Source organism: Carcharodon carcharias, chromosome 1, assembly GCF_017639515.1.
Source record: "Carcharodon carcharias isolate sCarCar2 chromosome 1, sCarCar2.pri, whole genome shotgun sequence".
In the NCBI taxonomy this organism is placed as follows: domain Eukaryota; kingdom Metazoa; phylum Chordata; class Chondrichthyes; order Lamniformes; family Lamnidae; genus Carcharodon; species Carcharodon carcharias.
In genome coordinates this window covers 5,787,057-5,931,235 of record NC_054467.1, presented here as the reverse complement: position 1 = coordinate 5,931,235, position 144,179 = coordinate 5,787,057, and the positions used below count along the sequence as shown (strand labels likewise).

General features: G+C 50.0%; 1 protein-coding gene across 2 annotated transcripts; it reads right to left on the bottom strand.

The window, feature by feature from the left end:
* Window positions 1-23,972: 23,972 nt before the first annotated feature.
* arhgef38 (Rho guanine nucleotide exchange factor (GEF) 38) lies at window positions 23,973-134,406 on the bottom strand. Of its 2 annotated transcripts, XM_041193435.1 has the most exons (14): window positions 134,038-134,406; window positions 105,385-105,572; window positions 103,003-103,126; window positions 58,413-58,560; window positions 57,324-57,341; window positions 54,836-55,035; window positions 52,742-52,875; window positions 50,220-50,324; window positions 46,213-46,335; window positions 40,914-41,252; window positions 38,177-38,329; window positions 30,239-30,437; window positions 27,961-28,244; window positions 23,973-24,869 (listed from the first exon to the last, which is right to left on the bottom strand). In XM_041193435.1, exons 1-14 carry the CDS (start codon window positions 134,234-134,236, stop codon window positions 24,684-24,686), a joined length of 2,400 nt encoding a protein of 799 aa, XP_041049369.1. In that variant the 5' UTR covers window positions 134,237-134,406; the 3' UTR covers window positions 23,973-24,683. The 2 variants fall into 2 exon arrangements, with proteins under 2 accessions (XP_041049369.1, XP_041049380.1); XM_041193446.1 differs by lacking the exons at window positions 23,973-24,869; window positions 27,961-28,244; window positions 30,239-30,437; ... (5 more) ...; window positions 54,836-55,035; window positions 57,324-57,341 and having other exon boundaries at window positions 58,409-58,560.
* Window positions 134,407-144,179: the final 9,773 nt, after the last annotated feature.

The following is a 144,179-nucleotide window of genomic DNA, read 5'->3' as shown; positions in this document are numbered from 1 at the left end:
AGGACGAGCAAGGTACAAAACAAAAATAGAAACAGAACTAACTGGAAAAACTCAGCAGGTCTGGCAGCATCGGTGGAGGAGAGCACAGTTGACGTTTCGAGCCCCCATGACGCTTCAGCAGAACTAAGGTTGACTTGAAACGTCAACTGTGCTCTTCTCCGCCGATGCTGCCAGACCTGCTGAGTTTTTCCAGGTATTTCGTTTCTGTTTTGGATTTCCAGCATCCGCAGTTCTTTGCTTTTTATCACGAGCAAGGTACAGATGGCCCTAGTGGGCGTGGGGTGGGGGGGAAGGGATCGAAATAGGCTCAAAGGTAGAGATAAAACAATAAAAAACTGTGTTCCTCTCTGCCGATGCTGCCAGACCTGCTGAGATTTTCCAGATACTTTTGTGTTTTTTTTTGGATTTCTATCATCCGCAGTTTTTTGCTTTTTGCATAAAATAAATGTTTCATGATTTACAGCACATCTTATTGTCTACCTACAAATCACCCATTCACAAACCTCACTCCCAACCGGATTAACGTCCCCCCTGTAACATCTCTCCCCCAGAATGTTACATGAATCTTTTCCTCACCCCTGTGGAAGGTGTGTCCCGGGAATAATGGTGAAGAGAGAATCGACAGCATTTAGTCCGCGTAATTTTGTCTGAGTTCAAGACGCTGCCTCTCTCAAAATGTGACTTTCCGTTTGACAAGACCTGGCGTGTCTACAGCGAATTCCTCTCTCTGTGTCAGCTTCACATCTTCCTCTCTGACCGCTGCACTGAACTCTGCTACACATAGATTACTGAGTCTTCGGTACCACTGTTAACGCATACTCGCAAACAAGTATAGAGTACACAGGAGGTGAGCAAAGGTCAGTAACAACCTCTTACACTGCTTAAACTACACACTCGGTCATTGCCTCCTTACACTGTTGTAAACATACACTCATAAACTCTACACCACTGTAAACATACACTCACAAACACCACTGTAAACATACACTCACAAACACCACTGTAAACATACACTCACAAACACCACTGTAAACATACACTCACAAACTCTACACCACTGTAAACATACACTCACAAACTCTACAACACTGTAAACATACACTCACAAACACCACTGTAAACATACACTCACAAACTCTACACCACTGTAAACATACACTCACAAACTTTACACCACTGTAAACATACACTCATAAACTCTGCACCACTGTAAACATACTCACAAACACTGTAAACATACACTCACAAACTCTACACCACTGTAAACATACACTCACAAACTCTACACCACTGTAAACATACACTCACAAACTCTACACCACTGTAAACACTTACAAACACCACTGTAAACATACACTCACAAACTCTACACCACTGTAAACATACTCACAAACACCACTGTAAACATACACTCACAAACTCTACACCACTGTAAACATACTCACAAACATCACTGTAAACATACACTCACAAACTCTACACCACTGTAAACATACACTCACAAACTCTACACCACTGTAAACATACACTCATAAACTCTGCACCACTGTAAACATACTCACAAACACTGTAAACATACACTCACAAACTCTACACCACTGTAAACATACACCCACAAACTCTACACCACTGTAAACATACACTCACAAACTCTACACCACTGTAAACATACACTCACAAACTCTACACCACTGTAAACACTTACAAACACCACTGTAAACATACACTCACAAACTCTACACCACTGTAAACATACTCACAAACACCACTGTAAACATACACTCACAAACTCTACACCACTGTAAACATACTCACAAACACCACTGTAAACATACACTCACAAACTCTACACCACTGTAAACATACACTCACAAACTCTACACCACTGTAAACATACACTCACAAACACCACTGTAAACATACACTCACAAACTCTACACCACTGTAAACATACACTCACAAACTCTACACCACTGTAAACATACACTCACAAACACCACTGTAAACATACACTCACAAACACCACTGTAAACATACACTCACAAACACCACTGTAAACATACACTCACAAACACCACTGTAAACATACACTCACAAACACTACACCACTGTAAACATACACTCACAAACACCATTGTAAACATAACCTCACAAACTCTACACCACTGTAAACATACACTCACAAACTCTACACCACTGTAAACATACACTCACAAACACCACTGTAAACATACACTCACAAACTCTACACCACTGTAAACATACACTCACAAACTCTACACCACTGTAAACATACACTCACAAACTCTACACCACTGTAAACATACACTCACAAACACCACTGTAAATATACACTCACAAACACCACTGTAAACATACACTCACAAACTCTACACCACTGTAAGCATACACTCACAAACACCACTGTAAACATACACCCACAAACACCACTGTAAACATACACCCACAAACACCACTGTAAACATACACTCACAAACTCTACACCACTGTAAACATACACTCACAAACTCTACACCACTGTAAACATACACTCACAAACACCACTGTAAACATACACTCACAAACTCTACACCACTGTAAGCATACACTCACAAACACCACTGTAAACATACACTCACAAACTCTACACCACTGTAAACATACACCCACAAACTCTACACCACTGTAAACATACACTCACAAACACCACTGTAAACATACACTCACAAACTCTACACCACTGTAAACATACATTCACAAACTCTACACCACTGTAAACATACACTCACAAACACCACTGTAAACATACACTCACAAACTCTACACCACTGTAAACATACATTCACAAACTCTACACCACTGTAAACATACACTCACAAACTCTACACCACTGTAAACATACACTCACAAACTCTACACCACTGTAAACATACACTCACAAACTCTACACCACTGTAAACATACACTCACAAACTCTACACCACTGTAAACATACACTCACAAACTCTACACCACTGTAAACATACACTCACAAACTCTACACCACTGTAAACATACACTCACAAACACTACTGTAAACATACACTCACAAACACCACTGTAAACATACACTCACAAACTCTACACCACTGTAAACATACACTCACAAACTCTACACCACTGTAAACATACACTCACAAACTCTACACCACTGTAAACATACACTCACAAACACCACTGTAAACATACACTCACAAACTCTACAAAACTGTAAACATACACTCACAAACACCACTGTAAACATACACTCACAAACTCTACACCACTGTAAACATACACTCACAAACTACACCACTGTAAACATACACTCACAAACTCTACACCACTGTAAACGTACACTCACAAACTCTACACCACTGTAAACATACACTCACAAACACCACTGTAAACATACATTCACAAACTCTACACCACTGTAAGCATACACTCACAAACACCACTGTAAACATACACTCAAAACTCTACACCACTGTAAACATACACCCACAAACTCTACACCACTGTAAACATACACTCACAAACACCACTGTAAACATACACTCACAAACACCACTGTAAACATACACTCACAAACACCACTGTAAACATACACTCACAAACTCTACACCACTGTAAACATACACTTACAAACTCTCCACCACTGTAAGCATACACTCACAAACACCACTGTAAACATACACTCACAAACTCTACACCACTGTAAACATACACTCACAAACTCTACACCACTGTAAACATGCACCCACAGCTCTACACCACTGTAAACATACATTCACAAACTCTGCACCACTGTAAACATATTCACAAACTCTACACCACTGTAAACATACATTCACAAACTCTACACCAGTGTAAACATACATTCACAAACTCTACACCACTGTAAACATACACTCACAAACACAACTGTAAACATACACTCACAAACTCTACACCACTGTAAACATATACTCACAAACTCTACACCACTGTAAACATACACTCACAAACTCTACACCACTGTAAACATACACTCACAAACTCTACACCACTGTAAACATACACCCACAAACTCTACACCACTGTAAACATACACCCACAAACTCTACACCACTGTAAACATACACTCACAAACACCACACCACTGTAAACATACACTCACAAACACCACTGTAAACATACACCCACAAACTCTACACCACTGTAAACATACACTCACAAACACCACACCACTGTAAACATACACTCACAAACACCACTGTAAACATACACCCACAAACTCTACACCACTGTAAACATACACTCACAAACACCACACCACTGTAAACATACACTCACAAACTCTACACCACTGTAAACATACACTCACAAACTCTACACCACTGTAAACATACACTCACAAACTCTACACCACTGTAAACATACACTCACAAACTCTACACCACTGTAAACATACACTCACAAACACCACTGTAAACATACACTCACAAACACCACTGTAAACATACACTCACAAACACCACTGTAAACATACACTCACAAACACCACTGTAAACATACACTCACAAACTCTACACCACTGTAAACGTACACTCACAAACTCTACACCACTGTAAACATACACTCACAAACACCACTGTAAACATACATTCACAAACTCTACACCACTGTAAGCATACACTCACAAACACCACTGTAAACATACACTCACAAACTCTACACCACTGTAAACATACACCCACAAACTCTACACCACTGTAAACATACACTCACAAACACCACTGTAAACATACACTCACAAACACCACTGTAAACATACACTCACAAACACCACTGTAAACATACACTCACAAACTCTACACCACTGTAAACATACACTCACAAACTCTACACCACTGTAAACATACACTCACAAACACCACTGTAAACATACACTCACAAACTCTACACCACTGTAAACATACACTCACAAACACCACTGTAAACATACAGTCACAAACTCTACACCACTGTAAACATGCACTCACAAACTCTACACCACTGTAAACATACATTCACAAACACCACTGTAAACATACACTCACAAACACCACTGTAAAAATACACTCACAAACACCACTGTAAACATACACTCACAAACTCTACACCACTGTAAACATACACTCACAAACACCATTGTAAACATACCCTCACAAACTCTACACCACTGTAAACATACACTCACAAACTCTACACCACTGTAAACATACACTCACAAACTCTACACCACTGTAAACATACACTCACAAACTCTACACCACTGTAAACATACACTTACAAACTCTACACCACTGTAAACATACACTCACAAACTCTACACCACTGTAAACATACACTCACAAACACCACTGTAAACATACACTCACAAACACCAGTGTAAACATACACTCACAAACACCACTGTAAACATACACTCACAAACTCTACACCACTGTAAACATATACTCACAAACTACACCACTGTAAACATACACTCACAAACTCTACACCACTGTAAACATACACTCACAAACACCACTGTAAACATACACTCACAAACACCACTGTAAACATACACTCACAAACTCTACACCACTGTAAACGTACACTCACAAACTCTACACCACTGTAAACATACACTCACAAACACCACTGTAAACATACATTCACAAACTCTACACCACTGTAAGCATACACTCACAAACACCACTGTAAACATACACTCACAAACTCTACACCACTGTAAACATACACCCACAAACTCTACACCACTGTAAACATACACTCACAAACACCACTGTAAACATACACTCACAAACACCACTGTAAACATACACTCACAAACTCTACACCACTGTAAACATACACTCACAAACTCTACACCACTGTAAACATACACTCACAAACACCACTGTAAACATACACTCACAAACTCTACACCACTGTAAACATACACTCACAAACACCACTGTAAACATACACTCACAAACTCTACACCACTGTAAACATACACTCACAAACTTTACACCACTGTAAACATACACTCATAAACTCTGCACCACTGTAAACATACTCACAAACACTGTAAACATACACTCACAAACTCTACACCACTGTAAACATACACTCACAAACTCTACACCACTGTAAACATACACTCACAAACTCTACACCACTGTAAACATACACTCACCATCTCTACACCACTGTAAACACTTACAAACACCACTGTAAACATACACTCACAAACTCTACACCACTGTAAACATACTCACAAACACCACTGTAAACATACACTCACAAACTCTACACCATTGTAAACATACACTCACAAACTCTACACCACTGTAAACATACACTCACAAACACCACTGTAAACATACACTCACAAACTCTACACCACTGTAAACATACTCTCACAAACTCTACACCACTGTAAACATACACTCACAAACACCATTGTAAACATACACTCACAAACACCACTGTAAACATACACTCACAAACTCTACACCACTGTAAACATACACTCACAAACACCATTGTAAACATAACCTCACAAACTCTACACCACTGTAAACATACACTCACAAACTCTACACCACTGTAAACATACACTCACAAACACCACTGTAAACATACACTCACAAACTCTACACCACTGTAAACATACACTCACAAACTCTACACCACTGTAAACATACACTCACAAACACCACTGTAAACATACACTCACAAACACCACTGTAAACATACACTCACAAACTCTACACCACTGTAAGCATACACTCACAAACACCACTGTAAACATACACCCACAAACACCACTGTAAACATACACTCACAAACTCTACACCACTGTAAACATACACTCACAAACTCTACACCACTGTAAACATACACTCACAAACTCTACACCACTGTAAGCATACACTCACAAACACCACTGTAAACATACACTCACAAACTCTACACCACTGTAAACATACACCCACAAACTCTACACCACTGTAAACATACACTCACAAACACCACTGTAAACATACACTCACAAACTCTACACCACTGTAAACATACATTCACAAACTCTACACCACTGTAAACATACACTCACAAACACCACTGTAAACATACACTCACAAACTCTACACCACTGTAAACATACATTCACAAACTCTACACCACTGTAAACATACACTCACAAACTCTACACCACTGTAAACATACACTCACAAACTCTACACCACTGTAAACATACACTCACAAACACCACTGTAAACATACACTCACAAACACCACTGTAAACATACACTCACAAACTCTACACCACTGTAAACATACACTCACAAACACCACTGTAAACATACACTCACAAACTCTACACCACTGTAAACATACACTCACAAACTCTACACCACTGTAAACATACACTCACAAACACCACTGTAAACATACACTCACAAACACCACTGTAAACATACACTCACAAACTCTACACCACTGTAAACATACACTCACAAACTCTACACCACTGTAAACATACACTCACAAACACCATTGTAAACATACACTCACAAACTCTACACCACTGTAAACATACACTCACAAACACCATTGTAAACATACACTCACAAACTCTACACCACTGTAAACATACACTCACAAACTCTACACCACTGTAAACATACACTCACAAACACCATTGTAAACATACACTCACAAACTCTACACCACTGTAAACATACACTCACAAACTCTACACCACTGTAAACATACACTCACAAACACCACTGTAAACATACACTCACAAACTCTACACCACTGTAAACATACACTCACAAACACCACTGTAAACATACACTCACAAACACCACTGTAAACATACACTCACAAACTCTACACCACTGTAAACATACACTCACAAACTACACCACTGTAAACATACACTCACAAACTCTACACCACTGTAAACGTACACTCACAAACTCTACACCACTGTAAACATACACTCACAAACACCACTGTAAACATACATTCACAAACTCTACACCACTGTAAGCATACACTCACAAACACCACTGTAAACATACACTCACAAACTCTACACCACTGTAAACATACACTCACAAACACCACTGTAAACATACACTCACAAACACCACTGTAAACATACACTCACAAACACCACTGTAAACATACACTCACAAACACCACTGTAAACATACACTCACAAACTCTACACCACTGTAAACATACACTCACAAACACCACTGTAAACATACATTCACAAACTCTACACCACTGTAAGCATACACTCACAAACACCACTGTAAACATACACTCACAAACTCTACACTACTGTAAACATACATTCACAAACTCTACACCACTGTAAACATACACTCACAAACACCACTGTAAACATACACTCACAAACTCTACACCACTGTAAACATACATTCACAAACTCTACACCACTGTAAACATACACTCACAAACTCTACACCACTGTAAACATACACTCACAAACTCTACACCACTGTAAACATACACTCACAAACACCACTGTAAACATACACTCACAAACACCACTGTAAACATACACTCACAAACTCTACACCACTGTAAACATACACTCACAAACACCACTGTAAACATACACTCACAAACTCTACACCACTGTAAACATACACTCACAAACTCTACACCACTGTAAACATACACTCACAAACACCACTGTAAACATACACTCACAAACACCACTGTAAACATACACTCACAAACACCACTGTAAACATACACTCACAAACTCTACACCACTGTAAACATACACTCACAAACTCTACACCACTGTAAACATACACTCACAAACACCATTGTAAACATACACTCACAAACTCTACACCACTGTAAACATACACTCACAAACACCATTGTAAACATACACTCACAAACTCTACACCACTGTAAACATACACTCACAAACTCTACACCACTGTAAACATACACTCACAAACACCATTGTAAACATACACTCACAAACTCTACACCACTGTAAACATACACTCACAAACTCTACACCACTGTAAACATACACTCACAAACACCACTGTAAACATACACTCACAAACTCTACACCACTGTAAACATACACTCACAAACACCACTGTAAACATACACTCACAAACACCACTGTAAACATACACTCACAAACTCTACACCACTGTAAACATACACTCACAAACTACACCACTGTAAACATACACTCACAAACTCTACACCACTGTAAACGTACACTCACAAACTCTACACCACTGTAAACATACACTCACAAACACCACTGTAAACATACATTCACAAACTCTACACCACTGTAAGCATACACTCACAAACACCACTGTAAACATACACTCACAAACTCTACACCACTGTAAACATACACTCACAAACACCACTGTAAACATACACTCACAAACACCACTGTAAACATACACTCACAAACACCACTGTAAACATACACTCACAAACACCACTGTAAACATACACTCACAAACTCTACACCACTGTAAACATACACTCACAAACACCACTGTAAACATACATTCACAAACTCTACACCACTGTAAGCATACACTCACAAACACCACTGTAAACATACACTCACAAACTCTACACCACTGTAAACATACACTTACAAACTCTCCACCACTGTAAGCATACACTCACAAACACCACTGTAAACATACACCCACAAACTCTACACCACTGGAAACATACACTCACAAACACCACTGTAAACATACACTCACAAACTCTACACCACTGTAAACATACACTCACAAACTCTACACCACTGTAAACATACACCCACAGCTCTACACCACTGTAAACATACATTCACAAACTCTGCACCACTGTAAACATATTCACAAACTCTACACCACTGTAAACATACATTCACAAACTCTACACCAGTGTAAACATACATTCACAAACTCTACACCACTGTAAACATACACTCACAAACACCACTGTAAACATACACTCACAAACTCTACACCACTGTAAACATACACTCACAAACTCTACACCACTGTAAACATACACTCACAAACTCTACACCACTGTAAACATACACCCACAAACTCTACACCACTGTAAACATACACCCACAAACTCTACACCACTGTAAACATACACCCACAAACTCTACACCACTGTAAACATACACTCACAAACACCACTGTAAACATACACTCACAAACTCTACACCACTGTAAACATACACTCACAAACTCTACACCACTGTAAACATACACTCACAAACACCACTGTAAACATACACTCACAAACACCACTGTAAACATACACTCACAAACTCTACACCACTGTAAACATACACTCACAAACACCATTGTAAACATACCCTCACAAACTCTACACCACTGTAAACATACACTCACAAACTCTACACCACTGTAAACATACACTCACAAACTCTACACCACTGTAAACATACACTCACAAACTCTACACCACTGTAAACATACACTTACAAACTCTACACCACTGTAAACATACACTCACAAACTCTACACCACTGTAAACATACACTCACAAACTCTACACCACTGTAAACATACACTTACAAACTCTACACCCCTGTAAACATACACTCACAAACTCTACACCACTGTAAACATACACTCACAAACTCTACACCACTGTAAACATACACTCACAAACACCACTGTAAACATACACTCACAACCACCACTGTAAACATACACTCACAAACACCACTGTAAACATACACTCACAAACTCTACACCACTGTAAACATACACTCACAAACTACACCACTGTAAACATACACTCACAAACTCTACACCACTGTAAGCATACACTCACAAACACCACTGTAAACATACACTCACAAACTCTACACCACTGTAAACATACACCCACAAACTCTACACCACTGTAAACATACACCCACAAACTCTACACCACTGTAAACATACACTCACAAACACCACTGTAAACATACACTCACAAACACCACTGTAAACATACACTCACAAACTCTACACCACTGTAAACATACACTCACAAACTCTACACCACTGTAAACATACACTCACAAACACCACTGTAAACATACACTCACAAACTCTACACCACTGTAAGCATACACTCACAAACACCACTGTAAACATACACTCACAAACTCTACACCACTGTAAACATACACTCACAAACTCTACACCACTGTAAACATACACCCACAGCTCTACACCACTGTAAACATACATTCACAAACTCTGCACCACTGTAAACATACATTCACAAACTCTACACCACTGTAAACATACATTCACAAACTCTACACCAGTGTAAACATACATTCACAAACTCTACACCACTGTAAACATACACTCACAAACACCACTGTAAACATACACTCACAAACTCTACACCACTGTAAACATATACTCACAAACTCTACACCACTGTAAACATACACTCACAAACTCTACACCACTGTAAACATACACCCACAAACTCTACACCACTGTAAACATACACTCACAAACACCACTGTAAACATACACTCACAAACTCTACACCACTGTAAACATACACTCACAAACTCTACACCACTGTAAACATACACCCACAGCTCTACACCACTGTAAACATACATTCACAAACTCTGCACCACTGTAAACATACATTCACAAACTCTACACCACTGTAAACATACATTCACAAACTCTACACCAGTGTAAACATACATTCACAAACTCTACACCACTGTAAACATACACTCACAAACACCACTGTAAACATACACTCACAAACTCTACACCACTGTAAACATATACTCACAAACTCTACACCACTGTAAACATACACTCACAAACTCTACACCACTGTAAACATACACTCACAAACTCTACACCACTGTAAACATACACCCACAAACTCTACACCACTGTAAACATACACTCACAAACACCACTGTAAACATACACTCACAAACTCTACACCACTGTAAACATACACTCACAAACTCTACACCATTGTAAACATACACCCACAAACTCTACACCATTGTAAACATACACTCACAAACTCTACACCACTGTAAACATACATTCACAAACTCTACACCACTGTAAACATACATTCACAAACTCTACACCACTGTAAACATACACTCACGGACAACACTGTAAACATACACTCACAAACTCTACACCACTGTAAACATACATTCACCAACACACTCTGACTTGAACAGAAACTCAGTAATAGCCTCCTTGCACTGCTGTGCACACAGTCGCACAGTCTGGTTTACTAAACAAAAACAGAAATACCTGGAAAAACTCAGCAGGTCTGGCAGCATCGGCGGAGAAGAACAAAGTTGACGTTTCGAGTCCTCATGACCCTTCAGGTTTACTAGTCTTGCTTCACTGCCCTTAGAAACTGCCTACTAAGCCACTCAAAACAAAAACATAAAGCACTGCACCTTCAAATGTGCTCTGGCACTCACTAGGAGCAGAATTTTATAGCCCTTTTGGAGTGGGACCTGGGCAGTAAAATGCGGCGAGCAGTTCAAAACTCCATTCACTTCGAAGGGACCAGAAACTCCCACCAGTGGGAGGGGTTGCAAAATTCCACCCCCCACAGTCTTCCACACTGCTCTGAACTATACGCACTCACAAACAGGCTCCTACGCTGTTGTGTGAACTAACGTTTCAACAACACGTTTAGAACATTTAGAAATGAGAAATGTAAGAATGAATAGTTGGCATGGATTTCAAAAGGTAAACCTTGCTCGATCAACCTTAGTGAATTTTTTTGAGGAGGTGACAGAGAGAATAGATGATGGTAATGTAGTAGATGTAATTTATCTGGATTTTCAAAGACCTTTGATAAGGTGCTCCATAATGGACGAATGAATAAGGTCGGAGAATGTGGAATCAGGGGACAAGTGGCAGAATGGATTGCCAGCAGGCTTCAAGACAGAAAGCAGACAGCGGGAGTTAAGGCTAGTTAAGGCTGATTCAGAGTGGCAGAAAGTGAGAAGATGTGTTCCACTAGGGTCAGTGCTGGGACCAAAGCTGTTCATAATTGACATTAGCAATTTGGACTTTGCAATCAAAAACACAATTTCTAAAATTTGAGGACGACACCCAATTTGAGGGAAGATGGTCAGTACTGGGGAAGAACTGCAATAAGTTACAGGAGGATATTAATACATTTTCAGAATGGACAAATAATTGGCAATTGAAATTCAAACAGATAACGCGAGGTGGTACATTTTAAAGAGAAGAATAAGGAGGTCACTTATTAGGTGCAAGTCGAGGTAGGGTAGAGGAACAAAAGAAGCTTCGAGCACCAATCACTAAAAGTTGTGCCACAGATTAGCAAGGCCATAAAAAAATACAAACCAAACACTAGGTTTTACTTTTAGGGAAATAGAATTAAAAAGTAGGGAAGTTATCCTAAACCTGTATCGAACCTTAGTTAGACCACACACAGAGTACAGCATGCAGTTCTGTTTGCCATATTATAAAAAGAATATAGAAGCACTGGAGAGGGTGCAGAGATTTACAAAAATGATATCAGAAACCTGTGGGTTTACATAACAGGAAAGGATTGACAGGCTGGGTCTCTTTTATCTTTTTTAAAAAAAGGCTGAGGAGTAACCTAATCGAGGTCTTTAAAACTCTGAAAGGTTTTGATCAGGTTGATACAGAAGGAATGTTTCCTCTTGTGGGGAGGAGCAGAACTACAGACTATCACTACAAGATAATCACCAAGAAATCCAGTCAGGAACAAAATTCTTTACCGAAAGAGTGGGGAGAATGTGGAACTTGCTCCCACAGGGAGTGGTTGAAGTGAATAGTATTGATATATTTAAGGAGAAGCTTTTGGAGGAAAGGGGAATAGAGGGTTATGAAGGTAGATTTAGATGAGGAAAGATGAGAGGATGCACCAGTAGAACATAAACCCTGGTTTTGACTGAGTGGTTTGTTTCTGTGTTATATATCCTATGTCTTCTTAGGAACATAGGAAGAAGGAGCAGGAGTAGGCCATTCAGCTCCTCGAGCCTGCTCCGCCATTCAATTAGATCATGGCTGATATTCTACCTTAACTTCATGTTCTCCACTATTCCCAAATCCCTTGATGTCTTTACTAACTAGAAATCTATCGACCTCTGTCTTGAACATATTCAATGACTGAACCTCCACAGCCCCCGGGGCAGAGAATTCCAAACATTCACCACCCTCTGAATGAAGAAATTGCTCCTCATCTCAGTCCTAAATGGCCGACCCCTTAGCCTGAGACTGTGACCCCTTGTTCTAGACCCCCACCCCCGCAGCCAGAGGAAACATCTTTCCTGCATCTACCCTGTAAAAATTTGTGTGTTTCAATAAAATCACCTCTCATCTTTGAAACTCTAGAGAATGCAGGCCCAATCTCCTCAATCTGTCCTCAAAGGACAATCCCAGGAATCAGTCTGATGAACAAAACTGTACACATTACTCCAGGTGCAGTCTCACCGATTGCAACAAAACTTCCTTACTCCTGTACTCAAATTCCCTTGCAATGAAGGCCAACACACCATTTGCCTTCCTCATAGCTTGCTGCATCTGCATGTTAGCTTTCAGTGACTTGTGAACAAGGACACCCAGGTCCCTTTGGACATCAACATTTCCCAATCTCTCACCATTTAAGAAGTATTCTGCATTCCTGTTCGTCTTACCAAAGTGGATAATTTCACAGTTTTTCACATTATATTCCATTCACCGTGTTTTTGCCCACTCACTTAGTCTGTCTAAGTCCCCTTGAAACCTCTTTGCATCCTTTTCACCACTCACATTCCCACCAAGTTCTGTGTCATCAGCAAACTTGGAAACATTACATTTGGCCCCACCATCCAAATTATTGATATAGATTTTGAATAGCTGGGGCCCAAGCACTGATCCTTGTGATGCACATTAGTCACAGCCTGCTAACCTGAGAATCACCCATTTATTCCTACTCTGTTTCTGTCTGTTAACCAATTCTCAATCCATGTCAGTATATTATCCCCCAATCCCATGCACTCTAATTTTATTATTAACCTCTTGTGTGGGACCTTATTGAAAGCCTTCTGAAAATCCAAGTACACCACATTCACTGGTTCCACCTTATCTATACTGCTAGTTACAGCCTCAAAAATCTCCAGTAGGTTTGTCAAACATGATTTCCTTTTCATAAATCCACTTTGATTCTGCCCAAACCTATCATTATTTTCTAAGTGTTCAATTATCATGTCCTTAATAATAGATTCTAGCATTTTCCCTACTACTGATATAAGGCTAACAGGCCTGTAATTCCGTTTTCTCTCTCCCTCCTTTCTTAAATAGTAGGGTTACGTTCATCATTCCCGCTAGTCCCTTAGTATTTCTGGGAGATTTTTTGTATCTTACTATATGAAGACAGACAGTAAGTATTTGTTTAGTTTCTCTGCCATTTCCTTATTCCCCATTATAAATTATCCTGTCTCTGCCTGTAATGGGCCCACATTTGTCTTTGTTAATCTTTCCCTTTTTCCATACCTATAGAAGCTTTTACAATCCATTATATTTCTTGCTTGTTTACTCTTTTCTTGGTTGTTCTTTGCTGAATTCTAAAAAGCTCCCAATCGTCAGGCTTACTTTTTTTGGGCAACTTTATAAGTCTCTTCCTTTGATCTAATACAATCTTTAACCTTTCTTGTTAGCCACAGTTGGACCACTTTTCCTGTTGGGTTTTTGTGCCTCAAAGAATGTACATTTGTTGTAAATCATCTACTAATTCTTTAAATCCAGCTATTGCCTTTCTACCATCATACCTTTTAATTTAGCTCCCCTATCTACCGCAGCCAACCTGTCCTTTATACCTCCATGGTTTCCTTTGTTTAGGTTTAAGGCCCTAGTTTCAGATTGAACTACATACATCACTTTCAAACTTTATGTAAAATTCTATCATATTATGGTCACTCTTCCCTAAAGGCTCCTTTACAATGAGATTAATTAGAACTTTCTCAATTCCACAATACTGGATCTAGAATGGTCCATTCCCTTGTTGATTCCCCAGCAAACTTTTCCAGAAAGCCATCCTGTATAAATTCCAGGAATTCATCCTCCACAGCATTAGTGCTTATTTGGCTTATCCTTTCTATATGTAGATTTAAGTACCCCATGATTATTGTATGACCCTTGTTACATGCACCTCTAATTTCTTGATTTATAACATGCCCTACATAACCAACACTGCTTGGCGACCTATAAATAACTCCCATTAATGTTTGCTGCCCCTTAGCTCCACCCAAACTGATTCTACATCTTGATTTTCTGATCTAAGATCCTTTCTCACAAATGCACTGATCTCGTCCTTTATTAACAGAGCTACCCCACCTTCATTTCCTTTTTTTCCTATCTTACCTAAATGTTGGATGCCCTTGAACATTCAGTCCCCAACATTGGTAACCCTGCAGCCATGTCTCCATAAGGGCAATTAGATCAAAACTGTTTACTTTTATTTGGCCACCAATTCATCTGCCTTGTTAAAAATTCTGTGTGCATTTAGATAGTGTGTCTTTAATTTTGCCTTTTAAACATTTTTTCTGTAATTTGACCCTACTTGGTGCTGGCCTGGTTCTGTTGCTTTCCAATTTTGCTTACTACTCTTCTTCCTGCCTGCACATTCCCAACAAAGTCTTTCGATGCGTTCACTGTCTTCCAAAAAGAGACTTCATGGGTGCTTTGAGGACACCCCTCCATGTGTTTCCACCATCCTCCTGGGGTTCACCCACTATAACCAAGTTCTGAGCAGAGCAGTTGCTTTGGGACTCTGGTATCAGGTGCCTGAATGACATGTCCTGTCCAGCGAGGTGGTTTTGAGTGATTAGTGCCTCAATGTGGGGCAAGTTGGAATATATGCTTACTATTAAATTACCCAAATTGCAGAAGGTTCTTATTCTTATTATTTCAATTAATGTTATACTTTCCTCAATTAAAATCCCTGAGTTTAGTTAAGAGAAAAAGAAAAAAAAATGCTCATCAACCACACAATCACTTACCTTTTTTGCTTCTTTGCCACTTCAATTCTCTTTGTGGCTCTGAACCCACAAGAACACTGACAGGTCATATGATGGAGGTGGAAGGTGGCAGTCTTAGTAATGGCTCCAGTACAGCTACAACACTGGCATCTACCCAGCTATGTGGAAAATTGTCCGGGTATGTCCTGTACACCAAAGGCTGGACAAATCCAACCCGGCCAATTACTGCCCCATCAGTCTACTCTCAATCATCAGTAAAGGAAGGGGTCATCAACAGTGCTATCGAGCAGACTTGCTTAGCAATAACCTGCTCACTGACACTCAGTTTGGGTTCTGTCAGGGCCACTCAGCTCCTGACCTCAATACAGCCTTGGTTCAAACATGGACCTTTGTAGGTGAGGTGAGAGTGACTGCACTTGACATCAAGGCAGCATTTGACCAGTTGCGGCATCAAGGAGACCTAGCAAAACTGGAGTCGATGGGAATCAGGGGGAAACCCGCTGCTGATTGGAGTCATACCTAGCACAAAGGAAGATGGTTGTAGTTGTTGGAGGTCAATCATCTCAGCTCCAGGACATCACCGCAGGAGTTCCTCAGGGTAGTGTCCTAGGCACATCTATCATCAGCTACTTCATCAATGACCTTCCTTCCATCATATGGTCAGAAGTGGAGATGTTTGCTGATGATTGCACAATGTTCCACACCACTCGAGATTCCTCAGGTACTGAAGCAGTCCATGTCCAAATGCAGCCAGACCTGGACAATATCCAGGCTTGGACTGACAAGTGGCAAGTAACATTCACGCTACACAAGTGACAGTCAATGACCATCTCCAACAAGAGAGAATCTAACCATTGCCTTGATGTTCAATGGCATTACCATCACTGAATCCCCAACTATCAACCTCCTGGGGGTTACCATTGTCCAGAAACTGAACTGGATTAGCCAAATAAATACTGTGGCTACAAGAGCAGGTCAGAGACTAGGAATCCTGTGGTGAGTAACTCGCTCACCTCCTGAATCCCCAAAGCCTGTCCACCATCTACAAGACACAGATCAGGAGTGTGATGGAATACTGCCCACTTGCCTGGATGAGTGCAGGTCCAACCACACTCAAAGAAGCTTGGCATCACTCAGGACAAAGCAGACTGTTTGATTGGCACCCCTTCCACAAACATTTACTCCCCCCACCACCAATGAACTATGACAGCAGTGTGTGTCCCATCGACAAGATATACTGCAGAAACTTACCAAGGCTCTTTAGGCAGCACCTTCCAAACCCATGACCACTACCATCTGGAAGGACAAGGACAGCAGATACATGGGAAACCCACCATCTGAGAGTTTTCCTCCAAGCCACACACCATCCTGACTTGGAAATATATCGCCGTTCCTTCACTGTCACTGGGTCAAAATCCTGGAACTCCCTCCCTAACAGCACTGTGGGTGTACCTACACCACAGGGACTGCAGCGGTTCAAGAAGGCAGCTCACCACCAGCTTCTCAAGGGGCAATTAGGGATGGGCAAAAAATGCTGGCCTAGCCAGTGACACCCACATCCCATAAATGAATTAAAAAGCCCAGTGAGCAGTAAGAATGCGGAACTCACTACCAAAAGGCTTGGATAGTTGAGTTGAATTGCATAGGTACTTTTAAGGGACAGATAAACACATGAGGGAGAAAAAAAAAGAATATGCTGGCTGATTGGAGGTTCGTGTGGAGAACAAAGGACAGCATGGAGCAGCTGAGCCAAATAGTGTTTCTGTGCTTTAAATTCAATACAGTTCTAGGCTACTGCTGTTGAGACTGGCAGCTCGGTCTGAGGTTCAATCCTGGACTCTCCTCATCTGGGATACTCAGCCCCAGGGGCAATGAGTAGGCATAGATATTGCTTGCAAATAGGATCATTGTGTTGCTCTGCTGCCTTTTGCAACATAAATGGTACAAATTTCTGGTTAACGTATATCTCCAAGAAATCAGCTTGAAAAATCTTCTTTTTTTTTACAGTGTGCGTCTCAGCAGATGCAAACAGGCATGAAATACATTTAGTATTGTTTATGACTTTTCAAGGCAGTCAAGTCGCTTGGCAAAACAGAAACAGAAATACCTGGAAAAACTCAGCAGGTCTGGCAGCGTTGGCAGAGAAGAGCACAGTTGACATTTGGAGTATTGGTGGAGAAGAGCACAGTTGACGTTTCGAGTCCTCATGACCCAGAAGGGTCATGAGGACTCGAAACGTCAACTGTGCTCTTCTCCACCAATGCTGCCAGACCTGCTGAGTTTTTCCAGGTATTTCTGTTTCTGTTTTTGTTTTGGATTTCCAGCATGCTCAGTTCTTTGCTTTTATCTCCGTATTTAAGTTGCTTGGCAAGTCCAGCCCATTCTTCTTTGATAAACAGTAAGCAGAGATAGAAGCAGCAGCTGATGGTCAATTTTCTGAAGCTCCTAGCTCAGCAATGAGAACGCTTATTAAAAAAAAAAATGTATCCCCTTTCTCACTGCCAGAACTATTGACCCTTACATCCAGGTTGCTCTCGATGCTAAAAGAAATTCTACACCCAATGCAAGATAAAAAAAAAATAACCATTTTATAGTGCAAGTTAATTCAGAAAGTCAGGTACAAGTTATGAATTGAACAACTTGTGCATCAATTCCTCCAATGAATCTTGGGTTAACCAGATAAATAGTCATTTCCTCACAGGAAAAGCAACAATTGCGCCAATGTTTAAAATGCTAAACACACAAAATATAAAATTTCCACAAGAACAACAGCAGATTATTGAAAGTGCGCATTCTACTTTTGCAAACCAACCCATATCAAAGCCAACAGTCATTCCTCCATTTTGTGTACCCTGTGAGCAAAAGATTCTCTGGAAATTTATGAAGATTGTCTTCAAATTAAGTTTATAGTCCAATAACCGGCTGAATCTTTTGATGGACTAGAATATGCTAGAGAATTGGGTGGCGGGTTTGAAGATGGAGAGCAGGATATGGTCTGCACAGGGGGGTGATTTGAACTGAACTGGCCTGGCTTGTACCCCTGGAGTGCAGGAATTCATTCTATGGCTGTAACAAGCTTCGGGACTGAGAACGGGAACTAATCGACCAACCTCTACAGATCCCTCAATGTATGGGGAACAGCGGGAAATGTAACCTTTAGTTGTGACGGGTCATCTAAACACCTTCAAATGCCTGCTGCTCAAGCATAGACGGAACAAGGCTCCACTCTGCTTTAGTCAAAAAGCTTCCGTGTATTAGTTGGTGAAAGAATTATATCAGCCCAAGGCAGATTGGTGAAAGGGTGCGTCTAAACAATACCAAAAAGAGTTGTGCTGCATATACCTAGTGCAAAATCCACACACAACCACACACACACACAAACCACCACACACACATACAAACCACCACACACACATACAAACCACCACACACACAAACACACACACAAACCACCACACACACAAACACACACACACACAACCACACACACACACAACCACACCACACACACACAAACCACCACACACACGCACACACAACCACACACACACAAACCACCACACACACACAACCACACACACACACACAACCACACCACACACACAAACCACCACACACAACCACACACACACACAAACCACCCACACACAACCACACACACACACACACACACAAACCACCACACACACACACACACACACAAACCACCACACACACACACACACACACAAACCACCACACACACACACACACAAACCACCACACACACACACACACAATCACACACACACACAACCACACACACACACACAACCACACACACACACAACCACACACACACACACAACCACACACACACACACACACATACTACACAACCACACACACACACAACCACACACACACCTATTGTCTCAAATTGTACAACTTTGTGACCTTCATTGTATATACCTGCAACTATTATGCAATCTGTACTACATCAGGCTCTTTGTAGTAAAATATGTGGAGAAATTGTGCAAAACTTCATCACAACATTTATATAAAAAATAAAAACATTCCCTAAGGAAATAAGGGACTAGCAGGAAACTCTCAGCATTTTATGGGTTAAAGAGTTGGCACTTTGGGTCTAGTTATCTGACAATCAACTACTTTGTAGTCTCATTTCTGCTTTAATGCCTAGTTCATTTAAAACTTCCAGCAGAAAGAGCTAGACTCCTTTTCTAAAGATCAAAAATGGGAAAATTAGTAAAATGCACAACACCTCATGTTAGAATTCAGCATATAATTAAGTCACAATTAAAACTGTCTGGAAATGGCAGACTATAGTTCAGAGTTAGTGGCACATTACCATTTTAAAACCAAACCATCAAACTAGATGAAAAAGGCGGCAACATGGAAGGGCAGCTTACTTCAACAGTAAAAAGGAACTTGAGATAAATATGACTCAAAATGAATCATTAGCTTTCATGGGGTTGACCCCATTGACTAGAGTTTAGCAATACTGCAAGTACTTCACACAGTACAGACAGCATTCGCATGACAGCACTGAGCCAAGAGACCAGGGCCATAGGCTTTCCTGTTTTGCATCAATTGTTTTAGCAACTAGCGGCTTCCAAGGTTGTTGCAGAAGCCACTAAGAGTCCTTTAGGACTGCAGTGGGCCAGATCTGCTAACACTGGCAGGTTCTCTTTGCTGGAGAGTGATTTAGGATACAGCTGGATTTTCCTGATGACAGGCATTCTGATGTTAGTTAGCTTCACTTTCAATTTCAACATGAGAATTTAAACTTCCGACCTTCTCAGTATTTAGTGCAGTGCCAAAATAACACCAATGATTTGCATTTATATGCTGCCTTCGACATAATAAAATGGACCAAGGCGCCTCACACGAGCTGTTATTAAACAAAATTTGGTGCTGAGCTAGATAAGGTGAAATTAGGGTAGGTGACCAAGTGCTTGGTCATTGAGCTGGGTTTTAAGGAGCCTCTCAAAGGAGGAGAGAGAGAGAGGTAGAGAGGCAGAGAAGATAAGGGCAGCATTCCAGAGCTTAGCATTTAAAGGCACGACCAACAAAGTTGGAGAAATGTAAGTTGGCAGGACCGGAGGGAGGAAAAACACAAGAGGCCAGAATTGGAAGAGATCTCGGACGGCTCAGGATTGGAGGGACTTAACAAAAATTGGGAGAGGTGAGGCCGAGGAGGAACTTAAATATTAGGATGTGAATTTTAAATTTGAGACATTTAAATTTAAGACAGGCCAGGAGCTGATGTAGCTGAGCGAAAACATCAATAGGAATCATGCAACAAGCTGGGGCAGCATAATTTTGGATGAACCCAACACCATGCCGAGAGCACTGCCACAATTGTTACTGTCACTTATGTTATTGTGCAAACACCTAATGCATAAATATAAAGGTTAATTAATCTGCTAAAATAACAGACGCAGGAATTTGGTGCTGGTGCCCTCGAGCAGTGTTTGTAAAATAACACCACCGACAATTTTGAACCTGAGGTACCTCAATCGAGAGCTCCTGTCTTTATTGCACGGACTTGAACAGAAAACAGCTTTTTTAATTATGGCACAAGGAATGTGACGAAAAAGACAAAATAACATTCCTGTTCTTTCCAGGAGGGAAGTATGATCAAGGAGCCATGTATCCAGCAATGCAGAGGCTTCCCCTGCTCAAGACGGCATCGATTTAAGGTAATTTACAAAAGAAACAAAGACTGGAATATGCTGCCTGAGAGCATTGTGGAGGCAGCTTCAATCAAGGCATTCAAGGGACAATTAGATTGTTATCTGAAGTGGAAGAATGTGCAGGGTTATGGGGAATGGCACTAGATACATTGCTAATTCGGAGAGTCAACACAGATGTGATGGGCTGAATGGCTTCCTTCTGTGCTGTAACCATTATGTGACTCTTGCATAACGATCAAATACATCAAATTTAGTCCAAACATTACAGATGGTATTTACAACGTGCCATTCCCTGGTACTGAGTCTTGCTTAGTGTCTCCTTCAAATAAGGCAGCTCAGGTGAAGGGGTTGAAAGTCAGTGCACCTAGTATATGGTGCTCCCAATCTCCTGCTCATTGAGTTCAAAGCTTGGAAAATTGGGAATGCTGCTGTCTGTCTACAATTCTCCAATGCAAGTCAGGCCCGTTATTAGTTTAGAAGTTACTGTCACTGGTACTTTTACCATTCCTCCCTCTGCTAGCTTAATGCAAGTGTCACCCACACATACTTCAGCATGTGTGGATATTTGAATAGCTCTTTCAAAGAGCCGGCACAGGCACAATGGGCTGAAAGGCCTCCTTCTGGGCGGCATCATTTTACTTTTGTTTAATTCTACAAATGTTTGAGAAAAAAAGATTTGTTGATTAGAAATTCTACTTCATGTATAAAGCTCCAGTGAGCATATGGATAACAATTGCGTTAAACTGGCAGAGGGAGGGATGTCAGATGAACACTAAATCTGGTCAAATGTACCAGTGACAGTAGTTTCTAAACTGAAAATGGACCTGAATCACATTGGAGAATTGTAAACAGACAGCAACATTCCCAATTGTCTAAGCTTTCAAATCAATGCGCTATAGGGTGGGAGATGGTGATGTAGCGGTAATATCACCGGACTAGTGATCCAGAGGCCCAGGCTAATACTCTGGGGATATAGGTTCAAATCCCATCAAGAACTTGAATTCAGTTTATAAACCTGGAATATAAAAACCAGTCTCAGTAATGTTGACCAATGACAACAGATTGTTGTAAAAACCCATTTGGTTCATGAATGTCCTTCAGGGAAGGAAATCTGCCATCCTTGCCCAGTCTGGCCTACATGTGACTCCAGACCCATGGCCAATGTGGTTGACTCTTAACTGCCCTCTGAAATGGCAGCTCAAGGGCAATTAGGGATGGGCAACAAATGCTGGCCTTGCCAGTGATGCCCACATTCCATGAAAGATAAAGTACCATTTTATATCTGCAGGCCATTATGACTTTAATTTAAAAGGCCTTACTCCACAGGAGTAATATTTAAAAGCAACGTCCTAGGAATATGTTTCAAATTATAGACCCATTGGTTGTTATACAAAGCAAGTGAATTTTGCCTTTTCCCTCACTTTTGTTCATCTCCTTCTTACACATATGGACACACACACATTACACACACATACACACACGGGGACCAAGTCCCTACAAAGTTGCTATGTGCTAATAGTTTCTTATCCTTCATGAAAAGTTAAGCTTCCTCCAATTGCAAAGAATTCAAAAATATGTAAACACAGGAGACCTGTGACTTGGGTCTACTGGAACGGTTGGATGCTGTTGGGAACAGAAACAAGAGAATGGGGAATGAGACCACCACAGACACGATAGAAAGCATTGTAGCCCAGACCAAGTAGCTGTGACCATGTCTTCCTGTTATAATTTTAAATGTCTAGTAAAACACACTTGATTTCTTCTCTATGATCTAGCGAGCTAGGAGAGTGTCGTCAAGAACATGTCTTTCCACCCATGAGTTTCTTTAAAGGTTTCCACATGTTGAGACTTCATGCATAGGACATTCTTCCCAGGTAGTTGGCAGGGACATAACCCCTTTTCCCTTTAACTTCTGCCAACCACCAACTTGTGTTTCCACTCAAGTCGCTGGATTTCACTACCTTCACTCGCTCATACTCCTGAAGGCTGAGTTCATGTTTACTCCGTGCTTGAAAAGGGTAGACCGCATAAAAGATCTGTAAAGGGATTAAACAGTAAACACAATTAAAAATATATCAAGGCACGCTGATGGGGAAAGTCCTTTGTTTAATTTGCTGCCTTGTTTGCACATGTGGAACTTACAGCACAGACACAGGTCATTCAGCTCAACTGGTCCATGGCAGTGTTCACGCTCCACATGGCCCTACTTCCATCTTATCCTTCCATTCCTTTCTCTCTCATGTTTATCCAGTTTCCCCTTAAATGCATCAATTTCATTGGCCTCAACTACCCACTGTGGCACCGAGTTCCACATTCGCACCACGCTCTGGGTAAAGGAACTTCTCACTGATTTGTTTTTGCTGAATTTATTAGTGGCTATCTTATACTTATGTCCTGCTGGTTTTAGGCTGCCCAACAACCTTTTCATTACCATTTCAAATAACTTCAGAATTTTTAAAGCCCTCTATCAGGTGACTCCACCAACAGAGAAAAGAGCCTCTGCCTGATCAATATTTCCTGATAGTTATAACCTCCAGGTCCCAGAAGGTAAAGGTCAGTGCCTAGCCCATTAAACAACCAGTTACGCCCATCATAATCGAGTTTGTGGCAGCATATAATATTAAATTAAAATCAAGTGACACAGTGACATTGTGACAATAAATGTATTCATGCTTTGCAGCAAGGATGCAATTTGCTGCATATTGTTATCTTTAAACGGATGGTTAAATAAGGACACACTGTTTACAGTGGGAGAAGGCTCGAATTTTAAGGTTGTGCCCCCTTGTTCTGGACCACACACACACACACACACACTCTTAAACACCTCGATTGGATCACCACTTAATTTTCAATTTTAATAGGAATCCACAGAAAAACACTGTAAAAACATTGATTACTAGAGGCTCCGTCAAAACTGATGAATCACATTTCTCATTTGTGCTGAATTGTTTGATCAATTCTTCATGTGTGAGCTTGTCCAGAAGAATAAAGATAATTCGCTAACCAGGTTAGCCAGTGTTTCATCCGTCAAAGAGGTATGAGTGGAATTATCAACCAGAGACTGACAGAGAAGGATTTTTTGGGTGACGTTCCTTTTATCTCCCAAGAAAGGAGCACCTTTTAAGTCAGGGGTGGTCAACCAATAGCCCACGAGCTGCATCCAGCCCATGGTGCTTTTCACCTGGCCCTCCAGTTCCATTGTTTTGCATCTCAGGAGTTGCAGACCCTCACCTTTCTCTCCCACTAGGGAGCCAGACGTTGCAAAATACATATTTCAGTGAGCTCTGCACCGCATGCCTTTTCCAATGGCAGGAGTGCCAATGGCCGGCGGGATTTTGGCGGACCCTTTGGGACGACAACAGCTCAGGTGCTCCCCAAGGAGAAAAAGTTATTATTCCAAGGAGAAATTTCACAACGAAACTAAATTCTGAGGAGAGTGATGGAGGGGGAAGCGGGAAAGAAATGCCAGTGCAGACACGAGTAGAGTAGATGTAAGAAGGAAGCTGTAACAAAAGCCCTGTCGGAGAATTCGTCATTCACGGGGCGGGATTTTTCTGGTCCTGACACCGAAGGGCATCATCGTGGGTGGGACAGGGAAGTTTGGAGAGCCGTTGACTTTTACCGGTTCTCCAAATTTTCCCGTCCCGCCCGTGATGTTGCCTGTCAGTGTCAGGGCCGGAAAATCCCGCTCACGTTATTGTGCCCACTCCAAATTCGTTGTTATTATTATTATATGTGGTTTTGCTTATTTTCAGCAGGAGGCGCTGTCTCTGCCCTTTTTCTTTTGCAGGGAGCTGCTGCTGGCTTTTTGAGTCGAGTTGCCCACCCTTCCTGAATTGCCTGGGAGTCAACACCAATCGCCCAGGTGTCACTGCCATAGGCTTTAGAAAAGATCATTTTGGGGGCATTTAAAAACTAGAATTTTAGTTTTAATTTTCTTGGTGCTAAGGGTATTTATTATGTGGAGCAGTGTGATGCCTTGTCCCTATTTAAGCACAAATTGTTAATTTCTTGAGCATGTATGAGCCACGGGACCATCTCCACGCCCCAGGTGTGGCGCTCAGACTGAGAGGTTATCCCTGCGTCAAGTCCTCAAAACAACCCAAAGTACTTCACAGGCCAGTAATTCCTTTTAAACCCTTTTAAATGCAGCGGCCAATTTTGCACACGTGCTCTGCAATTTTTTTTACATCTGCTTAGCACCTGGACACTTGATTTTCCATTTCACCCAAACGACAGCATTTCGAACAATGTGGGGCTCCCCCAGTACCGCACCGAAGGGTCTAACTACATCTGTGTCCTGCGCACTTCAAACTCATATTTATTGACTCAGAAATAAAAGCGCTACCAGTGTGTCAACATCTACTACAGCGATTGTGGAAATGGATACTAGCATTGTTCACCAAGTTTAATTCTACATGGCAATTTGTGACCTCTTCTACAGGCAAGATTTTTTGGTTTGTGGAATCTGCTGCCTGAGAGTCAGTGGGGAACACATGCTTGTTAATACTGGCTGCACCGCATCCAGTTAATGCTTAGTGGGACAATAATTGGCTAAGGGTTAGTCTTCCACAACCCCCCATCTCAGGAGGAAGTCCAGCCTTAAAGACCTGCCAGCCAATTGGATCGGCCGGCAGCTCTGTGGTCTCAGAAGTGTCAGGTTCAAGTGGTGGCCACTGCTCAAAGGAAGCCCCCCTCCCCCCACCTTGCCCGACAGCAGTTTCCCTTGTGAAAGATGCTGAGCTACCCACCTGGCATGGACCTCCTCCTGCCATGAGTTAAATAGTGGCAGAGGCAGCATGAGGCCATTAATAGGCCACTCAAGGGCCTCAATAGACCCAAGGGCGATGGGCTGCCCAATGCCTCTACCGCCCTACATAAAATGGGAGACGGATCAGGGCGGGCGGCTAGGAAGCAGGCAGACCATGTGTTGCATCTTACAAGACCCCCGTCTACAAACATGCCAGCGGGGATTGTAAAATTCCACCCCAAGTGTCCGAAAGTCACGTAGAATGGGTATTGGCTCAGGGAGGAGCGTTGACATCAAGTTTAGGCCTGTGGCCAGTAAAGCGTTGAAGCTATCGGTTAGCACAACCTAGTAGCTTTTGAACAGTTGACCTGCTTTACCTGCTGCTCTCCTAAGTCACTTGAGTAATCATCGTTTCCGTTGACTGACATCGTCTCCGGGGTACAAGGACTCGCTTCCTGAGAATCGTTTAGTGGGCTGTCGCTGTCACTGGTGCTGAAGTACAAACTCCTCGTGTTGTTGGTATCTCCGCAGTGTGAAGGCACAAACAGGCTAATGTCGTCAAAATCCCCATCGGTCACCAATCCATCTGTGGATGCTCCGTTCTGCCCAATCACAGGGTTGTATGGTCTCAGAAATGAGGAATACACATAGCCTTGCGTCACTACAAGGAATCAAAAGCAGTCATTATTCACCCTTTAATGTTATATCACAACACATTCCTCATAACTTCTATCACACCGTATCGAAAAGAGTGCATCCAGAAAAGCATATGACTGATCAAACCACATTTTTATCCATTATCTAGCATACCATCACCAAATCTTATCTCAGTTTCTGCCACATGCTCTCAATATGACGAGCTGGAGACACAGTGGATCCAAATCTCATCCCAAATTCTAAACCACCCACTTTGATTAACCTCTCACCCTTCCCCATGCCTGAGATCCTTTGTAAGTCATAACATTACTGCCAGCTCTTTGCCAATGTATGTGAGCTATCTTGGGCTAGATCTAAAACAAAGACAGAATTACCTGGAAAAGCTCAGCAGGTCTGGCAGCATCGGCGGAGAAGAAAAGAGTTGACGTTTTGAGTCCTCATGACCCTTCAACAGAACTAGGTGAATCGAAGGAGAGGGGTGAAATATAAGCTGGTTTAAGGTCTGTGTGTGTGTGTGTGTGTGTGTGTGTGTGTGTGTGTGTGTGTGTGTGTGTGTGTGTGTGTGTGTGTGTGTGTGTGTGGGTGGTTGGGGGGGGAGGTGTTGGGTGGAGGGAGAGAAGTGGAGGGGGTTGGTGTGGTTGTAGGGACAAGCAAGCAGTGATGGGAGCAGATAATCAAAAGATGTCACAGACAAAAGAACAAAAGAACACAGAGGCGTTGAAGTTGGTGATATTATCTAAACCAATGTGCTAATTAAGAATGGATGGTAGGGCACTCAAGGTATAGCTCTAGTGGGGGTGGGGGGGCATAAAAGATTTAAAAATAATGGAAATAGGTGGGAAAAGAAAAATCTATATAAATTATTGGAAAAAACAAAAGGAAGGGGGAAGAAACAGAAAGGGGGTGGGGATGGAGGAGGGACTTCAAGACCTAAAGTTGTTGAATTCAATATTCAGTCCAGAAGGCTGTAAAGTGCCTAGTCGGAAGATGAGGTGTTGTTCCTCCAGTTTGCGTTGGGCTTCGCTGGAACAATGCAGCAAGCCAAGGACAGACATGTGGGCAAGAGAGCAGGGTGGAGTGTTAAAATGGCGACAGGGAGGTTTGGGTCATTCTTGCGGACAGACCGCAGGTGTTCTGCAAAGCAGGTGTTCTGCAAAGATCTAGCCCATCTTTCGATGTACCAGGCATCCATAAGGGACCAGGGAGTGAGTCAGTTTAATTCAACCTCAGCAAAGTTGATAAAATCAGTCGCAAAAGATATCTAGTATTTCTTATAGCACTTTATGTAAACACAGGCTGGTCCAAAACACCTTACAGCCAATGAAGTGCTTCTGAAGTGAAGTCAGGGCAATTATGCTTTTTTTGAGGTTGGATGAGGATAAATATTTGCCCTGGGCGCTAGGGAGAACCCCCCTGCTCTTCTTCGAAATAGTGGCATGGAGTTTTTTACTTCCACCTGAGAGGGCAGACAGAGCCTCACTTAAATGTCTCTCTGAAAAACAGACCCTCTGACAATGTAGCAGTCCCTCAGTGTGGCACTGGACGTGTGAGCCTAGGCTTCTGTGCCCAAATCTCTGGAGTGGGACTGAGACCCACGACCTTCTGACTCGGAGGTGACAGTGTGCTGCACACTAAGCCATGTTTAGCGCATGTTTAATAAAGAGCATAACAGCCTTCCTCAGTTAACTATTTCATTTCTGTTCTTTCAGGATGAGACTCCAGCAAAAGAAAGCTTTGGTTTGACTAAGCCAGGGAGTGCTTTTGATTGGAATGTGTAAAGCCCACTCCAACACAATCACAACCAACCTACAATTACTCTTCAATAAAGGTTATACTTGAGTCAAGATTTCCAATGCAACAATCCAAAGAGGATGGGCAGTGTAGTTTTGCCTCACCCCATCTTGCATAAAAGGGGAGCAATGGAGTTAATCAGCTGGAACATTAAAAGACCAACAGTATTCAGCTCAACCCATGTTGATAGACATTAAAAACACTCACTTCCTGTATCAACGAGCCACCGATTCACACTCCCCAGAGGGTCCTGCTTCTCAAGAACTGCCACAATTTCACCTTCATGAAGAGATGCATCTAAATTTTGGGCAGCATTGAATTTCCGCTTTGCTTGAAACAGTTTGTCAAGGCTGTGTGTCGCCAAGAGCTTAGCTCTGTCCTCTTCAGTCTGATGGGGAGCTTGGGGCTTCAGGGAAACAGAAATAGGACAAATACCAGTAAAAACCTCAGAGCAAGTTCACAGCCTCCTTTATTTACAACTCTATATATCACAGACAATGATGTTTTCTTTTGTTGTAACTCCAACTGAATTCATCTGTTTAGGCCACAACTGGTCACCACACTTGAGGAAGGATATGAGGGTCCTTGAGAGGCTGCACAGGAAGATTTACCAGAATGGTTCCAGGGATGAGGGTATTTTAGTTACAAGTTTAGGCTGGAGAAGCTGGGATTGTTCTCCTTGGAGCAGAGGAGATTGAGGGGGAGATTTGATCAAGGTGTACGAGATTATGACAGGTCTAGATAAGGTAGACAAAGAAAATCTGTTCCTTTCAGCTGATACAGTGATGGTGGGAGAGGGGAATGTGAGGGGTTTTACTCGATGGGCCAAAAGGCATCCTTCTATGCCATAATGACTTTATGAATCTACAAGTTAATAAACTTATGGGCAGCTGTTTTAATAAAGAAAGCGGTGGAGATACTCAGCTCATTCATGGGCAATAAAAGTATTGTAATTTCCTACATTGCAAATTGAAAGCTAAAGTCAGTGAAATGACAGAAGAGCCATTTTGGAAATGGAAAGATCAAAACAACACCAGGATGAAGTGGTAATTTAGTTGGTTACCAGACCAATGGGTTATGAAAATGGACAATCTAAACTGGTTTCAAAAGGCAACATGGAAAAGGGATTCTATTATAAATGTCAAAGACAGTCACAGAATGAAGCTTCATGCATTTTTAAAAAATATTCGTTCAGGGGGATGTGGGCTTTGCCGGCTGGGCCAGCATTTATTGCCCATCCCTAGTTGCTAAATTGTTCATCGTCAGTTCGCATTTTACCTTTTTAAACTGAGGAAATTCAAGTGAAGTGTAAAGGCCCCCAGTGCAGAGGACATCACGGAGACTGAAGAAAGTAGGGGAATGACGAGGGAAAGAATTAAACACAATTTACAGCACAAGACTAGGCCATTCAGCCCAAATTGTCTGTGCCAGTGATCATGCTGCAAAAGAGCCGCCTCCCATCCTACTAAACCTCACCGTATCATCATAACCTTCCAAGCTTTTCTCCCTCTTGTCAATCCGGCTTCCCCTCGACTGCTTCCACGCTTTTCGCCTCATCCACCCCCTCAGACGGCAAATTCAACATCTTGTGACTGTCTGATATTACTTATGGCTCCTCCCCCACCAGCGATCGTCCTTCCCAGCTTCCCAGACATGCAACCACCTGAGAATTTCTGTACGAGCCACTTACACGTCGGCCCCTTTAAGTGACCACACGTGTGTGGCTGTGCAAAAAAATTTACAGGGCCCGCGAATTTAAACAAATCACAGAACGGTTACAGCAAGAAGGAGGCTGTTCAGCCCGTCGTGTCTGTGCCGGCCCTCTGAAGGAGCAATTCGCCTCGTGCTGCTCCCCTGCCCTCTCCCTGTGGCCCTATTGGTTGCGCATTACAAAAAAAAAAATTAAGAGGGCATGTTGCCCACAAGTAGAATCATATCTATGTCTTACCCTATTGGACTTCTTTAACATTTTAAAGATCTCTTATCAGGTCAACCTCTCAGCCTTCCTTATCTGCAGAAAAAGAGCCCCAGTCTGTCCAGTCCATCCTGATCTCAGTTATCTTTTGCATCTTCAGTGCTTCTACATCCTTTCTCTAACATGGAGACCAGGACTGTGTACCGTACTCCGTGACCAAGATTCTGCACAACTTTATCACAACTTCTCTCCTTGGTTGTTGTTTTCAGAGGCTCTGATCTATGGAGGACCAAACTGGCAACAATACCAACTCTTGATCGCTATCTAATCACGGATGCTGGAGGTGCCCAAGCGCAGTTTTGAGGGATTAAGGCAAGTTCAAACTTGGCCTGTGATGTTCCCCATCATTTGACCAACCTGCTGACACTCGGTGATATATAAGTAAGGACAGAATCGTCTGTACTTGGGATCTCTTTGTCCAGTTGGATGAACACACTCCGAATTGGAATCAATCTGACTGGGGTGCTGTAAACTTGTTGGAAATAAACCTTCAGTGAGATTACTGAAAGGGGCAACAGAAGCTTTTTGAGTCATGGGCTGAATTTTGTGGCACTCTGCGGTCCCCGCCCACCTCAACCACCCGGTTAAAAAGTCAGGAGCGGGAGAGGGTGGGAGCTGTGCACGATCCCGATGGATGCCCCGCATCAACTTAACGCTCGGAGCAATGCCAATTGCTTTAAGGTGAGACTTCTGCCCCTTTCTCAGGAGGAAGTCCTGCCTTAAGAGAGGTGCCGGTCAATCGGACGCCCAGCAGTTCTGAAGTCCCAGCAGCGCCTCTGGGAGCAGTGGTCACTGCAGGAACTACAGTCAGTCCCCAATCCTGAGGAACCCAGACAAGTCCAAGGTCTTGGGTCTCAGCGATATGGGCTGGGTGGGGGTGGGGGGGGTGGTGGAGCACCGAGTTCGTAAAATTTCAGACAGGACAGGTCAGGGACGGACAGGTAGGTGTCAGATGGTCACCCATCTGCCTTCAAACCTGCCAGTGAGGGAGCATAAAATCCAGGAAGGAAAAAAAACCCAATAAATTTGGCTACAGTAGACACTTCCAAATGAAGATACTGGCCGGAATTTCATGCTTGGCATGCGCGCCAAGTCGGCAGGATGGAAGCGGATCTGGAATCCCCTCCTGGCCACAGCCTCATTGCAAATGCAACCCCTGCTTGGCCATTTAAGGTCTGATCAGCGTGAAACGCATCTTCTGAGTGGTTGGGAAGGGCTGGGAGCCTGTCGGGCGCTGAGTTCAATGGCGACCCAGCGGGTCGGGCGCTTTGAAACTGGCAGAGGTTTTACCGGCTGCCAGGGGAGAATCTTTGGCCTCTGTCCAGGAAACCATGTCATTCGAACAATGGCCTCACCAGCGGCTGAAGATGTCAGACAGGAGGACAACGGGGGCTCTCAGCCCTGTTTCTCGGCCTCGTGGACCTTGTGGAGGAGGTGGGTGTCAGGCGGCACTCTCTCATACACAGGGATGGCAGCACGAGGCCACCAAACCCGACCAAAGATGCTTGGGAGGAGGTGGCAGCTGAGGTCAGCGTTCCTGATGGTGTGCGGTACACATGGGTGCAGTGCCGCAAAAGGTTCAACGATCTGCTGCGCTTGGCAAGGGTGAGTACCGAGTTGGCATGGATCAGCATGGAGAAGTGTTAAGGACTGCCCCCCCCACCGTGGAGCTCAGGGGTGTTAGAGTCTGAGTGCCAAATGTCAACGACCCCAGTCTTGGCCAAGGGGGTGAGCCCTGGCTGCTTGTCCTGAGTGCCTTGCGGGTCAAGGGCCACGACTTGGATGTGCCCTGCAAGGTGCCCCAGGGTGCGTGTTTGCCAAGCTGCAATGGTAGAAATTGGTAGAGAGTTCTCCCCTAGAATTGCCAGTTCCCCATGAACGCAGGACCCCGAAGACCACGGGGCTTTAGATGCACCTGCATCACACCCCCTCTCTGCACCAAGCACCAGTGCGGATACCAGCACCTTGGGCATTAGATCCTCGGCTAGAATGTCAGAGCACAGCGGTGAGGGCACTTCACACTCACATGAGGTGCAGGCGGAGGCAGAGAGTGCCCAGGGCGCCGGCAGTTGGAGGACTGCTGGAGACCAGGATGATGCTGAGTCGAAGGCAGATGATGAGCCTCTGGAGTCGTCCATTAGGCAGCAGATGCTGGAGTCCAGTGGGATGTGCGGAAGGGTCTGGCGGAGATTCATGAGGGTACACTTGCCATGGTCTCTGTTGTGGAGGAGTCCATGTGGAGTGTGAGCACTGCTTTGACCCTCATGGCTGAGCGCACTGCCTCCTCCATTGAGAGAATGGTGACTCTCATGGAGAGGCAGCTCCAGGGACAGAATCAGGGGTTCCTGGGGTTGCGCTCGGACCTGTAAACCCTCACACAGGCACTGACCTCAGGTGGTTAGTGTCAGTGTGGAAGATGGATGAGGAACCCACTATCCCAGCTAGGTGCCTGTCCATCAATGGTGAGCAGGGAGGTCCAGAGTGACCTCACATTGGTGCACGAGCTGTTTGTCATCTCTGTGGGCTCCTCTCAGAGCGCTCTGGATGACGGCAGCAGCTCCTTCACCCTGCTCCAGTGACCATCATATCTGCGGTGACTGGGGAGATCCCAGGCGGGGCCAGCACAGGCTCCACAGGCCAGAGGACAATCGCCAAGGTCATCACGGCCAACAGGACAGCAGAGTCAGCAGCTGTCTCTAATGCTGGTACAGGCATGGATTTGTGAGGGGCAACAAGACGCAGCGTTCAAAACTGTAAGTTTAAGGCACCACGAGGGACTGTTCACAGGTGATCTTCTCTTGTGTAATGTTTTGTTAATATGTTTACTGGTGTGACCATTAACACCAGATATAGTAATGTTCATTTGATGTGAGATATAAATTTTGTTTTGTCTCAGTGGCCTTCACCTTTTTATCTTTTTGGTGCAGGGTACGCCAGTCTGTAATGCTGGACGTGAGTGGCTCTAAACTTTATTACACAGGCACTGAGTGGACTTTGGGTTCAACTGAAAGGGTCATTTCAGACACCCAGGATGGAGGCTGCAGCCCTGGCCTGAGGTGGGAGCAGATCTTTGGCAGCCTGGCTGAAGGAGCGTTGGATCAAGGTGTCCCTGGTGTCCCTGCCTCCCTGCAGGTTACTGAGGTCTGCCTCCACACTCCCAGTGTTCTCCTCATGGTGCTCCTCTTCTGACTCACCACTGGATTCATCCTCTGTGGCCGGTGGAGCTGCCTCAAGATCCTCTTCCTCCAGTGAGTTTCCTCTTGCCAGTGCAGATTGTGGAGAGCGCAGCATGTAACCACCATCAGTAACACCCGCTCTGGGGGGTATTGTAGTGCTCCCCCTGAACAGTCCAGGCATTGGAAGTGCATCTTCAGAAGACCTATGGTTGTCTCTACCACCACCTTTGTGGAGGAGTGACTCAGATTGTAACGCTGCTCTGCCTCTGTTCTTGGGTGGAGGAGAGGCATCATAAGCCCCCTTTTCAATGGATAGTCCTTGTCACCCAGCAGTCACCCATCCAGCCGGGCTGGAGCACTGAAGAGCCCCGGCACCTGGGAGTGTCTGAGGATGTAGGCGTCGTGGGAGCTGCCTGGGTCCCTTGCACAGACTTGTAGAATCAGCATCCTGTGGTCACACACTATCTGCATGTTCATGGAGTGGAAGCCCTTCCTGTTGACGAAGGCACCAAGCTCACCCGCTGGCGCCTTGATGGCCATGTTTGCGCAATCACTGCAAAGCCTCTGGCTCACTCAGCCTGGCTGGCCTCATCCATATAGTAAAGAATAAAGGTCAGTGCCCACCTGAACAGAGCTTCTGTCACCAGCTTGACCAGACTGTGGACAGCTGATTGGGAGACTCCACACAGATTCCCCCACTGAGCCCTGGAAAGAGCTGGAGGCAGAGAAGTTGAGGGTCACTGTTACCTTTAGAGCCACTGGCATGGGATGTCTACCCACACAGTCGGAGTTGATCTCAGGGTCAATCACCTGACAGATGGAGGTCACTGTCTCCCTGGAGAGGCGGAGCCTCCTTCAGCATTGGACCTCAGACATATTTCAGTAGCTGCTTCACCGCCTGTAAACCCTGGCAGCAGGATAGTGACGTTTTCTGCTGCCCCTTCCGCCTTGGACTACCTGCTGGCCCTGCGCCCCTTGTGCCTGCGTCTCTCCTCCCACAGGTCCCTCCCCTGGAGGCTGCATTGGGGACACCCGACCTCCTCTCCCTCCTGCCCCTCTCTTCCTCCTCAGGGGAGGTGCCTCCAGCTGAGACCACAATCCCCATTCCCAGGGTAAGGGGAGGCTGAATGTTGTCTGGAAGGGTGCACATGGTCAGAATCCTCCGGGGGCCTTGGAGACACCGACAAGTCCTGAAATGAAGCTTAGAAATGCTGAGACTGAGCTCAGAACAGAGATGGATCTGTCAAGTTTCACTAAGCAACCAGCAGCAAACTATCTCCTGAACTCCTCACACTGGCAAAGCTGCTGACCCTTTGTATCCCGCCCGTGGATGAGATTTTGTTAAATGTGGGCTGGCCGCCTGCCTGTTTTGCCCATGGGATGAGCGCAAAATTGCACAGGCAATGGAAAATCAAGTTCTGTCGAAGGGTCATGAGGACTCGAAATGTCAACTCTTTTCTCCTCCGCCGATGCTGCCAGGCCTGCTGAGTTTTTCCAGGTAATTCTGTTTTTGTTTTTGTTTTGGAAAATCGGGTTCAATGGCCTTTCCAATGATCTTAAACGGCCCTTTAATTGTGGGTGGGCTCGGCTCCAACACCCATGGGCCTGGCCGGCCTGAAGATTGCTCGCCCGCGGGGTGGTGTTGGGACGCTCGCCCGATGCCGCCTGGCACTATTTCACGCCCCGTTCGGGTTGGGTGCGCATCTGCCCACGAGGCATCAAATTCTGGCCACTTTGTTTTTAAAACAAGTTTACTGCACCCCCACCCCCCCCTTACAATCCTGTCTCCTGGAGGGGGAGGGGAAGGAGGGGTGTGGTGGGCGGGAGTGGGGGTGGGGAGTGGGGGTGTGTGTGGGCCCGGTTGGGGGTTGGGGCGGGGGGGGAGTGGGGGCAGTGAGAGCAGGGGTGTGGGTGGGTGGGGGGTGTGACTAGGGGAAAATACTAGATCAGGAAAGGAAGGTTTAGTTGAAGTGAAATGAGAAGGAGAAAAGAGTCAATGCCCTTCAGCTAAAGGCCCATAAAATTCCAGCCATAAATACAAATAACTAAATGTAAATTTAGAACATACCTCAGGGAAAGGATTAAAGACAATTTGGAATGATCCATTAACTGAGGTAATGGGGGTAACAGGAACGGAAGGAGATCATTCAGCCCCTCAAGCCTGTTTCACCTTACAGTTAGATGAAGGCTGGTCTGTATTTTCACTCCATGTACTGGCTTAGTTCCACAACCCATCTTACTCTTATCGAGCAAAAAAGTTTATTAATCTCACTTCCGACATGTTTTAAACGGTCTCAGCTGTTTTTGGAGGGAGGGTTTCTGAATTTTCAGATGATGGGGCATCTTTCCCTGTCAAGTCCAATGGAAGGAACTAGATCAGGAAGGGAAGCCTAAGTTGAAGTGAAACAAGAAGGGGAAAAGAGTCAATGCCCTTCAGCAAAAAGCAGCTATGAGTCAAATGTTAAAATGCTGAATTATTGGTCACGTTGCTGTGTTTGGCTGCAAACTTTATCCTTTGAACTCAGGTAATTGATTCAATCCCATGAAACAAACTGATTGGATACAGGAATACAATAACAGCTTCCAATCCTACAGTGCTTTTGACAATGCAGAACTTCCCAGAGTGCTTCAAAAGGATGGTTATCAAATAAAATTTGACACCGAATCACATAAGGAGATATCAGGACAGTGATCAAAAGCTTGATAAAAGGAGGTAGTTTTAAGAAGCATCTTAAAGGGGGTGAGAGAGGTAGAGAGGACGAGTGGTTTAGGGGGGAATTCCAGAACTAAGGACCCCTGCAGGCAGCTAAGCTACCATTTTAGGTTACCAATAATGCTTTAGGTGCACTAACTGCTCCAGTAAGAAGAGAGTGGGCGTCAGCTATACTAAACTGCCGAGAATTGGAAATAACCCAGCTGATGCTTTAGACTTTTCCTTTGTATTTATAATAATTGTGGCTGTGCATCTTGATGACAGGGCCAACACTCACTAACCATGGAGGCAGATGACCTCTTCTTTGACCGATCCTCTAAACTGGCCCTCCTTTCAATCGCTCTGTGAGATCCGAATTCTTTACCAAACGACAGGCTATGAATTTCTTCAATGGGTTGCTTTTGCCTATCTCGAACACTGCCTGGAGGAGAAACCTAAAATGAGAAAACAAAACTGGGTATGACTCCTCAGCATTCATCAAATTGTGGGGACAACGCAGCCTCGTTATAATGTTGCTGAGCTGGTAATCTAAATGTTTGGGCTCATGTTTTGGGGTCAAGGGTTCAAATCCCACCATGGCAGCTGGTGGAATTCAAATTCAATTAATCATCTGGAATAGAAAAGCTAGTCTCAGTAAGGGTGACCCATGAAACCACTGTTGATTGTTGTAAAAACCCATGTGGTTCACTGATGTCCTTTAGAGAAGGAAATCTGCCATCCTTACCCAGTCTGGCCTACATGTGACTCCAGACCCACAGCAACGTGGTTGACTCTTGGCTGCCCACTGAAATGGTGTGGCAAGCCACTCAGTTCCAGGGCATCTAGGGATGGGAAACAAATGCTGGCCTTGCCAACGACACCCGCATCCCATGAAAGAATACATTTTTAAAATCATATAGCAGCTGGGGGGGTGCCATTTGGCCCATCATACCCATGCTGGCTCTTTGAAAGAGCTATCCAATTAGTCCCACTCTTGTTGCTCTTTTCCCCCATAACCTTGCAATTCCTTTCCTTTTCAAGTATTTATCCAATGCCCTTTTGAAAGTTACAATTGAATCTGCTTCCACCATCGTTTCAGGCAGCACATTCCAGATCATAACAGCCCCTGTTTAAAAAAAAAGGCCTCCTCATTTCCTCGTTGGTTTATTTGCCAATTGTAATAAGTCTGATGCCTCAGGCAAATGAAAAATTGGTTATCACAAAGGTAAAAAAATCTGGAGCCCCAAACAGACTTAAAACTGTTGACAAAGAGCAGAAGCAAGACCAACTAAGAGGATGAAAAACTTCCTGTAATGCACCAGTTTCACTCATTATACGTTAACACACGTTGCAAGTAGAGCTGACGATTGGCTTATCGGTTCATTCCATTCTTGGGGAACAAAAGTAAAATGCAGCACATCTGATATAGCAAAATCTTAGCAGAAGTAAAATACCAACAAGGGGCTAAAAGTTCCAAATGTTCCTCTTGCTACTGCCTGCACACCAGGGCATGTGCCGAGTAAACGAACAGGAGACGTGATGAAGAGAAATTTTATTTATACAGCGAGTTGTCATGATTGCGAAAGAGCAGTGGAAGCAGATTCAATGGCAACTTTCAAAAGGGAATTGGATAAAGGAAAAGAAATGCAAGATTGTCGAGAAAGAACGGGGATGAGTGAGACTAATTGGATAGCTTTCAAAGAGCCTGTGCGGGCATGATGGGATGAATGGCCTCCTCCTGTACTGTATGATTCTATGACAATGGCATTGGACTCTGATTGTGAAAGCTAAAGGCAAGTACAGAGCTGATGAGAGAATGCTAGCACTGCCACCTAGTGTAAGAACAATGTGCCGTTAAAGGATGGGTGACCCATCAATGGTAATATATCTGGGTGTGAACAAGATGCATTGCAGGTGTTAGAGTGCTGGTATTGTCACAAATTATGACATAGTGCACGCAGTTATAGATATTTGATCTATTATGTAGCTGCACTAAAACACCACGAGTATATCGAAAGGCTGTGGGAACTAAAATCATAGCCTTTATGTGAAGAAACATTCGCTAACGTCACCTCCTGAATGGTCTAACTCTTATTTTTATGTTCCCTCATTCTAGTCTCCGTGCTCCTACGCTGGAGGATATAATTTAACTACTTTAATCATCTTAAACACGTCAGTGAGATCATTTCTTAGGCCAGGATATTTCGGATGAGTGTCAATTGGCTGTAGACGGCACTTCCGCTCCTCACTTGGGAGGAAGTCCCACTTTCGAAAGCTGCCGGCCAATCTGATTGGCCAGCAGCTCTCTCATCCCTGCAGTGGACAGAGGAGGAACTTCCTGAAGATGTCAGAGCCTTTGTCCTGGAACTGGGTAGAAAGGTGAGTTTTCAGGGTCCCAGGGTGGAGAGGATAGGGAAGCTGGTGGTGGGGCTGTGGGGGGGGGCGGGAGGTGCAGAATGGGCAATTGGGATGTCCAGGGAGAGGCCGGGGCAGGGGTTGGGGGGGAGGTCCAGCAGCCACTGAACCTTAAGGGGTGGGGCACCCAAAGTTAGAATGTGGCTTCTGATGGAGTCCACCCCACCTTACTCCCTCTAGGCCCAAACCTGATCATTTTTTGGGCATCCCCCATACCCAGGAAAACAACCCCCCCCCCCCCCCACAAAAGCCTAAATATTGAGGCTGGGTGAGAAACAGCCCTCGAGTGGCCATTAATTGGCCACTAACTGGGGCAAGGGCAGGCTGCCCATCCAAGGCCTCATCCACCCCAGCGTAAAATCGCTGAGAGGTCGGGGTGAGCCAGAGCCCCAACTAGAAACTCATTTGTCCTATTTCATGTTCCGCCCCAGCCCCAACCTGCCTAAAAAAACCCCTGGTGGGAGAATGTGAAATTCAGGCCTTAATCTTCAACATTTCCAAATTGACGCATTCTTTGACTTGCCAAGAAGAACGTAACAGAGAATTTCAATGGTACATTTTTAATGAAATGGTTTCGAGACTGGTTTAAATAATCTACCACCTCCCCCACAGATTAAAACCCACCAGGTTGTTCTTTACCGCTGGAGAAGCCTGGAGTGCTGAAATCATCAGGTTCCTGAAGACAGCCATAAAGCAGTCGATACAGTTCATTAGAATTTTCTTTGCCGCTTTGTTAAATGTCTGAAGCTCCTCCACCAACTGGCCATTCAGTGCTTCATAGACTTTCTTTGTGTCGTTCAGTTCCTCTGCTGCTTTCTTTTCCCTCACACTTTCAGACTGCTTGAGGCAGCTGACATAATCGAGCAACTTGTCATAACGTTTCTGTATGAGCTTTTGAGGAGCTGAAAATAGGACTTGTAACGTGGCAAGTGGCATCACGACCAGCCTTTCCAAATGGTCTTTCTAAAATGAAAGCATAAGATGGGGAGTAATGTGGTTAGCCTCAGGACAGACACAAGCAGATTTTCTGACCTACGTTGGCTCATGGCCTGGCAACACCTCACATTTAAAAATGTTCATCCTTGTACTAAAAGCATCATCCATCCCTATCTCTGTAACCTCCTCTAGCCCCTGCACCCCTCCCTATCTCTGTAACCTCCTCTAGCCCCTGCACCCCTCCCTATCTCTGTAACCTCCTCCAGCCCTGCACCCCTCCCTATCTCTGTAACCTCCTCCAGCCCTGCACCCCTCCCTATCTCTGTAACCTCCTCCAGCCCCTACACCCCTCCCTATCTCTGTAACCTCCTCCAGCCCCTACACCCCTCCCTATCTCTGTAACCTCCTCCAGCCCCTACACCCCTCCCTATCTCTGTAACCTCCTCCAGCCCTGCACCCATCCCTTTCTCTGTAACCTCCTCCAGCCCCTACAACCATCCCGATCTCTGTAACCTCCTCTACCTCTGCACCCCACCCTATCTCTCTAACCTCCTCTAGCACCCCTCCCTATCTCTGTAATCTCCTCCATCACCTATAACCCTCCCTATCTCTGTAACCTCCTCCAGCCCTGCACCCCTCCCTATCTCTGTAACCTCCTCCAGCCCTGCACCCCTCCCTATCTCTGTAACCTCCTCCAGCCCTGCACCCCTCCCTATCTCTGTAACCTCCGCCAGCCCCTACACCCCTCCCTATCGCTGTAACCTCCTCCAGCCCCTACACTCCTCCCTATCACTGTAACCTCCTCCAGCCCCTACACCTCCCTATCACTGTAACCTCCTCCAGCCCTGCACCCCTCCCTTTCTCTGTAACCTCCTCCAGCCCCTACACTCCTCCCTATCACTGTAACCTCCTCCAGCCCCTACACCCCTCCCTATCCCTGTAACCTCCTCCAGCCCCTACACCCCTCCCTATCCGTGTAACCTCCTCCAGCCCCTACAAACCCTCCCTATCTCTGTAACCTCCTCCAGCCCTGCACCCCTCCCTATCTCTGTAACCTCCTCCGCCTCTGCACCCCTCCCTATCTCTGTAACCTCCTCCACCTCTGCACCCCTCCCTATCTCTGTAACCTCCTCCACCTCTGCACCCCTCCCTATCTCTGTAACCTCCTCCAGCCCTGCACCCCTCCCTTTCTCTGTAACCTCCAACAGCTCTGCACCCCTCCCTATCTCTGTAACCTCCTCCACCTCTGCACCCCTCCCTATCTCTGTAACCTCCTCCGCCTCTGCACCCCTCCCTATCTCTGTAACCTCCTCCACCTCTGCACCCCTCCCTATCTCTGTAACCTCCTCCACCTCTGCACCCCTCCCTATCTCTGTAACCTCCTCCACCTCTGCACCCCTCCCTATCTCTGTAACCTCCTCCACCTCTGCACCCCTCCCTATCTCTGTAACCTCCTCCAGCCCTGCACCCCTCCCTATCTCTGTAACCTCCTCCACCTCTGCACCCCTCCCTATCTCTGTAACCTCCTCCAGCCCTGCACCCCTCCCTATCTCTGTAACCTCCTCCAGCCCCTACACTCCTCCCTATCACTGTAACCTCCTCCAGCCCCTACACCCCTCCCTATCCCTGTAACCTCCTCCAGCCCCTACACCCCTCCCTATCCGTGTAACCTCCTCCAGCCCCTACAAACCCTCCCTATCTCTGTAACCTCCTCCACCTCTGCACCCCTCCCTATCTCTGTAACCTCCTCCACCTCTGCACCCCTCCCTATCTCTGTAACCTCCTCCAGCCCTGCACCCCTCCCTTTCTCTGTAACCTCCAACAGCTCTGCACCCCTCCCTATCTCTGTAACCTCCTCCACCTCTGCACCCCTCCCTATCTCTGTAACCTCCTCCACCTCTGCACCCCTCCCTATCTCTGTAACCTCCTCCACCTCTGCACCCCTCCCTATCTCTGTAACCTCCTCCACCTCTGCACCCCTCCCTATCTCTGTAACCTCCTCCACCTCTGCACCCCTCCCTATCTCTGTAACCTCCTCCACCTCTGCACCCCTCCCTATCTCTGTAACCTCCTCCACCTCTGCACCCCTCCCTATCTCTGTAACCTCCTCCAGCCCTGCACCCCTCCCTATCTCTGTAACCTCCTCCACCTCTGCACCCCTCCCTATCTCTGTAACCTCCTCCAGCCCTGCACCCCTCCCTATCTCTGTAACCTCCTCCAGCCCCTACACCCCTCCCTATCTCTGTAACCTCCTCCAGCCCTGCACCCCTCCCTATTTCTGTAACCTCCTCCAGCCCTTGCAACCCTCCCTATCTCTGTAACCTCCTCCTGCCCCTACACCCCTCCCTATCTCTGTAACCTCCTCCAGCCCTGCACCCCTCCCTTTCTCTGTAACCTCCAACAGCTCTGCACCCCTCCCTATCTCTGTAACCTCCTCCACCTCTGCACCCCTCCCTATCTCTGTAACCTCCTCCAGCCCTGCACCCCTCCCTATCTCTGTAACCTCCTCCAGCCCCTACACCCCTCCCTATCTCTGTAACCTCCTCCAGCCCTGCACCCCTCCCTATTTCTGTAACCTCCTCCAGCCCCTGCAACCCTCCCTATCTCTGTAACCTCCTCCTGCCCCTACACCCCTCCCTATCTCTGTAACCTCCTCCAGCCCTGCACCCCTCCCTTTCTCTGTAACCTCCAACAGCTCTGCACCCCTCCCTATCTCTGTAACCTCCTCCACCTCTGCACCCCTCCCTTTCTCTGTAACCTCCTCCAGCCCTGCACCCCTCCCTATCTCTGTAACCTCCTCCAGCCCTGCACCCCTCCCTATCTCTGTAACCTCCTCCAGCCCTGCACCCCTCCCTATCTCTGTAACCTCCTCCAACCCTGCACCCCCTCCGAGATCTCTGCCAGTTCTGGCCTCTTTCACATCCCCGAGCTCCGTCGCTTCACCAATGGCGCCCGTGCCTTTGGCTGCCTGGGCCCTAAGCTCAAGAATTCTCTCCCTAAGCCTCTCCACTTCTCTATCTCTCTCCTCCTCTTTGACAGGCTCTCAGTCACCTGACCTAATATCCTTATGCGGCTTAATCCAATGTTGCTCCCTGTGAAGCCCCTGTGGGGTGTTTAACTACATGAAAGACGGGGAGTCGAATGGTCAAAAGAGGTCAAGGTAAGTTTAAAAAATATTACTTCATTTCGGTATTATTTGAGGGAATGGAAGAGGCAGGAATCTTTTTCTGCCTGGCCTACATGGAGCCTTTGGACCCGTTAGGGACAAGGTGGAACTGCTCATCAAAGTTGACTTTATCTCCTTCTTTAGAATTGTTTAACACTCGTTCCTGGCAAGAAGGCACCGCTGGCTAGACCAGCTTTCATTGCCCTTCACTAATTCTCCTTGAGAAGGTGGTGGTGAGCTGCCTTCTTGAACCGCTGCAGTCCATGTGGTGTAGGTACACCCACAGTGCTGTTAGGGAGGGAGTACCAGGATTTTGGCCCAGTGACAGTGAAGCAATGGCGATATATTTCCAAGTCAGGATGGTGAGTGACTTGGAGGGGAACTGGCAGGTGGTGGTGTTAACTGTGTTTTAATGGTATGCAGATGACAAGCATTAACTTGGAATTTACCTGAATTCACTATAAATAGTTAGAAAAAAAACTGTGGTTGTTGGCTTAGGTGGTGTATGCTTCTAATGAATACCTCTGTGAATAATTATAAAAATATATAAAGCTTGACTCTAGTTAGGTCCTTCACCAACGGCTTTGTGGAATAGAACAGTGGTGTCCTCATGCATCTGCTGCCTTTGTCCTTCTAGGTGGTAGAGGTTGTGGGTTTTTGGAAGGTTCTGTTGAAGCAGCCTTGGTGAGTTTCTGCAGTGTATCTTGTAGATGGTACACACACTGCTGCCACTGGGTGTCAGTGGTTGAGGGAGTGAATGCTGAAGGTGGTAGATGGGGTGCCAATCAAGCAGGCTGCTTTGTCCTGGATGGTGTCGAGCTTCTTGAGTGTTGTTGGAGCTGCACTCACCAAGGCAAGTGGGGAGTATTCCATCACAGTCCTGACTTGCGCCTTGTTGATGGTGGACAGGCTTTGGGGAGTCAAGAGGTGAGTTAAACGCTGCAGAATTCCCAGCCTCTGACCTGCTCTTGTAGCCATGGTATTTAAATGGTTTTTAAAATATTAAAAAATAGCAATCATCGCCTCCCAAATTTTCCTTTTGCAGCTTAAATAATTACTCCACATGTTACGATCCATCAATCATTTAGGCTTCCCTCTTACTTTTTCCTTTAAATGGCTGGAATATTCTTTTTATACCAGAACTTGGATAAAGCCCTCTCCAAGTTGGAGACTGTGAACATTTACACTGGGAGTATAGAGGGGTGCGTAGAGGCAAAAGGAACAGAAGGCCATTCAGCCCCTCAAGCCAGTTCTGGCACTCAATTAGATCACGACTGACAGATAATCTGCAGTTCCTCTGTGCTGTATTGGATCTCGCTGTTACTGACACTGAATTGATTGGGGATGTTCTTCCACCTTGGCACTGGTCACCTAGATGAGCGTATTCATTTATGGAAAATAGCAGAGATCCTCCCAAAGGGGTTTGGTACAAAAATCAGTGACTCTAGTAGTCAGGGAGGCAGGCCCCACTGGCACAGGGTTGACAACTGCCTTTGGGTTATTCCTTGTGGTTTTATCAGAAGACCTCCGACCTCTAACCTCCAACCAATCTGTGCACCCACAGAGCTTTCTTCCCCCATCACCAACATTTTGATAACCTTATAAAACTAAACGTTTAAAGAAAACGATGAAAAAACATTTTTTTTTTACAAAGCCCCTTGGATTTTTCTCCTGGGTTTTGCTCCCAGTGTTGTCTAAGAGGTTAATCTTTAATTACTAGAGATTCCAGGGCAATACTGGCGGGGGTGGGGGGGAGGGGGGGTGCGGGTCGTTGGCAACCCAAACATGAAAGGGGGTTATAATGTCACGTAGGGTACTCACAAAATTTTCAAAGGAATTTTGATAGTTCTTCAATTCCTGAAGGGGGTCAGAATTTCTGTGGTCACAATCCTGTAAAATTCTTTGAAGGTCATGGACATTCTGAACAGCCAATAACATACCTTCCTGAACAAGAACATAAGCAACCATTAACAACTGCAAAACACAATAATTATCCTATTGTTCAAAACACCTTTAAGAAAATAAAGATTAATGATGAAAAATTAGCTTTACGTTTCACCCCTCTCCTATTTTTACTTGGTTCTGTTGAAGGGTCACGAGGACTCGAAACGTCAACTGTGCTCTTCTCCACCGATGCTGCCAGACCTGCTGAGTTTTTCCAGGTATTTTTTATTTTTTGTTTTGGGTTTAGGGAATGCATGTTAAAATCTTGAGTGCAGTACATAACTGAGTCTCTGATATTCGGCCCTAATCGCCGGAATTCTTTCCCTAAACCTCACTCTTTGCTCTTATAAGAGCCAGTTCTTTGACCAAGCTTCTGGCCATGACTCTAATATCTCCTCATGCTGCTCCATCGAATTTTGACTGATCTCACTCCTGTGAAGCACCTCTGGATGATTTATTCCACTGAAAACGCGACATTTAGCAGTTTTTGTTGTTTCTTTTTATCAATCAATGCAATTTAATGCCTTGCAGCTAATGCATGTTTGCAGAGGTCATGTCTAGAAAATGGCTGATGGCAAAATCATGGTTGGCACAAATATATTGGCAAAAGAAAAACTGGTTGAGTACAATCGCAAATTCCTTTCATGGGATGTGGGCGTTGGGGGGGGGGTGGCAAGGCTGGCATTTATTGCCCATCTCTAATTGTCCTCGAGGAGGTGGTAATGGATAGAGTTCCAAGGTTGCTGCAGATCTGCATATATAGGCCAGACCGGGTAAGGACAGCAGATTTCTTTCCCTAAAGGGCACTGGGTTTTGATGACAATTGATGATTCACTACTGGGAGTATCCTTCAATGCTGCATTTTATTAAATGAACTTAAATCCTACCAGTTGCTGTGCTGGGATTTGAACTCACAGCCCCAGTGCATTGGCCTGGGCCCCTGAATTACTAGTTCAGTGACATTATCACTACACCTTTAATCATCAGTAAAGCGATAGAATGGGTCATCAATAGTGCCATCTAGTGGTACGAGCTTAGCACTGATGATCAGAGATAAAAACAAAAAAAAACTGCGGATGCCGGAAATCCAAAACAAAAACAAAAACAGGATTACCTGGGAAAAACTCAGCAGGTCTGGCAGCATCGGCGGAGAAGAAAAGAGTTGACGTTTCGAGTCCTCTTGAGTTCTGTCGAAGGGTCATGAGGACTCGAAACGTCAACTCTTTTCTTCTCCGCCGATGCTGCCAGACCTGCTGAGTTTTTCCAGGTAATTCTGTTTTTGTTTTTGCACTGATGATCAGACTGGGTTCTGCCAGGGTCACTCAGCTCCTGACCTCATTACAGCCTTGGTTGAAACATGGACAAAAGAGCTGAACTCCCGAGTTGACATCAAGGCAGCGTTTGACCGAGTGTGGCATCAAGGAGCCCTAGCAAAACTAGAGTCAATGGGAATCAGGGCAGAACTCTCCCCTGGTTGGAGTCATACCTAACACAAAGGAAGATGGTTGTGGTTGTTGGAGGTCAGTCATCTCAGCTCCAGGACATCACTGCAGGAGTTCCTCAGGGTAGTGTCCTCGGCCCAACCATCTTCAGCTGCTTCATCAATGACCTTCCTTCCATCATAAGGTCAGAAGTGGGGATGCTCACTGATAATTCCAAAATGTTCCACACCATTCACAACTCCTCAGATACTGAAGCAGTTCATGGCCAAACGCAGCAAGACCTGGACAATATTCAGGTTTGGGTTGACAAGCAGCAAGTAACATTCGCACCACACAAGTGTCAGGCAATGACCATCTCCAACAAAAGAGAATCTAACCAATTGCTCCATGACATTCAATGGCATTACCATCACTGAATCCCCCACTATCCAAATCCTGGGGGTTACCATTGACCAGGAACCTAAGTGGACTAGTCATATAAATAACGTGGTTACAAGAGCAGGTCAGAAGCTAGGAATCCTGCGATGAGTAACTCACCTCCTGACTCCCCAACGCCTGTCCACCATCTACATGGCTTAAGTCAGGAGTGTGACAGAATACTCCCCACTTGCCTGGATGAGTGCAGCTCCCACAACACTCAAGAAGATCAACACCATCCAGGACAAAACAGCCCACTTGATTGGCATCCCGTTCACAGACATTCACTTCCTCCACCACCAACACACAGTAGCAGCAGTGTGTGTACCATCTACAAGATGCACCGCAGGAATTCACCAAGCTTCCTTAGGCATCACCTTCCAAACCCACGACCGCTACCATCTAGAAGGACAAGGGCAGCAGATAGAAGAGAACACCACCACCTGCAAGTTCCCCTCCAAGCCACTCACCATCCTGACTTGGAAATATATCGCCGTTCCTTCACTGTCGCTGGGTCAAAATCCTGGAACTCCCTTCCTAACAGCACTGTGGGTGTACCTACACCATAGGGACTGCAGCGGTTCAAGAAGGCAGCTCACCACCACCTTCTCAAGGGCAACTAGAGATGGACAATAAATGCTGTTCTAGCCTGTGATGCACACATCCCAGAAATGAATTTTAAAAAACCACCATCTCCTGCTCATGCCAATAAAATCCATTTCTATTCACTAAATTCTTCATCAGGAGCCAATAAACAAACCCAAACCCAAGCAAGCAAATAACAAACAGAAATTCAAGTGCTTTGAATGGCACCTTAGTCAACACAAACCCCATTTCCTACAGCTAAATGTTTATGGTAAACAACAATGTAAATAATTTCAGAATTCAGAAATATTCTGTTCAAAGTTTTCTTTGTAGTGTTGAACCTCTGCCTCTCTTCACCTGCTTCACCAGCTACCCCCAGGGCCTGGCCTAACACGAGTCAGTTGTGGCTCAGTGGGTAGCACTCTCTGCTTGGAGTCAGTTAGTCATGGATTCAAGTCCTGCTCCAGAAATTTGAGCACAAAGTCCAGGCTGACACTCCCAATGCAGTACTGAGGGAGTGCCGCACTGTCAGAGGGTCAGTACTGAGGGAGTGCCGCACTGTCAGAGGGTCAGTACTGAGGGAGTGCCGCACTGTCAGAGGGTCAGTACTGAGGGAGTGCCGCACAGTCAGAGGGTCAGTACTGAGGGAGTGCCGCACTGTCAGAGGGTCAGTACTGAGGGAGTGCCGCATTGTCGGAGTGTCTGTACTGAGGGAATGCTGCACTATCAGAGGGACAGTACTGAGGGAGTGCTGCACTGTTGGAGGGCCATCATTCAGGTGAGACATTAAACTGGAGTCCTGTCTACACTCTTTGGTGGATGTAAATGATCCCGTGGAATGATTTTGAAGTTATCCATGGTGCACTGGGTAATACTTATCCCCCGGTCAAAATAGCAAAAACAGATTATCTGGTCATCGTCACTTTGCTGTTTGTGGGAGCTTGCTGTGTGCAAATTGTTGCTGTGTTTCCTACGTTACAACAGTGACTACCCTTCTAAAAATACTTAATTGACTGTAAAGTGTTTTGGGGAGGTCCCACAACAGATTCGGAGAAATGTTAGTGTGTTTCCCTAGCAGGGCACAAGGAAATGTGATTTCCGTTTTATACATCTGTGCACCTTGTCACCCTGAGCGTATTCAGATAAGGCTCTCCCGAGACCCAACAACTGGCACCTGGCCCATGAAAGTTCATTGAGTGAAACATATTCTTAATATTCCTGTAACCTACATGTAGCAGAAAAGCTTACTGTACCAGTGTAAAGTTTATTAACTTTCTGGCTTTAATACATGTCTCCACAGATAAAGAGGCAGTTCAGTTTTCTACAATTTACACATAAAATAAGTCCCAAAAGTGGCTGTGGTTCTATAACTTCAGTCACCAGCACAAAGTTGGGTAAAGCCTTGTTAATAATCAACTCATCAACAGCACTAACATTTACCTGAATGTTTTGAAGGTAACAGAAAGTATTCTTTGAACAAAGTCTCACAGCCTTCTCCAAGTTTCGAAATGTTTTCTCTTCTCTATCAAATGTCTCATCTTTGACCTGTAAATAACCAAATATAATTTATGCAAATGCATACACAAGGCGACATTTCAAACCTGCAGCTGGATAAGCCATTCGTCCAACTCCGCTACAAACAACATTTGCGAGTCAGTCTTCAGCCAGCCAAGTGGTCGGGCTGGACAAGTGGCAGAGGCTTCACTGTTGTCAAACTGTATGGTTTTAAACACCAGCAGAACGTTCAAGCAAACTAAGCTAATCAGTAACTCAGCTTCAATGCTGAGATGGTGGATGTCTCTGCCAGGATATATCATCAGATATATTATAATTATGTAAATATAGTAAACTTGGTTTTAAGGGCAAAAGTTCCAATCTGTTCAGCCTTTGTACACACTGGAAGTGCCTATTGCAATTCACTGTCAATGGTCAAAGGATCACAGACTGGGTATTTGATTTAGGATTACACAGAATATTCAGCATAGGGACAGACCCATCAGCCCAACAGCTCCAAGCTGGTGTTTTTGCTCCATATGAATCTCCTCCAACCCCACTTTATCTCACCACAAACATATCCCCTGATTCTCGTCTCTCACCTGCTTATTGAGTTTCCCCTTGGATGCATCTTTGCCGCTTATCTCCACCACTCACTGTGGCTGTGAGTTCTGCATTCTCACCGCTCTCTGGGTAAAGAAGTTCCTCCTGAATTCCCCATTGGATTTGTTAGTGACTGCCTTATATCTGTGGCCCCTAGTTTTAGGCTCCCCCAACATCTTCTCTACATTTACCCTACCAAACCCTGTTGTAATCTTAATGCCCTTGTGTCTGGTTACCCCTTGGCTCTCACTTTTCTTTATGATGAACCTGAGCGGATGATTGATCAGTAACTGTATCCCGAAGAACAGCTTGGGATCACCTAATGGGATTATCGTATCTGTCACAGAAGATCAACTCAAATCCAGCTCCCATTGCTGCTGATGCCATCTTAAAGCCAATTAAATTCAAGGAGTTTTTAGCCCAGACCCTCCTTCCTGCCTAGGATATGAGCTCATAAAACTAGCCTCCAGATAGATGAGCTGTCAAGCCAGGCCATGGTTGTTTCGTTAGCTCTTCATGGCTCTGAAGAAGAGTCATGCAGACTCGAAACGTTAACTCGGTTCCTCTCTCCACAGATGCTGCCAGACCTGCTGAGTTTTTCCAGCATTTTCTGCTATTATTTCCTTAGCTACATGGCTGACTTGGATATCGGGATAGAGGCTGGAATGTCAAAACTTGCTGAAAATTCTGAAAGAGCAGCCATAGTAACTCATTCTGAGGGCCGCGGGGGGGTTGTGTGTGGGTGGATATTGATAAGATGATGGAATGGGCCAAGAGATAGCTGATGGAAATTAGTGTTTATTAATAGGAGGTAGCAAAACTATGAAAGCAATAATTATGGTTGATGTTTCGAGTCCTCATGACCCTTCAACTTCTGTTGAAGGGTCATGAGGACTCGAAACGTCAACTGTGTTCTTCTCCACCGATGCTGCCAGACCTGCTGAGTTTTTCCCAGTATTTCTGTTTATGTTTTTGTTTTGGATTTCCAGCATCCGCAGTTTTTTGTTTTATATTTTTATATATATATATATATATAGCAATAATTATACTTTGAATGGGGTGGCGATGTGGAAAAACTGAGAGGTTTGGGCTCCAGATTCGCTGTATCTCAGGAGGATAAAGGTGATAAAATGGAGATTTCGATTAGCTTTTTTGTTTAAATGACAAGTGCTATAGAATTCAATTCAAAATATAATGTGGAATCTAGATAACAACAACTTGTAATTATTTAACAAGTTTAACAAATAAAATATCCCAAAGAGCATCATGGGAGGATTATCACAGATATATCAGAAAATATTAAGACCAAAAGCTTTGTCAAATAGGTAAGTTTCCAAGGGCATCACAAAGCAGGAAGGTGGAGAGAGAAGCGGGGGAGATTTTGGAAGGGAATAGCAGAGCTCAAGGTCTTGACAGCTGAAGGCTCAGGCACCAATAGTGGGGCAAAAGGAATTAGGGATGTACTGGAGGCCAGATTTGGAGGGGCTCAGGGTGTTGTGTGCTGGAAGTGGTGAAAGAGTTAGGGAGGGGGCCAGGCTAACGAGCGACCTGAATACAAAGGATGACAATTATAAATCTGAGGCACGCCAAGACAGATCATCGAGCACAGGGCTGGTAGGTGATGGGGACCTGTTGCTAGGTTACAAGGCAGCAGAGTTTTGGATGAGCTGAAGCTTGCAGAGGATGTAAGGTGAGAGGCCAGCCATGGAGTCTCGGATAGTTGAGTCTGGGAGATGGGGGTTTCTGCAGCGGATAGGTGGAGGCAGAGACAGAAATTGGAGATATAATGGTATTGGAAGTAAGGATCCTTGGTGGAGAAGATAGAAGGTCGAAGCACAGCTCAGGGTGTATAACATGGCAAATACCTGCAGCTCCCCCCCAGTCAGGATCTTCAGGTGACTGGTGACTCGGTTGGACTTTTTTCTGATTGACCGAATGTTCACCTTGGACAGCTTGTCTCTTAGAGACTCATCCTCATCACTTTTCTTGTACTTCATCACTAGGGAATAAGTTAGCAAGTGAAGTAAATTAATCCTACAGTAGAAAATTTTGTGTGCGTCTTTCTTAGGACAGGTTTTGAAACCCCCAGTTCCAGAGGAATGTGACATGAGCGGCGTTTGACTCTCAGAGATCCTGCAGCCTCTAATGAACTTAGCCGATTATCTCTCGGTCATTTGGTAAAATTTCACCATCCTAGCAAATACATTGCAGAAGAGGGGAGAAACTAAACTCACTGTACAGCAGCTGTGTCCAGGGCTATTGTTTTTTTGATTTATAAATTGTTAGGACCACAGAGCCTTAGAAACCACATCTTAAAGTTGAAACCTCAATCTTCAGAGAAACTGCTATTCTGTTTTGGGTTCATTCAGCAAGCCACCAAACATAAAGGTCAAATGGGCCTTTTTAATTCATTTATAATTTATCATACATAATAAAAATATAAATACAAAGAGAACTGATTTGCTCAGTTTCCAATGGCCACATCACCAGGCTAAGAAAGTCAGAGCCCAAAGGCCAGAATTGCCCCTTCACACTCCCACCCCTCCAGCCCCTCCTGCCGACTGCAACAACTGCCCCCCAGGCTACCACTGCTGTCCTTCCTCTCCACCTCATGTTTTATCATTACCCCCCACCGCTCCCCAAGTTAAAACACTGCCCCTTCTCCTCAGGTTATACCACTGCCTCTTCCCCACCCCGCGGATTATACCACTACCCATCCCCCACCCCCCTGGATTTTACCACTGCCCTTTCCCCCGGGGTTATACCACTGCCCCTCTCCCACACCTCCTGGATTATACCACTGCCCCTCCACCCCCCCGACCCAGTTTATACCAGTGCCCTTTCCCCTGGGGTTATACCACCTAAACTTGCTTCACATTGGCCGATCCAGAGTTTACGCTAGTTTCCCAGGTAAAAGGGACACATCTACGGCTTTTCTACCCAACTTTTTAGGTTTTTAGACAAGTCAACAAAGTTTCCAAAGGAATTTTACAATGCAACAAATGAATTTCAGAGATGCCCCGATAGGGTAAACCTGTAAACCGTATCCATTTCCAATCTGATGTGGAGCATGGGCGTGAAGGGTCTCATAGTCTCAATGACATTTACAGCACAGAAGGAGGCCGTTCAGCCCATCATGTCCACACTGGTCACTAATCCTATTTGCCAGCGCTTGGCCCATGGTCCTGGAGGCTATGGCAACGCAAGTGAATATCTAAATACTTCCTAAAGGTTATGAGAGTTTCTGATTCAACCACCCTTTCAGGCAGTGAGTTCCAGACTCCCACCAACCTCTGGGCGAAACAATTTCTCCTCAACTCCCCTCTTAGCCTTCTACCTCTTACCTTAAATCTATGCCCCCAGGTTACTGACCTCTCCACTATTGGAAAAAGTGCCTTCCTATTCACCCTGAGGCCAGTGGGATCTTCCATTGGTTAAGACTGTATGCAGTCTCTGGTCTGGACAAGGGGATGAAGGCAATAGGAGGGGTGAGAAAAGGAGGTGGGCACTGGTGACAGAGTGGGGGGTTGTGGTGCTAAAGTTGCCTCTCTCAGCAGCAAACCTGGTTACTGATTTGGACTGAGACTCTGTATAAACTGGTCTGACTCCACATTCTGCTCATACTTGGCCTGACTGTGCCCCTAAATCCAATGGCGAGGTCATGGATTTTGTAAGGGGCTACACCAAACTTCTTTCCACATTGGTCTGTTTTCTACCAATCAAATTGCAGAAAACCTTTTCCAAAATGTGTTGAAAAGAAGAATCTCCTCCCATCAGACTTTGGGATGTAATTGTCCAAGACTCCGTTGGATTTGGTTGGATGTTTCATTTACTCTTGGAGCAGCTTCAGTCACATGATCCAGGCAATTTTCACTCTCAAAACCTGTGATAAGTATCTCCCTTTTATATCTAAGTGTTTACGACGATGAACAACAGGCTTTTTTGAACAATTTCCTTACCCAGATCTTTCCTCCTTTTAAACTCGTTAATGTTCACATTGATTTGCCTCACTGCTGCCAACGCATCTTCAACTGGTTTGTGGTCTGCATGTAACTCTGGGGTTGATTTGAAAAGCTCACTCAGTAGCAGTGGGTACTTCATCACTCGTTGCACTGGCTTAATAAGCAGCGAGCCCATGTCCAACAAGGTGGATTTCCCTCTAGAAACAGAGGCAAAAACACACACACACACACACAAACACACACAGAAGCTGTTATGTGTCAAACAGGATTCTATTTCCACTTACAAGCAAACAACTTTAATCAATGTTTAACAGCATTTTGAAGATCTAAGAACTCGAGTAGATCATTCAGCTCCTTGAGGTATTTTAAGATGATTAAAAGAGCTGATAGTGTATATAGGGAGAAACTATTTTCTCTGGTGGGAGGAGCCCAGAACAAGAGGGAAGAACCTTAAAATCAGAGCCAGGCTGTTCAGGGCACGATATCAGGAAACACATCTTCATACAATTGGTAGCAGATATCAAGAACTCTTCCACCCACTCCAAAACAAAGAGTTACCGAGGATGAGGGTCAACTAAAAGGTTTCATTGAAAGAAAATTAATTAATAATTATCAGTTAATTCAATAATAGAAAATAAACAATTCTTGTGATCTGGAATGTGCTGCTTGAAGGGTGGTGGAAGCAGATTCAATAGTAAATTTCAAAAAGAAAATTGGATAAATCCTTGCAGGGAAATGTATGCAGGGCTATGGGGAAAGAGCAGGGGTGTTTGTCTAATTGGATAGGGCTTTCAAAGAGACAGCACAGGCATGATGGGCTAAATGGCCTCCTTCTGAGCTGTATCAGTCCACGACTCTAACTTGGATTTATAAAGTGCCTGATTATGTACTCCAGGCAGCCTAAAATACTTCACAGCCAAAGAATTATTGTTGAAGAGAAGTCACTTTATGCAGCCAATATGTTCGGAGCAAGGTTCCACAAACAGAAATGAGATAATGAGCAGTTCATTTCTTTTCTTTCAGTGGTGTTCACAACAGGAAGAATGTTGGCTGGGATTCCTCCAGGTTTTTCTTTGAACAGTACTCTTTGTGATCCACCTGAACAGGGACTCGCTTTGATGTCTCCTTTGATAAAAAGGACATCTGATAACACAGCACAGTCAGTATGACATTGGGTTATCAACCAGGATTACATACTCAAGCCCTGCAGTGGAACTTGAACTAACTCATCCTAAACTATCAACTGAGCAAACCAGGCTTTCAAGCCTTTAACAGCATCACTGAGACAAATTATTTAGCCAAATAAGGCATTGCTGTTTGTGGGAGCTTGTTCTGCACAATTGGCTACCACATTTTCAACATTACAACAGTGACTACACTTCAGAAGCACCTCATTGGCTATAAATCGTATTGGGATGTCCCAAGGTTGTGAAAGGTGCCTTATAAACGCTCACTCGAAACCAACCTCTTTCGAGCTTTGCAATATATTGGTGAGACAACATTTTTTGGCGGGGGGCGGGGGGGGGGGGGAATGGGAAAGGATCCCAGGAATGAAGGGAAGCCAAATACTGTACTATATTTGCCCAGATGGAGTGGGTGTCCATGGGGGATTGAAAAGGACCTACTAGAAAACAGATGGGGGGGGGGGTGGGGGAAACAATGGAGAGACAGTTGGATAAGTACCTGTTGCAAAATTTAGGTATGAAATAGATTCATGGGAGATGGTTTCTTGATTCTAAGGCCTGTCCAAGGGAACGCATTGTTCTTACTTTGCTGGTTAATGAGTGAAACCATTCAAACTCTTGGGATTTGAACTTTGCATCCCATTGCTGTTGGTACATTGCAAAATATTATGATACGGTCCATAAAAGTATCACAGTTTACACCTATTGTTATCCATTACACATTTAACTATATTTTTATATGTATCCCTTTCACAGGATGTGGGCGTCGCTGGCTAGGCCAGCATTCATTGCCCATCCCTAATTGCCCTTGAGAAGGTGGTGGTGAGCATCAATTGTACAATCCCATATTCTATTTATTCCAGGAAGGACTCATGTTTTTACATTTCACCTATAACTTTCCACATTGTTCAAAATTCACTGAACTCACTCAATTTATTTTCGGGAAATATGTAGCTTTAGTTGTTGATATTCCAAATGTCTTTTCCGAGAAAGGTAATACCTATAAATTTTAAATGAATGATTTGATAACGAGCTTAATTTATAATCCTGTCTGTTTTGGTGGGTGACCAATAATTCTGGATAAACATTCACTCAGATATTTAGAGATTATTTTCCTGAATTAATTGTCATGTCGGCAGGGCAACCAAACGATGACTAAACAGCCACAGAACAAAGAGTTATTCTAGTGAAAGCTCTAATGCATAAATCATAGTGTGCTTAAAGAGAGCCAGAGTGAGAGCAAGAGGATGTAGGAAAGATAAAAGTGGAAGCAATTTTTTTGGATAAAATTGTATACTCACTGTTCCTGGTATATTTTCCTAATTTTAAAAGAAATAAACCATAATTAAAACAAGTTAAAAACTTAAATAAAAATTTAGAAAAAAAAACAAATTGAAGGCTATAATTTAACAAAAAAAGATATATTGCTGAAAAAAGAGACAAGCTGTAGAAGCTTTTCATCTTGCACTCATCAGGACAGGTACAAGAATACCAAATTTGAAAGGGAGCAACAATTTAAACTGCATGAGAAAAGGGTGCTGATTGGTTGGCCCTGATAGGTGCAAGATGAAAAGCTTTGACAGCATGTCTCTTTTATCAGTATAAGTCATGTTATTAAGTATCACCGGGCAGCTTTTCAGACTCTTATATTGGTGCTCTCCTCAAGGTGAGGGTACTCTTCGAACTCAATGAACACTTACATGTCAAAAAGGACGTGGATCAGATGCAATGGAGAACAGGTTCAGCACTGTGATCATTCTGATAAAAACAAAAAACTGCGGATGCTGGAAATCCAAAACAAAAACAGAATTACCTGGAAAAACTCAGCAGGTCTGGCAGCATCGGTGGAGAAGAAAAGAGTTGATGTTTCGAGTCCTCATGACCCTTCCACCAGTTCTGTGGAAGGGTCATGAGGACTCGAAACGTCAACTCTTTTCTTCTCCATCGATGCTGCCAGACCTGTTGAGTTTTTCCAGGTAATTCTGTTTTTGTTACTGTGATCATTCTACCTGATCCCCAACAAAGGGCTGCCAACTCTAGTTGGAGGCATTCTTGGAGGTTTGATCATATGATTCTTGACCACATGACCTCTGATGTTATTTGAGGGATTAATATTGGCCAGGGCACAATGGGGGGACTTAGAGAGCGAAACAGTGGCCTGGAATTTTTTGCCTCCACCTAAAAGGACAGACAGGGCCTCGATTTAATGTCTCATTCAAAAGAGAGCACCTCTGGCAGTGCAGCACTCCCTCCATACTGTGCTGGAAGTGTCAGCCTCCATTACTTAGTGAAGCCTCTCATGTGGGACTTGAACCCAAACTTATAAGCTCCTAATCAGGATTGCTACCCACAGTCGACTGATTTACTGACTCAAAACACCAATTACTTACTTCAGAGCAACAACTTGATTTCTTAAAAGCCGCTGAATTTCGTCGTCTTTGTCGTATGTTTCAAGCAGACTGTTGGCATCATCGTGATGATAACAATAGATTTTATAAACCTCTTCTAAAGGGGTTTTAAGCTGCAAAAATATTTCACCTGTTTAAAGAAGTGAAGACAATGCAAGTTTAAAAAAAAAGTCCTGGAAACAGGCTGAAGTTTTCACACTTCAAACGCACTAAAAAATAAATTAATCCTACAAGGACACTTAACTGATCTCGGCCAAGGTCAGTGTGAATAACTTTGGCCTCACACACTGTTTGCTCCACCATTGGTGGCTGTGTCTAAGCCCTAAGTTCTGGAATTTTCACTCTAATCCTTTCCATCTCTCTCTCTCTCTCTCCACCTTTAAGCCCTTCATTAAAACTATTTGATAAAGTTACCCTTCCTATTGCTTCATTTGGCTGGCTGCGAATTTAGTCTGGTTATGCATCCTTGCGATGTTTCTAAGAATCAGAAGGTGCTGTACAAATATCAGTTGTTGTTGCAATCGGTCTTAAGATTGGTCTGGAAAAGGAAAAGAGCCAATCAAGAAACCAGTTCCTGACTGTTTCCAATGTCCATTTCACCTCCTCCACCCCCACCTCCTTCATCCCACCCCTCCTACCCCCACTGTCCCCAACACCCCCTCCACCCCCCCATCCCCTTCACGCTCACCCCCACCACCCCCTTCACTCCCAGTCCCACCCCCCCACCATCCCCTTCACTCCCACCACCCTCTTTACTCCCACCCCCCCACCATCCCCTTCACTCCCACTCCCACACACACCCCACCAGCCACTTCACTCCCACCACCCTCTTTACTCCCAGTCCCACCCCCCCACCACCCCCTTCACTCCCAGTCCCACCCCCCCACCACCCCCTTCGCTCCCAACCCCACCACCCCCTTCGCTCCCAACCCCACCACCCCCGTCACTCCCACTCCCACACACCCTCCCACCACCCCCTTCACTCCCACCACCCTCTTTACTCCCAGTCCCACCCCCCCACCACCCCCTTCACTCCCAGTCCCACCCCCCCACCACCCCCTTCGCTCCCAACACCACCACCCCCTTCGCTCCCAACCCCACCACCCCCGTCACTCCCACTCCCACACACCCTCCCACCACCCCCTTCACTCCCACCACCCTCTTTACTCCCACTCCCACACACCCTCCCACCACCCCCTTCACTCCCACTCCCACCACCCTCTTTACTCCCACCCCCACCACCCTCTTTACTCCCACCCCCACCACCCCCTTCACTCCCACTCCCACACACCCTCCCACCACCCCCTTCACTCCCACTCCCACACACCCTCCCACCACCCCCTTCACTCCCACTCCCACACACCCTCCCACCACCCCCTTCACTCCCACCACCCTCTTTACTCCCACTCCCACACACACCCCACCAGCCCCTTCACTCCCACTCCCACACACCCTCCCACCACCCCCTTCACTCCCACCACCCCCTTCACTCCCAGTCCCACCCCCCCACCACCCCCTTCACTCCCACTCCCACACACCCTCCCACCACCCCCCTTCACTCCCAACCCCACCACCCTCTTCACTCCCACTCCCACACACCCTCCCACCACCCTCTTCACTCCCACTCCCACACACCCTCCCACCACCCCCTTCACTCCCAGTCCCACACACCCTCCCACCACCCCCTTCACTCCCAGTCCCACCCCCCCACCACCCCCTTCACTCCCACCACCCCCTTCACTCCCAGTCCCACCCCCCCACCACCCCCTTCACTCCCACACACCCTCCCACCACCCCCTTCACTCCCACCACCCTCTTTACTCCCACTCCCATGACCCTCTTTACTCCCACCCCCACCACCCTCTTTACTCCCACCCCCACCACCCCCTTCACTCCCACTCCCACACACCCTCCCACCACCCCCTTCACTCCCACCACCCTCTTTACTCCCACTCCCACACACCCTCCCACCACCCCCTTCACTCCCACCACCCCCTTCACTCCCACTCCCACACACCCTCCCACCACCCCCTTCACTCCCACCACCCTCTTCACTCCCAGTCCCACCCCCCCACCACCCCCTTCACTCCCACTCCCACACACCCTCCCACCACCCTCTTCACTCCCACCACCCCCTTCACTCCCACTCCCACACACACCCCACCACCCCCTTCACTCCCACCACCCCCTTCACTCCCACTCCCACACAAACCCCACCACCCCCTTCACTCCCACCACCCTCTTTACTCCCACTCCCACACACCCTCTTTACTCCCACTCCCACACACCCTCTTTACTCCCACACACCCTCCCACCACCCTCTTTACTCCCACTCCCATGACCCTCTTTACTCCCACTCCCATGACCCTCTTTACTCCCACCCCCACCACCCTCTTTACTCCCACCCCCACCACCCCCTTCACTCCCACTCCCACACACCCTCCCACCACCCCCCTTCACTCCCACCACCCTCTTTACTCCCACCCCCACCACCCTCTTCACTCCCACCCCCACCACCCCCTTCACTCCCACTCCCACACACACCCCACCAGCCCCTTCACTCCCACTCCCACACACCCTCCCACCACCCCCTTCACTCCACTACCCTCTTTACTCCCACTCCCATACACCCTCCCACCACCCCCTTCACTCCCAGTCCCACCCCCCCACCACCCCCTTCACTCCCACTCCCACACACACCCCACCAGCCCCTTCACTCCCACTCCCACCACCCTCCCACCACCCCCTTCACTCCCACTCCCACACACCCTCCCACCACCCCCTTCACTCCCACTCCCACACACCCTCCCACCACCCCCTTCACTCCCACTCCCACACACCCTCCCACCACCCCCTTCACTCCCACCACCCTCTTTACTCCCACTCCCACACACACCCCACCAGCCCCTTCACTCCCAGTCCCACCCCCCCACCACCCCCTTCACTCCCACTCCCACACACCCTCCCACCACCCCCTTCACTCCCACCACCCCCTTCACTCCCAGTCCCACCCCCCCACCACCCCCTTCACTCCCACTCCCACACACCCTCCCACCACCCCCTTCACTCCCACCACCCCCTTCACTCCCGCCACCCCCCTTCGCTCCCAACCCCACCACCCTCTTCACTCCCACTCCCACACACCCTCCCACCACCCCCTTCACTCCCACTCCCACACACCCTCCCACCACCCCCTTCACTCCCAGTCCCACCCCCCCACCACCCCCTTCACTCCCACTCCCACACACCCTCCCACCACCCTCTTCACTCCCAGCACCCCCTTCACTCCCACTCCCACACACACCCCACCACCCCCTTCACTCCCACCACCCCCTTCACTCCCACTCCCACACACACCCCACCACCCCCTTCACTCCCACCACCCTCTTTACTCCTACTCCCACACACCCTCTTTACTCCCACTCCCACACACCCTCCCACCACCCCCTTCACTCCCACCACCCTCTTTACTCCCACTCCCATGACCCTCTTTACTCCCACCCCCACCACCCTCTTTACTCCCACCCCCACCACCCCCTTCACTCCCACTCCCACACACCCTCCCACCACCCCCTTCACTCCCACCACCCTCTTTACTCCCACTCCCACACACCCTCCCACCACCCCCTTCACTCCCACTACCCTCTTTACTCCCACTCCCACACACCCTCCCACCACCCCCTTCACTCCCAGTCCCACCCCCCACCACCCCCTTCACTCCCACTCCCACACACCCTCCCACCACCCCCTTCACTCCCACTCCCACACACCCTCCCACCACCCCCTTCACTCCCACTCCCACACACCCTCCCACCACCCCCTTCACTCCCACCACCCCCTTCACTCCCAGTCCCACCCCCCCACCACCCCCTTCACTCCCACTCCCACACACCCTCCCACCACCCCCTTCACTCCCACCACCCCCTTCACTCCCGCCACCCCCTTCGCTCCCAACCCCACCACCCTCTTTACTCCCACTCCCACACACCCTCCCACCACCCCCTTCACTCCCACCACCCTCTTTACTCCCACTCCCACACACCCTCCCACCACCCCCTTCACTCCCACCACCTCCTTCACTCCCAGTCCCACCCCCCCACCACCCCCTTCACTCCCACTCGCACACACCCTCCCACCACCCCCTTCACTCCCACCACCCCCTTCACTCCCGCCACCCCCTTCGCTCCCAACCCCACCACCCTCTTTACTCCCACTCCCACACACCCTCCCACCACCCCCTTCACTCCCACCACCCTCTTTACTCCCACTCCCACACACCCTCCCACCACCCCCTTCACTCCCACCACCTCCTTCACTCCCAGTCCCACCCCCCCACCACCCCCTTCACTCCCACTCCCACACACCCTCCCACCAGCCCCTTCACTCCCAGTCCCACCCCCCCACCACCCCCTTCACTCCCACTCCCACACACCCTCCCACCACCCTCTTCACTCCCACCACCCCCTTCACTCCCACTCCCACACACACCCCACCACCCCCTTCACTCCCACCACCCCCTTCACTCCCACTCCCACACACACCCCACCACCCCCTTCACTCCCACCACCCTCTTTACTCCCACTCCCACACACACCCCACCAGCCCCTTCACTCCCACCACCCTCTTTACTCCCACTCCCACACACCCTCCCACCACCCCCTTCACTCCCACCACCCTCTTTACTCCCACTCCCATGACCCTCTTTACTCCCACCCCCACCACCCTCTTTACTCCCACCCCCACCACCCCCTTCACTCCCACTCCCACACACCCTCCCACCACCCCCTTCACTCCCACCACCCTCTTTACTCCCACTCCCACACACCCTCCCACCACCCCCTTCACTCCCACTACCCTCTTTACTCCCACTCCCACACACCCTCCCACCACCCCCTTCACTCCCAGTCCCACCCACCCACCACCCCCTTCACTCCCACTCCCACACACCCTCCCACCACCCCCTTCACTCCCAGTCCCACCCCCCCACCACCCCCTTCACTCCCACTCCCACACACCCTCCCACCACCCCCTTCACTCCCACCACCCCCTTCACTCCCGCCACCCCCTTCGCTCCCAACCCCACCACCCTCTTCACTCCCACTCCACACACCCTCCCACCACCCCCTTCACTCCCAGTCCCACACACCCTCCCACCACCCCCTTCACTCCCAGTCCCACCCCCCCACCACCCCCTTCACTCCCACTCCCACACACCCTCCCACCACCCCCTTCACTCCCACCAGCCCCTTCACTCCCACTCCCACACACACCCCACCACCCCCTTCACTCCCACACACCCTCTTTACTCCCACTCCCACACACCCTCCCACCACCCCCTTCACTCCCACCACCCTCTTTACTCCCACTCCCATGACCCTCTTTACTCCCACCCCCACCACCCTCTTTACTCCCACCCCCACCACCCCCTTCACTCCCACTCCCACACACCCTCCCACCACCCCCTTCACTCCCACCACCCTCTTTACTCCCACTCCCACACACCCTCCCACCACCCCCTTCACTCCCAGTCCCACCCCCCCACCACCCCCTTCACTCCCACTCCCACACACCCTCCCACCACCCCCTTCACTCCCACCACCCTCTTCACTCCCACTCCCAAACACCCTCCCACCACCCCCTTCACTCCCACTCCCAAACACCCTCCCACCACCCCCTTCACTCCCACTCCCACACACCCTCCCACCACCCCCTTCACTCCCACTCCCACACACCCTCCCACCACCCCCTTCACTCCCACCACCCTCTTTACTCCCACTCCCACACACCCTCCCACCACCCCCTTCACTCCCACCACCCCCTTCACTCCCAGTCCCACCCCCCCACCACCCCCTTCACTCCCACTCCCACACACCCTCCCACCACCCCCTTCACTCCCACCACCCCCTTCACTCCCGCCACCCCCTTCGCTCCCAACCCCACCACCCTCTTCACTCCCACTCCCACACACCCTCCCACCACCCCCTTCACTCCCAGTCCCACACACCCTCCCACCACCCCCTTCACTCCCACCACCCTCTTTACTCCCACTCCCACACACACCCCACCAGCCCCTTCACTCCCAGTCCCACCCCCCCACCAGCCCCTTCACTCCCACCACCCCCTTCACTCCCACTCCCACACACACCCCACCACCCCCTTCACTCCCACCACCCTCTTTACTCCCACTCCCACACACCCTCTTTACTCCCACTCCCACACACCCTCCCACCACCCCCTTCACTCCCACCACCCTCTTTACTCCCACTCCCATGACCCTCTTTACTCCCACCCCCACCACCCTCTTTACTCCCACTCCCACACACCCTCCCACCACCCCCTTCACTCCCACTACCCTCTTTACTCCCACTCCCACACACCCCCTTCACTCCCAGTCCCACCCCCCCACCACCCCCTTCACTCCCACTCCCACACACCCTCCCACCACCCCCTTCACTCCCACTACCCTCTTTACTCCCACTCCCACACACCCTCCCACCACCCCCTTCACTCCCACTCCCACACACCCTCCCACCACCCCCTTCACTCCCACTACCCTCTTTACTCCCACTCCCACACACCCTCCCACCACCCCCTTCACTCCCAGTCCCACCCCCCCACCACCCCCTTCACTCCCACTCCCACACACCCTCCCACCAGCCCCTTCACTCCCAACCCCACCGCCCTCTTCACTCCCACTCCCACACACCCTCCCACCACCCCCTTCACTCCCACCCCCACCACCCCCTTCACTCCCACTCCCACACACCCTCCCACCACCCTCTTTACTCCCACTCCCACCACCCTCTTTACTCCCACTCCCACACACCCTCCCACCACCCCCTTCACTCCCAACCCCACCCCCCCCACCACCCCCTTCTCTCCCAACCCCACCACCCCCTTCACTCCCACCACCCTCTTTACTCCCACTCCCACACACACCCCACCAGCCCCTTCACTCCCACTCCCACACACCCTCCCACCACCCCCTTCACTCCCACCACCCTCTTTACTCCCACTCCCACCACCCTCTTTACTCCCACTCCCACACACACCCCACCAGCCCCTTCACTCCCACTCCCACACACCCTCCCACCACCCCCTTCACTCCCACCACCCTCTTTACTCCCACTCCCACCACCCTCTTTACTCCCACTCCCACACACCCTCCCACCACCCCCTTCACTCCCACCACCCTCTTTACTCCCACTCCCACCACCCTCTTTACTCCCACCCCCACACACACCCCACCAGCCCCTTCACTCCCACTCCCACCACCCTCCCACCACCCCCTTCACTCCCACCACCCTCTTTACTCCCACTCCCACCACCCCCTTCACTCCCAATCCTACCACCCTCTTCACTCCCAATCCTACCACCCTCTTCACTCCCACTCCCACCACCCTCTTCACTCCCACTCCCACACACCCTCTTTACTCCCACTCCCACACACCCTCCCACCACCCCCTTCACTCCCAACCCCACCACCCTCTTCACTCCCACTCCCACACACCCTCCCACCACCCCCTTCACTCCCACCACCCTCTTTACTCCCACTCCGACACACCCTCCCACCACCCCCTTCACTCCCACCACCTCCTTCACTCCCAGTCCCACCCCCCCACCACCCCCTTCACTCCCACTCCCACACACCCTCTTCACTCCCACACCCACCACCCCCTTCACTCCCACTCCCACACACCCTCCCACCACCCCCTTCACTCCCAGTCCCACCCCCCCACCACCCCCTTCACTCTCAACCCCACCACCCTCTTCACTCCCACTCCCACACACCTTCCCACCACCCTCTTCACTCCCACCACCCTCTTTACTCCCACTCCCACACACTCTCCCACCACCTCCTTCACTCCCAACCCCACCACCCTCTTCACTCCCACTCCCACACACCCTCCCACCACCCTCTTCACTCCCACCACCCCCTTCACTCCCACTCCCACACACACCCTACCACCCCCTTCACTCCCACCACCCCCTTCACTCCCACTCCCACACACACCCCACCACCCCCTTCACTCCCACCACCCTCTTTACTCCCACTCCCACACACCCTCTTTACTCCCACTCCCACACACCCTCCCACCACCCCCTTCACTCCCACCACCCTCTTTACTCCCACTCCCATGACCCTCTTTACTCCCACCCCCACCACCCTCTTTACTCCCACCCCCACCACCCCCTTCACTCCCACTCCCACACACCCTCCCACCACCCCCTTCACTCCCACCACCCTCTTTACTCCCACCCCCACCACCCCCTTCACTCCCACTCCTACCACCCTCTTCACTCCCACCCCCACCACCCCCTTCACTCCCACTCCTACACACACCCCACCAGCCCCTTCACTCCCACTCCCACACACCCTCCCACCACCCCCTTCACTCCCACTACCCTCTTTACTCCCACTCCCACACACCCTCCCACCACCCCCTTCACTCCCAGTCCCACCCCCCCACCACCCCCTTCACTCCCACTCCCACACACCCTCCCACCACCCCCTTCACTCCCACTACCCTCTTTACTCCCACTCCCACACACCCTCCCACCACCCCCTTCACTCCCACTCCCACACACCCTCCCACCACCCCCTTCACTCCCACTCCCACACACCCTCCCACCACCCCCTTCACTCCCACTCCCACACACCCTCCCACCACCCCCTTCACTCCCACCACCCTCTTTACTCCCACTCCCACACACCCTCCCACCACCCCCTTCACTCCCACCACCCCCTTCACTCCCAGTCCCACCCCCCCACCACCCCCTTCACTCCCACTCCCACACACCCTCCCACCACCCCCTTCACTCCCACCACCCCCTTCACTCCCGCCACCCCCTTCGCTCCCAACTCCACCACCCCCTTCACTCCCAGTCCCACACACCCTCCCACCACCCCCTTCACTCCCAGTCCCACCCCCCCACCACCCCCTTCGCTCCCACTCCCACACACCCTCCCACCACCCTCTTCACTCCCACCACCCCCTTCACTCCCACTCCCACACACACCCCACCACCCCCTTCACTCCCACCACCCCCTTCACTCCCACTCCCACACACACCCCACCACCCCCTTCACTCCCACCACCCTCTTTACTCCCACTCCCACACACCCTCTTTACTCCCACTCCCACACACCCTCCCACCACCCCCTTCACTCCCACCACCCTCTTTACTCCCACTCCCATGACCCTCTTTACTCCCACCCCCACCACCCTCTTTACTCCCACCCCCACCACCCCCTTCACTCCCACTCCCACACACCCTCCCACCACCCCCTTCACTCCCACCACCCTCTTCACTCCCACTCCCACACCCTCCCACCACCCCCTTCACTCCCACTACCCTCTTTACTCCCACTCCCACACACCCTCCCACCACCCCCTTCACTCCCAGTCCCACCCCCCCACCACCCCCTTCACTCCCACTCCCACACACCCTCCCACCACCCCCTTCACTCCCACTACCCTCTTTACTCCCGCCACCCCCTTCGCTCCCAACCCCACCACCCTCTTGACTCCCACTCCCACACACCCTCCCACCACCCCCTTCACTCCCAGTCCCACCACCCCACCACCCACTTCACTCTCAACCCCACCACCCTCTTCACTCCCACTCCCACACACCCTCCCACCACCCCCTTCACTCCCACTCCCACACACCCTCCCACCACCCCCTTCACTCCCACTCCCACACACCCTCCCACCACCCCCTTCACTCCCACCACCCTCTTTACTCCCACTCCCACACACACCCCACCAGCCCCTTCACTCCCACTCCCACACACCCTCCCACCACCCCCTTCACTCCCACCACCCCCTTCACTCCCAGTCCCACCCCCCCACCACCCCCTTCGCTCCCAACCCCACCACCCCCTTCGCTCCCAACCCCACCACCCCCGTCACTCCCACTCCCACACACCCTCCCACCACCCCCTTCACTCCCACCACCCTCTTTACTCCCAGTCCCACCCCCCCACCACCCCCTTCACTCCCAGTCCCCACCCCCCCACCACCCCCTTCGCTCCCAACCCCACCACCCCCTTCGCTCCCAACCCCACCACCCCCGTCACTTCCCACTCCCACACACCCTCCCACCACCCCCTTCACTCCCACCACCCTCTTTACTCCCACTCCCACACACCCTCCCACCACCCCCTTCACTCCCACTCCCACACACCCTCTTTACTCCCACTCCCACCACCCTCTTTACTCCCACTCCCACACACCCTCCCACCACCCCCTTCACTCCCACTCCCACCACCCTCTTTACTCCCACTCCCACCGCCCTCTTTACTCCCACCCCCACCACCCTCTTTACTCCCACCCCCACCACCCCCTTCACTCCCACTCCCACACACCCTCCCACCACCCCCTTCACTCCCACTCCCACACACCCTCCCACCACCCCCTTCACTCCCACCACCCTCTTTACTCCCACTCCCACACACCCTCCCACCACCCCCTTCACTCCCACCACCCCCTTCACTCCCAGTCCCACCCCCCCACCACCCCCTTCACTCCCACTCCCACACACCCTCCCACCACCCCCTTCACTCCCAACCCCACCACCCTCTTCACTCCCACTCCCACACACCCTCCCACCACCCCCTTCACTCCCAGTCCCACACACCCTCCCACCACCCCCTTCACTCCCAGTCCCACCCCCCACCACCCCCTTCACTCCCACCACCCCCTTCACTCCCAGTCCCACCCCCCCACCACCCCCTTCACTCCCACACACCCTCCCACCACCCCCTTCACTCCCACCACCCTCTTTACTCCCACTCCCATGACCCTCTTTACTCCCACCCCCACCACCCTCTTTACTCCCACCCCCACCACCCCCTTCACTCCCACCACCCCCTTCACTCCCAGTCCCACCCCCCCACCACCCCCTTCACTCCCACTCCCACACACCCTCCCACCACCCTCTTCACTCCCACCACCCCCTTCACTCCCACTCCCACACACACCCCACCACCCCCTTCACTCCCACCAGCCCCTTCACTCCCACTCCCACACACACCCCACCACCCCCTTCACTCCCACTCCCACACACCCTCCCACCACCCTCTTCACTCCCACCACCCTCTTCACTGCCACCACCCCCTTCACTCCCACCACCCCCTTCACTCCCACTCCCACACACACCCCACCACCCCCTTCACTCCCACCACCCCCTTCACTCCCACTCCCACACACACCCCACCACCCCCTTCACTCCCACCACCCTCTTTACTCCCACTCCCACACACCCTCTTTACTCCCACTCCCACACACCCTCCCACCACCCCCTTCACTCCCACCACCCTCTTTACTCCCACTCCCATGACCCTCTTTACTCCCACCCCCACCACCCTCTTTACTCCCACCCCCACCACCCCCTTCACTCCCACTCCCACACACCCTCCCACCACCCCCTTCACTCCCACCACCCTCTTTACTCCCACCCCCACCACCCCCTTCACTCCCACTCCTACCACCCTCTTCACTCCCACCCCCACCACCCCCTTCACTCCCACTCCCACACACACCCCACCAGCCCCTTCACTCCCACCACCCCCTTCACTCCCAGTCCCACCCCCCCACCACCCCCTTCGCTCCCAACCCCACCACCCCCTTCGCTCCCAACCCCACCACCCCCGTCACTCCACTCCCACACACCCTCCCACCACCCCCTTCACTCCCACCACCCTCTTTACTCCCAGTCCCACCCCCCCACCACCCCCTTCACTCCCAGTCCCACCCCCCCACCACCCCCTTCGCTCCCAACCCCACCACCCCCTTCGCTCCCAACCCCACCACCCCCCGTCACTCCCACTCCCACACACCCTCCCACCACCCCCTTCACTCCCACCACCCTCTTTACTCCCAGTCCCACCCCCCACCACCCCCTTCACTCCCAGTCCCACCCCCCCACCACCCCCTTCGCTCCCAACCCCACCACCCCCTTCGCTCCCAACCCCACCACTCCCGTCACTCCCACTCCCACACACCCTCCCACCACCCCCTTCACTCCCACCACCCTCTTTACTCCCACTCCCACACACCCTCCCACCACCCCCTTCACTCCCACTCCCACCACCCTCTTTACTCCCACTCCCACCACCCTCTTTACTCCCACTCCCACACACCCTCCCACCACCCCCTTCACTCCCACTCCCACCACCCTCTTTACTCCCACCCCCACCACCCTCTTTACTCCCACCCCCACCACCCCCTTCACTCCCACTCCCACACACCCTCCCACCACCCCCTTCACTCCCACTCCCACACACCCTCCCACCACCCCCTTCACTCCCACTCCCACACACCCTCCCACCACCCCCTTCACTCCCACCACCCTCTTTACTCCACTCCCACACACACCCCACCAGCCCCTTCACTCCCACTCCCACACACCCTCCCACCACCCCCTTCACTCCCACCACCCCCTTCACTCCCAGTCCCACCCCCCCACCACCCCCTTCACTCCCACTCCCACACACCCTCCCACCACCCCCTTCACTCCCAACCCCACCACCCTCTTCACTCCCACTCCCACACACCCTCCCACCACCCCCTTCACTCCCAGTCCCACACACCCTCCCACCACCCCCTTCACTCCCAGTCCCACCCCCCCACCACCCCCTTCACTCCCACCACCCCCTTCACTCCCAGTCCCACCCCCCCACCACCCCCTTCACTCCCACACACCCTCCCACCACCCCCTTCACTCCCACCACCCTCTTTACTCCCACTCCCATGACCCTCTTTACTCCCACCCCCACCACCCTCTTTACTCCCACCCCCACCACCCCCTTCACTCCCACTCCCACACACCCTCCCACCACCCCCTTCACTCCCACCACCCTCTTCACTCCCAGTCCCACCCCCCCACCACCCCCTTCACTCCCACTCCCACACACCCTCCCACCACCCTCTTCACTCCCACCACCCCCTTCACTCCCACTCCCACACACACCCCACCACCCCCTTCACTCCCACCACCCCCTTCACTCCCACTCCCACACACACCCCACCACCCCCTTCACTCCCACCACCCTCTTTACTCCCACTCCCACACACCCTCTTTACTCCCACACACCCTCCCACCACCCTCTTTACTCCCACTCCCATGACCCTCTTTACTCCCACTCCCATGACCCTCTTTACTCCCACCCCCACCACCCTCTTTACTCCCACCCCCACCACCCCCTTCACTCCCACTCCCACACACCCTCCCACCACCCCCTTCACTCCCACCACCCTCTTTACTCCCACCCCCACCACCCCCTTCACTCCCACTCCTACCACCCTCTTCACTCCCACCCCCACCACCCCCTTCACTCCCACTCCCACACACACCCCACCAGCCCCTTCACTCCCACTCCCACACACCCTCCCACCACCCCCTTCACTCCCACTACCCTCTTTACTCCCACTCCCATACACCCTCCCACCACCCCCTTCACTCCCAGTCCCACCCCCCCACCACCCCCTTCACTCCCACTCCCACACACACCCCACCAGCCCCTTCACTCCCACTCCCACCACCCTCCCACCACCCCCTTCACTCCCACTCCACACACCCTCCCACCACCCCCCTTCACTCCCACTCCCACACACCCTCCCACCACCCCCTTCACTCCCACTCCCACACACCCTCCCACCACCCCCTTCACTCCCACCACCCTCTTTACTCCCACTCCCACACACACCCCACCAGCCCCTTCACTCCCAGTCCCACCCCCCCACCACCCCCTTCACTCCCACTCCCACACACCCTCCCACCACCCCCTTCACTCCCACCACCCCCTTCACTCCCAGTCCCACCCCCCCACCACCCCCTTCACTCCCACTCCCACACACCCTCCCACCACCCCCTTCACTCCCACCACCCCCTTCACTCCCGCCACCCCCCTTCGCTCCCAACCCCACCACCCTCTTCACTCCCACTCCCACACACCCTCCCACCACCCCCTTCACTCCCAGTCCCACACACCCTCCCACCACCCCCCTTCACTCCCAGTCCCACCCCCCCACCACCCCCTTCACTCCCACTCCCACACACCCTCCCACCACCCTCTTCACTCCCACCACCCCCTTCACTCCCACTCCCACACACACCCCACCACCCCCTTCACTCCCACCACCCCCTTCACTCCCACTCCCACACACACCCCACCACCCCCTTCACTCCCACCACCCTCTTTACTCCCACTCCCACACACCCTCTTTACTCCCACTCCCACACACCCTCCCACCACCCCCTTCACTCCCACCACCCTCTTTACTCCCACTCCCATGACCCTCTTTACTCCCACCCCCACCACCCTCTTTACTCCCAACCCGCACCACCCCCTTCACTCCCACTCCCACACACCCTCCCACCACCCCCTTCACTCCCACCACCCTCTTTACTCCCACTCCCACACACCCTCCCACCACCCCCTTCACTCCCACTACCCTCTTTACTCCCACTCCCACACACCCTCCCACCACCCCCTTCACTCCCAGTCCCACCCCCCAACCACCCCCTTCACTCCCACTCCCACACACCCTCCCACCACCCCCTTCACTCCCACTACCCTCTTTACTCCCACTCCCAAACACCCTCCCACCACCCCCTTCACTCCCACTCCCACACACCCTCCCACCACCCCCTTCACTCCCACTCCCACACACCCTCCCACCACCCCCTTCACTCCCACTCCCACACACCCTCCCACCACCCCCTTCACTCCCACCACCCTCTTTACTCCCACTCCCACACACCCTCCCACCACCCCCTTCACTCCCACCACCCTCTTTACTCCCACTCCCACACACCCTCCCACCACCCCCTTCACTCCCACCACCCCCTTCACTCCCAGTCCCACCCCCCCACCACCCCCTTCACTCCCACTCCCACACACCCTCCCACCACCCCCTTCACTCCCACCACCCCCTTCACTCCCAGTCCCACCCCCCCACCACCCCCTTCACTCCCACTCCCACACACCCTCCCACCACCCCCTTCACTCCCACCACCCCCTTCACTCCCGCCACCCCCCTTCGCTCCCAACCCCACCACCCTCTTCACTCCCACTCCCACACACCCTCCCACCACCCCCTTCACTCCCAGTCCCACACACCCTCCCACCACCCCCTTCACTCCCACCACCCTCTTTACTCCCACTCCCACACACACCCCACCAGCCCCTTCACTCCCAGTCCCACCCCCCCACCACCCCCTTCACTCCCACTCCCACACACCCTCCCACCACCCTCTTCACTCCCACCACCCCCTTCACTCCCACTCCCACACACACCCCACCACCCCCTTCACTCCCACCACCCCCTTGACTCCCACTCCCACACACACCCCACCACCCCCTTCACTCCCACCACCCTCTTTACTCCCACTCCCACACACCCTCTTTACTCCCACTCCCACACACCCTCCCACCACCCCCTTCACTCCCACTACCCTCTTTACTCCCACTCCCACACACCCTCCCACCACCCCCTTCACTCCCAGTCCCACCCCCCCACCACCCCCTTCACTCCCACTCCCACACACCCTCCCACCACCCCCTTCACTCCCACCACCCTCTTTACTCCCACTCCCACACACCCTTCCACCACCCCCTTCACTCCCACTCCCACACACCCTCCCACCACCCCCTTCACTCCCACTACCCTCTTTACTCCCACTCCCACACACCCTCCCACCACCCCCTTCACTCCCAGTCCCACCCCCCCACCACCCCCTTCACTCCCACTCCCACACACCCTCCCACCAGCCCCTTCACTCCCAACCCCACCGCCCTCTTCACTCCCACTCCCACACACCCTCCCACCACCCCCTTCACTCCCACCCCCACCACCCCCTTCACTCCCACTCCCACACACCCTCCCACCACCCTCTTTACTCCCACTCCCACCACCCTCTTTACTCCCACTCCCACACACCCTCCCACCACCCCCTTCACTCCCAACCCCACCCCCCCCACCACCCCCTTCTCTCCCAACCCCACCACCCCCTTCACTCCCACCACCCTCTTTACTCCCACTCCCACACACACCCCACCAGCCCCTTCACTCCCACTCCCACACACACCCCACCACCCCCTTCAGTCCCACTCCCACACACCCTCCCACCACCCCCTTCACTCCCACCACCCTCTTTACTCCCACTCCCACCACCCTCTTTACTCCCACTCCCACACACACCCCACCAGCCCCTTCACTCCCACTCCCACACACCCTCCCACCACCCCCTTCACTCCCACCACCCTCTTTACTCCCACTCCCACCACCCTCTTTACTCCCACTCCCACACACCCTCCCACCACCCCCTTCACTCCCACCACCCTCTTTACTCCCACTCCCACCACCCTCTTTACTCCCACCCCCACACACACCCCACCAGCCCCTTCACTCCCACTCCCACCACCCTCCCACCACCCCCTTCACTCCCACCACCCTCTTTACTCCCACTCCCACCACCCCCTTCACTCCCAATCCTACCACCCTCTTCACTCCCAATCCTACCACCCTCTTCACTCCCACTCCCACCACCCTCTTCACTCCCACTCCCACACACCCTCTTTACTCCCACTCCCACACACCCTCCCACCACCCCCTTCAATCCCACTCCCACACACCCTTCACTCCCACCACCCTCTTTACTCCCACTCCCACACACCCTCCCACCACCCCCTTCAATCCCACTCCCACACACCCTTCACTCCCAGTCCCACCCCCCCACCACCCCCTTCACTCCCAACCCCACCACCCTCTTCAATCCCAATCCCACACACCCTCCCACCACCCCCTTCACTCCCAACCCCACCACCCTCTTCACTCCCACTCCCACACACCCTCCCACCACCCCCTTCACTCCCACCACCCTCTTTACTCCCACTCCGACACACCCTCCCACCACCCCCTTCACTCCCACCACCTCCTTCACTCCCAGTCCCACCCCCCCACCACCCCCTTCACTCCCACTCCCACACACCCTCTTCACTCCCACTCCCACCACCCCCTTCACTCCCACTCCCACACACCCTCCCACCACCCCCTTCACTCCCAGTCCCACCCCCCCACCACCCCCTTCACTCTCAACCCCACCACCCTCTTCACTCCCACTCCCACACACCCTCCCACCACCCTCTTCACTCCCACCACCCTCTTTACTCCCACTCCCACACACACCCCACCACCCCCTTCACTCCCACCACCCCCTTCACTCCCACTCCCACACACACCCCACCACCCCCTTCACTCCCACCACCCTCTTTACTCCCACTCCCACACACCCTCTTTACTCCCACTCCCACACACCCTCCCACCACCCCCTTCACTCCCACCACCCTCTTTACTCCCACTCCCATGACCCTCTTTACTCCCACCCCCACCACCCTCTTTACTCCCACCCCCACCACCCCCTTCACTCCCACTCCTACCACCCTCTTCACTCCCACCCCCACCACCCCCTTCACTCCCACTCCTACCACCCTCTTCACTCCCACCCCCACCACCCCCTTCACTCCCACTCCCACACACCCTCCCACCAACCCCTTCACTCCCACCACCCTCTTTACTCCCACTCCCACACACCCTCCCACCACCCCCTTCACTCCCACTACCCTCTTTACTCCCACTCCCACACACCCTCCCACCACCCCCTTCACTCCCAGTCCCACCCCCCCACCACCCCCTTCACTCCCACTCCCACACACCCTCCCACCACCCCCTTCACTCCCACTACCCTCTTTACTCCCACTCCCACACACCCTCCCACCACCCCCTTCACTCCCACTCCCACACACCCTCCCACCACCCCCTTCACTCCCACCACCCTCTTTACTCCCACTCCCACACACCCTCCCACCACCCCCTTCACTCCCACCACCCCCTTCACTCCCAGTCCCACCCCCCCACCACCCCCTTCACTCCCACTCCCACACACCCTCCCACCACCCCCTTCACTCCCGCCACCCCCTTCGCTCCCAACCCCACCACCCTCTTCACTCCCACTCCCACACACCCTCCCACCACCCCCCTTCACTCCCAGTCCCACCCCCCCACCACCCCCTTCACTCCCACTCCCACACACCCTCCCACCACCCTCTTCACTCCCACCACCCCCTTCACTCCCACTCCCACACACACCCCACCACCCCCTTCACTCCCACCACCCCCTTCACTCCCACTCCCACACACACCCCACCACCCCCTTCACTCCCACCACCCTCTTTACTCCCACTCCCACACACCCTCTTTACTCCCACTCCCACACACCCTCCCACCACCCCCTTCACTCCCACCACCCTCTTTACTCCCACTCCCATGACCCACTTTACTCCCACCCCCACCACCCTCTTTACTCCCACCCCCACCACCCCCTTCACTCCCACTCCCACACACCCTCCCACCACCCCCTTCACTCCCACCACCCTCTTTACTCCCACTCCCACACCCTCCCACCACCCCCTTCACTCCCACTACCCTCTTTACTCCCACTCCCACACACCCTCCCACCACCCCCTTCACTCCCAGTCCCACCCCCCCACCACCCCCTTCACTCCCACTCCCACACACCCTCCCACCACCCCCTTCACTCCCACTACCCTCTTTACTCCCGCCACCCCCCTTCGCTCCCAACCCCACCACCCTCTTCACTCCCACTCCCACACACCCTCCCACCACCCCCTTCACTCCCAGTCCCACCACCCCACCACCCCCTTCACTCTCAACCCCACCACCCTCTTCACTCCCACTCCCACACACCCTCCCACCACCCCCTTCACTCCCACTCCCACACACCCTCCCACCACCCCCTTCACTCCCACTCCCACACACCCTCCCACCACCCCCTTCACTCCCACCACCCTCTTTACTCCCACTCCCACACACACCCCACCAGCCCCTTCACTCCCACTCCCACACACCCTCCCACCACCCCCTTCACTCCCACCACCCCCTTCACTCCCAGTCCCACCCCCCCACCACCCCCTTCGCTCCCAACCCCACCACCCCCCTTCGCTCCCAACCCCACCACCCCCGTCACTCCCACTCCCACACACCCTCCCACCACCCCCTTCACTCCCACCACCCTCTTTACTCCCAGTCCCACCCCCCCACCACCCCCTTCACTCCCAGTCCCACCCCCCCACCACCCCCTTCGCTCCCAACCCCACCACCCCCTTCGCTCCCAACCCCACCACCCCCGTCACTCCCACTCCCACACACCCTCCCACCACCCCCTTCACTCCCACCACCCTCTTTACTCCCACTCCCACACACCCTCCCACCACACCCTTCACTCCCACTCCCACCACCCTCTTTACTCCCACTCCCACCACCCTCTTTACTCCCACTCCCACACACCCTCCCACCACCCCCTTCACTCCCACTCCCACCACCCTCTTTACTCCCACTCCCACCGCCCTCTTTACTCCCACCCCCACCACCCTCTTTACTCCCACCCCCACCACCCCCTTCACTCCCACTCCCACACACCCTCCCACCACCCCCTTCACTCCCACTCCCACACACCCTCCCACCACCCCCTTCACTCCCACTCCCACACACCCTCCCACCACCCCCTTCACTCCCACCACCCTCTTTACTCCCACTCCCACACACACCCCACCAGCCCCTTCACTCCCACTCCCACACACCCTCCCACCACCCCCTTCACTCCCACCACCCCCTTCACTCCCAGTCCCACCCCCCCACCACCCCCTTCACTCCCACTCCCACACACCCTCCCACCACCCCCTTCACTCCCAACCCCACCACCCTCTTCACTCCCACTCCCACACACCCTCCCACCACCCCCTTCACTCCCACTCCCACACACCCTCCCACCACCCCCTTCACTCCCAGTCCCACCCCCCACCACCCCCTTCACTCCACCACCCCCTTCACTCCCAGTCCCACCCCCCCATCACCCCCTTCACTCCCACACACCCTCCCACCACCCCCTTCACTCCCACCACCCTCTTTACTCCCACTCCATGACCCTCTTTACTCCCACCCCCACCACCCTCTTTACTCCCACCCCCACCACCCCCCTTCACTCCCACCACCCCCTTCACTCCCAGTCCCACCCCCCCACCACCCCCTTCACTCCCACTCCCACACACCCTCCCACCACCCTCTTCACTCCCACCACCCCCTTCACTCCCACTCCCACACACACCCCACCACCCCCTTCACTCCCACCAGCCCCTTCACTCCCACTCCCACACACACCCCACCACCCCCTTCACTCCCACTCCCACACACCCTCCCACCACCCTCTTCACTCCCACCACCCTCTTCACTCGCACCACCCCCTTCACTCCCACCACCCCCTTCACTCCCACCCCCACACACACCCCAACACCCCCTTCACTCCCACCACCCCCTTCACTCCCACTCCCACACACACCCCACCACCCCCTTCACTCCCACCACCCTCTTTACTCCCACTCCCACACACCCTCTTTACTCCCACTCCCACACACCCTCCCACCACCCCCTTCACTCCCACCACCCTCTTTACTCCACTCCCATGACCCTCTTTACTCCCACCCCCACCACCCTCTTTACTCCCACCCCCACCACCCCCTTCACTCCCACTCCCACACACCCTCCCACCACCCCCTTCACTCCCACCACCCTCTTTACTCCCACCCCCACCACCCCCTTCACTCCACTCCTACCACCCTCTTCACTCCCACCCCCACCACCCCCTTCACTCCCACTCCCACACACACCCCACCAGCCCCTTCACTCCCACTCCCACACACCCTCCCACCACCCCCTTCACTCCCACTACCCTCTTTACTCCCACTCCCACACACCCTCCCACCACCCCCTTCACTCCCAGTCCCACCCCCCCACCACCCCCTTCACTCCCACTCCCACACACCCTCCCACCACCCCCTTCACTCCCACACCCACACACCCTCCCACCACCCCCTTCACTCCCACCACCCTCTTTACTCCCACTCCCACACACCCTCCCACCACCCCCTTCACTCCCACCACCCTCTTTACTCCCACTCCCACACACACCCCACCAGCCCCTTCACTCCCAGTCCCACCCCCCCACCACCCCCTTCACTCCCACCACCCCCTTCACTCCCAGTCCCACCCCCCCACCACCCCCTTCACTCCCACTCCCACACACCCTCCCACCACCCCCTTCACTCCCACCACCCCCTTCACTCCCGCCACCCCCTTCGCTCCCAACCCCACCACCCTCTTCACTCCCACTCCCACACACCCTCCCACCACCCCCTTCACTCCCAGTCCCACACACCCTCCCACCACCCCCTTCACTCCCAGTCCCACCCCCCCACCACCCCCTTCACTCCCACTCCCACACACCCTCCCACCACCCTCTTCACTCCCACCACCCCCTTCACTCCCACTCCCACACACACCCCACCACCCCCTTCACTCCCACCACCCCCTTCACTCCCACTCCCACACACACCCCACCACCCCCTTCACTCCCACCACCCTCTTTACTCCCACTCCCACACACCCTCTTACTCCCACTCCCACACACCCTCCCACCACCCCCTTCACTCCCACCACCCTCTTTACTCCCACTCCCATGACCCTCTTTACTCCCACCCCCACCACCCTCTTTACTCCCACCCCCACCACCCCCTTCACTCCCACTCCCACACACCCTCCCACCACCCCCTTCACTCCCACTCCCACACACCCTCCCACCACCCCCTTCACTCCCACCACCCTCTTTACTCCCACTCCCACACACCCTCCCACCACCCCTTCACTCCCACTACCCTCTTTACTCCCACTCCCACACACCCTCCCACCACCCCCTTCACTCCCAGTCCCACCCCCCCACCACCCCCTTCACTCCCACTCCCACACACCCTCCCACCACCCCCTTCACTCCCACTACCCTCTTTACTCCCACTCCCACACACCCTCCCACCACCCCCTTCACTCCCACTCCCACACACCCTCCCACCACCCCCTTCACTCCCACCACCCCCTTCACTCCCAGTCCCACCCCCCCACCACCCCCTTCACTCCCACTCCCACACACCCTCCCACCACCCCCTTCACTCCCACCACCCCCTTCACTCCCGCCACCCCCTTCGCTCCCAACCCCACCACCCTCTTCACTCCCACTCCCACACACCCTCCCACCACCCCCTTCACTCCCAGTCCCACACACCCTCCCACCACCCCCTTCACTCCCACCACCCTCTTTACTCCCACTCCCACACACACCCCACCAGCCCCTTCACTCCCAGTCCCACCCCCCCACCACCCCCTTCACTCCCACTCCCACACACCCTCCCACCACCCTCTTCACTCCCACCACCCCCTTCACTCCCACTCCCACACACACCCCACCACCCCCTTCACTCCCACCACCCCCTTCACTCCCACTCCCACACACACCCCACCACCCCCTTCACTCCCACCACCCTCTTTACTCCCACTCCCACACACCCTCTTTACTCCCACTCCCACACACCCTCCCACCACCCCCTTCACTCCCACCACCCTCTTTACTCCCACTCCCACACACCCTCTTTACTCCCACTCCCACACACCCTCCCACCACCCCCTTCACTCCCACCACCCTCTTTACTCCCACTCCCATGACCCTCTTTACTCCCACCCCCACCACCCTCTTTACTCCCACCCCCAGCACCCCCTTCACTCCCACTCCCACACACCCTCCCACCACCCCTTCACTCCCACCACCCTCTTTACTCCCACTCCCACACACCCTCCCACCACCCCCTTCACTCCCACCACCCTCTTTACTCCCACTCCCACACACCCTCTCACCACCCCCTTCACTCCCACTACCCTCTTTACTCCCACTCCCACACACCCTCCCACCACCCCCTTCACTCCCACTACCCTCTTTACTCCCACTCCCACACACACCCCACCACCCCCTTCACTCCCAGTCCCACCCCCCCACCACCCCCTTCACTCCCACTCCCACACACCCTCCCACCACCCCCTTCACTCCCACTACCCTCTTTACTCCCACTCCCACACACCTCCCACCACCCCCTTCACTCCCACTCCCACACACCCTCCCACCACCCCCTTCACTCCCACTCCCACACACCCTCCCACCACCCCCTTCACTCCCACCACCCTCTTTACTCCCACTCCCACACACCCTCCCACCACCCCCTTCACTCCCACCACCCCCTTCACTCCCAGTCCCACCCCCCACCACCCCCTTCACTCCCACTCCCACACACCCTCCCACCACCCCCTTCACTCCCACCACCCCCTTCACTCCCGCCACCCACTTCGCTCCCAACCCCACCACCCTCTTCACTCCCACTCCCACACACCCTCCCACCACCCCCTTCACTCCCACCACCCTCTTTACTCCCACTCCCACACACCCTCCCACCACCCCCTTCACTCCCACCACCCTCTTTACTCCCACTCCCACACACACCCCACCAGCCCCTTCACTCCCAGTCCCACCCCCCCACCACCCCCTTCACTCCCACTCCCACACACCCTCCCACCACCCTCTTCACTCCCACCACCCCCTTCACTCCCACTCCCACACACACCCCACCACCCCCTTCACTCCCACCACCCCCCTTCACTCCCACTCCCACACACACCCCACCACCCCCTTCACTCCCACCACCCTCTTTACTCCCACTCCCACACACCCTCTTTACTCCCACTCCCACACACCCTCCCACCACCCCCTTCACTCCCACCACCCTCTTTACTCCCACTCCCATGACCCTCTTTACTCCCACCCCCCCCCACCCTCTTTACTCCCACTCCCACACACCCTCCCACCACCCCCTTCACTCCCAGTCCCACCCCCCCACCACCCCCTTCACTCCCACTCCCACACACCCTCCCACCACCCCCTTCACTCCCACTCCCACACACCCTCCCACCACCCCCTTCACTCCCACTCCCACACACCCTCCCACCACCCCCTTCACTCCCACCACCCTCTTTACTCCCACTCCCACACACACCCCACCACCCCCTTCACTCCCACTCCCACACACCCTCCCACCAGCCCCTTCACTCCCAACCCCACCGCCCTCTTCACTCCCACTCCCACCACCCCCTTCACTCCCACTCCCACACACCCTCCCACCACCCTCTCTACTCCCACTCCCACCACCCTCTTTACTCCCACTCCCACACACCCTCCCACCACCCCCTTCACTCCCACCCCCACCACCCCCTTCACTCCCACTCCCACACACCCTCCCACCACCCTCTTTACTCCCACTCCCACCACCCTCTTTACTCCCACTCCCACACACCCTCCCACCACCCCCTTCACTCCCAACCCCACCCCCCCCACCACCCCCTTCACTCCCAACCCCACCACCCTCTTCACTCCCACCACCCTCTTCACTCCCACCACCCTCTTCACTCCCACTCCCACACACCCTCCCACCACCCCCTTCACTCCCACCACCCTCTTTACTCCCACTCCCACACACACCCCACCAGCCCCTTCACTCCCACCACCCTCTTTACTCCCACTCCCACACACACCCCACCAGCCCCTTCACTCCCACCACCCTCTTTACTCCCACTCCCACACACCCTCCCACCACCCCCGTCACTCCCACTCCCACACACCCTCCCACCACCCCCTTCACTCCCACCACCCTCTTTACTCCCACTCCCACACACCCTCCCACCACCCCCGTCACTCCCACTCCCACACACCCTCCCACCACCTCCTTCACTCCCACCACCCTCTTTACTCCCACTCCCACCACCCTCTTTACTCCCACTCCCACACACACCCCACCAGCCCCTTCACTCCCACCACCCTCTTTACTCCCACTCCCACCACCCTCTTTACTCCCACCCCCACACACACCCCACCAGCCCCTTCACTCCCACTCCCACCACCCTCCCACCACCCCCTTCACTCCCACTCCCACACACCCTCCCACCACCCCCTTCACTCCCACCACCCTCTTTACTCCCACTCCCACCACCCCCTTCACTCCCAATCCTACCACCCTCTTCACTCCCAATCCTACCACCCTCTTCACTCCCACTCCCACCACCCTCTTCACTCCCACTCCCACACACCCTCTTTACTCCCACTCCCACACACCCTCCCACCACCCCCTTCACTCCCACCACCCCCTTCGCTCCCAACCCACCACCCTCTTCACTCCCACTCCCACACACCCTCCCACCACCCCCTTCACTCCCACCACCCTCTTTACTCCCACCCCCACCACCCCCTTCACTCCCAGTCCCACCCCCCCACCACCCCCTTCACTCCCACTCCCACACACCCTCTTCACTCCCACTCCCACCACCCCCTTCACTCCCACTCCCACACACCCTCCCACCACACCCTTCACTCCCAGTCCCACCCCCCCCACCACCCCCTTCACTCTCAACCCCACCACCCTCTTCACTCCCACTCCCACACACCCTCCCACCACCCTCTTCACTCCCACCACCCTCTTTACTCCCACTCCCACACACACCCCACCACCCCCTTCACTCCCACTCCCACACACCCTCCCACCACCCCCTTCACTCCCACCACCCTCTTTACTCCCACTCCCACACACTCTCCCACCACCTCCTTCACTCCCAACCCCACCACCCTCTTCACTCCCACTCCCACACACCCTCCCACCACTCTCTTCACTCCCACCACCCCCTTCACTCCCACTCCCACACACACCCCACCACCCCCTTCACTCCCACTCCCACACACCCTCCCACCACCCTCTTCACTCCCACCACCCCCTTCACTCCCACTCCCACACACACCCCACCACCCCCTTCACTCCCACCACCCCCTTCACTCCCACTCCCACACACCCTCTTCACTCCCACTCCCACCACCCTCTTCACTCCCACTCCCACACACCCTCCCACCACCCCCTTCACTCCCAGTCCCACACACCCTCCCACCACCCCCTTCACTCCCAGTCCCACCCCCCCACCACCCCCTTCACTCCCACTCCCACACACCCTCCCACCACCCTCTTCACTCCCACCACCCCCTTCACTCCCACTCCCACACACACCCCACCACCCCCTTCACTCCCACTCCCACACACCCTCCCACCACCCTCTTCACTCCCACCACCCCCTTCACTCCCACTCCCACACACACCCCACCACCCCCCTTCACTCCCACCACCCCCTTCACTCCCACTCCCACACACACCCCACCACCCCCTTCACTCCCACCACCCTCTTTACTCCCACTCCCACACACCCTCTTTACTCCCACTCCCACACACCCTCCCACCACCCCCTTCACTCCCACCACCCTCTTTACTCCCACTCCCACACACCCTCCCACCACCCCCTTCACTCCCAGTCCCACCCCCCCACCACCCCCTTCACTCCCACTCCCACACACCCTCCCACCACCCCCTTCACTCCCACTACCCTCTTTACTCCCGCCACCCCCCCTTCGCTCCCAACCCCACCACCCTCTTCACGCCCACTCCCACACACCCTCCCACCACCCCCTTCACTCCCAGTCCCACCCCCCCACCACCCCCTTCACTCTCAACCCCACCACCCTCTTCACTCCCACTCCCACACACCCTCCCACCACCCCCTTCACTCCCACTCCCACACACCCTCCCACCACCCCCTTCACTCCCACCACCCTCTTTACTCCCACTCCCACACACACCCCACCAGCCCCTTCACTCCCACTCCCACACACCCTCCCACCACCCCCTTCACTCCCACTCCCACACACCCTCCCACCACCCCCTTCACTCCCACCACCCCCTTCACTCCCAGTCCCACCCCCCCACCACCCCCTTCACTCCCACTCCCACACACCCTCCCACCACCCCCTTCACTCCCACCACCCCCTTCACACCCGCCACCCCCTTCGCTCCCAACCCCACCACCCTCTTCACTCCCACTCCCACACACCCTCCCACCACCCCCTTCACTCCCACCACCCTCTTTACTCCCACTCCCACACACACCCCACCACCCCCTTCACTCCCAGTCCCACCCCCCCACCACCCCCTTCACTCCCACTCCCACACACCCTCCCACCACCCTCTTCACTCCCACCACCCCCCTTCACTCCCACTCCCACACACACCCCACCACCCCCTTCACTCCCACCACCCCCTTCACTCCCACTCCCACACACACCCCACCACCCCCTTCACTCCCACCACCCTCTTTACTCCCACTCCCACACACCCTCTTCACTCCCACTCCCACACACCCTCCCACCACCCCCTTCACTCCCACCACCCTCTTTACTCCCACTCCCATGACCCTCTTTACTCCCACCCCCACCACCCTCTTTACTCCCACCCCCACCACCCCCTTCACTCCCACTCCCACACACCCTCCCACCACCCCCTTCACTCCCACCACCCTCTTTACTCCCACTCCCACACACCCTCCCACCACCCCCTTCACTCCCACTACCCTCTTTACTCCCACTCCCACACACCCTCCCACCACCCCCTTCACTCCCAGTCCCACCCCCCCACCACCCCCTTCACTCCCACTCCCACACACCCTCCCACCACCCCCTTCACTCCCACCACCCCCTTCACTCCCAGTCCCACCCCCCCACCACCCCCTTCACTCCCACTCCCACACACCCTCCCACCACCCCCTTCACTCCCGCCACCCCCTTCGCTCCCAACCCCACCACCCTCTTCACTCCCACTCCCACACACCCTCCCACCACCCCCTTCACTCCCACTCCCACACACCCTCCCACCACCCCCCTTCACTCCCACTCCCACACACCCTCCCACCACCCCCTTCACTCCCACTCCCACACACCCTCCCACCACCCCCTTCACTCCCACTCCCACACACCCTCCCACCACCCTCTTCACTCCCACCACCCCCTTCACTCCCACTCCCACACACACCCCACCACCCCCTTCACTCCCACTCCCACACACACCCCACCACCCCCTTCACTCCCACCACCCTCTTTACTCCCACTCCCACACACCCTCTTTACTCCCACTCCCACACACCCTCCCACCACCCCCTTCACTCCCACCACCCTCTTTACTCCCACTCCCATGACCCTCTTTACTCCCACCCCCCACCACCCTCTTTACTCCCACCCCCACCACCCCCTTCACTCCCACTCCCACACACCCTCCCACCACCCCCTTCACTCCCACCACCCTCTTTACTCCCACTCCCACACACCCTCCCACCACCCCCTTCACTCCCACTACCCTCTTTACTCCCACTCCCACACACCCTCCCACCACCCCCTTCACTCCCAGTCCCACCCCCCCACCACCCCCTTCACTCCCACTCCCACACACCCTCCCACCACCCCCTTCACTCCCACTACCCTCTTTACTCCCACTCCCACACACCCTCCCACCACCCCCTTCACTCCCACTCCCACACACCCTCCCACCACCCCCTTCACTCCCACTCCCACACACCCTCCCACCACCCCCTTCACTCCCACCACCCTCTTTACTCCCACTCCCACACACCCTCCCACCACCCCCTTCACTCCCACCACCCCCTTCACTCCCAGTCCCACCCCCCCACCACCCCCTTCACTCCCACTCCCACACACCCTCCCACCACCCCCTTCACTCCCAGTCCCACACACCCTCCCACCACCCCCTTCACTCCCACCACCCTCTTTACTCCCACTCCCACACACACCCCACCACCCCCTTCACTCCCGCCACCCACTTCGCTCCCAACCCCACCACCCTCTTCACTCCCACTCCCACACACCCTCCCACCACCCCCTTCACTCCCAGTCCCACACACCCTCCCACCACCCCCTTCACTCCCACCACCCTCTTTACTCCCACTCCCACACACACCCCACCACCCCCTTCACTCCCAGTCCCACCCCCCCACCACCCCCTTCACTCCCACTCCCACACACCCTCCCACCACCCTCTTCACTCCCACCACCCCCTTCACTCCCACTCCCACACACACCCCACCACCCCCTTCACTCCCACCACCCTCTTTACTCCCACTCCCACACACCCTCTTTACTCCCACTCCCACACACCCTCCCACCACCCCCTTCACTCCCACCACCCTCTTTACTCCCACTCCCATGACCCTCTTTACTCCCACCCCCACCACCCTCTTTACTCCCACTCCCACACACCCTCCCACCACCCCCTTCACTCCCAGTCCCACCCCCCCACCACCCCCTTCACTCCCACTCCCACACACCCTCCCACCACCCTCTTTACTCCCACTCCCACCACCCTCTTTACTCCCACTCCCACACACCCTCCCACCACCCCCTTCACTCCCAACCCCACCCCCCCCACCACCCCCTTCACTCCCAACCCCACCACCCTCTTCACTCCCACCACCCTCTTCACTCCCACTCCCACACACCCTCCCACCACCCCCTTCACTCCCAACCCCACCCCCCCCACCACCCCCTTCACTCCCAACCCCACCACCCCCTTCACTCCCACCACCCTCTTTACTCCCACTCCCACACACACCCCACCAGCCCCTTCACTCCCACTCCCACACACCCTCCCACCACCCCCTTCACTCCCACCACCCTCTTTACTCCCACTCCCACCACCCCCTTCACTCCCAATCCTACCACCCTCTTCACTCCCAATCCTACCACCCTCTTCACTCCCACTCCCACCACCCTCTTCACTCCCACTCCCACACACCCTCTTTACTCCCACTCCCACACACCCTCCCACCACCCCCTTCACTCCCACCACCCCCTTCGCTCCCAACCCCACCACCCTCTTCACTCCCACTCCCACACACCCTCCCACCACCCCCTTCACTCCCACCACCCTCTTTACTCCCACCCCCACCACCCCCTTCACTCCCAGTCCCACCCCCCCACCACCCCCTTCACTCCCAACCCCACCACCCTCTTCACTCCCAATCCCACACACCCTCCCACCACCCCCTTCACTCCCAACCCCACCACCCTCTTCACTCCCACTCCCACACACCCTCCCACCACCCCCTTCACTCCCACCACCCTCTTTACTCCCACTCCCACACACCCTCCCACCACCCCCTTCACTCCCACCACCTCCTTCACTCCCAGTCCCACCCCCCCACCACCCCCTTCACTCCCACTCCCACACACCCTCTTCACTCCCACTCCCACCACCCCCTTCACTCCCACTCCCACACACCCTCCCACCACCCCTTCACTCCCACTCCCACACACCCTCCCACCACCCTCTTCACTCCCACCACCCTCTTTACTCCCACTCCCACCACCCTCCCACCACCCTCTTCACTCCCACCACCCTCTTTACTCCCACTCCCACACACACCCCACCACCCCCTTCACTCCCACTCCCACACACCCTCCCACCACCCCCTTCACTCCCACCACCCCCTTCACTCCCACTCCCACACACACCCCACCACCCCCTTCACTCCCACCACCCCCTTCACTCCCACTCCCACACACCCTCCCACCACCCTCTTCACTCCCACCACCCCCTTCACTCCCACTCCCACACACACCCCACCACCCCCTTCACTCCCACCACCCCCTTCACTCCCACTCCCACACACCCTCCCACCACCCCCTTCACTCCCACCACCTCCTTCACTCCCAGTCCCACCCCCCCACCACCCCCTTCACTCCCACTCCCACACACCCTCCCACCACCCCCTTCACTCCCAGTCCCACCCCCCCACCACCCCCTTCACTCTCAACCCCACCACCCTCTTCACTCCCACTCCCACACACCCTCCCACCACCCTCTTCACTCCCACCACCCTCTTTACTCCCACTCCCACACACACCCCACCACCCCCTTCACTCCCACTCCCACACACCCTCCCACCACCCCCTTCACTCCCACCACCCTCTTTACTCCCACTCCCACACACTCTCCCACCACCTCCTTCACTCCCAACCCCACCACCCTCTTCACTCCCACTCCCACACACCCTCCCACCACCCCCTTCACTCCCACTCCCACACACCCTCCCACCACCCTCTTCACTCCCACCACCCCCTTCACTCCCACTCCCACACACACCCCACCACCCCCTTCACTCCCACCACCCCCTTCACTCCCACTCCCACACACCCTCCCACCACCCCCTTCACTCCCACCACCCTCTTTACTCCCACTCCCACACACCCTCTTTACTCCCACTCCCACACACCCTCCCACCACCCCCTTCACTCCCACCACCCTCTTTACTCCCACTCCCATGACCCTCTTTACTCCCACCCCCACCACCCTCTTTACTCCCACCCCCACCACCCCCTTCACTCCCACTCCCACACACCCTCCCACCACCCCCTTCACTCCCACCACCCTCTTTACTCCCACCCCCACCACCCCCTTCACTCCCACTCCTACCACCCTCTTCACTCCCACCCCCACCACCCCCTTCACTCCCACTCCCACACACACCCCACCACCCCCTTCACTCCCACTCCCACACACCCTCCCACCACCCCCTTCACTCCCACCACCCTCTTTACTCCCACTCCCACACACCCTCCCACCACCCCCTTCACTCCCAGTCCCACCCCCCCACCACCCCCTTCACTCCCACTCCCACACACCCTCCCACCACCCCCTTCACTCCCACTACCCTCTTTACTCCCACTCCCACACACCCTCCCACCACCCCCTTCACTCCCACCACCCTCTTTACTCCCACTCCCACACACACCCCACCAGCCCCTTCACTCCCACTCCCACACACCCTCCCACCACCCCCTTCACTCCCACCACCCCCTTCACTCCCAGTCCCACCCCCCCACCACCCCCTTCACTCCCAACCCCACCACCCTCTTCACTCCCACTCCCACACACTCTCCCACCACCCCCTTCACTCCCAACCCCACCACCCTCTTCACTCCCACTCCCACACACCCTCCCACCACCCCCTTCACTCCCACCACCCCCTTCACTCCCGCCACCCCCTTCGCTCCCAACCCCACCACCCTCTTCACTCCCACTCCCACACACCCTCCCACCACCCCCTTCACTCCCAGTCCCACACACCCTCCCACCACCCCCTTCACTCCCAGTCCCACCCCCCCACCACCCCCTTCACTCCCACTCCCACACACCCTCCCACCACCCCCTTCACTCCCACTCCCACACACACCCCACCACCCCCTTCACTCCCACTCCCACACACCCTCCCACCACCCTCTTCACTCCCACCACCCCCTTCACTCCCACTCCCACACACACCCCACCACCCCCTTCACTCCCACCACCCCCTTCACTCCCACTCCCACACACACCCCACCACCCCCTTCACTCCCACCACCCTCTTTACTCCCACTCCCACACACCCTCTTTACTCCCACTCCCACACACCCTCCCACCACCCCCTTCACTCCCACCACCCTCTTTACTCCCACTCCCACACACCCTCTTTACTCCCACCCCCACCACCCCCTTCACTCCCACTCCCACACACCCTCCCACCACCCCCTTCACTCCCACCACCCTCTTTACTCCCACTCCCACACACCCTCCCACCACCCCCTTCACTCCCACTCCCACACACACCCCACCACCCCCTTCACTCCCACCACCCCCTTCACTCCCACACACCCTCCCACCACCCCCTTCACTCCCACCACCTCCTTCACTCCCAGTCCCACCCCCCCACCACCCCCTTCACTCCCACTCCCACACACCCTCCCACCACCCCCTTCACTCCCAGTCCCACCCCCCCACCACCCCCTTCACTCTCAACCCCACCACCCTCTTCACTCCCACCACCCTCTTTACTCCCACTCCCACACACACCCCACCACCCCCTTCACTCCCACTCCCACACACCCTCCCACCACCCCCTTCACTCCCACCACCCTCTTTACTCCCACTCCCACACACTCTCCCACCACCTCCTTCACTCCCAACCCCACCACCCTCTTCACTCCCACTCCCACACACCCTCCCACCACCCTCTTCACTCCCACCACCCCCTTCACTCCCACTCCCACACACACCCCACCACCCCCTTCACTCCCACCACCCCCTTCACTCCCACTCCCACACACCCTCCCACCACCCCCTTCACTCCCACCACCCTCTTTACTCCCACTCCCATGACCCTCTTTACTCCCACCCCCACCACCCTCTTTACTCCCACCCCCACCACCCCCTTCACTCCCACTCCCACACACCCTCCCACCACCCCCTTCACTCCCACCACCCTCTTTACTCCCACCCCCACCACCCCCTTCACTCCCACTCCTACCACCCTCTTCACTCCCACCCCCACCACCCCCTTCACTCCCACTCCCACACACACCCCACCAGCCCCTTCACTCCCACTCCCACACACCCTCCCACCACCCCCTTCACTCCCACTACCCTCTTTACTCCCACTCCCACACACCCTCCCACCACCCCCTTCACTCCCAGTCCCACCCCCCCACCACCCCCTTCACTCCCACTCCCACACACCCTCCCACCACCCCCTTCACTCCCACTACCCTCTTTACTCCCACTCCCACACACCCTCCCACCACCCCCTTCACTCCCAGTCCCACACACCCTCCCACCACCCCCTTCACTCCCACTCCCACACACCCTCCCACCACCCCCTTCACTCCCACCACCCCCTTCACTCCCACTCCCACACACACCCCACCAGCCCCTTCACTCCCACTCCCACACACCCTCCCACCACCCCCTTCACTCCCACCACCCCCTTCACTCCCGCCACCCCCCTTCGCTCCCAACCCCACCACCCTCTTCACTCCCACTCCCACACACCCTCCCACCACCCCCTTCACTCCCAGTCCCACACACCCTCCCACCACCCCCTTCACTCCCAGTCCCACACACCCTCCCACCACCCCCTTCACTCCCAGTCCCACCCCCCCACCACCCCCTTCACTCCCACTCCCACACACCCTCCCACCACCCTCTTCACTCCCACCACCCCCTTCACTCCCACTCCCACACACCCTCCCACCACCCCCTTCACTCCCACTCCCACACACACCCCACCACCCCCTTCACTCCCACCACCCCCTTCACTCCCACTCCCACACACACCCCACCACCCCCTTCACTCCCACCACCCCCTTCACTCCCACTCCCACACACACCCCACCACCCCCTTCACTCCCACCACCCTCTTTACTCCCACTCCCACACACCCTCCCACCACCCCCTTCACTCCCACCACCCTCTTTACTCCCACTCCCACACACCCTCTTTACTCCCACCCCCACCACCCCCTTCACTCCCACTCCCACACACCCTCCCACCACCCCCTTCACTCCCACCACCCTCTTTACTCCCACTCCCACACACCCTCCCACCACCCCCTTCACTCCCACTACCCTCTTTACTCCCACTCCCACACACCCTCCCACCACCCCCTTCACTCCCAGTCCCACCCCCCCACCACCCCCTTCACTCCCACTCCCACACACCCACCCACCACCCCCTTCACTCCCACTACCCTCTTTACTCCCGCCACCCCCTTCGCTCCCAACCCCACCACCCTCTTCACTCCCACTCCCACACACCCTCCCACCACCCCCTTTACTCCCAGTCCCACCCCCCCACCACCCCCTTCACTCCCAGTCCCACCCCCCCACCACCCCCTTCACTCTCAACCCCACCACCCTCTTCACTCCCACTCCCACACACCCTCCCACCACCCCCTTCACTCCCAGTCCCACACACCCTCCCACCACCCCCTTCACTCCCACTCCCACACACCCTCCCACCACCCCCTTCACCCCACCACCCTCTTTACTCCCACTCCCACACACACCCCACCAGCCCCTTCACTCCCACTCCCACACACCCTCCCACCACCCCCTTCACTCCCACCACCCCCTTCACTCCCAGTCCCACCCCCCCACCACCCCCTTCACTCCCACTCCCACACACCCTCCCACCACCCCCTTCACTCCCACCACCCTCTTTACTCCCACTCCCACACACCCTCCCACCACCCCCTTCACTCCCACTACCCTCTTTACTCCCACTCCCACACACCCTCCCACCACCCCCTTCACTCCCACTCCCACACACCCTCCCACCACCCCCTTCACTCCCACCACCCTCTTTACTCCCACTCCCACACACCCTCCCACCACCCCCTTCACTCCCACTACCCTCTTTACTCCCACTCCCACACACCCTCCCACCACCCCCTTCACTCCCACTCCCACACACCCTCCCACCACCCCCTTCACTCCCAGTCCCACCCCCCCACCACCCCCTTCACTCCCACTCCCACACACCCTCCCACCAGCCCCTTCACTCCCAACCCCACCGCCCTCTTCACTCCCACTCCCACACACCCTCCCACCACCCCCTTCACTCCCACCACCCTCTTTACTCCCACTCCCACCACCCTCTTTACTCCCACTCTCACACACCCTCCCACCACCCCCTTCACTCCCAACCCCACCCCCCCCACCACCCCCTTCACTCCCAACCCCACCACCCTCTTCACTCCCACCACCCTCTTCACTCCCACCACCCTCTTCACTCCCACTCCCACACACCCTCCCACCACCCCCTTCACTCCCACCACCCTCTTTACTCCCACTCCCACACACCCTCCCACCACCCCCGTCACTCCCACTCCCACACACCCTCCCACCACCCCCTTCACTCCCACCACCCTCTTTACTCCCACTCCCACACACACCCCACCAGCCCCTTCACTCCCACTCCCACACACCCTCCCACCACCCCCTTCACTCCCACCACCCTCTTTACTCCCACTCCCACCACCCTCTTTACTCCCACTCCCACACACCCTCCCACCACCCCCTTCACTCTCACCACCCTCTTTACTCCCACTCCCACCACCCTCTTTACTCCCACCCCCACACACACCCCACCAGCCCCTTCACTCCCACTCCCACCACCCTCCCACCACCCCCTTCACTCCCACTCCCACACACCCTCCCACCACCCCCTTCACTCCCACCACCCGCTTTACTCCCACTCCCACCACCCCCTTCACTCCCAATCCTACCACCCTCTTCACTCCCAATCCTACCACCCTCTTCACTCCCACTCCCACCACCCTCTTCACTCCCACTCCCACACACCCTCTTTACTCCCACTCCCACACACCCTCCCACCACCCCCTTCACTCCCACCACCCCCTTCGCTCCCAACCCCACCACCCTCTTCACTCCCACTCCCACACACCCTCCCACCACCCCCTTCACTCCCACCACCCTCTTTACTCCCACCCCCACCACCCCCTTCACTCCCAGTCCCACCCCCCCACCACCCCCTTCACTCCCAACCCCACCACCCTCTTCACTCCCAATCCCACACACCCTCCCACCACCCCCTTCACTCCCAACCCCACCACCCTCTTCACTCCCACTCCCACACACCCTCCCACCACCCCCTTCACTCCCACCACCCTCTTTACTCCCACTCCCACACACCCTCCCACCACCCCCTTCACTCCCACCACCTCCTTCACTCCCAGTCCCACACACCCTCCCACCACCCCCTTCACTCCCACCACCCTCTTCACTCCCACTCCCACACACCCTCCCACCACCCCCTTCACTCCCACCACCCTCTTCACTCCCACTCCCACACACCCTCCCACCACCCCCTTCACTCCCACCACCCTCTTTACTCCCACTCCCACACACCCTCCCACCACCCCCTTCACTCCCACCACCTCCTTCACTCCCAGTCCCACCCCCCCACCACCCCCTTCACTCCCACTCCCACACACCCTCTTCACTCCCACTCCCACCACCCCCCTTCACTCCCACTCCCACACACCCTCCCACCACCCCCTTCACTCCCAACCCCACCCCCCCACCACCCCCTTCACTCCCAACCCCACCACCCTCTTCACTCCCACTCCCACACACCCTCCCACCACCCCCTTCACTCCCACCACCCTCTTTACTCCCACTCCCACACACACCCCACCACCCCCTTCACTCCCACTCCCACACACCCTCCCACCACCCCCTTCACTCCCACCACCCTCTTTACTCCCACTCCCACACACTCTCCCACCACCTCCTTCACTCCCAACCCCACCACCCTCTTCACTCCCACTCCCACACACCCTCCCATCACCTCCTTCACTCCCAGCACCCTCTTTACTCCCACTCCCACCACCCTCTTTACTCCCACTCCCACACACACCCCACCAGCCCCTTCACTCCCACTCCCACACACCCTCCCACCACCCCCTTCACTCCCACCACCCTCTTCACTCCCACCCCCACCACCCCCTTCACTCCCAACCCCACCCCCCCCACCACCCCCTTCACTCCCAACCCCACCACCCTCTTCGCTCCCACTCCCAGACCCCTCACCACCCCCTTCACTCCCACTCCCACCACCCTCTTTACTCCCACCCCCACCACCCCCTTCACTCCCACTCCCACACACCCTCCCACCACCCCCTTCACTCCCACCACCCTCTTTACTCCCACTCCCACCACCCTCTTTACTCCCACTCCCACACACACCCCACCACCCCCTTCACTCCCACTCCCACCACCCTCTTTACTCCCACCCCCACCACCCCCTTCACTCCCACTCCTACCACCCTCTTTACTCCCACCCCCACCACCCTCTTTACTCCCACCCCCACCACCCCCTTCACTCCCACTCCTACCACCCTCTTCACTCCCACGCCCACCACCCCCTTCACTCCCAACCCCACCCCCCCCCCACCACCCCCTTCACTCCCAACCCCACCACCCTCTTCACTCCCACTCCCAGACCCCTCACCACCCCCTTCACTCCCACCCTCACCACCCCCCACCTCCACCCCCACACCCCCACCTCCTCCTCCATGTTCTGTCTGATGTCATGCCAACGCATCAAAGTCTCCATGTCAAACACAGCGGTTGCCTTGGAGACCCATGTCCAGCAGTTTGTCAGATTTGCGCTCGGACCTGTACCCCATTGCTGTAGCCAAGGGTGCAGTGGCTAGGTGAGAGGAGGATGGGGTACCTCAACCTCCCTCCAGATGCCCCTTCTCCTCAAGGAGTCAGTGGGGGGCCTCCTTGGGCACCCCAGACACCCCGGGGAATCCACCCAGGGCACTCCAAGGCTGCCCTGCCACTCCAAATCCCCTCTGCCTATGACCCCATCAACTCCAACAGGTCAGGCCAAGGGGGCTGCCCGCTGAAGCCATCTCAGACAACAGGGTATAGCAGTGGGCAAGCTGCCTCCACTTCTGCTGCTGGATGTCGGAGCTGCACCTGGATGTAACCGTAGAGTTAGGAAAATTAAGAAGCTTTGAATGCACAATGGTGGCACGGGTGTTCGTCCACTGTGGATGGCTTGCACCATTGTAAATACATTTCACTTTTCTCTTCAAGTCTCAGGTAGTGAATGGCTAATCAATGTGATGCAAGGTCCCACGTTTATCCTCATTATCACCCATTTTGTTCCTCCATTTCATTCAGCCTCACTCAATCTCATGACGGTGATTCGCCTCTAGATCCACATCAGTGACGTGAACAAAGACACTTTCTATATCAAAACGATGGACAAGATACATGTAACCCTCGCCTCTCTGACAGACATTATGTAACCTCCTAAGAATCAGTCAAGGTTATTGATTATCCTGATGCTCTCGCACTGAAGTCTGTAGCTTGTGGATGTTAAGTATTCATCACAACCAACGTTGGAGTCTTTTCACCCAAATGCCCTGTAATGGCATTTATTTTATTACTGTGAGGTTTTGGTTAAAGCAGTATTCATCGCTGAATCTCATAGCTTTTCATGCCTCTGTGCAGTGTAATTTCTTCTCTGCATATAAAGCTGAATGCCATTCCTTTATTAGCCCCCACTCCCCTGATGCATGGTGCTGAGCGATGGGAGAGCATTGGTTACACTTGGTGTGTCTTTTTTAAATTTGTTTGTAGGCTTCACTGGCTCAGCCAACATTTATTGCCCATCCTTAATTGCCGTTGTTCAGAGGGCACTTTTAAGAGTCAACTCTGGAGTGACATGTAGGCCAGACTAGGTAAGGACAGCAGATTTCCTTCCCTAAAGGGGATTGTGAACCAGATGGGTTTTTATAACAATCATCATCTTAATTCCAGGTTTTAACTGGATTCAAATTCCACTATCTGCTGTGGCGGGATTCGAATTCAGGTCCCCAGAGCATTACCCTGGGTCTCTGGATTATCAGTCCAGCGGCAATATCACTATGCCACTGCCTCCCCCTCTGCTGGACGGGTGTGTTCTGTCAGAGGTGTGTGATGAACCCGTCCACTTAGCTATGAGAATCAGAGGCCAGGATTTTATGGCCTCTCCCGTTCTGTGGGATATTATGGTTCTGACAAACCGAATGGAGATTTAGATGGCTCACTGCATCCTCCGGGGAGAGACACACCACAGCGAGGCTGTAAAATCCTGACTACAATTTATTTCTGAGTGGCTGCCTAGCGGTGCTTCACAGAATCCGTCTGAGTCACAGAATGAAAATCAATATAAATCATGACATGACTGTGCACTCGTTGACTTAAAGAGTTCTCAGAAATGATTGAGCTTTGTGAGATGGACAATGTCGAGGACGGTCATGGTATGGAAGCGATGCTCCGGCACATCTCCTGATGAGTGCTCAGCAGGATCGATGCCGGGGATAAGTGCTCATTGGCTGCTGGGTCAAAACTGTCTGGGCCATGTCTCTCCCAAAGGCCAGGCATGCAAACTTGGCACACGTCCAACAAATGTAGAGTTATGAGTTATGAATTTCGGGCCCAGCACAATGCTGAACTCTTCTTCTGCTGCCTTTGTCTCCGTGCTCACTTCTTTGGGCAGGAGTCCTCCCCCCGTTCAATGGATCCTTTTACCCGCCTCCAATATTCTCCCTCCACCTGAATTCCTCCCTTCTCTTGATCTTTTCATTCAGAATTGTTGGCATGACATCAGTTGTCTCAATTTCCTCTCACCCACTCTAATCTGTCTCTTTCTGAACTTGCTGCACTCCGTTCTCTCAGGTCCAACCCTGACATTGTCATCAAACCCGCTGACAAGGGTGGTGCTGTTGTTGTCTGGCGCACTGACCTCTACCTCGCAGAGGCTGAGCATGAACTCGCAGACACTTCCTCCTACCTCCCCCTGGGCCATGACCCCACCACTGAACATCAAGCCACTGTTTCTAGGACTGTCACTGACCTCATCTCCTCTGGAGATCTTCCTTCCACAGCTTCCAACCTCATAGTCTCCCAACCTTGGATGGCCCGCTCCTATCTCCTACCCAAAATCCACAAACAGGACTGACCCAGCAGACCAATCATGTCAGCCTGTTCCTGCCCCACGGAACTCATTTCTTGCTACCATGACTCCATTCTCTCTCCCCTTGTCCAGTCTCTTCCCACGATTCCTCTGACACCCTCCATCATATCAACAATTTCCAGTTTCCTGGCCCCAACCGCCTCCTCTTCACCATGGACGTCCAATCCCTCTATACCTCCATCCCCCACCGGGATTGTCTGAGGGCCCTTAGCTTCTTCCTCAAACAGAGGCCCGAACAATCCCCATCCACCACTACTCTCCTCCGTCTGGCTGAACTTGTTCTCTCACTGAACAATTTCTCCTTAAACTCCTCTCACTTCCTCCAAATAAAAGGTGTGGCTATGGGTACCCGCATGGGCCCCAGCTATGCCTGTCTCTTTATGGGGTATGTGGAACATTCCTTGTTCCAGTCCTACTCTGGCGCCCTTCCGCAACTCTTTCTCCGGTACATCGATGATTACTTCGGTGCTGCTTCATGCTCTCGTCTGGATCTGGAAAAATTTATTAATTTTGCTTCCAATTTCCACCCCTCCATCATTTTCACATGGTTCATCTCTGACACTTCCCTTCCCTTCCTTGACCTCTCTGTCTCAATTTCTGGTGATGGACTGTCCACCAATATCCATTACAAGTCTACCGACTCCCACAGCTACCTTGACTACAGCTCCTCACACCCCGCTTCCTGTAAGGGCTCCATCCCATTTTCTCAGTTACTTGGCCTCTGTCGCATCTGTTCCGATGATGCCACTTTCAAAAACAGTTCCTCTGACGTGTCTTCCTTCTTCTGTAACCGAGGTTTTCCGCCCACGGTGGTTGACAGGGCCCTCAACCGTGTCCGGCCCATCTCCCACGCATCCGCCCTCATGCCTTCTCCTCCCTCCCAGAAACATGATAGGGTCCCCCTTCGAGGAAGAAGCAGAGAGCCCTCAGACCATCCAGGTGGGTGATGGAGGCGTAGAGGGATTGGACCTCCATGGTGAAGAGGTGGGGGTTGGGGCCAGGGAACAGGAAATTGTTGATATGATGTAGGGCGTGAGAGGAATCGCAGATGTAGGTGGGAAGAGACTGGACAAGGGGAGAGAACGGAGTCAAGATAGTGCATGTGGATATTCCCGTTCTCCCCAAACCCTTTAATGTTGATGTCCCCATGCCCTTTGTCGACTTGACCCCTCCCTTTCTCAAGACCACATGCACCCTTACTTTCTGGGATACCACCACACCATCCCCCCACCACCCCAATGAGACCATCCAATACCACACTGATACCACCCCCCCAACCCAAGACTTTGCAGCTACAGGCTTACAGGATGCAGATGCCTCCCCTGACCATGACTGTGTCATCTGCCTCACAGTATCACACCTCTAACTCCCAGGACCAAGTGTCTGACCACCCCCTGCCCACCATGCTGTGCATGACCTTCACTGCCCAGAGAGGCCTTTCCTTCCCTCTGGGACCAAGACATGCCATGCAGAGCCCTCTAACATGTCTGCACAGTCCCAAGTCTCTCTCTTCAAGATACCCCCAACAGTGTGGCCTCAGCCACACGACAGTCTCTGACTATTCCATGGACTGTCTTATAACTCTTGCTCCAGAACAGTCTTTCACTACTCAACTCTGTTCATTGCCCATCCCCTAGTCCTGCTCTTCTTCCCCCTTCCTTCCCTGTTCCACCCATTCCCCCCACCCCATAGTCCTGCCTTCCCCATCCACCCCAGTGTTCCACAACACCGCCCTCACCAGTTCTGCCTCTGTCTCCTCCCTCCCTGCTGGCATCGCCTCCTGTGCCTATCCTTGGCACAGTTTGTGATACAGGCAATCAAAATCTAGCAGCAGCCATCTTAAAAGTAGGTTAAAACAATGTCTACATACCTCACAGTCATTGATAAACCAAAGCTGGCCAGGTGCATGCCACTTGTATACAGTCGGGAAACAGACCGTTCTAATTATCCGCTAGTGGGGCACATAATCTGGGGAGGGAATTTGATTCTGCCCAGTTGGCCCTCTAATGAGCATTCATGAGATGCAAACGGATGCAATTGTGGTTCCTGACATAGATCAGCGGGAAACTCGGCCCATCTTTACCCCACCATCAAAGTTGGGAGAACAAAATTCCAAACTAATTTCCTGCCAGTGGGAAAGTGATGTTCCATCGCGCCACATTTAGTGCCCCTGCACGCCACGATTGCTACTGCTGGTGGGAGTGGATAGTCCCGCCCTTGGTGTTAACATGATTTTTGTGCACCATGTATATGATATGACAGGTAGTTAAGCCAAAAAAGTAAACAATCCAAAAAGTCAATCTTCATTTACCAACTGCCTCTGCTACTTATTGATGGTTATACCCAGAATTTCATCATTCAGCTCATTGCAACTTATCCTGGGGCTGAATTTTTCACTGACGCGCGATGACATTGGGCAAACGTCCCGACATCATTGCGCACTCCCGTGATATTTCAGTCGGCAGGTGTGCACAGGAATCGGCAACACGCCTACCGACAATTAAAAGGCCTATTAGGGCCATGAACAGTGCAATTGATTTAAATTTTTCACTGCCCGTCCAACCTGTCAGTTAGCTGGTGGGCAAAAAGGCCAAGCGGCCTTTGCATTTTTGGCAAAACCTCATCCACGGGGTGGAATGAGGTTTCAACCAATCATTAAAAAAAAATTAAAAACTCTTAACATTATATTTAACTTGTCCCTGCTCATGTGATAGGGTCACGTGAGGGGACATGTTTTATAACATTTCAAAAATCTTCTATTTTTTTATTTTGAAAAATGTTCACCTCGCCGAGGCAGCTGCGTCTCTCAGGGAGATTTTCAAGTGCGCGCCTGTGTGCATTCGCAAAGCTCACACTCGCCCTCCTCCCTCCCCGCTGCAGCACACCTTTCACGCCGGGCCAGCCTTAATTGGCCCACACAGCGTGAAACCGCGTTCCGGCCCCTATCGCGGGCGGCAGTCGGCTTCCCGACCACCCCCATCTGCCCCCCGCCGAACCCGCCCGACAAAGGAAACATCCACCCCCCCCCCCCCCCCCCCACCCGGTGTGAGAAGCAGATTACCTGAGAATGCCCGAAATCACAGCAGAGCTTTATATTACCATTGGTAAATAGAGGGTAGGTACTTACTGAACTACCCGAAATACTTCACAAGCATCGCCTTTGCACTTGGCACCTGTGGTCATGGCAAGTGCTTAGCGCCATCAGCTCAGTGTAGGAAGCTGCCTGGTAAGAGTGTGGATGGTGGAAGCGTTGGCAACTCTACTTCACATCAGTGAATCAGAATCAATCCCCCGTTTCACATGAACGAAAGAATTGTGGGGAGGGACGTTACTGATTTAAACTATTTCTCATTTTCTCTGTTGATTGTCAATCAAATTCATAAGGAACACAATGCTATTATATCCAACAGGAACATGGATGAATTCCAACCTTACTACCAATGCAATACTGTTACGCTGGCTTCAAGCTGATTTCACTGGAAGAGACATCATTTACTGACAGTGTAAGCGCAGGTATGAAAGCCATACAAAAAAACAAAAAGCTTTCTTGTGTGTTATAAATTGAGTACTAGAGTAAAGAATTAATTATGCATTTGTACAAAACATTGGTTAGGTCACAGCTGGAGCACTGGGGACACTTTTAGAAAGAACATTAAAAGCCATAAAAAAGTAGGCAACATAGACTAAAGGCTGATGCCAGAGATGGGAACTGTGGATTTAAAGAGAGATTTGAAATATTGGGGGGGGGGTTGGGGGGATGGGATTTGCCACTAGAGCAGAAAAGTCTAAGAATATGAGAAATAGGAGCAGCCTGCTTCCCCCATTCAGTAAGACCATGACTGATTTTATATCTCAGCTCTGCTTTCCTGCCCAATCCCCAGAGTGGTTGATTCCATGGAGAGGTGATTGAATAGAGGTTTTCCAAATTACAAAGGCTCCAAGTGAGTGAATTGAGAAGATGATTACTCTGTTTAGGGAGTTAGAAACAAAGGGGTAATATCAAGAGAGTAAGGAGGAAAATGACAAGATATTTCTTTGCGTGGAGTGTTATTATTGCAGGATGGAACATTTTGCCACAGGCAGTGGTTGAAACAGAGACCACTACATCTTATACAAAAAAAAGAGATAAACAATTAAATGTAGAAGTGGATATAGGGTAATGGGCAGAGAAGGAGATTGGTTTTAAATTGCTCTTGCACAAAATCAGTGAAGTCAGAGAGAGCTACACGGCCTCCTACTGCTCTTTAAAGTTCTGGTTCCTTTGGGATGTCCGATTGTTAAACACAAGTATATTCTAATTCACTGCTTACATACCGATCATTTGCATTTCTGGCTCATCCTCAGTGACAGTGTATTGTAACATTGACAGGAGCTTGGCTGATATCTGATGGACTGATTCAATGTTGCTGAATAACCTGTCCACATCGAGACTCTCCATCTGCAGATACAAACCCACATCAATTTACAAACACGCCACAACAAAGACAACACAATCTAGTCTTTGTTGTGCTCATTTACTACAGCACTAGGTGGAAATAAATGGTAAAGTATCTCATCTCTTTGAGCTCAGGAATCCAGTAACATTACATTTACAGCACAGAAACAGGCCATTCAACCAACTGGTCACAGAAGTCTTTTCCCACCCTACTTCATCTCACCTTATCAGCACATCTTTATACTCCTTTCTTCCTCATGTGTTTATTTAGCTTCCTCTTCCGTGTATCTACACTATTCATCTCAACCACTCCCGTGTTAGTGAGTTCCACACTCTCCCCACTCTCTGGGTAATGAAGTTTCTCCCGAATTCCCCATTGGGTTTATTAGTGACCGTCTTATAATCATGGCCGCCCGTTTTGGTCTGCCCCACAAATGGAAATATCTTCTCTATGTCCACCCTATCAAATCCCTTCATCATTTTAAAAAGACCTCCATCAGGTCACCCCTCAGCCTTGTCTTTTCTAAAGAAAAGACCCCCAGCCTGTTTTACCTCTGCTGATAACTGTAACTGTTCAGTCCTGGCATCATCCTTATCAACCTTCCTCACACCTTCCAATACCTCATTGGGCTAATGTCACTTCTCCAGTTCTGTAAAATGCTGTCGTTCTAACAACCTCTCACCATTATAGCCCAGCAGAATCATCTGATGTATCAGAACTTTATTTCTAATCTGCCTGGTAACTCTCTGAGAACAAGGTTTAACAGGTGAGCAATCAATAAAACTAATGTACACGCACCCTCGCACACGGACGCATATAACCACGGGCAGGGATAGAACAAACCCGACTTCTTTTCTTTCCTTTTCTTGTCCCTTCAGTGTTTTTTCTGCCTTGCACCATTATTTAATGCCTCCTGCCCTCTAACCAATTGCAGATCTTCCTTTGTCCTTTTCACTCCCACTTCCCTGCCTCTGTACTTGCTCCAAACCTATCACACCTTTAACTTTTCCCATTCTGATGCAAGGTCATCGACCTGAAAGGTTAACTCTGTTTCTCTCCCCACGGACCTGCTGAGTGTTTCAGAGTTTCAGTATTTTGTGTGTGACTTGCTTTTGTTTTCTTTTCAACAAACGCTCTCAGAAACGAACCGTTACCTGTGCGGCGTTATACACCTGTCCATCATTGTGTGAAAGGAAGGGAAGGACAAGGAAAGGGAAAAGGATGGGGAGATGGGATAGAGGAAAAGAAGGAAAGGAAGAAGAGGAAGAGAAGGACAATGTAAAAGCAGCATCTTGGACATAGGCCAATCACAACTGTAAGTGAGGTCGGGTATATCCAAAGATACAGAAAATCAGTTCAACACGATACACACATCTGTGATTCACCCACGATGGGTTAATATGATTGTCCTTACTCCATATTACAACAACAACAACTTTCATTTATTTAGCATCATTAACATAATCAAAGTGCCCCAAGGCGCTTCACAGGACCCATCATCAAAGAAAGTTTCACACCAAGCCACTCGAGGAAGCACTAGGACAGGTGACTAAAGATTTGGTCAAACAGGAAGATTTAAGGAGTGTCTCAAAGGAGGAGAGAGAGGTTTAGGGAGGGATTCCGGAGCTTAGGGCCTGGGCAGCTGAAAGCACGATGGCGAAATGATTAAAATCAGGGATGGGTGTGAGGCTACAGTTGGAGGAGTGCAGAGAACTTGGTGGGTTGTAGAGCTGGAGGAGGTTATAGAGATAAGGAGGGACAAGACCATGGAGGGTTTTGAAACCAAAGGTGGAAATTTTAAAATCGAGGTTCCTCCCAACTTGGAGCCAAGGTAGATCAGCATGCACAAGGGTGATGGGCGAACAGAGTTTGATGTGAATTAGGATTGGCAGAGTTTTGGGTGAGATCAAGTTCAATTTTGGAGTGGGGGAAGGAGGAAAGCCAGGCAGAAGAACGTTGAAATGGGTTGGAATAGAGATAACAAAGACAAATGTGAGGGCTTCAGTGGAAGATGAGCTGAGGCAGGGAGGTAACAGGCAATGTTATGGAGCCGGAAATAGGTGGTTTTGGTGGTGGAGAGGATATAGAGTATTGCAGAATTTGACAAAAGCTCAAAATGTGGGATTAGTTTTAACTCTGAAAAATCCAATTGACTAGGGAAATACCAGTGCATTAAGAAAGTATGTCAACAAATATAAGCTATAAAGATGAAAAATCAATCTTTTATTCAAATGGTTAAGAATTGTTTTGAGAATATTACTTTTTTCTCTCTTAGTGGTTGAACCACTTGTGTGATGCACAGATCCAGATCATTGAAGTGATCTTTTTCAGTCTCTACTAGTTCTTCAATGACCTTTAACCTCCTGCACATCATGCGTTCCCTATGCTCCTTTGGGTCCAGGGTTGGGGTCACTGGTGCTTCAGGAATTGCATGCGGAGTCATCTTGGCTGTGAAGAAAGGAAGAAACATTAGAATCTGTAATTCAAGAATGCTGAAGAGATTATCCAGAAACAGCAATGACTTTAAGAAACCAAGGAACAGGAGGAGGCCAGTCAGCCCTCCAGACCTCTCCCGCGATTCAGTTAGATCATTGCTGATCTCGCCCTCATCTCCATCGACCACCTTGAATCCTCAACGCGTAAAACCCTTGCCTAACAAAAATCTATCAGTTTTGAAACTTCCAATCGATCCTTCGTCTCAACAGCTTTTTGGGGAGGGGTTTCCAGATTTCCACTACCCTCTGTTTGAGGAAGTGCTTTCCAACATGAACCCTGAAATGCCTAGCTCTAATTTTAAGATTAAAGTTTCACAGAGGTAGAGGTTAACTCCGCTGTGTAAAACATTCTTTTCTCTTCCTAGGTTTTTTTTGCCAATTATCTTAAATCTGTGTTGCTTGGTTACCAACCCTCTTACCAGTGGAAACAGTTACTCGATCAACATCCCTTCTTAATTTTGAACGCCTTTATTAAATCTCCGCTTAACCTTCTCTGCTCCAAGGAGATCAATCCCAGATTCCCCAGTCTCCCCACATGACTGAACTCCCTCATCCCCGGTACCATTCTAGTAAATCTCCTGTGCACCCTCTCCAAGACGTCCTTCCTAAAATCTGGACGCAGTACTCCAGCTAGGCCTTGACCGGTGATTTATAAAGGTTTAGTATAACTTTATTCTTTCATTAGATGTGGGCACCACCAGCAATGCCAGCATTTATTGCCCATCCTTAATTGCCCTTGAACCAAGTGCTTTGTTAGGTCATTTCAGGGGGCAGTTAAGGGTCAACCACATTGCTGTGGGTCTGGAGTCACATGTAGGCCAGAGCAGGTAAAGACAGCAGATTTCCTTCCCTGAAGGACATTAGTGAACCAGATGGGTTTTCACAACAATTTATGATAGTTTCAAGGTCACAATTACTGAATTTATTAATTGAGTTCACCAACTTCCATGGTGAGATTTGAACCCATGTCCCCAGAGTATTAGGTCGGGCCTCTGGATTACTAGTCCAGTGATATGAACAGTACGCCACCATCTCACACTAAACTTTGCTTTTGTACAGTATATCGCTATTTATAAAATAAAAGATCCAATTTGCTTTTTTAAAAACAGTTTAGTCAACTTGTCCTGCCATCTTCAGAGTTTGGTGTACATACACCCTCAGGTATGTGTATGTGTGTTCTGGTATCCCCTTTAAAAATATATCATTCAATTTATATTGCCTAGATATTTAACAAGGTATCCAGTGGGTTTCTTGTATTTACTTGCATTTTAAGCAAACATTTTGGAAGAAAGAATTTACATTTATGAAAAAGGAAAGAAAGAGCAGAATCGTCCCAGATTTGCACTAAGTGCTGTAGCGGGCGTGAACAGAGATGTTTTACCCCCCCCCCCCCCACCCCAAGCCTCAATGGCAGGTTTTCACGCCGCATCGGCCACTTCCCACCTCATTAATGATGCAGCCAAAGGAAACACGCCGTCTGGCCAGCAGGCGGCCTCTGAATTGCCCGCCATGCCATTACCTCACCGTTTCCTCACTCCGGGGGCCATATCTAAACTGCAGCCGCGCACACAGTTCTCAATGCTGCAGCCCAGGACAGCTCCAGTGAAGACATGGCCCTGAAAGCCTAGAGGAGTTCAGTGACCTGTCACTGGAATGCCTTTTGGAGGCTCACCATGATGTCCTCTATCTCCACTCTGGCTGCAGGAGGTCCAGCAATCTCACCACTCCGGCCTGGGAGGCAGTGGCAGTGGTGGGCAGTGCCAATGCTGCACAGATGTGAATGATCACATCCAAAAGTATTTCATAGCCAATTCAATACTTTGAAGGGTAATCACTGTTGTAGAGAAAGGTACAGAAACCAGGTAATGCTCACCCATGTAACACCTGTTCACATTTCACCTTGGTGCTTGCTCTACTCCACTGGCTCCCCATGCACTCTTGCAAAGAGCTGACACAGGCATGATGGGCTAAGTTGACCCCTTCTGTGCGGAATCTTTCGATGATTTCAAAATCTTCATTTTTCGTCTTCGAATCCCACCATAATTTGACCTGTGATTTGATCTTTGCAACTGCACTCATCCCTAAGTCCCTGCTCCCTTATTATAACGTCCCACCTATGGTCTACTGTGTGTTTATCCCTTCCATCCACTCAGTCATTGCTGGCTCAACATTCTTGAGCATCTTCATTAAACTCTCACTTCCCCTCACTCCTCTCATCTCATCTGAAACCTCTGATTTTGGCGGCATTCTCTATCACCTCATCCAACCCTCCTCCCATTCCGCTTGGTTCAGATGCCCAAGCGTGACGCGCCTTGGATCATCTTAATACATGGAATGGTACTATATAACTCCAAGTTGTTGTTGTAATGTCCACTTAATGAACAACCTTGATCCAAATAGGCTTTGGCCATTCATTAAACATGACGCCTTCAATAGGCACGGTGTATTAGTGGCACAGTCGCCATTAGTAAATCGCAAGTCAAACCTCCAGGATCTCCTTAGTCAAAGTAATTGACTATTGAAGATAATCTGAGGATTTTGATCCTTTAAGGTGCCTGAGAGAGGTTCACGCAGCGTGAATGGTATAGAAAAGGAAATATCATTACTTCAAGATAAGCACGACGATAGAGTTATAACTTATGTGCAACCTAGGCTAGACTAAACTTAAGAGCACGGTGCATGGACTGGTCTCCATATTATGAGGAGTTCTTTCATTCTATGATATCATAGGCAGAAATTAAAAGGATAATACCAGACGTGGTAGGTTATAACTATGGAAGACTGAAGAGGTTGGGCCTCTTTTCTATAGAAATAAAAGGGCTGAGGGTGACCTCATAAAGCTCTTTAAAATTATGAAAGGGTTTGATATGGTAGAAGTAAAGAAGATGCTTCCATTTTTGAGGGACTCGAAAACTAGTGACTATAAAGTAGTCACCAATAAATCCAACAGAGAATTCAGGAGAGGCTGTACTTTATGTCTGCAAATCCGGCAGCTGCCAGCCCCCTCCAACCCGTCCACCTCCAGTGCAAACGTAAAATAGGATGTGATGACTTCAGGTCGGCAATACGACATCATCCCGCCGGTCTCCGAAATTACAGAAGGGTGAGCGAGTGGGGGAAAATCGGCAGCCCGCCTGCCCGCCATTTTGAAATTACTAATTAACAAGCTATTGTGCTTGTTAAAGGCCCAACTGACCACAAGGTTTCGTTACCCACTGCATTTTTCGCTGTCGGGCGTGAAAATTCTTGGGGGAATGTTTCACGGCAGCTGTGACGAGGCGGTACAAGAGTGGAAAAGAAGGTCTGCTACCGGTAGGGTTGTCAACTGTGATTAAAGGAATTCCCAGAGGAATACATCACATAACTTTCCCCCACACTCCAGGCATTAGTCGGCCAACAGGTCCATCCTTGTGATGTACAGCTTTCCTATGCCAATTGGAAAGCAGAAAGACTCATTATCTTATTGGATGATGCTTGGCCCGCCATTTTCAATATTTTTATATCTGGTAAAAAGAAATGTTCAAAGAAAATGGCAAAAAAACCCCAATATTTTTTAATATTCCAGTGATTTTTCTTTAGGGTTGCACACAGCAGCGTCCTGGAGATGGGTCTTCAATTCCTGGAGACTCTAGGCCAATCCTGGAGGGTTGGTGACCCTAGCCATGGTTGAATGCAGCAGCAGATTCTACTGGGGAAGGCGGCAGCATCTATATGATTTTCTAACTCATTTTTATCTTTTGTGAGCCTCAATAAAAAAAAAGTGAAGGCTGATTCAGAGAGCAGGAGGGGCCTTTAGGCTTGCAGCCATGACCAACTTGCAGGATGGCCCCTCTACGCATGATGTCCCGGCCTACAGTCCCAATTGGATGCAGAGTTGCACGCCCACCCCCGCTTTCCTCCTCTAATTGGCTTCCTTCCCGATAGACGGCCACTAATTGGCCATCCGGTGCTTGATTGGATGAGCTGAGATGGCAGGTGGGAGTGAGCGGACCACTCAGTTTCCGTTCTGCCTCCCTCACCCCTCTAAAAACTTTAAATTTACCCAGAGTAGTGAGAATGTGGAACTCACCATTACCACATGAAGTGAATGACTAGCGTTGATGCAGCATTAAACAGAAGCTAGATAAGAACATGAGGGAGAAAGGAACAGAAGGATATGCTGGTAGGGCAAGGTGAAGGAGAATAGTAGGTGGTTTGTGTAGAACCTAAACACCATCATAGACCAGTTATGCTGTAAATATTGTGTAATTCCATGTAAGGGTGAAAGGCTAATTTGAGACTATTCATGCAGTGACTGACATTGGACTTGTAGGTAAGGTATCATTTAAGAGAAAGTTGGTGCCATGATAAGGGACTGTAGATTTTCTAGATGAATGAACTAAAATCGACTGAATGGCCATTTTCATCTTTATTTACCCTGTTGTATTGTGAATAAACCTCTCATTGAATAAAATGGAAAAACAAATATTTAATCAAGAAAATGTATTTAGCCTGTATTGAAAGTAAATCAACAACAAATGCCATTTGAGGGAGTTTGCTATCACTGGAGATACAATAACTAGACACAGTGCTCAAAGATAGCCTATACAAGTAATGGGCTTCCTGTAACCATGGCACTTCACAGCAGTATACTGAGCTTTGAACTCTGTTCTTCCATAAATGACTGACATGGCAAACTTGACATATTCTTGTAAGAAGAGGTCATTTGTAGATAAATTGCTGGTCCGCTGGGATTATGAAGTGTTATGGGCTACTGCATTCTCCCGGTGCCTTAAATCCATTGTCTTAAGCAGTTGGAGAGGATTTTTGTTGAATTTGCCATAGGTATTTCTTTGTTCTCTCCATTCCTTGGAGGTAGACTAGTAACTGGGGTAGGTAAATGGTGTATAAAAGGGCAGGCTCTGTTTATCTTGGCCTTGGTTTGTCTAAAGTGGAGGATTTCACAGCCCAAGCTCACCATGAAAGAGAATAAATGGTTTTTCTCCAAAGCTCAACCCCATTATTATGTTCAATGTTTCATGGCTCTCTAAAATTCATCAAGTCAAGGATCTTTCTTCTCAATCGAACTACCTGATAGAAGAAATCAAAACCAAAGCAAATTCCTCAAGTGAGCTGCACTACATCATTTAGGAATGGGACTAAATCATCTAAGAATGGCTTCATTAAAAGCTATTACCAATAAAATTAATTAAATTATAGGCTTCTTCCTGACTCTTTGAACCTCTTATGTCATGGTGAGAGATATAGAAGCCTTAGAAAATCTTCATAAGAGTGCCAGTAGATTAATATCTAGTTTAAAACCCCTTACAACTGAGAGTCTAAGAGAGATGGGCGTTTTTAATCTAGACTTCAAGGGGACTTGATTGAAGCATTAAAAATGATGTGTAATCAGAGCCAGGTTATTCAAATCTGATCACAGAAGGAGAACAAAAGGGACGAGTGTTTAGCTGCATCAACAGAAAACTAGCTTAGAGGTCAAGAGAGTCTTGTTATAACGTGGCAGATGACATGTGCCAAGTAGACCAAATCCACAAGGGAAACCTGGTTGCATTATCACAACCATTTCACAACTTGCATTTATTGCGAGATGTGTGCACCAAATTCAGAAGTAATAAGTCCAAGACCTTTTAGAGATTTTAAAAATTAAATTAAAATATTTATTAACAAAATATAAAAGATTTCAAGCACATACATAAGACTACAAATACTCACTAGTGTAATAACTCCTAAAGTTCCTAATTAATCTGACCCCCAGTTACACTCTCTTTAAGGCAACGGTCTACAATAGGTTTTAGATTTAAACAAACTCATCAAGTTAACACAATACCCTGGACAGTGGAATTCCAAATGGCTTTTCTCCAGCTTCAATTTCGTTAGATAGCAGGCTTATACACAAATGCTGGAGGCTTCATTAAGGCTATTTCACACACTACTTGTCACAGTTTTCCTCAGTATTAACTATACCCTCTAATTTGGCGTGATCCACAAATTTTGAAATTGTCTTTCTGATTTCTGAGCCCAAGTCATTTTTCTAAATGTTGAGCAACAGTGATCCCAACACCAATCCCTGTTGAACACCACTACCTACCTTCTACCAGGCTAAGTAACTATCCTTAAACACCTACTCTCCATTTTCTGCACTATAGTAAGCTTGCTATTCATTCAGCGACCTGTCCCTGACTGCAAATTGAATAAATTGGAGCACAGAATCCAGCTTCTATAGAACAGCCAATCATGGGGAGAGATTCAAGGTTCAAACTCCTCTTGGAGTTTGAATAACCACAGATGGATTCTAACTTTTATCCTGAGGCATACGTTTAAGTCTTAACACCCTGACGTGTCATGCCCTTGCAACATATTGCAGCTAATATGTTCTCCTACATTTAACATTCTTCCAGCCATGTGATGGTGTAATTGCGTATCAGCAAGGGTTGTATAAGTAAAACCTTATAAACATACAGTTTGTTTGTGAAGAAAAGTGTTTATGTTTATAAAGAGACAGAAGAATGGAATATTTTTCCACACTCAGTGTGGAGGTTAGAAATTCCAGATCAGCTTTTGTGCTGTGCCGATACTCCCTTTAGACCTTACTCTCTTCCAAGTCCCAGCTGCACACTTCCCAAGTGACTGCCTATCCTTGACTTTTGCCAAGTTGCCTAGCAATAGCTTAACGAATCGCCACAAGAAGAAAAGAGAAAAAAAATCACTAGAGGGACCTTTACCCTGGAGAAGGCACATGTTTATGCTAATTCAGCACCAGCACGGAGCATCATCAGGTGAAACTTCAAACTGTTTAAGATCTTCCTAATCTGTCCTCCCAGCTAAAGAAGCTGAGACTAAGGGCTGGATTTTGACACGGGCAAAACTTCGTTACTCGGAGAGAGAGAGAGTGATAAAAATGTGGGATTTGCTACCACAGGGAGTGGTTGGGGTGAACAATATAGATGCTTTTACGGGGAAGCTGGATAAACACGTGAGTGAGAAAGGAATAGAAGGGCAGGCTGATGGGTGAGGCTAAAGTTGGAGGAGGCTTGTGTGGAGCATAAATGCTGACAAAGATCACTTGGACCGAATGGCCTGTTTCAGTGCTGTAGACTTAATGTGACTTGATGTAAATGGTAAACTGAACAGGAAAATGTGAGACTGTTTTTTCATCATTGTGACCTACCCAATTCCCCTTGGTCACAAAATGGTGGTGAATGTTTCTTTAGAAAATATACCTCTTTGTGAAGTGTGTTTATCTGTATGAGAGATATTTTCTACTAAAATTAGTGCATGTGACTAAAACAGTGTCACCACAGCCACACCAGTGACCTAGTCAGTGACTGCTATTGGACAGTGCTGGATAAGTGGAAAGATCCCTGCTCCAGGTTGCTGTGCAGAGGTTTCCGTGTCTTTCACAGTCAGGCATCTGGTCAGCAATCACACTTCAATAATGGCCACATGAACAAAACACGTCACCACTACCACTATCTGTGACAAGAACAAAAATACCTGGAAAAACTCAGCAGGTCTGACAGCATCTGCGGAGACGAACACAGTTAACGTTTCGAGTCCGTATGACTCTCCAACAGAACAAAGGAAAAATGGAAGAGGGGTGAAATATAAGCTGGTTTAAGGGGGGGTGGGTGGGACAGGTAGACCTGGATAGAGGGCCAGTGATAGGTGGAGATTGTCAAAAGATGTCATAGACAAAAGGACAAAGAGGTATTGACGGTGGTGATATTAGCTAAGAAAAGTGCTAATGGTGACATTAAGGGTAGAAAGCAGGATGAGCAAGGTACAGATAGCCCTAATGGGGGTGGGGTGGGGCGAAGGGATCGAAATAGGCTAAAAGGTAGAGATAGAACAATGGATGGAAATACATTTAAAAATAATGGAAATAGGTAGGAAAAGAAAACATATCAATTATTGGAAAAAAGGGGGGATCAGAAAGGGGGTGGGGATGGAGGAGTGAGTCCATGATCTAAAGTTGTTGAACTCAATATTCAGTCCGGAAGGCTGTAAAGTGCCCAGTCGGAAGATGAGGTGCTGTTCCTCCAGTTTGCATTGAGCTTCACTGGAACAATGCAGCAGGCCAAGGACGGACATGTGGGCATGAGAGCAGGGTGGAGTGTTGAAATGGCAAACGACAGGGAGGTCTGGGTCATGCTTGAGGACAGAACGAAGGTGTTCTGCAAAGCGGTCACCCAGTCTGCGTTTGGTCTCTCCAATTTAGAGGAAGCAACATTGGGAGCAGTGAATGCAGTAGACTAAATTGAAGGAAGTGCAAGTGAAATGCTGCTTCACTTGAAAGGAGTGTTTGGGCCCTTGGACGGTGAAGAGAGGGGAAGTAAAGGGGCAGGTGTTGCATGGGAAGGTGCTGTGGGAGGGGGTTGAGTTGTAGAGGGTGATGGAGGAGTGGACCAGGGTGTCCTGGAGGGAACGATCCCTGTGGAATGCCGCCAGTGGGGGTGAAGGAAAGATGTGTTTGGGGTGGCATCATGCTGGAGTTGGCAGAAATGGCGGAGGATGATCCTTTGAATGCGGAGGCTGGTGGGATGATAAGTGAGGACAAGGGGGACCCTATCATGTTTCTGGGAGGGAGAGGAAGGTGTGAGGGCGGATACGCGGGAGATGGGCCGGACACGGTTGAAGGCCCTGTCAACCACCGTGGGTGGAAAACCTCGGTTAAGGAAGAAGGAAGACATGTCAGAGGAACTGTTTTTGAAAGTGGCCTTATCAGAACAGATGCAACGGAGGTGAAGGAACTGAGAGAATGGGATGGAGTCCTTACAGGAAGCGGGGTGTGAGGAGCTGTAGTCGAGGTAGCTGTGGGAGTCGGTAGGCTTGTAATAAATATTGGTGGACAGTCTATCACCAGAAATTGAGACAGAGAGGTCAAGGAAGGGAAGGGAAGTGTCAGAGATGAACCATGTGAAAATGGTAGAGGGGTGGAAATTGGAAGCAAAATTAATAATTTTTCCAGGTCCAGACAAGAGCATGAAGCAGCACTGAAGCAGTCATCGATGTACCGGAGAAACAGTTGTGGGAGGGGGCCTGAGTAGGACTGGAACAAGGAATGTTCCACATACCCCATAAAGAGACAGGCATAGCTGGGGCCCATGCGGGTACCCATAGCCACACCTTTTATTTGGAGGAAGTGAGAGGCGTTTAAGGAGAAATTGTTCAGTGGGAGAACAAGTTCAGGCAGACGGAGGAGAGTAGTGGTGGATGGGGATTGTTCGGGCCTCTGTTCGAGGAAGAAGCTAAGGGCCCTCAGACCATCCTGGTGGGGGATGGAGGTGTAGAGGGATTGGACGTCCATGGTGAAGAGGAGGTGGTTGGGGCCAGGGAACTAGAAATTGTTGATATGATGTAGGGTGTCAGAGGAATCACGGATGTAGGTGGGAAGAGACTGGACAAGGGGAGAGAGAATGGAGTCAAGATATGAGCTCTGTGGGGCAGGAACAGGCTGACACGATCGGTCTGCCGGGAGAGTCCTGTTTGTGGATTTTGGGTAGGAGGTAGAAGCGGGCTGTCCAAGGTTGGGAGACTATGAGGTTGGAAGCTGTGGAAGGAAGATCTCCAGAGGAGATGAGGTCAGGAACAGTCCTAGAAACAATGGCTTGATGTTCAGTCGTGGGTCATCTGTGTATTCATAAAGGTCAGTGCAAGGGAAGGAAGGAAGTTGGAAGAAGATGGGGAAAAAAACAAAGCTTTAGATCAGAGTGGGTAACTTACACAAAAACAGGCCATTTGGCCCAACCAGTCCATGCCAGTGTTTATGTTCCACTCGAGCCTTCTCCCATCTTTCCTCATTTAATTCTGTCTTTGTAATCCACTCTTCCTTTCTCCATCATATGCCTGTCTAGCTTCCCTTTAAATGTCTCTATGCTATTCGCTTCAAAAACTCTCATTCTCACCACTGTCTGGGTAAAGAAATTTCTTGTGAATTCACTTTTGGATTTCTTGGTGACTATCCCACATTGATTAAAAAGAACGACTTGCATTTATACAGAGCTTTTCATGACCACTGGACATCTCAAAGCACCTTGCAGCCAACGAAATACATTTTGAAGTGAAGTGACTGGTGTGGTGTAGGAAACTGAGCAACTAATTCGCACACAGTAAGATCCCACGCACAGCAAATGTGATAATGACCAGATAATCTGTTCTTGTGATGATGATGATTGAGGGATAAATATTGGCCCGGACGTTAGGGTTAGCTCTTCTTCAAAATAGTCCGATGGGGTTTTCTTACATCCACCTGAGCAGGCAAATGGGGCCTCTGTTTAAGGTTTCATCTAAAAGACAGCACAGCACTGCTTTAGTATTGGACTGCAAGTGTCAGCCTTGCTTTTTGTGCTCAAGCCCTGGGGTGGGACTTGAACCCAAACATGCAATTCTGGGGCAGCTGAGTGACCAGCCGATCAACGCCACTTATTGTCTTCCCCACAAGAGGAAACATTCTCTCTGTATCCACTCTGTCAAAACCTTTTTATAATTTTCAATGAATGCTTCTACCGGGTCTTAAGATCTTGTGGCGCAGTGGGTGGTATCCTTGTTTCTGAGCCAGAGGCTCAGGGTTCGTGTCCCACTTGAGGGCTGAGATTTTCTGGTCCCACTCACTGCAGGAATTGTTGGGAACAGGGGTGCACAATTTGACGGACCAGCAAAAGGGCCGTTGACTTTTGGTCAGGAACTTCCGGTCCCGCAGTGGGACTTGATGTTCAAGGAAAGTGAGTTCATAACACGGCTAAACAGGTTGAGTATCAACATGTAAAACCTTCCAACACGCTGTGGGAGAGTCTAGGACCAGAGGGCATTATTTCAGAGTAAGGGTGCGCCCATTTAAAACAGAGAGAAGGAGGAATATCTTCTCTGAAAGGGCAGTCAATCTGTGGAATTCTTTACCGTAGAGGCTGGGTCGTGAAGTATTCAAGGTTGAGATAGACATTTGAGACAGATTTTTAATCAGCAAGGGAATCAAGGGTTATGAGGAAAAGGCAGGAAAGTGGAGTTGAGGATTATCAGATCAGCCGTGATCTCATTGAATGGCAGGGCAGACTCGATGGGCCAAATGGCCTACTTCTGTTCCTATGCCTTATGATCTTACACACCAACAATGGCAGGCAGTAAGAGTGGGAGTGATTTCTGGTCAGCCATGAGGTGGAAAGAAGTTAGAGCTTCTGCCGTCACAATCCATAGCTCCAGGTTACAGCATGCATGTAAAACTGTGTGTTGCCATAGCAACTTGGACCCCTCTGGAAGATGGGGGGGAGGGGTGGGGGGGGTGGAGGGCAGTGGGGCAGCGTGTTCAGGTGGCTGGATGGCTGGTGTGGATCAGGTTGGTGCATGGGGGGGGGTGGTTTGCTCCCTGTTGTGGGTGGGGTGGATTCAGGACCTGGGTCCTTGCCCTCCCTGTGGTGGAGGTTGTGGTGCTGTGGGTGGGGCCTGTTTTTAGTCAGGGAACTGAAGAAGATTAGGTCACCATCAGCCTTCTTTTTGCAAAGCAAAACATTGTAAATTTTTCATTTGCTTCTGGAATACCCACCAGCAGGAACTCAAAGAGGAAAAGAATAGACTGATAATTCAACACGCAAGCTGGGTTTGCAGCGATTATATACGCCTTTCTCAAGAATAACTTAACCAACACATAGGGTGGAATTTAATGCCCTTCGCTATGTCAGGTTTGTGGTAGGGGGCAATTAATCGGGTGGGAGGATGGCGGGTAGGGACCACCTCTACCCCAATTAAATCCAGGACAGGAGATTCATGAAGGAAGCTCAAAATGGAGGCTTCCTCAGAGACTTAAACAGAATTAAATATTTCTGAAGGTGGGAAGACAGCAGGGTCCTCAGATTTGAGGGGAAACTCCCTCAGTTGGATCTCTGGGGCTGCAGGAGATGCTTTTCCAGCCTGCACACCCTCCTACCCCCCACCCCCACAACTTGTTGGATTGAGGCTCGGTACAACATTCAAGCAACCTGTTCTCCTGCTTGTTCTGGGAGCACCTTCCCTAATGGTGGGAATGTGCTGGGGTGTTGTCCCGACATGGATCCCCGCTATATTCCCAGTCCCTCCTGCCTCCAGGGAAACCACCATGGGCCCCAGGAAATTCAGCTCGAGGTGTCACATATGCAGCCAATAAAGTTTACACAAGAGATTAAAACATCGCTGTAAAATGTCTTAATGTATGGTTGTAATATTTCAACACCAGCCTCTGAGGAGTGGTCCAACCAGTTAAACAGACCAAGAATGGGAGACAGTTTCCTATTGTTTTTATTTCAATGCTGTTCCGGTAGTCATTCATTTTATTGCTTCTTCTATTTCCCCCATTGATGACCTCACTCAACTTAACGCCACAAATGAGACTTACCCAATTATGATGCATTTCCCAGCCTGGAAGTTTTTTAAAATGCCACCTTTATAAGATTAGGAGATAGAAAACAGACCTAAACGTTTGTTTCAAAATCCCAGTTGGATTTTGTTGTGTCATTCCAGCACTTTTAAAATTCATTCATGGAATGTCACCGGGTGACCAGGTTGCCGGGTGTTGCTGGCTGGGCCAGCATTTATTGCCCATCCCTAATTGCCCCTTGAGAAGGTGGTGGTGAGATGCCTTCTTGAAGCGCTGCAGTCCCTGTGGTGTAGGTACACCCACAGGTGCTGTTAGGGAGGGAGTTCCAGGATTTTGACCCAGTGACAGTGAAGGATGACTATAAAAGATGTATGTGTGGCACTGAAAAAGTTACCGCTAGTTTTTAAAAAAAAAATCTAACCATGAACTAATCTTTTCACCACCCCAGCAACCCGAACACCCTTTCCCCAACTTACACATTACAGCCTAATCATGCGAAGATAGTTCTCACTAACATGCGGGGTGGAATTTTATGGCCCCATTGCAGTGGGAGCGGGGCCATAAAATGCAGCGAGCATGTTCAAAGGTCCATTGACTTCGGCGGGACTGAAAAATCCCACCGGCATAAAACTCTGCCCCAGGAAAAGAAAGTGACCAGTTACTCTCGGTGCTGTTTGCTATATTTCAGACAACCAGGTGAAAGATAGAACTAGTGGCGATCTTCACACACTCAATAAGCTTTTACTTACCCACATTGTAAACACGCATCTCCTGACCCCCAACAACCACAGTTTCAGTCTGTTCCTATAGAAAGGAGCACGTGAATCCCCTATTAATAATAATGCCCACCACCTGAATATAATGAAATACTCAATTACCAAACAGTTAACACTATTTGATTGGGGAATATATGTTGGATATTTTTTCTGAAATACTTCAAGCGGATTTATTTTTACATTCATCTAAACATCTCGAAAAAGCAAGCACTTCTGACAGTGTAGCACTCCCTCTGTACTAAAGTGTTAACCCTTAGATTGTACGCTGAAGTCTGAATCTCACCACCTACAGGTTGAGATGGGACAGAGCTACCACTGAACTGCAGTGAAAACAAGAATGAGCAGGAGAAGGAAAAGAGAATTATAATCCCATCAGTCTGAGCTGGAAAGCAATATGGATCCCAGAGATGGAAAGTGTGCAACTACACTGTGCGATCCGAATCTCTCCAAAGACCAACGCCCAACAGGGAGGGAGGTTAAAGTCTGTCTGATTGCAGGTGCTCTCTGACTGGATTAGCAGTCAGGCTTAATCATTTGTTCCACCATCAGCCAATTTTCTGTTTCTAAAATGCTTGTGTGAACTCGCTGTTCTTTACAGGGTGAACCTTTAATCTTTAACTAGTTCTCTAGGAATTTCACATAACAGCATTAGAGCACAAAAAGCCAGGAGGTGTAAATGCACGTTTCCAAGAATGTCTTCTTCTCTGGCTCTGGGAATAGAGGTTATGGTTAACAAATACATGCAAATAATCGGCGCAAAAAATACTAGATACATCCTGATCATCAACTCATGATCTTCTTGGTAAACACAAGAGGTCACAAAACCACGAGGGAACAGCTGAAAGTGACAGAACATTCCAGTCCTAAGGGGCGATTCCCAGCTTCCAGCAGACAGTCATATTCAAAGTGAGCGCTGGTGAAATTCAGTGCTACAAAGTTACATCCCCAGATTTCACATTAAGTGTCATAGAGTCGTCGAGGTCTACAGCACAGAAAAAGGCCCTTTGGCCCATTGAGTCTGCGCCGGTCAAACACATATCTAACTATTCTAATCCCATTTTCCAGCACTAGGCCCATAGCCCTGTATGTCATGGCATCGCAAGTGCACATCCAAATACTTCTTAAATGTTATGAGGGTTTCTGCCTCTACCACCCTTTCAGGCAGTGAGTTCCAGATTCCCACCACCCCCTGGGTGAAAAAATTCTCCCTCACATCCCCTCTAAACCTCCTGCCCCTCACCTTAAATCTATGCCCCCTGGTTATTGATCCCTCCACCAAGGGGAAAAGCTCCTTCCTGTCTACCCTATCTATGCCCCTCATTATTTTATACACCTCAATCATGTCCCCCCACCACCCCCCCCTCAATCTTCTCTGCTCCAGGGAAAATAACCCCAGTCTATCCAATATCTCCTCATAACTAAAACTCTCCAGCCCAGGTAACATCCTGGTAAATCTCCTCTGCACTCTCTCTAGTGCAATCACATCCTTCCTATAATGCAGATTCCAGAACTGCACACAATACTCTAGCTGTGGCCTAACCAGCGTTTTATACAGTTCCAGCATAACCTCCCTGCTCTTATATTCTATGCCTCAGCTAATAAAGGCAAATATCCCATATGCCTCCTTAACCACATTATCTACCTGTCCCGGTACCTTAAAGGACCAGTGGACATGCACACCAAGGTCCCTCTGATCCTCGGTACTTCCCAGGGTCCTACCATTCGTTGTGTATTCCCGTGTCTTGTTTGTCCTGCCCAAGTGCATCACCTCCCACTTATCTGGATTAAATTCCATTTGCTACTGATCAGCCCATCTGACCAGCCTGTCTATCCTCCTGTAATCTAAGGCTATCCTCCTCACTATTTACCATCCCACCAATTTTCATGTCATCCGCGAACTTACTGATCAACCCTTCCACATTCAAGTCTAAATTGTTTATCTATACCACAAACAGCAAGGGACCCAACACTGATCCCTATGGAACCCCAATGGACACAGACATCCAGTCACAAAAACACCCCTCGACCATCACCCTCTGCTTCCTGCCACTCAGCCAATTCTGGATCCAATTTGCCAAATTGCCTTGGATCCAATGGGCTCTTACCTTCATTATCAGTCTCCCGTGTGGGACCTTATCAAAAGCCTTGCTGAAGTCCAAGTAGACTACGTCAAATGCATCACCCTCATCTACACACCTGGTCACTTCTTCGAAAAATTCAATCAAATTGGTCAGACATGAACTCCCCTTAACAAAACCCTGCTGACTGTCCTTGATTAATCCCTGCCTCTCCAAGTGTAGATTAATTCTGTCTCCCAGAATTGCTTCCAATAGTTTCAGCTGACAGGCTTAGAGTCAGGAAGCATCATCGGAGCTCAGATGTATAGTTTATGTTTGATCCATTTTCCTTAGATAAGGAGGATGTTACAAGATTTCCAGAAGTTTTTTTTCTGAGAGAACTTCCTCCTCATCTCTATTTTAAATGGGCACCCCCTTACTCTGAGATTATGCCCTCTAGTCCTAGACTCTCCCAGAAGGGGAAACAACCTCTCAGCATCTACCCTGTTCAAGCCCCCTAAGAATCTTATATGTTTCAATAAGGTTGCCTCTCATTCTTCTAAACTCCAATGAGTACAGGCCCAACCTACTCAACCTCTCCTCATAAGAAAATCCCTCCATACCCAGGATCAACCTAGTGAACCTTCTCTGGACTTCTCCAATGCCAATACATCTTTCCTTAGATAAAGGGACCAAAACTGTTCACAATATTCTAGGTGTGGTCTAACTAGTGCCTTGTATAGTTTTAGCAAGACTTCTCTATTTTTATACTCCATTCCCTTTGAAATAAAGGCCAACATTCCATTTGCCTTCCCTATTACCTGCTGAACTTGTATGTTAGCTTTTTGGGATTCATGCACAAGGACTCCCAAATCCCTCTGTGCTGCAGCTTTCTGCAGTCTTTCTCCATTTAAATAATATTCAGCTCCTCTATTCTTCCTGCCAAAGTGCAAAACCTCACATTTTCCTACATTATATTCCATCCGCTAAGTCTTTGCCCACTCACTTAACCTGTCTATATCCCTCTGTAGACTCTGTGTCATCCTCACCACTTGCCTTCCCACCTATTTTTATGTCATCTGCAAACTTGGCAATAGTACGTTCACTTCCCTCATCCAAGTCATTAATATGTATTGTAAATAATTGAGGCCCCAGCACTGATCCCTTTGGCACTCCACTAGTTACAGGTTGCCATCCTGGAAATGCCCCCCTTATCCCAACTCTCTGTCTTCTATTAGTCAGCCAATCCTCTATCCATACTAATATACTAACCCCAACATCTTGGGCTCTTATCTTATCAAGTAGCCTTTCTTGCGGTACCTTCCCCAGCCTTTCATCGAAATGGTGGCCATGAAATCATCTACATCCACCTGCAAGGACAGGCAGGGCTTGGTTTAATGTCTCAGCTGAAAGATGGCACCTCCTTTGGTGCAGCAGTGCCTCAGTAAATGGCACTGGATGTGTCAGCCTAGGTTATGTGCTCAAATCCCTGGAATGGGATTAAAGATAAAATATATTTTTTCTACACTTCTGTCAATAAAAACCAACTCAATAACTGATTTCTTGATTAATAAACGTACAGTTTACATGCTGCTACTGAAAAGAGCACAATAATTTAGTTAACAATATTCATCCTATTGGAGAGCACTTCCTTATTATGAAGATCTCTTTGCAATAAAATGTTTTCAAGTGTTAATGATGAAACAGTCAGAATAAAGGATATTGCAACTTGAGCAAACATCTAGGTTGACACTCTGAGTGCCGTACTGGGGTAGTGCTGCACTGTTGGAGATGCTGCCTTTCAGTTGAGATGTTAAAACAATGCCCAGCCTCCCCTCTCATAGAAACGTAGAAAATAGGAGCAGGAGCAGGTAATTCGGCCCTTCGAGCCTGCTCCGCCATTCAATATGATCATGGCTGATCCACTATCTCAACGCCATACTCCTGCTCTCTCCCCATTCCCTTTGACGCCTTTAAAGTCTAGAAATCTATCTGTTTCCTTCTTAAATATATTCAGTGACTTGGCCTCCACAGCCTCTGTGGTAGAGAATCCCACAGGTTCCCCACCCTCTGAGTGAAGAAGTTTCTCCTCGTCTCAGTCCTAAATGGCCAACCCCATATCCTGAGGCTGTGACCCCTTGTTCTAGACCCCCTTAGCCAGAGGAAACATCATCCCTGCTTCCAGTCTGTCCATCCCTGTCAGAATTTTATATATTTCAATCAGATCCCCTCTCATTCTTCTGAACTCCAGTGAATACAGGCCTAGCTGGCCCAATTTCTCTGCATACGTCAATCCAGCCATCCCAGGAATCAATCTGGTGAACCTTCACTGCACTCCCTCTATGGCAAGTATTAAGTAAGAAGACCAGAACTGCACACAATACTCCAGATGTGGTCTCACCAGAGCCCTGCACAGCTGCAGTAAGACATCCTTGCTCCTGTGCTCAAGTCCTCTCACAATGAAGTCCAACATAACGTTCCCTCTGGGACACCCTGGTCCACTCCTCCATCACCCCCTACACCGCAACCCCCTCCCACGGCACCTTCCCATGCAACCACAGAAGGTGCAACACCTGCCCCTTTACTTCCCCCCTCCTCACCGTCCAAGGGCCCAAACACTCAATTCAAGTGAAGCAGCATTTCACTTGCACTTCCCTCAACTTAATCTACTGCATTCGTTGCTCCCAATGCAGTCTCCTCTACACTGGAGAGACCAAATGCAGACTGGGTGACCGCTTTGCAGAACACCTTCGGTCTGTCCGCAAGCATGACTCAGACCTCCATGTCGCTTGCCATTTCAACACTCCACCCTGCTCTCTTGCCCACATGTCCGTCCTTGGCCTGCTGCATTGTTCCAGTGAAGCTCAACGCAAACTGGAGGAACAACACCTCATCTTCCGACTAGGCACTTTACAGCCTTCCGGACTGAATATTGAGTTCAACAACTTTAGATCATGAACTCTCTCCTCCATCCCCACCCCCTTTCCAATCCCCCTTTTTTCCCCAATAATTTATATAGATTTTTCTTTTCCCATTATTTTTAAATGTATTTCCATCCATTGTTTTATCTCTACCTTTTAGCCTATTTCAATCCCTTCCCTTCACCCCACTCCACCCCCACTAGGTCTTATCTATACCTTGTTTATCCTGCTTTTCACCCTTAATTAGCACATTCCTTAGATAACATCACCACCTTCAACACCTTTTTGTCCTTTTGTCTATGACATCTTTTGGTTATCTTCTCCTATCACTGACCCTCTATCCAGCTCTACTTGCCCCCACCCCGCGCCCCCCCCCCCTCAAACCAGCTTATATTTCACTTCTCTTCTATTTTAACTTAGTTCTGTTGAAGAGTCATACAGACTCGAAACATTAACAGTGTTCCTCTCCGCAGATGCTGCCAGACCTGCTGAGTTTTTCCAGGTATTTTTGTTTTTGTTTTGGATTTCCAGCATCCGCAGTTTTTTGCTTTTACCATTTGCCTTCTCAGGTGGAAATAAAAGGTGTTATGCTGTATAAAGGCATGTTGCTGTAAGCTTTTCAACAAGAGGTACCTATACTCCGATCACATTTTACATATTTTCTGTTTTCTCCTTTTTAAATACTTATCCAATTGTCTTTTAAATGATCTTAAAGACTCTGCTTCACTAGCCTTTTATGGCATTAGTGATCTTTAATATATTCAACCACAAACCCTATCTAACGTGTACTTCAAAACACTTGGATCTAAACCCATTCCAGTCCAATGTCTGGACTGTAGGAAGAGCTAGATTTTGCAACATTGGAAAGTGGAAGAAAATGAACCAACCACACCTCACTGAAAATTAAAAGGACTGAATTCCATGCCATTGTTCATATCAACAAAGACATTAAAGAAGTACCTGACAGTTTATCTGGTTAGCTCTGTAGAACAGGAAATGGAAGCAATGGGAAAGAGAGACATTACAATTACTTTTGATGATTGACTTTGCATTCGGATAACTTTTTCATGACCTCAAGACACCCCAAGGCACTTCACGGACAATTAAAGGCTTTTGAAGGTGTATTGAAATGTGTACCATCTACAAGAAGCACTGCAGCCAGTCAGCAAAGGCTTTTTTTGAGAGTAGCTCCACAATCAGTGGCCTGCACCCTCTGATGTGACTGGTGTTAACTGTGGCTCTGTGGACAGCACTCTTACCACAGAGTCAGAGATTCTGGGCTCAAGTTCCACTCGATATCTGAGCTCAAAAATCTAGGCTGTCACTTCAGTGCAGCGCTGAATGACTGCTGCAAGGCCAGAGGTGCTGTCTTTTGACCAGGTGTTAAACCGAGGCTCCAGGCTGGATTCAAGGCGCTCCGGCCTATGGGCTTGAACACAGGGATGACACAGTAAGTCCGGCGTGTGGCCTGCCCACTACCTATCTGCCCACTCCGGGCCCGAGCACAATTATACCAGCTCCAGAGGTGGTGTTGGACAGGCTACCCTTCCAGTAGGCCAACCGAGGTGCTTGGTGGCACCTCCCCTCCATCCCCTCCCCCCCACCCCCCACCACCACCCAAGATGTCAACCCCCACCCTTCCAGATTGCCCTCCCACGCGGGCCTCTCAAACCCTGGCCCCCACACCCCCTGCTGACTCCCAAGCGCTCAAGGTTCTGACCATTATAGCCCACCTTCTCATCACCAAGTGCAGTACCAGCAGTGGCCACCGCTCTCGCTGGCCTCTGATTGGCCGGCAGCTCCCTGAGGTGGGACTTTCCGTCCTTGAGGCTAAGAACTCGCACCTCCAGTTTGTGCTGCAGGGCAATTGTTCTTTCCATGGCTGGGCTCCCACACAACTTTGTAGCGGGTTGGGCAGTGGTGGGGGGAGAGGAGAGTGGGGTGCAGGGGCCTCAGCACCCCATATATTTCAGACCCCTCACCCCACCCGACATACCCTCTAAGGTGGACATAGAAATATCCCTTAGGATTAATTCAAACAAGAGCAGGGAAGTTATCCCTGGTTCCTAGCCAATATTTAAACTTAAATTAACAACACAGAAACAAACTGTCTGCTTATTTGTTGTTTGTGGGAGCTTGCTGTGCAAAAATTGGCTGCTGTCCTTCCTACCATGTGACTATGCTTCAAAAAGTAGTTAATTGGCTGTGAATCTTTTTGGGACATCCTGCAGTTTTGAAAGCAATTAATTAAAGGCAAATCTCTCCTTTAGAAGGACAAGGGCAGCAGATAGATGGGAGCACCACCACCTGGAAGTTCCCCTCTGAGCCACACACCATCCTGACCTGGAAATATATCGCCGTTCCTTCACTGTCGCTGGGTGGAAATCCTGGAACTCCCTCCCTAACAGCACTGTGGGTGTACCTACACCACAGGAACTGCAGCGGTTCAAGAAGGCAGCTCACCACCACCTTCTCAAGGGCAACTAGGGATGAACAATAAATGCTGGCCACAGCAGTGATGCGCACACCCCATAATAAAAAACCTCACTGTTGTTTTATGGTCAGCCAACACGTGCACAGCAAGGTCCCAAAGCAGCAACAAGATAAATGAAACAGCGTGCTTTTTAGCGATGGTGGGGGTTTTAGGGATAAATGTTGGCCAGGAGAACTCCTTTATTCTTCCTTATAAATTGCCATGGCAGCTTACCTCAATTTTAATGGTTCATTAGAAAGACGGCTTCCTTAGTCAGTCATGATAATGTACACGATAACTTGCCTTTATATAACGTCTTCAACTAAGTAAAACTCCCAAACTGCATCACAAGAACAAAATCAGTGAAAACTTTCTTTCTGCGAAGGACAGAATGCTCCACATTGAGACAAACTCGGCACTGAGTAACATCTGAGTTCAGATAAACTGGTATTGTCACTCATGATCACTAACCAATAATCCCTTGCTGATAATAAGCATGTGTAGAGATTGAGCCTGCAGAGGATTAGACTTGGTTGTACAGTGACTATCCAGGTGTGAATCCATCAATCGCTCAATAGCTGGGGGCAAGGAAGCACTGGATCAACAGAAACACTCATACTGAACAGTGACTAAAGCCTCCTATTTTACACAGAGAGTATTGTACAAGCAATGCTTGTAAAATTTATGACTGCATTTAAAATCTTCACCCAGTGTAAGTCTGTCAGTATCCTACAAACAAATAATCATTCATGATGAAGTTTTTTGAGATTTATCATTGTTTATTATCTACATAAAAATCTAAAATCTAAATCTGCAGAGGGTGTGGACAGGTCACAAGGTGAGGGAGATGTGCTATAATTTATCTGATCTGTGCAGTTCTCAAAGAATTATATTCAAATCTTGTGTATTTCACATCCATGTACCTCAGGGATTGTTACCGATTCTTAGATCTACCATCATTACTCTCAATGTTGAGGAGATCTTGGTATATTTTACACTTCTGTAATCCTTCTAACAGTTTTTCTCTTTCACTGTCCTATTTTCTCTGAGGTCGGGGGAGGAGGGTGGGGGTTAGGTGGAGTCCAGAACAAGTGACTGGAACCTTAAAATTAGAGCTTAGGGGTGATGTCAGGGAGCACTTCTTCACACAAACGATAGTGGAAATCAGGAACTTGCTCCCCTAAAAATGGTTGTGGTTAGGGATCAATTGAAAATTTTAAAAAACGAGATGGATAGCTTTTTATTAGGCAAGATCAATGGTTGTGGAGCAATGAAGATTAAATTGAGATCAGCCAGGACCTAAGTGAACATTGGAACAGGTTCAAGGGGCTGAATGGGCTCCTCCTGTTACTATGTAACAGGCTTGAATAATCTACTGGGTCTATGTAAGAGACTGGTCCATTGAGATCATGCAATGTTCCACTGTGCATTCACTGCCTTTGGGCAAGTCTCCCTAGTGCAAGCACAAAAATGGAAAGTTTACCTTCCCTCCTCAACCAATGGATGGAAGCCAAAATAATTACCTCAGAATCTGTCTTTTTCTTTTTCTTTGGCTATAATTGGGTGACGGCTCAGTGGGTGATACTCTCACCACTGGAACTAAAGGTTGCGGGTTCAAATCCAACTTCAAAGGCTAGGGCCTATAATCTAGGCTGATGCTTTATTGCAATAGCAGGGGAATGCTGCACTGTCAAGGCTGCTGTCTTTCAGATGTTAAACTAAGGCTACATCTTCCCTCTCAGGTGGCTGTAAAAGAAGATCAGGGCAGTTATCCCCATTGTCCTGACCAATATTTATCCCTCAGCCAATTTTGAAAAAACATTACGATGAAAACAAAATACTGTGGATGCTGGAAATCTGAAATAAAAACAGAAAATGCTGGAAAAACTCAGCAGGTCTGACAGCATCTGTGGAGAGAGAAACAGAGTTAACATTTTGAGTCCATATGACCCTTCTTCAGAGACATACGGACTTGAAATGTTAACTCTGCTTCTCTCACCACAGATGCTGTCAGACTGCTGAGTTTTCCAGCATTTTCTGTTTTTATTGCATAAACATTACCCGGTCATTATCTTGTTGCTATATGTGGGAACTTGCTGCGTGCAATTTGGCTGCCACATTTCCCTATGTTGCAATAATGACTACATTTCAAAAGTACTTCATTGGCTCTGAGGTGCTTTGGGACATCCTGAGGTTGCGAAAGATGCTATATAAATGCAAGTCTGTCTTCCCATTCTGTAGATAATGTATACTCACTCAGGCCAGTACGATTGTAATCACATCTCTTAGAACTGAAAGATTCTAATGAAATAATCTAGGGCCTGAATGAAGGTTTTTATTGTTTCCAGGGCTTTGAACACTGCCATAGTAACAGTTACTAATATAGTAAGCAGAATTTGAAATAATGAGAGGCGATCTAATTGATGCATTTAAGATTCTTTGAAGGCTTGACAGCGTAGGTATTGAGGGGCTGTTTCCCCTGGCTGGAGAGTCTAGAACACGGGGTCATAATCTCAGGATAAGGGGTCGCTCACTTAGGACTGAGATGAGGAGAAATTTCTTCACAGAATCACAGAATTTTAAGGGCATAGAAGGGGGCCATTTGGCCTGTTGTGTCTACACCGGCAGACTTCACTCAGAGGGTTGTGAATCTTTGGAATTCTCTACCCGAGAGGGTCGTGGATGCTCACGGAGTTTATTCAAGGCTGAGGTTGATCCGATACGATTTTTGGACTCTGGTGAATCAAAGGGCATGGGGATAGGGTGGAGTTGAAGTAGAAGACCAACCATGATCCTACTAAATAGTGGAGAAGGCTTAAGGGGGCCTTTGGCCCTACTCCTTTTATTATGTTCTTAGGTTGTCTTCCTTTGATACAGGAATGCTTCACAATGGTGCTATTGAGAGTTATTGGCCCTAGGCTTTCAGTTAGCTTGTATTTACCTAACTAATCTGCTCTAACCTACCCCACCAATCCATCAGGCTGTTGTTATAGTTTTTAAAGCTGATAATTGAATCCCTTTCCCTGGTGTTCAATAGACTGCTTTGCTTTCCAACTGATTACTTTGAGCGGGGAATAACTTTTATTGTTGCCAATAGGAGAAAAGTAATTGAAAATCCTTTCCAGCTCATTTTATTTACAAATGATCCAATACAGTTAAATGGAGGATGTGTTACTGGCAATGGGTACCCATTGCAAATAATTAGAAAAAATAAACCCTTTTGTATGAAAGGCGATTTTTAATTAACGGCAGTTTATTGATGGGATTCTTCTCTACACAGTGTTTCCAGATCGGAGAAGGTGAGTTTCTGGAGTAGCAGGAATAATTTATTCCTAAACCTCAGCCACTGGATTTAAGTTTCATTTTAATTAACAATAATAAAAGCAAGCTGTCTTTACATTTAGTGCCTTTAATATAGTAAAACATCTTTATACAACAACCTGAATTTATATGGTGCGCTTAACTTCATAAAATGCCCCAAGGTCTTTCACAGGAGTGTTATTAAACAGAATTGGACACTGAGTCACATGAGGGGTTATTAGGAGAGGTGACCAAAGCTTGGTCAAAGAGGCACAGCCTGATATTCCAGCAATGGGCTCATGGTGAGGTAAGACCATGTTTAATGTTGGGTTACCAGAGGGTTGGTGTTAATATTGAGGCCTTTGTGTCTAAAGACATCAATGTATTCATCTCCCACTCAGGAGAAGATAGGCTTGAGCTGCATCCAAACTGCTTATCTCACTCAGGTGCTCTCTGACAGATCTTCGCTAGGCAACCAACAATGAAGGAGCAAGGAAGGAAGTGCAGCACAAACCACCTGGTTGAATAATAAGGCTCTACAGGTGACACTGAATGAGTTCGCAGTGTGGACCATTCATCTCTCCCTTTGGATTGGGCTGATAACAGTGTGGTTGGCACAGATTATGCAGGGAACAAGAGGCAAACCACACATGAGTCACTGCAGTTGCAAGAAGGCAGTTTATTTGAGCTTAAAGGCTACTTCCAATAGGCCACAGCTGATTGTTTAAACACGGAATATATAGGACAGGAGCCACAATCCAAGCCATCATCTCGCACTGACTGAGTAAGTTAAATTGCAATTTCATCACTTGAGAATCTAAAGTTTTGGAAAGCTTAATTCTGGAACTCCCTCAATTTTCCCACAAAAACCAAAAACAGTCATGGACCTTGTCGTGGCAATTACAGTCTGATTCAATGTCCCAATAGTTTGATGGTCTTCAGACACAGGTCAATACAGGAAATGTCATGTTCTATTTCTCTCCAATGACCACAGCTTTGCTAACATTTTCTACAGGCGCTTGATCTAACACAAACTCAGAGATTCCGGTAGATATCAGACCCTGTCAAAAACCTCTAACGTTGCCCGTCTCTGGTCCTGCCTCAGCTGTTCTGCTGTTGAAACCTTCAACTTTGCTAACACCTAACTCGGCTATTTTACTGCTCTTCCGACAGTCTCCCAGCTTCTACCTTCCATAAACTTAAGCTCATCCAAAACTCTGCTATCTGCATTGTAACTCACACCGTCCCCTTCACCCATCACTCCTGTGCTCGTGGTCTAGCAATGCCTCAATTTTAACATGTCTTCAAATCCCTTCACAAAGTTGCCTGTCCTTTTCTCTATAACCTCCACCAACCCTACAATCCTCTCTGCATTCCTCCAGTTCTGGTCTTGTGCACATCCCCAATTTCCATCGCTCCACCAATGGCAGCCATTCCTTCAGCTGCCCGGGATCTATTAGGAATTCCCATCCTAAACCTCTCCACCACTCTCTCCTCCTTTAAGACATTCCTTAAAGCTACCACTCTGACTCAACCTGTCCATAATATTTCCTTTTGTGGCTTGTTGCCAAAATTTGTTTGTTAATCACTCCAGTGAAGCACCTTAGGATGGTTTACGACATTAAAAGTGCTATATAATTGCAGGTTGTTGCTGTGATGTAGTCTAGTTTGCTTTAGTTCTAACAATTTTTGGGAAAACACCATCTCACATATTTTAAATGGGGCTGATTCTGTGCCCCTGACAAGAATCTGCACTTGTCCAGAATGTTACAGATTGCAATACACACCTAGTGACTGGCAGCTAGGAAGCAGATCACCTATGCAGGTCACCTTGACAAACAGATGCTGGTAACACTTTGTTGAACTGTGGACTGGTTCAATGCAAGATGGTTTATTATTTTATCTGATGTTCTTATTTAAACAGTTCCCTGTGATTCCAAATACAATTCAGTTAATTCACACTATTAAGAATAAAAAAGTTAAATTAAAAGGTACTTAATTTTATAACTTTAGCCTGCAAAATAATGACTCGACCAATGGCAACATGAAAAGTACAGGGAAATTCCACTCTAGAAATTCTGAATAATGCATATACTTCACGATCATAAAATGTTTGTACTGCCTGTTAAGCCACGAATTTTGCGGTTTCCTTGTAAGACTTTGGGCTTTGGAGAATGCAGTACTCACCTGTTCACCAGGAACTGTTAACACATTACATCATGTCCTCAGCTATGCACCTGTTGGCTCAGGTAGATCACATTATGCTGATGATATGAGATGTACCTGAGCCAAGTCCAGGCTCTGGTTACACAATGATTCATCGAGGGATGAGCTCATGCTTAACCCTCTACTGTGCCTTTAGGTAAGACAGCTACAATTCACAGAATCACAGTTCTACGTAACTGGTAGAAATCCAACTCGCACCTATTGTGAAAAGGAAGAACGACAGATACAACAAATAATTAAAACTATCTTAGAGGCTGCTCATGGTTCAGATGGGACTTTATTTCGCTGCTGTTGGGCTGCATTAAACGCCTGACATTCAGTCAGGAATATGTAGTGTTCACAGAGTTGTAAGTAATCAAAAGCAGTAGTAACAGAGTCACAAGCCTGGATCATAAACCACTTCCCAAATTTCAATACCAAATAAATTTTAAGAAATGATCTCAGGTTTTAAAAACTCAAGCCTAAGATTGAAATCAAATAAATTCCGGTCATTAATGATCATTAATAAGCGTAAATACTGTCCTGCCTTTTTTTGGCATTCTTGTAGGGAAGGTCCAGTAAATCCATCAATTGTTGTAGATTCCACTTTTACAACATCTTCTCAATAACACAAATCTAATTTATGTTTTTTTAAAATAAAGAACTTGCATTTATATTCTGCATCATTACATCTGGAAACATCATAACCAAAGGCATAATTTCAGAAACTCAAATCACCAAAACTCCACAAACACTCAAGATTAACGGCCAGTTACTCTTTTCTCGTACAGGGAGGAATGTTAGTCGGACAATTGGAAGAGCCCCTTGTTCTTCAGCAATGCTGTGGGAGCCCTTATTTATCCTTTTTAAAAAGGCGGACAGAAGATTCTCACTGTAACTGGGACCAGCATGACCGGCGTCTTTAACATAATAAAACTTCTCAAGATGCTTCACAGGAACATTACAAGCCACAAATTTAGGGCAGGTTAGGACTGGTGACCAAAAGGTTTAAGGAAGATCCTGAAGGACAAGAGAAAGTTGTTGTTGATGAGGGGTTTAGGGAGGGAATTCCAGAGCTTAGGGCCTAGACAGCTGAAGTGTTGGCTGCCAATGATGCAGCAGCGAAAATTAGGGATGCTCAAGTGGCCAGAATTGGAGCAGTACAGTTATCTTAGAGGGTGTTGGGCTGAAGAGGTTTCAGAGATTGGGAGAGGTGAGGCCAAAGAATAATTTGTACATGGGAGATTTGAAATAGAGGTGTTGCTGGACTGGGAGCCAGCATAAGTCAGCGTGCACAAGAGGCGATGGGAGAGCAGGACTTGGTGCAAGTTAGAATATACCATAGTTTGGATATTGAAAAGAGGCATATTGCTGAAGCTTTTCATCCTGCACTCACCAGGCCAAATGCAAGAATGCCAAATTTCAAACGATCACAACAATTTATACAGCAGCAGAAAAGGGAGCTAATTGTTTGGTAAGTCTGCCCTGATTGGCTGAGGCATTGCCATGGAGGAAAAAAACGGGGAACTATAGGCTCCCCAAGCTCCCGGGTAATTAAAAAAAAACCCACAAGGCTTGAACATATTCCTTTGGTTTGCAGAGAATGGGTCACTGTGTGTGAAAGTATGTCACTTTTAGCAAGTGTAAATGAGCCATGTTATGAGTTTGACTGATTATCTGAAATTGGTTAGGGTAGCTATTAGCACACTCAGGATTTTGCAACAAGTGTTGCCCAATCGTGGTTTTACAAGTACGGGCTACTTCAGTATGGTCTTTACCCTGCTTAATGATATCAACCTGTTAATAACAAGCAAAGAAACCTGCTGCTTGATTCGATCAGCCAATCGCCGGGACATAGGGGTTTGCATACCTGACATCACACCTGGGACACTGAAACTCATACATGATGTGACTCAGTATTCCCACAGCCCTCTCCTACCCTTCCTCTCAGCCAAAAGGCAGCTGGAGTTGGTGTTAATACCTCCAACTGGGCGGAGCCCACTGGTCTGCTGTACAGCCCACTCATTCCACCTTCTAATCTGTTGAAATCAAGGTTCAGTTGGGTTTTAACGGCAGGCGAGCCATCAGCTCTAGGTGAAGAATTTCAAGCATTACCCACCCACCACCCCCACCCCCCCACCCTCCCCCTCCTCCCAGGGTCTGGGAAGTGTCAGCAGCTCAAATCCTAGACCAGACCTGCAGCCTAGGACCTTGGACCTTGGAACTTGGAACTTGAAGAGATGAAGCAACCGAGCCGTTGAAAATTGAAGGAGGAATATTTCAGACGGGGTTTGGTTTGGTTTGGTTCTCCACCCCCCCCACCCCCACCCCCATCCCCATCACCTTTCAGTTTGAGGCTGTACTCGGTGCGATCAGACTGGCTCCTCCGCAGGGTGCCCGTTCTCTCCTCCTCGCCGGCTTCATCAGCGATGATGGTGTCGGTGCGGCGCCGCTCCAGGATGTACAGCCTGGGTTTGAAGAAGCCCAGGTTCCTCCGTTTGGCGTTGGCGTTGGCGCCGCCGGGCTCGCCCCTGCTCTCCATTGCCCTGCCGGCTGGGGACTGGAGCCTGGTCTACCTGCTGCAGCCCCACAGGCTCCTCCCAGTCGCACAGACAGACAGACAGACAGACACCACCTGCAACCTGTGCGAACTCCAGCCCAGTCTGATCACTCCTCTCTGCTGCTGCCTTGTCGAGCGACCCGCGTTTGTTGCAAACTTGAATTTGGGTATTAAGATCACACACACACACACACACACACAAACCAAAATGTGATGCGTTGAAAGGGAATGTGTTTCCTTAGAAAGCTTCTATGAAGCAGACGCGCCCCAGATAATGAAGGGTTTTTGAGGCTGTAAATATAGAGAAACTGTTTCCCGGTGGAAGAGGGTCGGTAACCAGAAGGATACATTAGATCAGAGGCGACATGAAGAAACAACGTTTTAGACAGCCAGTTATTGTGGTCTGAAATGAACAGGCTAAAAGGACAGTGGAAGCTCTTTATTACAGCAGCAAAAAGAGAATTGGATAAAGGGACCATGGAGAAAGCAGGGTGAGTGGGAATAATTGGATAACCCTTTCAAAGAGCTGGCACAGGCACAATGGGCCAAATGGCCTCCTGTGATGTTTTGCTCTATGGGCATGGTTTTTACAGCGGACTTCGGAACCTTCCTGTCAGGATCAAATGGGGTTCTGGAGCCTGGGAACAGTCACCTAGTTGTGCTTTCCACAATTTTTTATTTGTCCAGGGGATGTGGGTGTTGCTGGCTAGGCCAGCATTTATTGCCCATCCCCAATTGCCCCTTGAGAAGGTGGTGGTGAGCGGCCTTCTTGAACCGCTGCAGTCCATGTGGTGTAGGTACACCCCTACAGCACTGTTAGGGAGGGATTTTAACCCAGCGACAGTGAAAGAACAGCCAATATATTTCCAAGTCAGGATGGTGAGTGGTTTGGAGGGGAACTTCCAGGTGGCGGTGTTCCCATGTATCTCCAAAGAGTGGAGAGTTTTCCCCCTGATTCCCATTGACTCCAGTTTTGCTGGGACACCTTGATGTCACACTCGGTCAAATGCTGCCTTTGATGTCAAGGGCAGGGACTCTCACCTCACCTCCGGAGTTCAGCTCTTTTGTTCATGTTTGAACCAAGGCTGTAATGAGGTCAGGAGCTGAGTGGCACTGGTGGAACCCAAAGTGGGCGTCAGTGAGCAGGTTATTGCTAAGTAAGTGTTGCTTGATAGTACTGTTGATGACCCCTTCCATCATTTTATTGATGATGGAGAGTAGACTGATGGGCGGTAATTAGACAGGCTGGATTCATCCTGCTTTTTGTGTACAGGACATACCTGGGCAATTTTTTTACATTTTTGGGTAGATGCCAGTGTTGTAGCTGTACTGGAACAGCTTGGCTAGAGGCATGGCAAGTTCTGGAGCACAAATCTTCAGTATTATTGCCGGAGTATTGTCAGGGCCCATAGCCTTTGTAGTATCCAGAGCCTTCAGCTGTTTTTGATATCACATGGAATGAATTGAATTGGCTGAAGACTGGCATCTGTGATGCTGGGGACCTTTGGAGGAGGCCGAGATGGATCATCCACTCGGCACTACTGGCTGAAGATTGTAGCAAATGCTTCAGCCTTATCTTTTGCACTGATGTGCTGGGTTCCCCCATCATTGAGAATGTGGATATTTGGGGTATTTCCTCCTCCAGTGAGTTGTTTAATTGTCCACCACCATTCACAATGGATGTGGCAGGACTGCAGAGCTTAGATCTGATCCGTTGGTTGTGGCATCACTTATCTCTATCACTTGCTGCTTATGCTGTTTGGAATACAAGTAGTCCTGTGCTGTAGCTTCACCGGGGTGCCACCTCATTTTTAGGTATGCCTGGTGCTGTTCCTGGCATGCCCTCCTGCACTCTTCATTGAACATTCACTGGAGCATTACAAGACAAAACATGACACTGAGCCATAAAAGCAGATGTTAGGGCAGACGACCAAAAGCTTGGTCGAAGAGGTAGGTTTAAGTTGGAGGTGATGGTGCTGTGGTATTATCGCTGGACGTGGGTTCAAATCCTGCCATGGCAGATGGTGGAATTTGGATCCAATAAAAATCTGGAATTAAAAGTCTAATGATGAAACCATTGTCGATTGTTGCAAAAACCCATCTGATTCACTAATGCACTTTAGGGAAGGAAATCAGTCATCCTTATCTGGTCTGGCCTACATGTGACTCCAGACCCACAGCAATGTGGTTGACTCTTAAATGCCCTCTGAAATGGCCGAGCAAGACACTCAGCTGCAACAAACCGCTACAAAGTCACAAAAAAGGAATGAAACCAGACAGACCACCCGGCATTGAGCTAGACACTGGAAACGATAACGGCAATCTCAGCCCTGTCAACCCTGCAAAGTCCTCCCCACTAACATCTGGGGGCTAGTCCCAAAATTGGGAGAGCTATCTCTCAGACTAGTCAAGCAACAGCCTGACATAGTCATTCTCACGGAATCATACCTTACAGATAATGTCCCAGACACCACCATCACCATCCCTGGGTATGTCCTGTCCCACCGGCAGGACAGACCCAGCAGAGGTGGTGACACAGTGGTGTACAGTTGGAGGGAGTTGCCCTGGGAGTCCTCAACATCGACTCTGGACCCCATGAAGTCTCATAGCATCAGGTCAAACATAGACAAGGGAACCTCCTGCTGATTACCATGTACCACCCTCCCTCAACTGATGAATCAGTGCTCCTCCATGTTGAACATCACTTGGAGGAAGCACTGAGGGTGGCAAGGGTGCAGGTGGGTGGGGCACTTCAATGTCCATCACCAAGAGTGGCTCGGTAGCACCAATACTGACCAAGCTGGCCAAGTCCTAAATGACATAGCTGCTATACTGGGTCTGTGGCAGATGGTGAGGGAACCAAGAGGGGAAAAAACATACTTGACCTCATCCTCACCAAGCTGCCTGCTGCAGATGCACCTGTCCATGAGAGTATTGGTAGGAGTGACCACCATACAGTCATTTTGGAGACTAAGTCCCATCATCGCATTGAGGATACCCCCATCGTGTTGTGTGGCACTTCCACCATGCTAACTGGGATAGATTTCAAACAGATCTAGCAACTCAAGACTGGGCATCCATGAGACACAGTGGGCCATCAGCAGCAGCAGAACTGTACTCGAACACAATCTGTAACCTCATGGCCAGGCATATCCCCCACTCTACCATTACCATCAAGCCAGGGGATCAGCCCTAGTACAATGAAGAGTGCAGGAGGACATGCCAGGAGCAGCACCAGGCATACCTAAAAATAAGGTGTCAACCTGGTGAAGCTATAACAGGACTATTTGAGCACCAAACAGCATAAGCAGCAAGTGATGGACAGAGCTAAGTGATCCCACAACCAACGGATCAGATCTAAGCTCTGCAGTTCTGTCACATCCAGTCATGAATGATGGTGGACAATTAAACAACTCGTTGGAGGAGGAGGCCCCACAAATATCCCCATCCTCAATGATGGAGGAGCCCAGCACATCAGTGCAAAAGATAAGGCTGAAGCATTTGCTACAATCTTCAGCCAGAAGTGCCAAGTGCATGATCCATCTTGGCCTCCTCTGGAGTTCCCCAGCATCACAGATGCCAGTCTTCAGCCAATTCAATTCATTCCACATGATATCAAAAACGGCTGAAGGCACTGGATACTGCAAAGGCTATGGACCCTGACAATATTCCAGCAATAGTACTGAAGACTTGTGCTCCAGAACTTGCTGCGCCCCTAGCCAAGCTGTTCCGGTACAGCTACAACACTGGCATCTACCCAGCTATGTGGGAAATTGCTCAAGTATGTCCTGTATACAAAAAGCAGGACAAATCCAACCCGGCCAATTACTGCCCCATCAGTCTACTCTCGATCATCAGTAAAGGGGTCATCAACAGTGCTATCAAGCGGCACTTACTTAGAAATAACCTGCTCACTGACGCCCAGTGTGTGTTCTGCCAGGGCCGTTTAGCTCCTGACTTTATTACAGCCTTGGTTGAAACATGGACAAAAGAGCTGAACTCCCGAGGTGAGGTGAGAGTGACTGCCCTTGACATCAAGGCAGCATTTGACCGAGTGTGGCATCAAGGAGGAATCAGACGGAAAACTCTCCCCTGGTTGGAGTCAAACCCAGCACAAAGGAAGATGGTTGTGGTTGTTGGAGGTCAGTCACCTCAGTTCCAGGACATCACTGCAGGAGTTCCTCAGGGTAGTGTCCTCGGCCCAACCATCTTCAGCTGCTTCATCAATGACCTTCCTTCCATCATAAGGTCAGAAGTGGGGATGTTCTCTGATGATTGCATAAATGTTCAGCACCATTCGCGATTCCTCAGATACTGAAGCAGTCCATGGCCAAATGCAGCAAGAACTGGACAATATCCAGGCTTGGGCTGACAAGTGGCAAGTAACATTCGTGCCACACAGGTGTCAGGCAACGACCATCTCCAACAAGAGAGAATCCAACCTTCGCCCCTTGATGTTCAATGGTATTACCATCACTGAATCCCCCAACTATCAACATCCTGGAGGCTCCCATTGACCAGAAACTGAACTGGAATAGCCATATACATACAAGAGCAGGTCAGAGGCTAGGAATCGTGCGACGAATAACTCATCTTCTGACTTCCCAAAGCCTGTCCACCTTCTACAAGGCACAAGTCAGGAGCGTGATGAAATACTCTCCACTTGCCTGAATGAGTGCAGCTCCCATAACTCTGAAGAAGCTGGACACTGCCCAGGACAAAGCAGGCCACTTGATTGGCACCACATCCACAAACATGCACTTCATCCACCACTGACGCACAGTAGCAGCAGTGTGTACCATCTACAAGAGGCATTGCAGGAATTCACCAAGGCTCCTTAGACAACACCTTCCAAACCCACGACCCCTACCACTTAGAAGGACAAGGGCAGCAGATAGATGGGGAGACCACCACCTGGAAGTTCCCCTCCAAGTCACACACCAACCTGACTTGGAAATATATCGTCGTTCACTGTCGCTGGGTCAAAATCCTGGAACTCCCTCCCTAACAGCACTGTGGGTGTACCTACACCACATGGACTGCAGCGGTTCAAGAAGGCAGCTCACCACCAGCTTCTCAAAGGCCGCTAGGGTTGGGCAATAAATGCTGGCCCAGCCAGCGAAGCCTATATCCCTTGAATGAATTTTTTAAAAGGGCGTATTAAATGGGGAAATTGAGGTGGAGAGGCATGTGGGGGGTAAATTGCAGAGCTTGGGGCCCAGACTGTCTAAGGCGCAGCCATCATTGGTGGAGCAATTAAAATTTGGGGTGCTCAGTTTGAGGAGTGCAGATATCTTGGAGGGTTGTGGGGCTGGAGGAGATTACTGAGATATGGAAGTGTAAGGCCATGGAGGGATTTGAAAACATGGATGACAATTATAAAATCAAGACATTGCTTGACCGGGAGCCAATGTAGATCAGCGAAGACAGGATTGACATGGGAAGGGGATCAAAGGTTACGGGGAGAGGGCGGGAGAATGGGATTGAGAAACTTATCAGCCATGATTGAATTGCGGAGCAGACTCGATGGGCCGAATGGCCTAATTTCTGCTCCTATGTCTTATGGTCTTATTTGCCGCAAGTTAAGATACAGGCAGCAGAGTTCTGGATGACCTCAAATTTATGGAAGGCTGTACTTGGAAGACCAGCCAGGAGTGCGTTGCAAGTTGAGGTGTAATGAAGGCATGAATGAGAGTTTTAGAAGCAGATGAGCTGGAACAGGAGTGAAGTCGGGCAACAATACAGAGGGGCAAGCGGCAGTCTTAGCGATGGCACAAGGGGGGGTCAGAAGCTCATCTTGGGGTCATGTGTGACAGCAAGGTTGCCTCAGCTGCCTACATCCTAAACTCTGGAATTTCCTCCCTAAACCTCTCCACCTCTCCTCCTTTAAGGCGCTCCTTAAATCCTATCGCTTTGGCCAAGCTTCCAGTCACCTGTCTGAATATCTCCTTAGGCGGCTCAATTCCACACATTGTGTTGATAATGCTGCTGTGAAGTACCTTGGGATGTTTTACTCTGTTAAAGGCACTATATAAATGCAAGTTGTTGCTAACAGTGACTTAAGTAACTATATAGGATTAGCGCAAGGTTTTGTGCACTTGTGTTCCGGGACTTGAACACCAAAATATATCTGGTTACATTTGAAAAACAGTCATAAATATTTAATGTTAACTGTTTCTCTCTGTCAGACCTGCTGGGTTTTTCCAGCATCTTTTGTTTTTGTTGCATAAATATTTCATGTTCATTAATGAAAAAATGTTGAATAAGTACATCAACATCTGAACTCAAGTATTCAGGATTCAAAAGAACCAAACCCCACCCAGCGACCCCACCCATGACACATTTTCCTACATAGCGATTTTGTAAGTATTTAATTGGCTGTAAAGTGCTTTGGGATGTCCTGAGGTGATGAAAGCTGCTGCAAACTTGCAAGTTTTTACTTCTATAAAATCAAATCAATCATTAACTTCAGTGTCTTTCTATTACAGTCTCTATGTTCATTTTTAAAAAGTGTTTAAATAATAAATGTCGGTGACTTCAGCGAGGAAATGGCTGGGAGGAGTAGGTGAGGTAATGGAGATGGTGTGAATGGTTAAACTAATCCTTAGAAGGGAAGCATTGTCGCGTCAATGAATGGATTTGCACATCTTAATTCTGCCTAACCCTGGCTCACCGAATCCCCCACTTTGCACCTCTAATTCTAATTTGTTGGTTCAATCTGTTTGAATTGTATTGGGCTGGAGGTTTGAAAAAAAAAAAGCAGATTTAAGTGCTGCTCCTTAGCGCCTGGGCTCAGCGGGTATCAATCTGGCTGGAATTTTCCAGCCCTGCGCGCTGACTGGGTCTCGCAGTCTGGCCGATGTGAACGGAGGGTTCAATCTCTCGCTGGCCCCGCTGTGTAGGAACCCGCTGCTGGGCGGGGTGGGGGGGGGGGGGGGGGGGGGGGGGGGGGGGTGGGTGATGGGGGAGGGGAGATGCTGGAAAGTCCCGGCCTCTGTCTCTGAATCAGAAGGCTGTGGGTTTGTGTCCTTGGAGTGCGATGCAATCCCAAAGCCAAGGCTGGTGCCTGTGCAATACTGAGGGAGTGCTGCACTATTGGAGGTGCCACCTTTCTGATGAGACGTCAAACAGAGTCCCATGACACTATTCCGAAGAAAGGTGGGGGCTCTCCCCAGTGCCCTGGACAATATTTATCCCTCAATAAATATTACCAAAAGAAAAAATCTATCTGTATATACCACATTGCTCTTTGTGGGAGCTTGCTGTGTGCAAATTGGCTACTGTGTTTCCTCCAATTAAACAGTGACTACACTTCAGAAGTGCTTCATTGGTTGTAAAGCAGTTTGAAAAGTCCTGAGGTGTATAAGACATTGTACTGTTGAAGAGTCATGAGGACTCAAAACGTCAACTGTACTCTTCTCCGCCAATGCTGCCAGACCTGCTGCATTTTTCCAGGTATTTTTTTTTATTTTGGATTTCCAGCATCTGCAGTTTTTTGTTTTTATAGACATTGTACTCATTCTTTCTAAATCCTAAACAACAAAGCACTGAGCACATCAATAAGTTGAGGTTGAGCTTGAAAGTAAATGAATGGGATCATAGGTTTAAACTCTATAGGCTGGATTTTTCTCTGGCAATGTTTCAGCAGGTCAGAGTTTCTGTTCTATTCCCTTTGACATTACAACACTCATGACTTATTTATCCTGTTCACGTTGAGGGAGTGGGGGAGGGGGTGCGAATGAGAACACCTGAAGAGGGGGTTGGGAGGGATCTTAAATGGGCAGCCGGTCCCTGAAAACAATAGGAGCCCTCTGAGATCTCTGCTGTTCTCCAATTCTGGCCTCTTGCATGTCGCTGCATCATCGTTGGCGACCCTGCCTCAAGCTGCGTGGACCCTGAGCTCCGGAATTCCCTCCCTAAACTTCTCTGCTTTGCCACTTCTCTCTCCTCCTCTAAGACACTCCTTAAAACCTTCTCTAAGACAGTCCTTAAAACCTACCTCTTTGACCACGCTTTTGATCATCAATCCTGAAATTGCATTTGTGAAGCACCATGGCAGGTTTTACTATTTTGCGGGATCTCAGTGTCTGCAGGAGGTTACAGAGATAGGGAGGGGGAGGAAGGCATGAAGGGATTTGAAGGCATCACTGAGTATTCTAAATTTGGGGCATTGTTGGGACAAGATACACTGCAGCTCTTTGAAGATAAACAGGATAAGGCATAACAAAATAAACCTAATACTGTGAAAGAGTGAAACTGTGAAAGAACACAGCTGCCAAAGGTGTGAAGAGTTTTGAGAGGTTTTAGGAGAAGGAGATGTTAAGTGCTGTAATTTGCATAAAGTTTGTGGTGTTTTGTGAAGACAAGAGAGAAATATGAGATGTGAAATTAAAGGATTGGCACCTCTTCGTCTACAGTTACCTTTGGAAACTGATCTCCCTCATTATCACCATTATTCAGATCCAGGTTCCTTTTAAAAGACACTTTTATCTGAGAGAATTGTGGCCATCAGTATCTTCTGTCTCAACTGGCCATTCACTAGTGTCAATAAAACAATTTGGACTGAACCAACAGCATTGAAAACAAAAACAGAATTACCTGGAAAAACTCAGCAGGTCTGGCAGCATCGGTGGAGAAGAAAAGAGTTGACGTTTCGAGTCCTCATGATCCTTCAGCAGAACCGCAGTTTTTTTGTTTTTATCTCAGCATTGAATAGACCTTTGCAAATGTGAGGTAATATTTAAAAGCAAAATACTGTGGATGCTGGAAATCTGAAACAAAAACAAAAATTGCTGGAAAAACTCAGCAGGTCTGATGGCATCTGCAGAGAGGAAGACAGAGTTAATGTTTCGAGTCCGTGTGACTCTTCATCAGAACTAAAGAGGAATAGGAATGAGGTGAAATATTGTTGAAGGGTCATGAGGACTCGAAACATCAACTCTTTTCTTCTCCGCCGATGCTGCCAGACCTGCTGAGTTTTTCCAGGTAATTCTGTTTTTGTTGAGGTGAAATATAAGCTGTTTAAGGGGTTGGGGGGTGGGGGGGCGGTGGGGGGGGTGGTGGGGGGTGGGGTGGGGGGGGGGGGGGTGGTGGGATAGGTGGAGCTGGGTAGGGGGCCAGTGATAGATGGAGGCAAAGGAGAGATTGCCAAAGATGTCATAGACAAAAGGACAAAGGGGTGTTGACGGAGGTGATATTAGCTAAAAGATGTGCTGATGGTGACATTAAGGGTAGAAAGCAGGTAATGATTGCTGTAACAATAGTGCTTACTTGGCATTCTGATGGACCCTCACTCTGAACCTGTGTAGTTACATTGCTCCATTCTGGCACCAAATTTGTAGAATCAGAAAATAACTGCCTGCCTCGGGGAAATGGAGGTGGAGGACAGAGTTAGAGGTTCTGAATAGTAGAGTTCCTTACAATCTGTGGAGTGAGGAACCAGGGGGTGTGCGGTGGAGTGAGGTGGGGTTGGGGAGACGTGGGCTGGTATTGTGAGTTCGGGGTGCGGGGTGATGCTGGAGGTGGGGCTATGTGGGCTGTGGTTGGGGTGGGAGTGTTGGTTGGTGCTGGGGGTGGGGGTGTGGGGGATAGTGCTGGGTTGAGGTGGGGGTGGGGAGGTGGTGGTTGTGGGCTGGTGCTGGGGGTAGGGCCCCCTATCTGTACACAGCCAATGGGGTAGTCCACACCCTGGGGGTCTCCTCTTTCTCCACCACATTCCCATGATATGGAATTCTCCTCTTTTCCACATTTTCCTTGCTTCTATCTCCCTCTGCTGGAACCTCTTTCAGACTCACCCTTTTCTGTGCTTGTCCCATGACCATCGCCCTTTGCCTCACGCCACCATCATCAAAGCCCTTTCAAAGAGCCAGCACGGGCACAATGGGCTGAATGGCCTTCTGTGCCCTCTCTTTCTGTGATTGCATCC

Coding starts and splice junctions, on each gene's coding strand:
- arhgef38 (XM_041193435.1), bottom strand. CDS start 134,236: ATGGAGAGCAGGGGCGAGCCCGGCGGCGCCAACGCCAACGCCAAACGG. Junction 38,330..40,913: donor CAGCGGTAAAGAACAACCTG/GTGGGTTTTAAT, acceptor TTCTCATTTTAG/GTTTCTCCTCCAGGCAGTGT. Junction 30,438..38,176: donor AGAGGTCATCTGCCTCCATG/GTTAGTGAGTGT, acceptor GTTTCCCTGAAG/CCCCAAGCTCCCCATCAGAC.